General features: G+C 38.1%; 1 protein-coding gene across 1 annotated transcript; it reads right to left on the reverse strand.

The window, feature by feature from the left end:
* Positions 1-21,239: 21,239 nt before the first annotated feature.
* Positions 21,240-112,815, reverse strand: LOC126484952 (uncharacterized). The gene is made up of 27 exons (XM_050108553.1): positions 112,810-112,815; positions 112,104-112,610; positions 111,648-112,028; positions 101,224-101,913; positions 96,870-96,999; positions 81,719-81,777; positions 81,131-81,202; positions 80,793-80,981; positions 80,601-80,744; positions 74,771-75,015; positions 73,997-74,102; positions 68,979-69,145; positions 62,883-63,063; positions 59,773-60,105; positions 52,168-52,850; positions 41,298-41,499; positions 39,149-39,230; positions 33,800-33,957; positions 28,593-28,802; positions 28,164-28,452; positions 27,469-27,626; positions 24,711-25,107; positions 23,743-24,599; positions 23,358-23,647; positions 22,950-23,260; positions 22,065-22,307; positions 21,240-21,560 (listed from the first exon to the last, which is right to left on the reverse strand). The coding sequence occupies exons 1-27, from the start codon at positions 112,813-112,815 to the stop codon at positions 21,541-21,543; spliced, it is 7,110 nt and encodes a 2,369-aa protein (XP_049964510.1). The 3' UTR covers positions 21,240-21,540.
* Positions 112,816-144,179: the final 31,364 nt, after the last annotated feature.

Consider the following 144,179-nt stretch of genomic DNA (forward strand, 5'->3'; position numbering starts at 1 on the left):
GATTGTATAATTTATAATTCCAGTAATTTGCATTGTCTCTGTAATTATTTCTGTAGTTTAGTGATGTAATGTTGTAGTTTTGATTTTGTAGTATTTTCTTGTGACAGTATGTTCCACAGATTTCAAAAACTGAATACCATATCCTGATATACGTACAGATTATAATTTTTATGGTAGATATTTTTCTTATGTTCTCTAGAATATGTTATGTATCAGAAATTTCTGTACATCCTCCTGCTATCCTGGACATCATTTTGTACACCATTTGGCAAACCTCATAGTCTGTCACAAAATATTGTAAACATTCTATTTTCAAATTTTGTGAGGGGGAAATTATAATGAGTCACCCTTTTAAATAGAAATAACCGATACCATATATACTCTCGAATCTGACATACGTGAACATTTTCAGCTGTTTAACTAAATGAACTTCATATGATTTTGCATGCGATGAGTTATGTTTCAGGCTAAAATATGTAAATAGAAATTAATTTGTTAGTACTTTGTACATATAGTTAAAATTACTCTTCTTTTAAAAATAATTGAAATTACGAGATTTCTGGCATACTTAAAATTCATATTATTAATTGCTCAATCCAATGGAAAATATTAAATTTATTTCTGGATTAATTTATAAAATAATGATATATTTTAGTGATGATTCATCTTTTGCTTTGTAAACTCTTTTGCTTTGTAAAGTCTTTGGAATATTGGGAGTACTGCAGAATGTAGCTAGTAGTGGTTATGGCTCAGATGGAAACGCATGTATTTTGCTAGAATTGTCAACAAAAATGTAATTTTTGGTGTGAAAGAAGTGAAAATTGAGAAGTCAGTGTGGTATAGAAGAATGGGATAAAATAGAAAGATATTCATAGCAACAGGCAAATCTTCATGAGTTATTTTGTCTTCTGGAACCTGTTAAATCATAATTACAGCCTCAAAAATTTACCCTAGACACAACAAGACTTTGAGCTGACAGCAACAACAAGATAATGAAGATAAGTAAAATGTTCTTCTTTTGTACCTCTTACACCTCTCAAAGCTTTCTAAACTTTTTTTGTGTGGGAGGGTAACATTACAATGTGCAAAAGTGAAAAGTGTGTTCATCCCTTTTAAGCAACAAACTGACAGCTGAGTTGAACATTAACATTGTATTTTCTTTCATGGACCATTACACTCATCTTTATTGGGGAAGGTGGTGTAGGAGTGCAGAAATAGAGCACACGAACTCTCCTTTTCAGTGATGTATGCATATTATAGTGTCCACTGAATTGGTATGCATGGGTCATTTGCTGCGAACACAGATGGACATGCAGAATAAAATGGGGATCTTTCTGCTAGATGGGTGTCATTTTGTCATCAGTTGCAGCTCACCTGTATTGCATTCGCATTGTGAGGCCACCGGGGCACTGACTGCTAGAATGGTATGTATGTAACATGTTATGAATAATGTTATGTCAAAGTAACTGAACTATGGCTATGAGTGCAGATCACTTGCTCACCCTGATTTACATCTACCTACATAAATACTCCACAAACTGGCATACAGTGCATGGCGGAGGATTTCTTGTACCTCTACTGGCCATTTCCTCTCCCGTTCCACTTGCAAAGAGAGGGAGGGAAAAACAATTGTCTAAAAGCCTTTGTATGAGCCCTAATTTTCGCATCTCATCTTCATGATCCTTACATGAAATGTTCTTTGGTTGCAGTAAATCATTCTGCAGTCAGCCTCAAATGCTAGTTCTCTGAATTTGTGCAACAATGTGTTGCAGAAAGTACATCATATCCCCTCCAAGGATTCGCATTTGATTTCATGAAGCATCTGTGTAATACTGCATGCTGATCGAACCTGCTGATAACAAATCTAGCAGGCTGAATCTGAATTGCTTCAATATCTTCCTTTAACCTGACCTGGTGGGGATCCCAAACAGTTGAACAGCATGCAAGAATGACTCACATTAGCATTCTATATGCTGTCTCCCATACCGATAAGCTACACTTTCCCAAGATCCTCCAAATTACATGAATTCAAGCATTTTCCTTGTCTACTTCCTACCTAATATGGTCATTCCATTTCGTATCACTTTGCAACATTATGCCTAGATATTTAATCAAGTTACGGTGTCGACTGCACCGAACTAATGCTTTATTCAAGTGTTACAGAACTATTTTTCCTACTAATTCACTTTAACTTACATTTTTATTCATTTAGAGCAAGCTCCCATTCATCACACTACCTAGAAGTATTGTCTAAATCATCTTATACATTCCTGTAGCCTCTCAATGATGACATTTTCCTGTACACCACAGCATCATCAGCAAACAGCTATAAATTGCTACTCACCGTGTCCATCAGGTCATTTATTTATATAGAGAATAAAAGCAACTCTGTCACACTTCTCTGGGGCACTTATGATAATACCCTTGTCTCTGATGAACACTCATTGCCGAGACCACATACTGGGTTTTATTATTTAAAAAGTCATTGAGCCACTTGCATATCTGGGAATCTAAACCGTATGCTCAGACCTTCATCAGCAGTTGGCAGTGAGGCACCATGTGCTCCCTGCCACCGTTGGATAAGCAGCTGCCAGCAGCAAGTCGTATACTCTTAGCTCACTTATTTGTTACATAGTTTAATTCTTAATTTCTTTCCATGTTTTTGGTACTTGCATTGTTTAATTCATAAATTTGGGGCATATTATAGTATTTGAGAGTTGTAGCATCGCATTTTAGTACCTGAATAGTGTGAAATCACGTAGTCTCCTTCTGCTGCCGAGCAGTCTGTCAGCAGTGCGCAAGTAGCAGCATTACTGCATTTACTAGGCAATCTTGTATTTTAATAACAGTTTAAATTTTGTGTCAAATTGTTTGTGCTCTCTGTAGATTAGTTCATACATTCTTTGCACAACAGTTTTTAGCATGGATACGGACTGCAACTGCTGTGTTCGGATGCAGGCTGAGTTGGCATCCCTTCGCTCCCAGCTTCAGACAGTGTTAGCTTCAGTCACACAGATTGAGGCTGTTGCCTATGGGCGTCAATGTGGGGGTCCAGATGGGGGTTTGTCGGGGACGGCCAGCTCGTCCCATGCATCCCCCGATCGGACTACGACTGTGGCTGCCCAGGATACTGCCCACATTGAGGCTGATCCCTCACCTGTGGTAGAGTGGGAGGTCACCTCGAGGTGTGGCAGGGGCCAAAAGACATTCCAGAGGGCTGAACGGAAGGCCTCTCCAGTTTGTCTGTTGAACCCGTTTCAGGCTGATACTGATCTTCGGCCGGACATGGCTGCTTGTCCTGTTCCAGAGGTTGCCCCTCAGTCTGCAAGATCCGGGCGGCCGCAGAGGGTGGGCTTACTGGTAGTTGGGAGCTCCAACGTCAGGCACGTAATGGGGCCCTTTAGGGAAACGGCAGCAAGAGAGGGGAAGAAAACCGAAGTGCACTTTGTGTGCATTCCGGGGGGGGGGAGTCATTCCAGATGTGGAAAGGGTCCTTCCAGTTGCCATGAAGGGTACAGGGTGCACCCATCTGCAGGTGGTCGCTCATGTCGGCACCAATGATGTGTGTCGCTATAGATCAGAGGAAATCCTCTCTGGTTTCCGGCGGCTATCTGATTTGGTGAAGACTGCCAGTCTCGTTAGGGAGATGAAAGCAGAGCTCACCATCTGCAGCATCGTTGACAGGAGTGACTGTGGACCTTTGGTACAGAGCCAAGTGGAGGGTCTGAATCAGAGGCTGAGACGGTTCTGCGACCGTGTGGGCTGCAGATTCCTCGACTTGCGCCATATGGTGGTGGGGTTTCAGGTTCCGCTGGATAGGTCAGGAGTCCACTACATGCAGCAATCAGCTACACGGGTAGCAGGGGTTGTGTGGCGTGGACTAGGCGGTTTTTTAGGTTAGATGGCCTTGGGCAAGTACAGAAAGGGCAACAGCCTCAAAGGGTGCGGGGCAAAGTCAGGACATGCGGGGACCAAGCAGCAATCAGTATTGTAATTGTAAACTGACGAAGCTGCATTGGTAAAGTACCGGAACTTCAAGCGCTGATAGAAAGCACCGAAGCTGAAATCATTATAGGTACAGAAAGCTGGCTGAAGCCAGAGATAAATTCTGCTGAAATTTTTATAAAGGCACAGACGGTGTTTAGAAAGGATTGATTGCATGCAACCGGTGGTGGCGTGTTTGTCGCTGTTAATAGTAGTTTATCCTGTAGTGAAGTAGAAGTGGATAGTTCCTGTGAATTATTATGGGTGGAGGTTACACTCAACAATCAAGCTAGGTTAATAGTTGGCTCATTTTACCGACCTCCCGACTCAGCAGCATTAGTGGCAGAACAACTGAGAGAAAATTTGGAATACATTTCAGGTAAATTTTCTCAGCATGTTATAGTCTTAGGTGGAGATATCAATTTACCAGATATAGACTGGGACACTCAGATGTTTAGGACGTGTGGTAGGGACAGATCATCGAGCGACATTATACTGAGTGCACTATCCGAAAATTACTTCGAGCAATTAAACAGAGAACCAACTCTTGGAGATAACATCTTGGACCTACTGATAACAAACAGACCCGAACTTTTTGACTCTGTAAGTCCAGAACAGGGAATCAGTGATCATAAGGCCATTGCAGCATCCCTGAATATGGAAGTTAATAGGAATATAAAAAAAGGGAGGAAGGTTTATCTGTTTAGCAAGAGTAATAGAAGGCAGATTTCAGACTACCTAACAGATCAAAATGAAAATTTCTGTTCCAACACTGACAATGTTGAGTGTTTATGGAAAAAGTTCAAGGCAATAGTAAAATGCGTTTTAGACAGGTACGTGACAAGTAAAACTGTGAGGGATGGGAAAAACCCATTGTGGCACAACAACAAAGTTAGGAAACTACTGCAAAAGCAAAGAGAGCTTCACTCCAAGTTTAAACACAGCCAAAACCTCTCAGACAAACAGAAGCTAAACGATGTCAAAGTTAGCATAAGGAGGGCTATGCATGAAGTGTTCAGTGAATTCGAAAGTAAAATTCTATGTACTGACTTGACAGAAAATCCTAGGAAGTTCTGGTCTTACGTTAAATCAGTAAGTGGCTCGAAACAGCATATCCAGACACTCCGGGATGATGATAGCATTGAAACACAGGATGATACACGTAAAGCTGAAATACTAAACACCTTTTTCCAAAGCTGTTTCACAGAGGAAGACCGCACTGCAGTTCCTTCTCTAAATCCTCGCACAAACGAAAAAATGGCTGACATCGAAATAAGTGTCCAAGGAATACAAAAGCAACTGAAATCACTCAACAGAGGAAAGCCCACTGGACCTGACGGGATACCAATTTGATTCTACACAGAGTACGCGAAAGAACTTGCCCCTCTTCTAACAGCCGTGTACCGCAAGTCTCTAGAGGAACGGAAGGTTCCAAATGATTGGAAAAGAGCACAGGTAGTCCCAGTCTTCAAGAAGGGTCGTCGAGCAGATGCGCAAAACTATAGACCTATATCTCTAATCTCGATCTGTTGTAGAATTTTAGAACATGATTTTTGCTCAGGTATCTTGTCATTTTTGGAAACCCAGAATCTACTCTGTAGGAATCAACATGGATTCCGAAAACAGTGATCATGTGAGACTCAACTCGCTTTATTTGTTCATGAGACCCAGAAAATATTAGATACGGGCTCCTACTTTCCTCGCCTTCTGGAAGGCGTTCGATACAGTTCCACACTGTCACCTGATAAACAAAGTAAGAGCCTATGGAATATCAGACCAGCTGTGTGGCTGGATTGAAGAGTTTTTAGCAAACAGAACACAGCATGTTGTTATCAATGGAGAGACGTCTACAGACATTAAAGTAACCTCTGGCTTGCCACAGGGGAGTGTTATGGGACCATTGCTTTTCACAATATATATAAATGACCTAGTAGATAGTGTTGGAAGTTCCATGCAGCTTTTCGCGGATGATGCTGTGCTGTAGTATACAGAGAAGTTGCAGCATTAGAAAATTGTAGCGAAATGCATAAAGATCTGCAGCAGATAGGTCCTTGGTGCAGGGGATGGCAACTGACTCTTAACATAGACAAATGTAATGTATTGCAAATACATAGAAAGAAGGATCATTTACTGTATGATTATATGATAGCGGAACAAACACTGGTAGCAGTTACTCCTATAAAATATCTGGGAGTGTGCGTGCGGAACGATTTGAAGTGGAATGATCATATAAAATTAATTGTTGGTAAGGCGGGTACCAGGTTGAGATTCATTGGGAGAGTCCTTAGAAAATGTAGTCCATCAACAAAGGAGGTGGCTTACAAAACATTCGTTCAACCTATACTTGAGTATTGCTCATCAGTGTGGGATTCGTAACAGGTCGGGTTGACGGAGGAGATAGAGAAGATCCAAAGAAGAACAGCACGTTTCGTCACAGGGTTATTTGGTAACAGTGATAGCGTTACGGAGATGTTTAGCAAACTCAAGTGGCAGACTCTGCAAGAGAGGCACTCTGCATCATGGTGTAGCTTGCTCGCCAGGTTTCGAGAGGGTGCGTTTCTGGATGAGGTATCGAATATATTGCTTCCCCCTACTTATACCTCCCAAGGAGATCACGAATGTAAAATTAGAGAGATTCGAGCATGCACGGAGGCTTTCAAACAGTCGTTCTTCCCGCGAACCATACGCGGCTGGAACAGAAAAGGGAGGTAATGACAGTGGCACGTAAAGTGCCCTCCACCACACACCATTGGGTGACTTGCGGAGTATAAACGTAGATGTAGATGTAGATCTCAAGTGCTTTCCAGAAATCTAGGAATATGGAGTCTACCTGTTGCCAATTATCCATTGTTTGAAGGATTTTTGTGAGAAAAGGGCAAACTGAGTTTTGCATGAGTGATATTTTCTAAGGCTGAGCTGATTTGCGTGCAGAAGCTTCCCTATCTCAAGGAAATTCATCATCTTCTTATGCAGAATGTGTTCAAGAATTCTGGAGCTAACCAATTTTAAGGATATTTGTCTGTAATTACACAGGGCAGCTCTTTGAGTATTCTTATACACAATAGATACCTGCTTACCATTCTTGTATACAAGAGACAGCTGCACTTTTTCCATTAATTTGGGACTTTTCACTGGATGAGGGATTTGTGATAAATGCAGGCTCAGTGAGGGGCCACTGCTGCAGAGTACTCTCAGTAAAACCAAACTAGAATTCCAACAGTACTTATTTGTTTTCAACTCTTTCAGTTGCATATCTATGGCCGGCCACTGTGGTTCAGTCTGGAGCCGCGTTGCTGCTATGGTCGCAGGTTTGAATCCTGCCTCAGGCATGGATGTGTGTGCTGTCCTTAGGTAAGTTAGTTTTAAGTAGTTCTAAGTCTAGGGGACTGATGACCTCAGATGTTAAGTCCCATAGTGCCTAGAGCCATTTTGAGTGTCTCTATGTCATGGGGGCCAATTTCTGTGCCTCAATGTAGGAGTGTGTATGACAGCTAGACAATGTCATGTTTGTATGGTCTTTGCGCATGAATGATTTTTTTAAGCATGAAACTTAGAACTTCAGCTTTCTTTTTGTTTCCATGTATTGCCACCCAAGACTGGTCAACAAGTGACTGGGTAGATGTCTTCAAACCGCTTAGTGACTTTATGTATGATGGAATTTTCTTCGGGTCTCAGCAAGATCTTTTGAAAACTTTGTACATTGCTGCTCTTACAGACATATGAATATTTACTAACTTTTGCCTGTCAACATTTATGTACTCTTTTTTGAACTGAGAGTACAACAATCTCTGTTCCCTAAGTATTTTGAGAATCTAATTATTAAATCATAGAGGATCCTTTCTATCTATAATCCAGTTAGTCGGTACATTCGAGAAATTACTTCAGTATGCAGAATGGATCTACCAAGAATTTCAGAACAGGGGATATTGTCACTCCCACAAGCAGAAGAGGCTTCCCTAGCATCACTTAAGGAAGATATATTGGCATCAAGAATAGTTCCAGAGCCAAAAAGTGAAGCATCATTAGCATCCAGAGTATCAGAGGCAGCTGTAGCAGTACCATCAGACAGCTAACAGACAAGAATTCTTCATCATCCCCAGGAGAAGCACCACTTGCAGGAAGGAGGAGCCAGAGACCCAAAAAATCCACAGTACACTGTGAGAATTTCTTATGGTATCATCCCAAGGAAAGTAAAATATTGTCATTACTACACCTTCAAGTAAGCCTGATATTAATGTACTTTAAGAGAGACAATCCCAATCAACCACCTCAAATCTCCAGTCAGTGCTGACAAAATTCACTGTTTTCCATCAGAACATTCAAGGCTTATTAAGTAAACTAGATGAGCTATCCATTAACATTTTAGACAGGCACTTAGTGAACACTTAATGAAATTTGGTTCTGACATGCTGCAACTGAAAAACTATAACCTAGCAGTTCTTTATTGTAGACATCCTTTAGATAAAGGAGGAGTGGTGATCTATGTTAAGAACAAAATAGCTTATAGATCTTTAGACTTGAGTGAATACTGTATTGATCAACATTGTGAGATCTGGTGTTGTACTGTCTTTAATGAAATTACCATCCTCTCATTTTACAGGGCTTCTACAGGCAAAATTTGTATTTTCCTAAAACAGTTAGAATCTGTTAACTCTTTTTTTTTTTTTTTTTTTTTTTTTTTTTTTTTTTTTTTTTTTTTTTTTTTTTTTTTTGCAAAAACAAAAGGTTTTATAATCTAGATGATTTTAATGTTGACTTTCTTACTGATAACATAGGAAGAAATGACTTATCACAGTTAATGAACTCTTTTAATATAACAGCACTTGAGTTGAATTCCATGAGTCAGAATTGACAACATTTTCTTAGACAGAAGCAGAAATCTACGCACTACTGTAAAATGTGTATGGGCTCTCAGAGCGTGATGGTCAGCTACTTCCAATGGTGTTATCCCTCTTAGTAAGAACAATTCCTGCACTAAAACTTTCAGAGTAATTAACACACAATCTACCCATACCTTCTGTAATTCCCTACAAGAAGTTGATTGGAACCAGTTTAAGATCTTTGACAATGTTAATGACAATTACAACACTTTTCTAAATGAATTTATCTGCCTATTCAAATCAGTCTTTCCTAAAAGGATTGCCAAATTTAAATGTGAAACCTATTCTAATAAAAGAAAGTACCTAATACAAATGAGAAATTAACATCGAGTAGTAAATGTGTAGAAGAGAGAGAGAAACTTTGTGATGACAATAGTAGGAAGGTGGAGGCTTCTGAAAAGCAATGTAAAGATGAAGTCAGAGCTGCCAGGAAATTTTGTGCTGAAAACGGGATTAAACTTGAGAACCAAATAGATCACATTAAAAATGATTCACAAACTGAGGTAGAAATCAAGTGTGCAGTGGTGGTAAAGGAAGAACCGGTAAAAGTAAATGAAAATGTAGATTTAAAATTGTCTGAAATGGAGAAAAAAATGGAAGAGGTACCAAATATAAAGCATAGTGTAAGTGAAAGTGTGTCTGAATCTGACTGTAGTTGTAATGATGATAGCAATGACGAGTCCAGTCATGTTGAGAATGTAGTATTTGAATCTATAATTAATAATGATGGCAATGTGTTAAGTAAAGAAAGAATAAAGGAGGATAATGTTCAATCTAACAAAGAGTTAGATTTTGAGAGTGGTACTGAGGAAGTGTACCACACTATCTGTCATTAAAGTGTGTCTAACAATCATTTTGGTAAGCAGGATGTTAGTTTGTCCAGGGGAAAGATTGAGGACTTGTTGTATGAACATGATCACATGGAAAGTAAAAAGGAAGTGTGTCAACCTGTAATAACAGCAAGTGTACAAGGTATACAGGTTACATGTTTACTGGACAGTGGTAGTGATTTGAATGGCATGTCCCAAGCAATTTTTGAACCTATTAAGTACACAGAGGGTATAGTAATGCATGTTTCTGGAATAATTTGTGGTACTGTTAAGCTATCAAAGAGTGCAAAACAAGAAATACTACTAACTGTGGAATTGGTAGGACAGATGTTGAAATACAATTTCTTGGTAATTCAAAATCTCAGCTTCGATGTTTAATATTTGGGACTAAATTCTTGTGCAATTAGCAATTAGGGGGTTCAACATTCTGTGTTGGATTCATTATGTGGCGATAATGCTTACCCTAGCTGTCTGTCTCATTTTTCATGTTTCCTGAGGCAGTCAAACTCTTCTCTTATCCTATTTGTAGGTTATAAGTAAATCAGAAACACCATCTTCGACTTTCATGTAATTTTGTACAGTAGGATACTTTAGTATATAAATATGGTATAAAATGTTCCTCTAGTGTTATCCATGTGTATGTATAGACTATGTTGTGTTAGTTATAAGTAATAGAGTCAAGAGAGGATGGAAGAAAATAAAGTGGTACCATGGTTGAAGAATTTATGTCAAATAAGGAGGTAAAGTAAACTGAAAATAAAAGATGTCAGCATATGTGGAACATAATTAACATCTGAAATTATCAGCTGAATGGTGCAGCAACAGAGACAATATGATGAAAAAATAATCTTGAATACTAAGTTCTTAATATTACATTGGTATAATAGAAGTGTTTGTGTTCAGTGCAGTCAGGATACTGAGATAACTATCTATCTATAGAAATATGTCATGCTACATCCTTCTCTGACATTAAGGAATTACAACTTTTAAACATAGTTGCCTGGAGTAATGAGTGTTACATGTATTAGCAAGACTTGTATGTATATTGCCCCTTCAGGCTAGAATACAGTGAAATAATAGTTTGTCTAAATGGTGATTTTGTCTGATTGGTAATGAGAGTTAAGTTTGCCTTAGCATAAGGATCTGTTACTGTGGAGTGCTTTTCAGTAGAGTCAATTTTGCATTAGTTAAGCAGAGCAGGTGTTTATTTATTAGATAATGAAACAACAATGAAATAATCAAACAAGGAATAATGTTAAGGTCTTAATGGTTAGGGATCCTGTCTCTGCAATAGGGATATTTTTTTGAGAATGCACTCCACAAACTAACAAGGTAAGAAATGAAAGTGAAATAATGGAGCTGACAGACATGATTAATGAAAAAGGTAACTGTATACAAACGAATGTGGTGTAACTGTAATTATGATTTATTTGTGATCTAGGCAACATTGGATACTATTTATATGGAACAATTCATGACACTGCTGTTGGGAATGAGAGCTTTACATAAAGAGCAATGTTTTTGTGAGGTACAAATAATATAATGCTGCATCATTGGGCCTGTATGTTATCTGAAAACTTCTATTTGTGTTATGAGGAATTATGAGCTTGAAGTGGTAATACTGGGATGAAGAAAAGCAATTTTACTGATAACTGTGATGCTAGACTGATGTTGATATTCTCACAGGTCAAGCATTTGGTAACATTTTGTGATTTAATGAGAGTAGCACCCAGAGTTGAGAGGAGAGAGAGAGCAATGATTTGGTACAACTTCCATCCCCTTAATTTTGATTTTATTAGTAATTAAGTTATGTGATGGTAACTCTATTCTTTTTTCATAACATAATGAGAAGTAAATCTATGCTACTGCACAACTTGACTTTTTCTTGAGGTAATACACATATTGAGTTTGTACTAGAGGTAATGCACATCTTGAGTTTGTACTAGAGGTAAGCACATCTTGAGATTTTGCTATTTTGCAAATGGAAAAGAAACCCTAATCTTTCAAGTTTAACCATTTTTAGACAGTTATGACTTAAAGCAACGTTTTTTAGACTAATGTGCACTTAATTTAAAAAATTTTCTAGTCCACATCTTTCATTCTGTAGTCAGATTTAGTGCTAATTATTGTAATGTTATGGGTACCATGTCTTTATTTATGATGTAACGACTATCATTTGCCATTAGTGTTAAACATATTTTTCCTTAGACTTAAGTTGGAAGTATAGGTGTACTAAAGTAGGACATTTTGTGTCATTTTTTTCATGAACGGTGGTGAAGGAGAAGCATCTCCAAGGAAACTAATCACTGTGCATTTCCTTGCTAACTGCCACTTGGACCTGTTGAAGGGATGGACAGCTTGATGAGAAAGTGTGTTAAAGCTCATTGAAAAAGTGAAAGTGATTGCGAAAATAATTAAACATTGAGCAAGTGAAATATTTTGTCTGAACATGAACTGCAAAGTGCAGTGTAATTTAACTTTTTTCAAGCCATGAGGATTAATTTTGTTTGGCAAGATAGGAGTTGTACAAAGTGGTACGTGTTTTAAAATGTAATCCTTGTTTAACACAAAAAGGACTTCTCTTATGATGATAAATTTTGTTAAAAGTGTAACTTGTAGATATTTTGTGATCTGTATGTAAATGTTTTGTATGGGAATTTTCATATGGCCAGTTCTAATAAGTTAGAATTTGAAAAACATATTTCCTGTAGTTTTTGATAAGATTTTGCATGTAATAATTTGTTTGTGTGTAGATTTTAACCCAATTTTTGGCATCGCTAGTGGTCATTGAATTGTCCAGTTAGCTATTAGCAATATCTATCTAGTCAATCCAATGTGGGGGTATATGATGAAGCAAGCCGGGATTATTTTATTTCCTCTCTTGTTTTGCCATCTGCCTCCTTAAATTCGTTTTGTTACTTTTAACTAATTATCATTATGGGTGCACCTGTTGCTCAGACATTGTGAGCATTACTGACGAAACAGCAGAAACTATCTAACAGCACTCTCTCCTCTCTTCTAACGGTCCCGCCTAACCATAGCAGAAGCACAGGGCCAGTTCTACCAACTGTTGATGTTCAGGAACAAAAATCCCATTTTATTCGATCCCCCCTCGTATTTCCACAGTCTGTGACCGAGACACATAAAAAACTGCTTATTTTAGTTACTTCCATGCACTATTGTTGTATGGGATAGTTTTCTGGGGTAATCAGCCACTTTCCAAACAAATATTCAGTATCCAAATGAGAGTTGTTATGATAATGAGCAGAGTGCAGCCTAGACATTCTCGTAGAAACCTTGTTAGAAAATTAGGGATACCGACACCTGCATGTCAACATATTTACTCTCTGTTATGTTTCATTGGTAAAAATGAGCAACTATACAAAACCAATGATTCATACTATACTCGCCATACCAGGAGGGAGAGAGACCTCCTGTATGAATTAAAAAACCTTAGTGTTGTACAAAAAGGATTCCATTACATGAGCTGTAAGGCGTTCAATGCTCTCCCACCATCACTGAAATCACTTGACCATGAGCTTCCCAAATTTAAACAACAGCTCAAACACCATCTAATATATAATTCCTTTTATTTGGTTGAAGAATATTTCAATTGTGTTAAATCTAATTGATTTTTCCTTTTAATCGAATCTGATTTACTCTTACCCATTAAGGTAGTTGGAATCATTGTTAACATTACTATGTCTTTTATGTAGCTATTGAGATCTATGTTGTGTAAGATCTATGTTGTGTAAGATCTATGTTGTGTAATTTTGTCTATACCTATTAATGTTTATTTTATCTTATACCTATATCTCCTCTTGCAAGAGGTTTTTTTATGTTTTCTTTATGTATAATTTGTAATAATTTGACATGTCCCACATCCATGTAAATGTCTTGCTGTATTGGATTTATAGGATCTAAATAAAAAAATAAATAAATCTCCAGAGTGTGATTTACAGTCAGTTTAAATTTTGCCCATAATTCCTGTATGTCTGTCGTACTAGAGTTAAGTTAAATGGTATTGAATCATTGTTTAAGTGGAATGCTAACAACTGCTCATCTGCTTTTTCTAGCATAAACACTCTCCTGACATTGTTGATGGATTTATTAACTTCAGCAACCATTGTTGTAATGATGACATCATGATCACTAGTCCCTGTTTCTATACTGAAACTGTTGCTCAGTCAGGCCTGTCTGTAGCAACAAGGTACAGAATATTTCCTTAAATGTGGGCTGTCTGACAAGTTATTTGAGGCAGTTATCAGAAAACCTGTTCAGAAGTACTTCACAAGAGCATCTGCATATATATTACCTTCAGTGATGCTATACAAGTTCCAGTCTATACTCAAAGGTTAAAGTCACCTCCAACTAATATTGCATGATCTGGATATTTTCATGATACTAACCATAGATTGTCTTTGAATGGTTCTAAAACTTCCACTGTGGAATTGGGTGGCTGGTAGAAACATCCACCAATTAACTTGATTTCACCTAGGCCTTTTATATGAATCCAGATAACGTCACTGTCACATTCAAATTTGACCTCAATGGAGACAATATTTTTGTCAACTGCAATTAACACTCCCCCTCACATAGTATCTAATTGGTCTTTACATTATATGTTCCATGAATTGTTAAATATCTCAGAGCTTTCTACTTTGGGTTTCCGCCAGCTCTTGGTTCCGAGAATAATTTGAGTGCAAGAAATTTTCTGGAGCACAGTACATTCAGGAACTATGTTACAAATACTTCAACAATTTGCTGTTAAAATTTTTACAGTTGAAGTGTCTCTACTTTGTATTTGATCTGATTTTGCTCTGCATCATCGACAGCTGAGCATAGAGCATAGAGGGTCTCAAACTACTGTCTACCCTAAAAATCCTTGCATGCACTCCACAAGTGCTCCAAGTAGTAAGATGACCCCACTCCCCATCATTGTGCATTCTGGACCAGAGATCTAGTCCTCTAAATAATCTCGATGTTTGTAGTAGTCTTTTTCATTCCCTTGGACAATTTGTTATACAATTTGATTTCCTGATAGAAAATGCTGTTTTGAGTTTTTTGTTTGTTTTTCATTATTAAATATAGGTCAAGACCGGCTTTTGTTCCATGATTTTGTATAGAACTGTTAGTGAAATGCTTAGAAATGTTTTTCCTGATTTGCCCAACAGATTGGTAGGTGTACTTGCTTAGTGCAGTAATGATACAAAGTTTTATAAATAATTCTTTACAATTAACCTGACTACTATTTACAGCCCTTTTCTCCAGTTCCAAACTGTGACTTCAGCTCTCAGAAAAGAATCCCAAGAATCATAGCAGTACGAGTTGAATTTATTCAGGAATAGTATTCAACACAAGACACTGGCTTTTATTATTTGATGATTTAACCCTAAGAGCATAACATATTGCTGATTTTTTGTTTCCGGTTACCTTTCTGTTTCAATCCATGTTAATCGACAATGAATATTGATCCCTAAAAACTTTGTGCTTGTTACACAATCTACAGCCTTATCATCTTTGCCTAATGTGACCGTCATTTTCCCTCTTTATGCCGAACTGCATGCTGTTTGTTTTCTTTATGTTCAGTGTTAATTTATAATGTGCTGCCCATATGTAAACATCCTTGAGGGTTTCATTTACTTCAATACAGCCTTATCATCTTTGTCTAATGTGACAGAGTCATTTTCCCTCTTTATGCCAAACTGCATGCTGTTTGTTTTCTTTATGTTCAGTGTTAATTTATAATGTGCTGCCCATATGTAAACATCTTTGAGGGTTTCATTTACTTTCTCTAATAGGAGGTCTAATGTTTTATAAGAGACTATAATGTTGCTGTCATCAGCAAAAAGTGGAAAGTCATTGATGTATATTAAGAATAGAATTGGACCTAATACATTACTCTTAGGAAAATCTACAAGAAGCAATCAAAAAATTTTTGTTTCAGGGCATTTCAGCAGCATATATGCAGCATTGTGTGATAAAGATATGGATATAAGAGGTCTGTTTAAAAAATTCCAGAACATTTGTAATATTGCACCAATGGTGTGGCGTTGGCATTCCTGCACATGCCTGGAAGTTTTATTGTTGTATGTCTTTTAGTTATTGTTCAGTGCTTATTGAGCAGAATGTTGTGTCACACAGTATGCAAATTTCAAGATGGCGGAGATAAGAGGAGCAGTGTGTTTGCATTAAATTTTGCTTGAAACTCAAGAAAACCATTACAGAGCACACCAAATGGTGCATGAAGCCTAAAGTGATGAGTGCTTAAGCCATACTCGGTGTTACGAATGGTTCACATGTTTTAAAAATGGTCTGTCAAGTTAAAGATAATCCTTGTCCAGGACACCCTTCAACATCTACTGACAACACTCATGTCAGAATGTCAACAAAATTGTGCATGTCAATCAAGGGGTGACTGTCCAAGAGATTGCAGAAGAATGTAACATTTCAATTGGATCATGTCATGAAATCCTGACACAGCATCTTGGAATGCATTGTGTTGCCACCACATTCATCCCATGGCTCATTAGTCAAGACCAGAAAGACCTTTACCTCACAATCTGTGAAGAGATTTTGGATCACACAAATGAGAATCAGATGTACCTTAAGAGAATCATAACTGGGGATGAGATGTGGGTCTACAGCTATGATGTTGAGACCAAAGTTCAGTCTTCACAATGGGTCAGGAAAGACTCTCCATGACAGGTCAAATGTCCAAGCCGTGGTGATAGTTCTCTTTGACTTTGAAGGATTAGTTCGTCATGAATTTGTGCCACAGGGACAAATGTAAATTGATGATTGTACGAGGATGTATTGAGACACCTGCAAGAAAATGTGAGAAGGAAATGGCCTGAAATGTGGCGAGACAATTCATGGCTCTTACATCACAATAATGCACACACATTCACCCTTTTGATGCATGACTATTGCACAAAAAAGTAATCACTGTGCTGCCTCATCATCTGTACTCTCCAGACGTGGTCCCACACACATTCACCCTTTTGATGCATGACTATTGCACAAAAAAGTAACCACTGTGCTGCCTCATCATCTGTACTCTCCAGACATGGTCCCTGCAGACTCTTTTTAATTTCCAAAGTTGAAAACCCCATTGAAAGAATGAAGATTTGCAGTGATAGACAAGATAAAATAAAATTCACAGACAGTGCTTTGCATGATCTAGCACGAAGTGTACCGTGACTGCTTTTGGAAATGGAAACAGCACTGAGAGCAGTGTATAATTGTGGAGGGGAGTATTTTGAAGGAGACCATCCACAATAAGTAAAAGGTAAGTGTAGAAAAATGTTGTGGACAAATTTCCAGAATTTTTTGAACAGATTTCGTAAATGAACTGCTATGCATGCAAGAGATTAGTGTGACATTTGTGTCTTTTCATTGTGGGTGCAGTAAATGTGAACTATGAGACTTTATTAGCAAATGCATCCTAATAGGATCAACATGCTGTTATTCTTTTCTTGACTGCTGAAGGACAAACACTGGTAGATATCCACTGGAGAATGAAGAATGTATGTGGGACAGCATGTCTGTTGAAAATCAGTGTTGTGGATTAGTGTGTGAAGCTCCAAGCTGGTTGCAAATTGGTAAAAGATTCCAGTCAGTCTGGGAGGCCAGCAGAAGTTACACAAACTCAAGTGGGATACACTTGAACACCTACCTTACAGTGCTGATCTCTCCCCATGTCATTTCATGCCTTCAGTCCCTTAAAAAAGACCTTCAAGAGTCAATAAGTCTGTTTGGCGAGGATGTGCAGCATTCTGTCATGGAGCAGGACATGGTGTTTTACCGAATGGGTATCTTCAACCTGATACATCAGTGAGTTGATTGCCTCAGTGCTCACAGTAATTTTGCTTGATCAGCATTCCAATTCTGAACTGACCAGTCTTCAAACTGAAACTCTTTGGTCCCCCTTATATATTCATAAGTTTCTTGTCTGACAGTCATTTTACTGTGTGAACAGCCTCTACCTGTTGCACCTTATTTTCCATGTAAAAGTGGAACCATTCATTTGCTGTTCCTCTTACTCCTAGTACTTCCAGTTTCTTTAGTATTGTTTTGGTCAACAGTACTGGAAGCCTTAAAAGCCTAAGAATATGCCTGTAATGCAGTCATCTTTGTCAAGAGTTGCAAGAATTGCTTCTGTGAACTCTGTAATGTCTGATATTGCACTTTTCCCACGTTTTGAAAATCAAATTGCCCTTATTAAAAGGTCGTATTTTTCCATGTAACTCATTGGTCTATCATTCATGACTGATTAAATTTCTTTTGAGAATGCAGACAGCCATAAAATTGGCTTGTAGTTCTCTGTACTCTATTTTTTGCCCTTTCTTTAGTAATGGCATAACGTGCGCATGCTTTAGGTACCCTGAAAAAAGACTGGAACCAAAGGAGAATTTTAGAAGGAAAGTTCTGGTAGAATTTAAATATTTTATGAGTAAAGGATACCATGAACTGAAAAGAAGCATTGAGTAGTTGACAGGCACACACAAAGAAGAAAGAAAACTGCTAGCTTTCGAAATGGATCCTTCATAGAGAACTCACAACCACACCCACACGTGTGTGTGTTTTATATTCTAGCTCGAGAAAGACTATGTTCTGAAAGCTAGCTGTTTTTTTTCTTTGTTGTTTATGCCTGTTGACAAACTCAACCAATCTGCTTTTTGGTGTGTGGTCTTCTTTACTCCTAAAGTATGAACAAAAGGAAACATTTATTATATTTGTTTATGGGATTTGTGTGCTGTCTATGCACAACTTCAGAGCTGAGATCAGTACCTTATCTAAGCCCACTGACTTCTTATTTTTTAATTTCTGTACTTTCCTCCTGATTTCCTTGCTATTGTGCTTGGTATGTAAGTCATTGTGGGCCCTCATGTGTTTTAGGGTGATTTTGTTGCAACTTCTCTGCAATATCATGGATTTAGTCATTTACAAAAGTATTTCTTTTGATTCTACACACATCTTTGATTTGTGTGTTATTATACTTGTGTCTGTGTTTTCCACTTTCATATTTTGTGATATCCCATACTACTATACTTTTATTTTCTCCATCATTTTGCCATTGAATGATTTTTTACAGAAAGTTGTAACCTCTTGTACATTAATATAGGAACTGTGGATTAGTGTAGTGCTTTTGCAAAGAAATGAGAAATTAACTTCCTAATACCCATAGTTATCCATTGGCACAGAAGTGACAAAAGCCATGGGACACCTCCTCATATTGTGTCAGTCCTCCTTTTGCCTGGTGTTGCATTCAGCTACTCGACATGGCATGGGCTCAACAAAGTGTTGGAAGTTCTCTGCAGAAATATTGCCTGTAGAGCTGTCCACAATTGTGAAAGTGTTGCTGGTGCAGGATTTTGTGCACAAACCAACTCTCGATTTGGGATTCATATTGGGCAATCTGGGTGGCCAAATTAGTCATTAGTGTTGTCCAGAATGTTCTTCAAACCACCCGTGAACAACTGTGGCCTGGTGACATTTTTTGGAACACAAAGTCCATAAATGGGTACAAATAGTTCCCAAGTATCTGAACATAGCCATTTCCAGTCAATGGTCAGTTCAGTTGGACCAGAGGATCCAGTAAATTTCATGTAAACACAGACCACACCATTATGGAGCTGCCCCCAGCTCGCACAACAACTTGTTGACATCTTAGGTCCACAGTTTTGTGAGGTCTGTGTCACACTCGAAAACTACCATCAGCTCTTACCAACTGAAATCGGGACTCACCTGTGCAGGCAATGATTTTTAAGTCATCTAGATCCCAACCGCTATGTTCACAAGCCCAGAAGAGGCACTGGATACCATTAGCAAAGGCACTCACATCTGTCATCTGCTGCCATAGCCCATTAATGCTGAATTTCACTGCATTGTCCTAATGGATATATTCATCATATGTCACCCTTGATTTCTGCAGTTATTTCACGCAATGTTGCTTGACTGTTAGCACTGATAACTCTATGCAAATGCAGCTGTCGGTCATTGAGTGAAGGCCAACGGCTACTGCGTTGACCACAGTGAGAGGTTATGCCTGAAATTCTCAGCACACTCTTGGGACTATGGATCTTAGATTATTGAATTCCTCAACAATTTTTGAAATGGAAAAGTCCCATGTGTCTAGCTCCAACTAACATCCTGCTTTCAAAGTCTGTTAACTCCCATTGTCCAGCCATAATCATGGCGGATGCCTTTTCATGTGAATCACTTGAGTACAGATGACAGTTCTGCCAATGCACTGCTCTTTTATACCTTGTGTATGTGATACTATCAGCATCTTCATATATGCATATCACTATCTCCTGACTTTCATCATCTGAAGCAAGTTTTTCTTAGCTACTGCTGTTGAATTGGTACTTTTTTAATGTATCCTCAAAAATTAATCTAAACAAGATGCAGAATTCAGAGAACTTAGCATCTACATAGTTTTCCATATACACTTCATCCCAAGTTTGATTTACCAGTGCAGTAGAAAAAGTACATAGTTTACATTCCAAGAAGTTCCTTTTCTTGACCTGTGGTTTTACCATCCTGACATTAGCTTCATTATCTAACGATAATGATCACTGATGCCAAAATCTTTTATAAATACTTTGGAGTTATTCATGTCAATATCCATTAGTACATGGTCTGAGAGTGATGCTGAACTTTTTGATACCATTTTTACCATATATTATTATGTTAGTTTAGGCGGCTATGGCTCCTTCCAGGCCTTCAGTTAACTTGTTGAAGAAGGTGTCTAGATTTCCAATAGGTTAGCAGTACACACTCAGAACGATTAACTTATGAGTGTTTATGTTTGTTAGAAAAGAATTAAATTTCTCATCTGCTGTACAGATAAATTTCTTCCCAATGTTCACTCTGTAAATTCTCTCAGAATGACAACCCTTACATTACTCCAAATTCAGTACATAATTACTTAGATGCTGCATCTGGAATGTTTATCTTTATATCTGACACTGTTTCACCTTTCATCTGCATGATGTTTCCATGTTTACTTAAATTGGAAGAATGTACTATTATGATGCATAGAGCTTGGCCTCTAATGTATGGAAGTCAAAATATTAAAAGTTTTTGTGCTATTCCTTGAAAAATATAAAACTTGATTATTTTATACATGTATATCCTGTATGAATCTAACAAATGTGAATGGAAATTCATATGATATGCGACACATTAAGAACATTTCTATAGTATGTACAATCTTCATGTATTTTTATGAGGTTTAAACACACGTCGTCTTCATTTCTCCTCTATCCAACATCTGGTCAGGTTGGGGAATCAATGGTACTTCGCTGAGTTTATCCTTTATTTTCAGTTTCACATTTACTTACTTATTTTATTCACTGAGGCAGTTAAATAAAGGATAAATTAAAATTTCAAAAACAATCGCAGAACTTCTAATGAAGAATATATCGTCAACACAGAAATGTTCTTCGTGGAAGATTGCAGAAATCACAGCAATTATATAAAATAATTTATTTACACTTTTATACAATAATTCCATTATATTACAACTTCTGTCTCTGTTCATTTCTGAACTGTTGTACTACAAAAGATGATAGTGAATTTTTATTCTATTTTGTATATTTGTGGAATGCAGGTCACTATAGCCATATACATCCTCCTACAAGGAAATGACAACAACAGAATCACTTTGACTCCTTGTCTATGACAAACTAACAGTTTTGTTTATGGTTTTTGATCTTATGACTTTATTTGTCATTCATAGAAGACTGCAGATGAACCATAACCTTTTTTATGGATCTTGCCAATATCTCAAAAACATTGCTTTCTCTTTGTTGTTAGCTGCTTGCAGATAGTATTAATCACATGTAGGACAATGTTTCTGCAAAAAGAGGAATGAAACAAACTGTGAGTGTATGAATTAAGTAACTTACAAAATAAATTTGTTTATTTTTAGACAACAAAATAACTTTCACTGAAATAACATGTGTCAGCACTATGAGGAGTTCACATAACTGAAATTGCCGTAGACTAGATCATAATTATTTTGAAGCTAAGTAGGAGAGGTGGGAATGGGAAGTATGATGAATCATCAATAAGTCAACCCCTATGGAAGGCCATGGAAAACATACATAACGAATGAACACTTTCATTTCTGATCTGTAGCTTTTGTGTGTGTGTGTGTGTGTGTGTGTGTGTGTTTTGAACTGTTCAGAAAAACAAAAAACATTTTTAAACAAAAGTGTGCACTTTTCTCAATGTAATCCCTATTGGCAGTTCCCAGCAACTGTCAATAAAATGGTCACTTATTCAGCAACTTTCAGAATGCGCAAAGGTTTGTTACAAAACTGCTGAATGATGCATATAGTACTAAAGTAGAATTAACCTTGGATAGACAGCCTGTCTTCAACTCCTCGAATGCCACTGGCTGGTGGCATAAATTCATTTGTTCCTGGTTCACAGTGTTCACCTTGTTCTTCATCATCATCTTCCAATTGTCTGTTCTCTGTTGTGCTGAACATATCAAGTGAATATAGTGAACTGGGTATAATCTGTGAAGGGTCATCCAGTATATCATCATCTTGTTGTGTAGAATCTAACTGAACAGTTGGAGCAGCAGAACAGAAGCCTGCAAGGTAGAAAGAAACAATAACAGCTCTTTCAAAACATATCAAAATTAATTTAATTTACTTGTATAGTAGTGAAAGTGGCAACTATAGGGGCAGCTAGGAAGTAATCTATTCGCTACTTCAATGTGTTTCTCCCACTAGTGAGTTGACATGTAGTCCTCAGATGGCAGTCACAGCTTCATTGTTGGACCTTTCTCTTTTTAATTTTGCTTTTTTGTAGGGACTATTACACACATCACAGCTGTTCATGTGTCATAGTCATGTGTCCAATTAAAAAAAGAATTTCAGCTATAGTTAGCCGAAACACTTAAGTTTTTTTAAGAGTGAACCATGTCGATGACAACTGTGTCAATCAAACACTGTTTTTACAAGTAAACTCTGCGAGTGATAGATATCAGTTTTGTTACTGTCATTTCCTCTTGATGCCACTTACGCCATAGTAGAAACGAAAACACAAATACATGTTTTTACATCCACATACCATGGGAAGTTTTTCTCACCAGCAGCTTAAGAAGAATGGAACATTTACGGTGGGAGAACTGATATAACTTTACTGTGATCACTTTGACAGTTTCACAATGTAACATATTTTTAAAGTAGTCATATAATAGGCATATGTGGTTTTGTTGGTAAGGGCTTACCTGGCAGACCTTTTATAGAAGTGGGATGAAAATCTGAAATATCATAAACAGTCCTGATGTTTGAAGGTCCTGATGATATGGAGTCATCATGCATATATGGTAAAAATTTAGATAATTCAAGGCTTAGAAGCAGAAGATAAGCTGAAATCAAATGAGCAGTTGCTGTTGCAAGATCAGAATTTTGTGGAGAAACTGCTGTTATTGTACTTATGCCCCAGAAGGTAAATACAGCAGCTGTTAAAATTGAAGCTGCTAGTATACCTCTTGCTTCCTTAGATCTCTCATCTTCACTGCAGCTTTCTTTTCTGAAACTGGCAACAAAGAGATAACATGTTATTGCATTAGTTTTTCATTTTTAAGTGTTTAGTAACAAATATGTAGATAGCAGAACAATTAATTACCCATTACCTGAAGCAACTAATTAAGGACACAACAGCTGCCATTATGAGGAGTAGTATAACATATATCAATGATATTAACAGGTGTGCATGAAAGTTGCCACTTGGATAACATTTCCAAAAGTTGATGCCTGTCTCTGTAGTCAGGTATGGTTGAGGTGGAATAAGCAGCAACCAGACTCCAGACAATATGACCTGTATTACTGTTAAAATAACTGCCATAATTATAAGTCCTGACGAACAGAAGAGCCAGTCTTCTGTGAACTTCTTCCTAGTGTTTTCTCTCCATATTGATGATGCCTGTTACACAATACACAATTATTAATTTATAAGCTATAAATTTGAGAATGCGCATCTGAAACTGTAGTAAATTACTTGAACATGATGTACTGTACCTTGAGGAGCATCGCAGAGAAAATTATTGTGTAGGAAAATCCTGGGAAAATTCTTCTTAATCCACAAACAGCTGATGTGGGGGAAAGTATGAATGTAAAGTTAGATGTAAACAGCAGCAGTATGCCCAAAAGCATAAAGTAATCTAAGGCTGATGTATGACATGCCACAGTAGCACTGAATGGAGATGAGAATCCAAGAAAATACAATGAAATCAAAACTGTTGCTATAATGCCTAGTAGTGTCATACCTCCTATGGCTATTGGCCATGTGTATTGAAAATTATGGTAAACTGTAGGCTGTTCATGGAAAGACTTTTCCAATTCTGTCTCTTCCATGCATACTGAGCATTGAACAGATGTACAATCTGATAACAAAGTAGAAAAGTTTACAGGGCTGATTAATTTAAAACCAGAATTATTGTTCCATGTTCCAATGTAGTGATGGCCATTCCATAGACTGAAACCTCTGAGTTCACAGTTGTTGTGAATGGCACTTAAAACTTCTTCTTCTAATAATCTAAATATATCATTGTAGTCAATCCCGCACTTCTCCAAAGATACTGTGCCAGAGATGTTACTGCAGTGGTTTTCCAATACATTATTCATTGCAGTTGCAATAATTGATACACTTTCCATTGTATCCCATATGCTGGGAGAAGAGATGTTCAGCTGATCTCCTATGATGAGAGATCCATATGATTCTTTAAGCTCATCTACCCATGGTTTGGGCATTGAGTACATTGCATTTGGGCCATATCCAATAAATCTTTGTTTTAGCCACTCCTTGAAATTCTGAATCTCACTTTCCTCTACAGTTTGGTGAAGTAGAGGTTTAAGTGTAACAATGTTGTGGAAACCTGCAGTTAAAGAAAGTTTCAATGAGTATCAAATGAATAACATAGTATTTTGAAACAATGTAGAAAATATATAGTATTAATTATTTACATATTAGTAGTTCTTTTAACCACCTGCTTGTATTTGTTTCTGATTATTCTGTATAACTGTCATAAATATCAGTCCATCAATTGTGTGGCATACATTTAAGAATGACTGAACCTCTCTCGGGTCTTGCAACAACAATATTATTGTTGTTCCTGGTCTCAGTTTTTTTGTTATTTCTTCTGTTACCATCATATTTGAGGAGCTTATTGCACCAACTAAGCCCTCTGTGTTTCTGTTGTAAAGTGAATATACTCCTGAAAGGCACAGAACGCCCTCTTTTATCCAATCATGGTTCTGAATGTGTTCTGATGCAGTCTCTGCCCATTCTTCAGCCTCTCTAACAATGACAACAGAATGAGAACGCATAGCCATGGCTGCAGAAAGCATAGCTTCGGCTGCATCTTTGTGCTGCAAAACTTCTTCCTGTAGGTGCACAACAGAAACAACTTTTAGAACTAATATTACACCTTGTATTGTTATGTAATCATTAATCACATCTACATGCAGGCAGATTCAGAGAAATGAGAAACTGAAAAAATTAACTATTGTTATAAAAATGCTTTTATATAAATTTATCTGTCATTTAATAGAAGGAGTGTCCAGTAAGTAAGTACTGTTTTGGGAAAAAACCATAATTTTTTCAAACCAAAATTTATTTTTACAAGAAAGAGCATTTCTTCAACTATTTTTCTACATAGTTGCCACCTTGCATTTTCATTGCTGTCAAAGTGCCTTCCTCCAAAATCATGCTTCAAGTTCAAGAACAAGTGGTAGTCAGAAGGTGCAAGAATAGGGCAATTCTAAACAACTAAGATCTCACTCCTTCTGACTACCACTTGAACTTGAAGTGTAATTTTGGAGGAAGGCACTTTGACAGCGATGATAATGCAAAAAATGGTGTTCAGCATTGGCTGTCTTCACTGGAAACATCTTTGTATGAATAGGGCATAGAAAAGTTGTTTTCCCACTATGTCAATGAATGCACAATGGTGGCAACTATGGAGAAAAATGGTTTAGGAAATGCTCTTTCTTGTAGAAACAACCTTAGATTCGAAAAAATGTTTTAATGAGTTTTTTCCAAAATGATACTTACTTTCTGGGCATGCCTTATAATAAAAAACATGTAATTTAAGAATACAAAAAGCAAATTAATTTAATTCACAAAGTAAATTTATTTCTTGAAGATTGCTTGTTGCACATGAGCTCCAGTTTTGTGCAAATGTTCTTACAGTCTCTTAGATAAATTGTTTATGGTTCAAAGTAACATTTCAATAGAAATTTCAGCAACTGCTTCTTAGATTTTAGCTTTCAATTCTTCTATTGTAGCAGGATGATTATAATAAGCTTTGCTTTTAAGGTGACTCCCCCCCCCCCCCCCCCTCTATCCCACTGCAAGATGAAATTGCATGCTGACATGTCATGGGATCTGAAGGCCACAATGACACATTTTCTTGAAATCATATGTTTGTCAAACAACTAACATACAACAGCCATTGAATTGTAGTTGAGATGATTCAACTTGTCCTTATTCTTTTTCTTGTGACTTTGTCCTGCATTCACCAGATGGGTATGGTTATGAACAGATTTGGCATGGTTCATTTAAGGGGTGGCTGGATGCCTTTCCTGTGTCAGCACCAGTGAACATCCCCCCCCTCCCTCCCCCCTTCTCCAGGACAGAATATGTGTACCCCAACTGTGTAGATCTAGTGTTATTCATGCAAAAGTGAATGAAAGTTTTCTAAATGTTTGTGCATCATAAAACTGAGGTGGAACCAGCCTGATATTCAGCAAGTGAGATGTGGAAAATCACCTAAAAACCACATCCAGGCTGGCCAGCACACCGACCCCTGTGCTTAATCTGCTGGGTGGATTTGATCCAGGATCAGTCCATCTCTCCATCCCAGAAGAAGAGCTTGAACATGCACTGTTATCTGGATAGGTCTGTTAAGATGATATAATTACATTGCATATTATCCAAGAACATAATTTCCTACTGAAAGATGGCATGGAGTTGAGCAAAGTAGGCAATTCTGGCAGGGTGAAAACTTGTTTCAACAGAAAGTAAACTTAGACTGTAACATATTTTTATTTACTGTTGCACTTATTTTGCTTATATGTTTATGCCACTTGAAGTTATTCTGAAGCTAGATGCTGGAGTTTGTTGTCACATTGGTTTCCATGCATCACCTTTTTAGAAGAAGTATAGAAATGTTATTTTTTGGTGTTTACCAATAATTTACTTCCCTCAAATGTCCATTTAATTGGGCTGTAGCTTTATTTACACCTAATTTGGTTGATTTTGGGTTTTTCCTGTAAGAAGGTTGCTTGTGTTTTCTGTGATAAAAGTATTTGTTTGTGACTCAGTTTCAGCTCTATAGTTGAGTCTGCATAAGAAGATCCTTGACAGATGCAGTGAGCAGGCTTTGTGCACCTACCTTAATCAATAAAATGAAATTTTGTAAACATCTCTCCAGCAACACCTTAGTGTTGTCATAGCTCTATGGATCACTGCTGTTTTCACCTGCAGCCATTTGCACTTTGCTGCTGAAAGCTGGCAACAGAGCTGTTAGCTGTCACGGATCTTCTTACACTGACTTGACTGTAGGTGATTTATACAATAGAGGAAGGGAATTGACTAAACCACTATAGTCATTAACTTGTTACACATTGTTAGGTTTCCCATCATGCAGAGGGACACTTATATATACTGATTCAATTTAAAGGTTTTTACAAGTGATATACTTGTTATAAAATATTATATTTAAATAACTCTAAATGACTTACCCAGAACTTTGCATTGTGGAGGTCTATGCCCTCCAAAGTATACTTGTCCATGGGGACAGTAATGTGAGTAATCCCATTTGATTTCAAAAGAGATTGTATGTTTTCAGAAGACTGGACATCATTTGTAATAGCTGCAATGATGTCTGATCCTCTATTGGCTGGTAAACAGTTGGTTGATTTTCATGAGTATACTCTATATTGATATATGTAATAATTTATATCATCATTTGTAAAACAGATTTAATGCAGACTGAAAGTCAAAAGTAAATATTAACAGCTTTTTCACTGTATTAGAGTTCCCACTTTCCAGTTACTAAAAAAGGGCATAATATTGTCATGGCCAACAAACATACAAATTGTAACATTCATCAAATCTTTAAAATAAATTTTTCATTGGGAGAGAGAAAAAGACAATGCAGGAAGGAGGCAGAACTACTCAGTTGCCAGAAACAGTTGCCTAGATGAGAAGAGACAGAAACACAAAAAAAGAGTGTAAAAAATTAGCTGCAGACAGTCAAGATGTCTGAGACAAGAGCTAAAAGTGACATAGAGGCGAAATTAAAATGAAAGATAATGAAAGGCATGAAGAAAAAGGCACCATTATTTCAATATTCTATGTCTGTTGGCCACATTTCATTTGTTCCCATTTTGGTGACTGATAAGTGGATGCCCCTTCATAAATCAGGTATACTTACATGCAGTGCCAAGTTTGTTGTCTGTCCAAAAATCACCAACTGATTTAGTCACAGTATTAAAAGCTGTTCCATAGACATATGAAGGTTGGAAGCAGCTATCAACTATAGTCACTCCCAAAACATTTCCAGGAAGAAGTGATGCATTGTTGTTGATTTGTTCCAGCTTATACAATATAGCACCTGCATGAAGTGCTGCATTTAACTGGAGCTTCCCACAGTTAAACTGGCCTTCTCCTTCCTCATGTAGAGGGATGATTCCTAAGATAGATAGGTTTTTATTTGCCGGAACCTTGAAAACCAAATTAAGGTTTAACAGCTGCAGCATTTTCTTCTAATACAAATTAGCTAAATGGAAGCAAAATAAAGTGAATAAATCCTATCAGTCTCACAAGTATAGTCAGTGAATGAAAGAGAAACATTTGCACCTACCTTTTTGAGAATGGGTTTATAAACAGTGTTAATTCCATCATGCACTATTTCACAAGGACTTTGTATTTTGTATACACTGACTTCATCACGTCTTTTCATGGAATATAACTTTATACTCGTTTCATTAACTTTCACATTTCCTTTGGCATCAATGCGGCCAACTGGTACCAAGATGTAGTGTCCATTATTATTTCGCTGAAAGCTTAAAACCTAAAAAATTATAGTTTATGTTATTCAAGCCAGAACTTCCATTAATTTAGACTGTTCATAAAGTATCTTGAAAGCGGTAAATAATTTTATGGGCCTATGATGGGAAGAGAAGTGAAAGCTGTGCACTGGAAACTTAGTATCTGCAGGCAATACTGTATGACCACCTTTATCTGCTGCACATGTTAGAGGTTCTAGGTGCAAAGGGAGTAGCTAATAAACAGACTTGTTGATATTTAGAAAACAGCGTACAGTGACTAGACATCTCACATGTCTGCAGTAGGTGCAAGTTCATAAAAAAAAACACCTATCAGGTCTGCAATATGTTAGTATTGGTGTCCATCAAGAAAGTGTACTGGTTCCAAGATGCTTTTAATACACATTACTGATTTTCCATATAATACCAGACATTAAGAGAAAGTACTGTTTGCTGCTGATTGTAATATACTAATCACTGATAATATGCCTGCACTAATGGAAAATGCAACTGAAGTACTGACAGATATTTACATATGCCCATCAAGGACAAAAGTAGTCCTCAAAATGAAAGCAAACAGTATGTGCTCTAGAGCAAACAGGAAACACAATTCTTCAAATTTAAAACTACACTACACTTTCATAGATGTTGTACCCAACAAAAAATTCTTATGAATGCTCATTGGTCACATTGTCAAAAAACATATCTACAACATGCTATGCACTTTGAGTCCTTGCATCAGTATGCAATGCAGCATGTCTAAGAACAGTGTTCTATAAATAAAACAATGGAAACTCCAGATAGGAATGTCAGCAATGTATGAAAAGACATATTACTACTTACCATAAAGAAGACACATCAAGTTGCAGACAGGCACATTAAAAGACACTCATGTAAAGCTTTTGGTCACAGTTTTCGTCAGTAAAACACACACACACACACACACACACACACACACACACACACACACAAAAGCACACCTCATGCACACACAACCACCAACTCCAACATCCCGGGCCAGAATGCAACATCACATGGAATGCAAGCAGTAGTTTGGAGGAGGCGGGTGAAGAAGAAGGAATAGTAATGTATGGTTGGGAAGAAAGATGAACACTTGGCAGAGCGTGCAGGGACTAGACTGCCAACAGATGCAGCATCAAGAGGTTGTGGAGCAGGGAGGTGGGGAAAAAAGGAGCAAGAAAGGAGAGGAGTCAGGAAAAGATGGGCAGGGGAATTGGCAGAGGGCTGCAAAAAAACAAGGTGGGAGATGAAATTCTGGAAGAGGGGATAGGACAGAGGGTGTGGAAACTGCTGGGTGGAGAATGTGGGGACAGTATGTTACTGTAGGTTGAGGCTGGGATAATTATGGGAGTGCAGAATGCGTTGTAAGGATAATTCCCATCCGCACAGTTCTGAAAAGCTGGTGGTGGAGGGAAGGATCCAGATGACTCAGCTAGTGAAGGAGCCATTGAAATCAAGTGTGTTATGTTCAGCTGCATGTTGTGCCATGGGGTGATCTACTTTGGTCTTAGAATGAGATTTTCACTCTGCAGCAGAGTGTGTGCTGATATGGAACTTCCTGGCAGATTAAAACTGTGTGCTGGACCAAGACTTGGGATCTTTGCCTTTCATGGGCAAGTGATCTACCAGAGAGCACTTGCCTGCAAAAGGCAAAGGCCCCAAGTTCGAGTCTTGGTCTGGCACACAGTTTTAATCTGCCAGGAAGTTTCATACTTTGCTCTTGGCCACAATTTGGTGGTGGATGTCCATTCTGGTGGACAGCTGGTTTGTAGTCATACCAATATAAAATTACTACCAACCAGCTGTCCACCAGGATGAACAGCCACCTCCAAACTGTGGCCAAGTGCAAAGTAACCACCCTGTGGCACAACATGCAGCTGAACATAACACAATTCATTTCAATGGCTGCTACACTATCTGAGCCATCTGGATTCTTACCTCGACCACCAGCTTTTCTGAACTGTGCATATGGGAGTTATCCTTACAACACATTCTCCGCTCTAGTAATTATCCCAGCCTCAACCTACGATAACATACTGTCCCCACACCCTCCACCCAACAATTTCCACCCCCTCTGTCCTGTCATCTTCTCATCATTCTCATCTTCCAGCCCTCTGCCAATGCATCCACCTGTATTTCTTTGCTCCCCTCCTTTTTTGCTCCTTTTTTTCCCCTCCATGCTCCACAACCTCCTGATGCTGCACCTGTTTTCAGTCTAGTCCCTGCACACTCCACAAGTCAATGTTCATCTCTCCCCCTACAGTGTGTGTGTGTGTGTGTGTGTGTGTGTGTGTGTGTGTGTGTGTGTGTGTCTTTTACTGATGAAGACTGTGGATGAAAGCTTTTTCTGAGTGTCTTTTAATTGTGCCTGTCTGCAACTGTATACTTTAGCTATGTGCATTCAGTCCTGAGCTACAGGATAATTTTGTGAGGAAATAATGTTCAGAATCTACAAACATTTTTCAAAATTCAAAAGAAAGCAGTGAGAATCATAACAAAATGCAGTAAGTGGGCTCACTGCAAAAATTATTTAAAATGTTGTATTTTGTGATTGTTCTTTATGAGTTCATATTACAGACCACTAAGTACACCAAGAAAAATATGAAAAGTCGTAGCAGAAACAGTGCTGTTTGTAACTGTGTAACAATAACAAGCCATTGTCTTCATCTAGACAAGAAAAATAAGCAAAAGACCCAAAACAATGTATGGTATCATGGTTTAAAACTGGTTAATAAATTGTCAAATAAATCAAAGAAATAAATAACAAGGATTCTTTCAGAAAAACTGTTAAATGGTCCTTGCAGGAACACTGTTATTATACCAGAAATTAGTATCTTAATAAAAATTTATGAAACTTCATGAATCACCTATGTAAATTACATAGAAATTAAGAGGTCTATTTATGTGTAATTGTAAATGTATATAAATATGTTAACAACTATTTAATAGTATTGTACAGCTACTGGCAACATCTGTACAATATCAATGGATGGCTTAATAAATAAATAACATACAGTAAAGAATAAGGTTGTATCTGTTTAAAGCAGCACAAGTAATATTACTTACATACACTGTTACAGTACAATAAATTTTTTCGGAATAGAGAAAACCATCCTGTACCAATATTTCATAACAAACATAGAGCCATGTCAAATATTATGTCATGGAATGTAGGGAACATTTCTTAAAACATTACAGTAACATAAAAATGCCCTTTATTGGTTGTAATTTTCCTTACACAGCAGCTGGATGGTATACTATTGTCACAATAAAACCACACCATTGAATTACTTTGTAGCTCATTTATGATTTTAGGCATGACATCCATGATAAATTGTGTATATTCCACATTCTAGAATGGTTGGTAATATTATTAATAGTGGCAGCAAAATACAACAGAAGGTTGGAAATTCCCAAAGTGGCTAAGTAGGGAGATCTGAAGACAGTGTGGTATGGTACACAAGCACTTCATGAACCATCCTTTCTCAGTTGCTGCAGAAAATACTGATTATTCTGCCTAGGTAACTGTGATTTTCAGTGAATTTTCTCCAGCTAAATACAATGAAAAGGATAGTTGCTACTCGCCATATAGAAGAGATGCTGAATCACAGATAGGTACAACAAAAAGACTCCAACAAAGTGCGCATACACACACACACACACACACACACACACACCACACACACACTCTGGCTGCTGAGGCCAGACTGAGAGCAGCAGCGCATATTGGGAGAAGCAACCAGGTGGTGGGGCTAAGGAGAAAGCTGGGGCAGGGAGGGGGAGGAATAGCAGGGTAGGGGTGGTGGACAGTAAGTGCTGCTTGTGGAATGGTAAAGGGATGAGGTGGAGAGGGGGAAAGGGTAGTGGAAAAGGTGTGAAGAAAAAAGTAAAAAGACTGTGTGCACTGGTGGAATTCAGTCCATCCTGGATTTTCCATTGTTTGATCCAGCTGAATATAAGGCTATACTATCAGTTGGCAACACGCAATTTCAGTGTAAAAAATTTATCTTGAAAGGAGGATATAAGGTGTACATCAACAAAAGCAAAACAAGGATAAAGGAATGTAGTTGAATTAAATCAAGTGATGATAAGGGAATTAGATTAGGAAATGAGACGCTTAAAGTAGTAAATGAGTTTTGCTATTTGGGGAGCAAAATAACTAATGATGGTCAAAGTAGAGAGAGAAGAAGAGAAATTTGTTAACATCGAGTATAGATTTAAATGTCAGGAAGTCATTTCTGAAAGTATTTGTGTGGATTGTAGCCATGTATGGAAGTGAAACATGGACAATAAATAGTTTAGACAAGAAGAGAATAGAAGCTTTCGAAATGTGGTGTTACAGAAGAATGCTGAAGGTTAGATGGGTAGACCACATATCTAATGAGGAGGTATTGAATAGAATTGGGTAGAAGAGAAATTTGTGGCACAACTTGACTAGAAGAAGGGATCAGTTTGTAGGACATGTTCTGAGGCATCAGGGAATCACTAATTTAGTATTGGACAACAGCATGGAGGGTAAAAATCATAGAGGGAGACCAAGAGATGAATACACTAAACAGATTCAGAAGGATGTAGGTTGTACTAGGTGCTGGAAAATGAAGCAGCTTGCACAGGATAGAGCAGTAACGAGAGCTGCATCAAACCAGTCTCTGGACTGAAGACCACAACAACAACAACAATGACAACAACAAGATTTATTTGTTATGAGAGTAGATACATTTTCCACTGATAACTGATATCTCATGAAGCACCATTTGGGCATATTTATTTCTGTAATTTGTATTTGATTCACCAAATAAAAAGTAATTTCATTTACAGAATCAACTTATAAATCATAAAAGTGAAACTGAAAATATTTCCTAGTTAGCAAATCAAAAATGAAAAGATGTCATCCAAGTGTAATGTAATATACATGGTTACCATTGGTTACCATTTATAATGGAATTTCCATTGGTTGTTTGTTTGTAAAATATCTTACTCAAATCTTGAATTTGCATTTTACCTCAGTTTCAGCATGTGTATTTTCACCCATCTTTGAAAATGCTACTGTATTTAGCCCAGCTCCAACAAAGGCCATATGTGGAGCAACTTCAAATAGGCGATGTCGCACTCTGTCAATATCCTGCATTGCTGAGCAGTGCTGTCCGGAGAGTATTGTTTCTGCAATGAAAAAGCAGTCTTATGTTCCATTCCTTGAAAAATTAAAAGTGGTTCAACTGGTGTCAGGTTCAACAGCTGCTGAAAGTGAAGAAAGTAGTATGTTAGAAGGTGGGATGCTGCAATGGACCACACCCAGTCAAAACTATAGGGAGAACACATAGAAATTCAGAAAACCACTCTCTAATATGATAATGCTGCTTCTAATGGAGCATATCTAATAGGGTAACACTTGAAGGATCCCAGTATTTGAATAATAAAACAGTCAGCAAAGTATGTAGATCTGAATTCTATCTAGTATGTTTGAATACAGATTTTGAATTAAGCTGCAATAGAAATATGCACTTCTAATAAAGTTAATGTGATACTGAATGTAGTGCAAAATCCTAATAAATATTAAGTACTACATGCATCTAACTAGTGGTTCATTGAATGAATATGACACGCAGGTTGTGCCTCAGTGAAATACAGTGCTGCTTGTGTTTACAATCACTGTATTAGTGTTCAGAATTCTGGTAGATCTCAATGCAACTTGACTACCAGCAGATTTTTTGAAGAAATGTTAAGTGTTCATTTTGTTTACACCAGGACATTTGTAATCTTTTTTTTTATTAAAAAAATAGAAAAATAAACACTCCGTCTCCAGGCCACGAGTGCCACGAGGGGCGTGGGGTCAGCACTCCGCTCTCCCGGCCATTATGATGGTATTCTTCACCAAAGCCACTGCTATTCAGTTGAGTAGCTCCTCAATTGGCATCACGAGGCTGAGTGCAATCCGAAAAATGGCGACAGCGCATGGTGGCCTGGATGGTCACCCATCCAAGTGCTGACCATGCCTGACAGCACTTAACTTCGGTGATGCTCTCGGGAGCCCATTGCCATACAATGATGTCTTCAAATGTGAAGTGATTGTGAGTGAGGATATAGTTCATCATGATGACCAGGAAGGAGACTGTTAGTTTGTAATCAGTGGGATATTGGGAAAGGTAGTGTTCAAAATTGGCAAGGTCATGGCAATTAGGTTGTAAACAGAGTTGGCATCAATAGCAACAAGCAGGGCACCATGTGGTAAAGGAACTGGAACTGTGGAGATTCAGTAGAGGAAATTGTTAGTGTCTTCTGTATAGGAGGGGGTGGGGGGGGGGGGGGGAGGGTGATGGTAACAGGCTGAAGGTGTTGATCTACGAGAGCAGAGATTCTTTCTGTGAGTGCACAGTAACTGGCCACAGTGGGGCATCCTGGGTGGTTAGGTTTATGGACTTTAGGAAGCATGTTGAAGGCAGGAGCATAGGGAGCGGTAGAGGTGAGGAGAAAAACAGACTCAGTGTAGAGGTTCTGGGATGTGCCTAAGAATATGAGGAGCGGCTGTTGAATTTCTGGAATGGGATCACTGTGGCAGGGTTTGTTGATAGATGAATCTGACAGCATGTTGAGGGATCTGGGGAGTGGGGGAGAGGCAGGGCTTGAGGTTAAGAAATTCTGGAATATTAACAAAGGATGATCTAGGGGCAGTGAGTGTGGAACTCAGTTGGGTGTAACACAAAACTGAGTCAGGCAGAGTTTAACATTAGTTTTGGGTTTCTGATTGGTAGTGTTGGTGAAAAAAAAAGAGATTTCACTCTAGGGACTGGGAGATGGAGAGAAGGTCTTTAACAAGTCCAGCATGAATGAATTTGGGAGTGGGGAAAAAGGTAATGCCTTTGAAAGGGCTGATACTTGTGTGGGATTAAGGCTCTTGGAGAAACGATTCATGACTGTGTTTTGAGTCTCTTTAGTTTCTGGATTCTGTGTGATGGTGGGAAGGAGTTTCTGAGGGAGTGGTAAATGTAGAAGGTCTGCAAGAGAGGGTATGTCAGCTATGAGGGGATGTGGGGGAGGTTTGGAGGCTGTTGTAGAGGAGTCAGATAGTGGTATTCCAAGGTGGGAGTAGGAGGTGAACAGATTGGAGAGTTTTTTGATGTGGTGTTGTGCTTGCTACTCTAGTTCCTGGAGGCAACAATTACGTAATAAGAGATGAGATCCAGGAATTTTGCATTGCAGAGCAGGAGAATTTTACATATAGAGAGGAAGTATTGTAAAGAGATTTGGCCCTGATGTACATGGTTTTTTTAGGTATAGCTCTGTGAGAACTAAAAAATGGCAAAATGTGAACAGCTCTAGTTCACTGTGGAAGGAGGAGTTACAGGCAGAGATGGGTAATTTACTAGTAAGGCCATTCGGGGGAATTCTATGAGCCAGGCAACAATGCAGGTAAAGTATGTGGGACTGGGTTCTGGCTAAGGATAAAGGATACTTTTCTGTACTGGCACAAATGGAAGGAGCAAGCATCCATAATGGAGGATAAAAATATTTATATATGTATTCACAAAAATATGTGTGAAAAATCACAAAAATGGTGGAACAGACAAAGTATGGGGAAACAAGGTGAAACCTGAGGGAGCATGCTGATAGTGAAAGGTGAAAGTGAACTGAAATCAATGTGAAAATGCAATGAGATCAAAGATAAAAATAAACAAAAATTCAATAATATGGGAAGCAGGTAGAGTGGATATGTATGTCAAGTGGATATCTATGAAGAAGGGGAACAACACCTCTCTTTACACTAACATCCCTAATGCTCATGGGCTTTCGCTACTTAACATTATATTTCCCAAATCCTGGCAGATTACAAACCTACAACCTTCTTCCTGGTCACAATGACCAACTATATCCTCACCCACAATTATTTCACCTTTGAAGGCATCAGCCCTATGGCAGTGGGCACCCACGTGGAACCATCCTATGCCAACCTATTCATGGGCCATGTAGATGAATCCTTTCTAACCACCCAGAATCCCTAACCCTTCACTTAGTTCAGATTGACTAGTGACATCTTGGTGATGTGACCTGGGTGTGAGGAGATCCTATCCATATTCCTCCATAACCTCAACACCTTCTCCCCCATTCACTTCATCTCATCCTACTCAACCCAACAAGCCACCTTCCCTGATACTGACCTCCATTTCAAAGATGGCTACAGCAGTACAACCATCCATATCAAACCTGCCAATCACCAGCAGTGCTTCCACTCTGACAGCTGCCACCCATTCCATACCTAGAAGCTCCTATCAAACAGCCTAGTGAGCCTTGGCTGTTGCATCTGTAGTGATTAACAGTGCCTCTGCAGATATCGAAGGTCTCACTGAGGCCTTCACAGACCGAAATTACCTTCCCAACCTTCTACAGAAACAGATCTCCCATGCCTTATCTCTCCAGTCATCCACCACCTCACAAAGTACAAACAACCAGCTACAGAGGAACATTCCCCTCAGTATCACATTCATTGCCAGGGTTTTGACTATCTCTTGTCATCCCTGAAATGAGGAACATCCAACCAACTATCCCTTCCACCCCTTCCACAGTGGTATCCCTCCACCCACTGAACCTACACGGTATCTTTGTCCATCTCTATTCCACCCCTGTTCCCAACCCCTTGCCCCTGGCTCATACCCCTGCAACAGACCTAGATGCAAGACCTGTGTGATACATACTCCCATTACCACCTACTCCACTCCAGTCACAAGAATCACCTATCCCATCAAAGGTGGACTACCTGTGAAAGCAGTCGTGTGATCTACAAGCTAAGCTGCAATCACTGTGCTGTTTTCTACATGGGCATGACAACCAACAAGCTGTCTGCCTGCATGAATAACCACAACAAACTATGGCCAAGAGACAACTGAACCACCCTCCCACTGCTAACAGTATGTTTTTCACTTCAATGACTGCTTCACAGCCTGTGCCAGCTGAATCCTTCCTAACAACACCAGCTTTTCTCAATTGTCAGTTGGGAACTCTCCCAGCAGCCTATCCTAAGTTCCTGTAACTCCCATGGCCTCAACCTTAGTTAGTCACTGTTCCTCACCCACCTATAACCATCCCTGTTCCATATCCAGCACTACACAGCCTTCTATTCCAGTAAACCACCCACAATCTCTTTATTTCCCTCCTTTTCCACCTCCTTCTCACCTCCCCCTCCCCTCATCATCTAACCACCTGACTGCATCTAGCTGCCCTACCATTTCCCCACCATGTTCCTGTACGCTCGCCACCCCTACCCTGGTATCCCTCCCCTTCCCCACCTTTGCCTATTCCTTACCTCCACCACTCACATTGCTTCTCCCATTGTGCACAATTGCTCGCTATCTGGCCTTGGAAGTGAGTCACAATGGTCATGTGTGTATGAATTGTGTTTGCATGAATGTGTGTGTGTGTGTGTGTGTGTGTGTGTGTGTGTGTGTGTGTGTGTATGTGTGGATGTGTTGGCTATTTTAGAAGAAGGCCTTTTGGCCAAAAGCTTACTTATTCAGTAGTCTTTTTGTTGTACCTATCTGTGACTCAGCATCTCCACTATGTGGTGCATAGCAATCTATCCTTTTCATAATATTGTCATTATTCCATGCTGGTTTCTCCCCTGGATCCTTTTAATTTGGTAGGATGAAAACCATTTACCAATGTGATCTCTGAAACCATGATATTTGAGCTTCTCTAGCACAAATGTTTTTGATAAGGTGCCAAAAGTGGCACTTTGCAATGTTTCTTTATTTAAATTCTGTGTTCTTTAGGTTCAGATTCTTTATCAGCCATTGACCACATGTATGGAATGGACTTTGTATTGGTATACAACAGCAATCACTATATTAATTACTGTTCACATTGCATGTACAAATAATTTATCCTGTATTAACCTGTTGTACAGAATTGTAATGCTATTCCTAAAACTCAATTTCTACACTATTAGTACCCACGAATTTTCTTAAACTGTAGAATGGATTGCTTGTTAACTATTTTACAACCCACCTTTAAAATGTGTATGTGTGTGTTTGGCAGAGAGAGAGTGAACACAGTTAAATATACATCATTGTAATAATAATGTCAATAATAAGGCAGCTTAAGATACTGTATCATGTAAATTGTCAGTATGCTGTCATATATGTCACCGAGAAAGTGAACTGTAATTGCAAAACTGAAGACATCATAGCAAAACTGAGCTATGGTAATTGAGATTTTCTATTTTTCCTCCTTTCAGTAATGTTTGTGCTGACTTAAGTGTGAGATTTCTCATTTTCTATTAATTTATTTGGTTTATGTAAGTGATAGACTTATGTCTTTAACTTTAAAAAAATTTAAGGTGGAGGAACAGCAGATTACATACCTGGACACAGCTCTCTTGCCACTGCTCCAAGGGCATGAGCAATGGAAAGGACAGAGTTGATGGTATTGGCTACTGAAGTGCTCTGTAATAAAAATCAGTTTATTGAAATTTTTATCTGTCACTGAAGTGATTTTTAAAGACCAATACTAGCTAAATTTAATTTGCATTGTTAGTAGAGTGTTATTTACTTATAATAATTTGCGTTTTGACTATGGTGTTATTTCCTATTTTATTTTTATTGTGTTTATACAAGGTGATATTTCTGACTGACATGAAGAATATACTCAACAAAAGCGAGCAGAGCATGTACATACCAGAACATGTTCAGTACATTTACACTTGCATATAACTGCTCAAAGTTTAATGTCATCTGACAACAAATTCCCCCTAATTTATATTACAATACATGAATTAATTAATTAAACTATATTTTATTATGTTTTGGTGTTGGTAAGTATTCTGTTGTTATATTTCATGAACAATAAGAAAGAACTAACTATTGTGGTGACAAAATGTTCAAACACTGTGGGAAGTAATGTGGATTACCATACCATGCCATTTTCCTTGAAAAAAATTGAAAACCATAAGATACAAGATGGAAGCAGCTGTGCTGTCATTACCATGTGTAAAGCCCACTGAAAACCTCATTTTTCTGCAGTACATTATGTGCTATTAATATGTTGCATATTTGTGACTAGGGAAGTTTGCATGCTGATGAACATTACAAAGTCAGATATCTTTCTTCTGCTAGCAGTGCTTTTCAATTTGAGACATCTGGGGATGTACAGTGAGTTGACAAAAGTCATGAGATAGTGAAATGCTTATATGCAGACGGCAGTAATAACATGCACATAAGGTACAAAAGGGCAGTGCATTGGCAGATATGTCATTTTTACTCAGGTGCTTCATGTGAGAGGTTTCCTAGCTGAACATAGCCACACGATGCAAATGCTATTTGGAGCTAGATGCACGAGAAATTCCATTTTGGTAATTGTTAGGCAATTCAATATTCCAAGATCCACTGTGTCAGGAGTGAGCCAAAAACACCAAATTTCAGGCATTATCTCACCACAGACATGCAGTGGGTGATGGCCTTCACTTAATGCAGCATTTGCGTAGAGTTGTCATTGGTAACAGACAAGCAACACTGCATGAAATAACCACAGAAATCAATGTGGGGAGGGGGAGATGTCCAGATCACACAAGTTGTAAAGCAGCCAGTGAACTTCAGCATGTTCTGCTTGGTAGCACATTACACTGCAGGATGGTCAACTCTAAACCGCTATGCAGAAATTGCAGAAGAGCTGGAATATGACATGGTTACTTTCACAGGTCACCCTGTCTCTGAACGGATAGTGTGAACTTGTTACAGAACTACAGCAAGATGTGCTGGTGTGTGAATCAGACACTTCATGGATCTGGGTCTTCCACAGGGATATCACCACTGTGGCAACATGTTAGGAGTGTGAGTGGCATAGCGATGGGCCAGGATGCTGGGTAGGTTGATTGGGTAGTGGAGTATCACCTTGGGGTGAGAAGGATCATGAGTAGGATGTCCCTTATATTTCCAGGCATGTTGATAGATAGTCATAGCCTTGGTGAAGGACATATTTTAGGTGGTCCAGTCTGGGATGATATTGAGTGATGAGGGGGCCACTTCTTTGCAGCTGCTTCTTAGGTTTGGTGGGATGATTGGGGGTGTTTGGGGTTGTGGTATGGATAGTCTGTTTTTGCAGAAGGTTTGAGGGAAAGTGCCCGTATATGAAAGCCTTTGTGAGATCTTTAGCATACTGGCCAAGGGAATTATACTCACTGCAGATATGCCAACCATGGTTGTTGAGGCTAAACTGGAGCAGTTATTTTGTGTAGAAGTGGTGACAGCAGTCAAGATGCAGCTACTCTTCATGGTTAGTGGACTTGATATAGACAGAGGTGTGGGTGGGCCCATCAGAGATATGGAACTAACATCCAGGGAGGTGACCCGTTGGGCTGAGAAGGACCAGGTGAAGCAGATGGGAGAAAATTCACCAAAAGCTATGTAAGTGGTGCCCTTTACTCCCAAATTATTGAAAAAAGAATGTCATACTTTAAAAAATCAGGCTTGTATATTAAAAAAATATTTTAACCATAAAACAATAAAACAACTCACCGCTTTAAAATGATAACTCTGAAGGTCTTTATATAGTTTATTGTGGCAGTTTGCACCCCTACAGTGAAATACTGTTGACCAGAATTGAGCAAACCAGGGGTTATGTGTATTTGTGCTAAGATTATGATGTCTGAAGTAAGTTTCAAATTCCAAGACATGTGATGCTGCAGGTCTTATGACAAGAGTTCCGAGAGCCTGTTCACTGCAACAGAAAGTATTTGAAATAGTAAAATAAATGCCCCTGAAATTGGGACTACAAATATGATTATAATATAAATCAATGTTATCTTTCTTATATATTCTTTTATACCCGATATTAACAGTAAATATCTTGTTCAATAAGGGACAGTTATCAGTTACCAGAAGTAAATATTATCTACCACCTTTCTGTGCTTAATCTCTGTTGTTTCCACATTTAAAACTCAACTGTCTTACAGTGCTGGTTACATAATCATGTAATGAATTACAATGTGGATAGCACATGCTCAAATTATGGTAAGTTTAGCCATCAATCAGCTCATAACAATCCTTACTTAACATAAACCTAATTAATATACGAATTTCCTCATTCATGAGAGTTAGCATTCAAAACTTTGAATGCTTTCAGACACTTCCTATGTCCAGTTAATCACATTGTTTTATCTCTCTGTTTTTCATGAAGTAAGTGGTGCAATTGGTTTAGATAAACATGAATTAAGGAAATTTTGGGATTGACTTTTATGTAACTCATGCAAGATACACTTTAAATTGGAGAGCTGAATGAAGTATAAAGAAAACTGCTTAAAGAAAGTGTATTATTTAAGCCATGCAACAGTGAACAGACCACACTTCACACTCTAACTTTATAGTTTTGATGTCTCAGCTGCAATGATGATTTGTTGAACAGGGGTCAATATCTGTATGAAATATCTGTCAATAAAAACATTCATAAATTCGCATGTGTTTTCTGAACATACTGAAGCTTGGAAAAAAATAGCACTTGTAACTTCAACTAAAATTAAAATTCTACCCTCAAAAATGTGGCACAGTTTATAATGCTATGTTATATTCAACATATTTAAATTGTTATGTATATAACAAGGTATTTTAGTGTTTCATAGTTATTTATGTGTCTGCCAAAATTGCAAATGTAAATGTGGTCCCAGTTGGAAGCAGAGTGCTGCACTTGTTAGTAGTAAGAACAAGGTAGATCAGCAGAAGAAACTTAATAGTTGCAAGATCTTTTTACATGAAAAGCTCTATTAAAAAGTTCTGGTTAAATAGCTCATACAAAAGCAACTGCCATAGCAAAATATTTTGTCCTGATAATTTTAAAAGTATCATACCATGTTCCAATTACATTCTCCAACAGTAGTGTACATTTCATATATTTGTTGTAAATTTCTGATTCTTTGGGTTTGTTTTATGGTTGTGATAGTGAGTATAATATTGACAAAACAAAAGTGCATAACACAGAGTTGAATTAAGCTTCATGCAGCTGGTGAATGTTTATCCCAGGTTTTTCCGTTGTAGGAAGACAAACCACTTTCTTTGCTATTACCGCTTTAGCTCTTAAAGAGAACTTTAAATCCACCTAGTGTAACAGATACTGAAATGGAAAGAGAACTAGCTAGATTAATTTAAAGTTACCTGTTTACTGTTCAAAACAGTATTGGACCAGTCTCAGTGCATTCCTACTGTGAACACTGTTATTGGGGACAGTTTGAGTTCATTGCTGTTCATAAGCAGTTGGACATCATCCTGACTGCTGTTAAGTGACTAGAATTTGCTTTGAATGGGTTTATTCGGAAACTACAGAAAGTTACTTACCAGATTCCTCTCCTGTGGATGTGTCACCTCTCCAATGAATACAGAATGTCAGTCGCAGCTCTGAAGGCCATGTGCAACTGAGGCAGGGACTAGGGAGGACTCATCACCCTAACCAATAGTCTGAAGTTCTTTTTAAAACTGAAACTGAGGCAGTGCAACACACTTCACCTGTTGGAGGCATACTGTGCCTCTTATCAAGGGAGACAAACAAAAAATGGGGAGAGTATGTTAGAGTCTGTTAACTGTTACTGGCAGTCAGACATGTAATGAACAATGAGAGACATTGTGGCAAGTAATAGGAAGGATTACCGTCTGTTCTCATTGTGCATGGAACAGCCAAATAAACTGGTACACCTGCCTAATATTGTGTAGGGCCCGTGTGAGCATGCAGAACTGCCACAACACAACATAGCAAAGACTCGACTAATGTCTGCAGTTGTGCTGGATGGAATTTACAGCATGAATCCCCCAGGGCTGTCCATAAATCCATAAGACTGTGAGAGGATACAGACCTCTTCTGAACAGTACATTGCAAGGCATCCCAGATATGCTCAATAATGTTCATCTCTGGGGAGTTTGGTGGAAACAGAAGTGTTTAAACTCAGAAGAGTGTTACTGGAGCCACTCTGTAGCAATTCTGGATGTATGGGGTGTCGCATTGTCCTGCTGGAATTGACCAAGTCTGTTGGAATGCACAATGGACATGAATGGATGCAGGTGATCAGACTGGATGCTTATGTACATGTCACCTATCAGAGTTGCATCTAGACTTATCGGGGGTCCCATATCACTCCAACTGCACATGCTCCACACCATTACAGAGCCTCCATCAGCTTGGAAAGTCCCATTCATGGATTCATGAGGTTGTCTCCATACCCGTACACGTCCATCTGCTCTATACAATTTGAAATGAGATTCGTCTGACCAGGTAACATGTTCCCTGTCATCAACACTCCAATGTCAGTGTTGACAGTCCAAGGCAAGGCATAAAACTTTATGTCAAGCAGTCATCAAAGGTACACGAGTGGGCCTTCAGCTCTGAAAGCCCATAACAATGATGTTTTGTTCAAAGGTTCACAAGCTGACACTTGTTGATGGTGCAGCATTGAAATCCGCAGCAATTTACAGAAAGGTTGCACTTCTGTCACACTGAATAATTCTCTTCAGTCATCGTTGGTCCCATTCTTGCAGGATCTTTTTCCGGCTGCAGCAGTGTTTGAGAGTTGATATTTTGCTGGATTACTGATATTTGCAGTACACTTGTGAAATGGTCATATGTGAAAATCCCCACTTCTTTGCTATCTTCGCTCATGTGCTGACTGTAACACCATGTTCAAACTCATGTAAATCTTAACACTTTGACTACGGCTGACTGCTACAGCCGTCCGAGTGCACCATGCTGTGGGTGCAGCTAACTACTGCGGCAGTTGCTGCTGACATCTGTAGAAGTTCTGAGGCATTCACTCACCTATTGTTTAGCTGCACTTGAATAAGACATCTGTTTGTTTGCAACACTACTGGTGGACTATCGCCGTGCTTTATCATTTACTCTAAACACAACAGATGGTATTTCAATATGTAGAACACAACTACATTTGAAGTCGATGTTAGCAATTTTGGTGGACCCTCACAGCACTTGTATGTGTAATTTGCTTTAGACACAACAGATCTACATCTACATCTACATCTACATTTATACTCTGCAAGCCACCTAACGGCGTGTGGCGGAAGGCACTTTACGTGCCACGGTCGTTACCTCCCTTTCCTGTTCCAGTCGCGTATGGTTCGTGGGAAGAACGACTGTCAGAAAGCCTCCGTGCGTGCTCAAATCTAATTTTACATTCGTGAGCTCCTCAGGAGATATAAGTACAGGGAAGCAATATATTCGATACCTCATCCAGAAATGCACCCTCTCGAACCTGGACAGCAAGCTACACCGTGATGCAGAGTGCCTCTCTTGCAGAGTCTGCCACTTGAGTTTGCTAAACATGATGCTACTGTGATATCTGCTGGTACAGACATCAGTCGCCATCATTTGCTTGTGTTTGCATAGTGAATTTACATATTGTGATGGCATGTAAAAAGCTACTCACTTCCAAAGTGCTAATACAAATGTTGATGGAGAGTGACTCTGAAGAGTTGCTGTGCTCATCAGTAGACAGTGAATCAGATGAAGGAGATTCTCTTATGAATTGTTACAATCTACAGACACTGTTGATTCTCATTCACCTCCATCTGTAATTACCAGTGCAAAGCCTACAATATCAAAAGGAAGTCCACAGCTGGGTACTTCTATTCAATGTTCATCATCTTCAAACAAAGATGCACAGTGCCCCATGAGGATGACAGAAAACAAATGGAGTTTGAAAACATAAATCCAAAGAAGCATCAGTTAGACAAATCCTCAGGAATGAAAGCTCACATAAATGAAAATGAGAGCTGCCTATGTTTCTTTGGACTTTCTGTAAACACAGACATAGTTGAAACGATTTGCCAGGAAACAAATAACTATTATATGTATCGATCAGCCAACTGCAAACCAGAGACAAATTCTAGGCTACACAAGTGGAGTGACACCAATGTGTCAGAAATGTATGTTTTTTATATCATCTTTCTTTCTGATGGCTAGAGTGAAAAAGTTAAAACTGAGTGAATATTGGTCGACAGATCCTTTGCTGAAAACACACCTTTTTTCAAATGTAATCTCCAGAGACCAATGTTTTTTGCTGTTGAATTTACTGCATTTCCACAACAATACTTTGCCCCAAATGGGGATTACTTATCCAAACATCAGCCTATTGTAGAACATTTTCAGAAAGTGTTCAAGGAAACTTTCTATCCTTATGAGAAACTCTGTATAGATGAATCTCTGATGCTGTTCAAAGGCCGTCTGAAAGTAAAGCATATATTCCAGCAAAGAGAAGTAGGTATGGAATTAAAATTTTTATGAGCTGCAATTGTGAGACAAAGTATATATTGGATTTTATTGTTTCTGTTGGCGCACAGACAGACATTGATAATCATGGTATGGGAGTGTCTGAAAATACAGTAGCCTGCCAGCCGCAGTGGCCTTGCGGTTCTAGGCGCTCCAGTCCGGAGTCGCGCTGCTGCTCTGGTCGCAGGTTCGAATCCTGCCTCGGGCATGGATGTGTGTGATGTCCTTAGGTTAGTTAGGTTTAAGTAGTTCTAAGTTTTAGGGGACTGATGACCACAGCAGTTGAGTCCCATAGTGCTCAGAGCCATTTGAACCATTTTTGAACAGTAGCCACATTACTCCACATGGAGAAAGAATATATGCTGTTTGTCGACAACTGGTATACCAGCCCAGATCTACTTTGTTGGTTGTGTGATAGAGCGACAAATGCATGTGGTACAGTTAGGCAAACACGGAAGGAAATGCCAGTAATGGAGGAGAAACTGAAGAAAGGAGAAATAACTTTCATGTCTTCAGAACCAGGAAAGCTAATCGCTCTGAAGTGGCAGGACAAGAAGGAAGTTTGGATGCCATCAACATACCACAAAGCTGAAATGCATCTGACTTCAAAAAAGAGATCAGAAGAATGGTGATCTGAAAATGAAACTGAATGTGGTAATAGATTACAATAAACCAATGGGACTATTCAACTGAAGCGACATGCACATAAAAACAATGGAAAGTAAAAAAAAGTTGTCTGTGGTACAGGAAATTGTTTTTCCATACTTTGGACACGCCAATGTTCAGTGCCTTTTGCTTATACTGTAAATATGGGACAAATATGAAGTACTAAAACTTTCATCTCAAAGTGATTAGAGACAGTTTTGCAACTTTTTATGTTGATCACAAGAGAGCAGGTGGTGCCAAATGTAGAGAGTACCCTACAAGACTAAACATGTCAACACAGTTACCAGATCAGAGTGAAAAGTGCAAGACACGAATAGTCTGTGCTTGAAATGGCATTAGGAAAAAAAAACTAAGTTGTGCTGTAAGGAATGCAATGTAACTCTTTATGCTTATCTGTGCTTCAAAACTTCTCACAAACATTTCAGCAATAAAAAAACTGATAAACCTTGTTTTGAAAGAACATAGAAGTATGTCACTATTGTAAAAATGCATCATAATAAAAACACACCTCACATGAAAATGAAGTGTAAATATTGTAAATAAATACCACAAGTTTTTCCAAAGCCAGTCCAAAGAAGAGAACAAAACAGAAAGCCAAAAAACAATGAGTGTGTTGGAAGCACTGCGCATGGCAAGCACGCCAGAAGCATTCAGCACCCAGCGCACAGCAAGCACCACAACAATGTAGCACACAAGGTGCAATCACCAGTGTTACACATGGCAGTCAAAGGGTTAATAACCTGCCATTGTAGCAGCAGTAACCAATCTAACAACTGCCCCAGACTCTTGTTGTCTTACATAGGTGTTACAAACCTCAGTGCTGTATTCTGCCCGATTACATATCTCTGTATTTGAATACACATGCCTATATTAGTTAATTTGGTGCTTCATTGTATATGCATGGTGTCTCCATTCAACACCTACATCTCCAGCGACATCCCCCTGAGTACTTTGCAGTTCACATCTTATGTTTGGCAGAGAGTTAGTTCATAGAAAAACTTTTATGCTATTTTTCTACTGGTTCACACCTGTAAAGCACCTGCGAATAATGAACAGCTAAAAATTTCCATGTCATCTTTGATTTCTCTAATTTTCTTACTATGTTCATTCCTCTCTATGTATGTGGGTATCCCTGAATGGCTCAGGAGTGCACAGCACATCTGATGTCGCTATCAAGGTAGCTATCAGTGTGTAGGATGTACACAAGGGTTTCTTAGGTTACGTGTTTCTCCATCTAGTTCAGATAATGAGGGCTTTAGGAGACTCCAAAATATTAGTGTAAGGTTCAAAGAAATGCTGCCCACAGATGATGATATTAAAGTCCTAAGGATCAGTTGCTGAGGCATTCTCAACAAGGTCCCAGAATTTGAAGCACTCTTTAAAAAACAGTGGAACTCGCATGATACTAGGTACAGAAAGCTGGCTAAAACCCTAAATTGACAGCAGTGAGCATTTTAGGGTAAACGTGAATGGATATTGAAAGGGTAAGCTTATGAGAAATGAAGATGGGGTATTTGGCACAGAGGACAAAAAAACTCAAGTCCGCTGTGACAGAAACTGAAGATGTGTGTGTGACCATGTGGGAAAGACTGTCTCAAGGAGAGGCACTGAATTTTAATAGGATTCTTCAACTGATCAACAGACTCACCTCCAGATGTAACCAAAAACTTGCCAATACATATGTTGCCAATCATGCTGTTATCATTGGAAGAGACATATAACAACCAACAATGGGATACGCACCTACTCTGAAACTGGTATTGGTGACCAAGAGGCAGCTGTAGCAACAATAAACACCAAAGGGCACTCAAAACAAGTATAAATGTTTATACCTTCAGCAAAGTAGATTGAGGGTGGTAGCATCATATCTCAAGAATGATCTTGAAACCTTTAGCTCTGGACATGAGCAAGGAACTGTAGTTCAAGTTTACCCTGTATGGCATACAGTCCCTCTGAAGAAACTTTCACAGAAACACCAACTACTACAAAGTGTGAAACAAGGCCTAGGTCTATAGAGAGAGACATGCCAGAAGAAACACTTTTGGCTGTGTGAAGGGCAATGCACAAAGCCCTCAAAGAATACCAGAATAGAATCTTATCAAAAGTCATCTCATAAAATCCAAAGACATTTTGGTCAAATATAAAGGCTATTAGTGGCATCAAAGATAGTGTCCAACACTCATGGATGAGGCAGGAACTCAAATTGATGTTAGCAAACAAAAGCAGAAATGGCAAATTCCATTTTCAATTTTTCCAATTCTAATAAATGTCCAGGAGTACTGACTGACCCAGTTTAATTCATGTCAGTGCTTTTGAGAAACAGCTGAGATCACAAAAATGACAAGACTTCTGGGCTTTATAGGTTCTCCATTAGATTCTATACAGAATCTGCAATAGTGTTATGCCCTCTTTTAAATATGATACTGTAGTCCCCTGGAACAAATAACTATATCGAGTGGTTGTAAGAAAACACAGCATCTGTAAGAAGCATAGCAGAAGTGACCCATCACTATTAACATCCTTCTGTTACAGGATCTTCATATACATTCTGAGCTCAAACATAATGAGGTAACTCAAGCAGAATGATCTCTCCATGCTAACCAGCACAGATTCTGAAAACATCAGTGATGCTAAATACAACTTGTGCTTTTCTCATAAGACATCCTGAATACTATGGATCAAGACAAGCAGGTAGATATAGTACTTATTGACTTCCATAACATACTTGACTAAATACCACACCAACATTTATAAATGAAAGTATGATCATATGGGGCATCAGACAAAATGTATGACATGATTCAGGGTTAGTTGATAGTGATGGAGAGTTATTTAGAAAAGTAGACGCAGTTTTAGGTATGCGCAAGGGAAGAATATTGGAATCCTTGTTGTTCATGTTGTATATTAATGATCTGGCAGGCAATATGAATAGTAACCTCAGACTTTTTCCTGATGATACAGTACATATAATGAAATAATATCTGAAGTATGCTGCAAAAATATCCAGTCAGATCTCAATTAGATTGCAAAGTGATGTGATGATTCAGAACTTGCTTTAAATCTTCATAAATGTAGAATTTTGCACGTAACAAAACACAAGAATATAGTATTCTATGACTACAATATCAGGGAGTCTCAACTGGTATCACTAAAGTCATACAAATGCTCAGGAGTAACGATGTGTAGGATATGAAATGGAATGGACACACAGGTCCAATCATAACTAATGCAGATGGCGGACTTCTGTTCATTGGTAACATACTGGAAAAACGCTATCAGCCTACGCTGTCGCTTTCTTACAATACACTTGTATGATTTTATTTTTTTATTTGCAAGTTAAGTTCCATAGCACCAAAGTGAGGAGCAAATCTCCAAGTTCATGGAACATGTCAATACATGAAATTGCAAATAAAATTAAAACAGATAAAAATAAAATGTTTATGAATCTGAAAAAAGTCAGGACATAAATTTAAGTAAACACAATCAACAATACAACAAGAATCAGCTTAATTTTTCAAGGAACTCCTCAACAGAATAAAAGGAGTGATCCATGAGGAAACTCTTCATTTTCAATTTGAAAGTGTGTGGATTACTGCTAAGATTTTTGAATTTGAGTGGCAGCTTATTGAAAATGGATGCAGCAGTATACTGCACACCTTTCTACACAGAGTTAAGGACGTCCAATCCAAAAGTAGGCTTGATTTCTGCTCAGTATTAACTGATGAAAGCTGCTTATTCTTGGGAATAAGCTAACATTGTTAACAAGAAATGACAGTAAGGAATATATATACTGAGGGGCCAATGTCAAAATAGCCAGACTTGTGAACAGAGGTCAACATCAGGTTCATGAACTTACATCACTTATTGCCTGAACTGCCCGTTTTCTGGGGCAAAAATATCCTTTTAGAATGGGAAGAGTTACCTAAAAATATAATACTATACAACATAAGCAAAGTAGACTGTGAGCTGCTCCCCGTATTCTGTAATGGTCCAACTTCTGGAGCAATATTTTGTGATCAACACAATCAAACACCTTAGTTAAATAAAAAAATATGCCTAGCATTTGAAACCTTTTGATTAACCCATCCAGTACCTCACAGAGAAAAGAGAATATAGAATTTTCAGTTGTTAAACGTCTTCTGAAGCCGAACTGTACATTTGATAGCAAATTACGTGATATGAAATGATCAATTATCCTTACATACACAGACTTTTCAATAACTTTAGCAAACACTGATGGCATATAACTAGATCTAAAATTGTCTACATTATCCCTTTCTCCCTTTTTATAAAGCAACTGTACCACTGACTACTTCAATTATTCAGGAAACTAACCATTCCTAACGGAAAAATTACAAATAAGGCTAAATACAGGGTTAACATGTGCAGCACAGTACTTTAATATTCTGCTAGGCACTTCACCATATTGATGAGAGTCCTTAGTCTTCAGTGATTTAATCATTGACTCCATCTCCCTCTTGTCTGTATCACACAGTAGTATTTCAAACATCGATCTCAGCAAGGCTTTTGCCAAGAAAGTTATATAATTCTCTGTAGAAACTAAATTTTTATTTAATTCACCAGAAATGCTCAGAAAATAACTGTTAAATACTGTACCTACATTTGTTTTATCAGTAACATAAATATTTTTACTGCGAACTGACTTAATATCATCGGCATTGTGCTGCTGACCAGACACTTTCTTCATAACTGACCATATGGTTTTAATTTTATCCTGTGAATTAGCTACAATGCTACTTAAACATGTGAGACCTATATCGTATAAGACTGACATAGGATATTGGATGTACAGCCCACTGTGTATTCTTCTCATAAGGATTGTGAAAATTACATTACTTACAGTATGTAAAGAGGCATTTAGGCAGTTGTTCTGACGAAACCTTAATCATGATATGATGCAATGGGAAAAACATTCTGGCATGCACTTTATAGTGGTTTTCAGAGTATGAATATTGATCTATTCCAACAAAGTGGACACTATAAACCTGTATGGCAAAAACTGTAGATATTATGACAACATTCAGTTAGGTTGAATACTGTGAGTCTGGTATTCCCACAGTATTTCTTTCTTCAGTTTTCATAATTAAACCACACAATTTAAAGCTGAATCATGGTATGACAGTCATTGTACATGTATGAATTAAGTCCTGAAAATCCTACCCAGAGATACATTATTAATATCAGTATAGTTCACTTTGAAACATAAAACATTTAAGTAAAAAATTAGATACAATAAAAGTTGTTACATTTGGACTTTTTCATACATCATTTGGAAGTTACAGAAATTAGACGAATCTATGGGGATTCAATCTACTATCTCTTTAATGGAGACATAAGGAGACAGGGACTAACTATTTCTGAAAGCTAGAACATAAGGAAAAGAGCAGCATTAAAAGGTAAAAACACTTCATAACAGAATATTTTAAGATATAGTTCTACCTGTAAGTGTTCAATGCTTTCTCTGCTCCCAGCACTATGAATGTGAGAGCTCCAACAGCTATCTGACTCTCATCTTCCATTGCCTGCAAAACTCGTAAAAGTAGCTCCACCACTTCATTGGGGAGCAGCAGCACAACTATCTTGTTTCCACTTGTATGGACTGTTGCAATTTCCTTAAGGTATTCTCTAATTATTCCAGCAGTGTACTGAAGTGGAACTGGAAGACTGATGGTCATATTCAATCCATTTTCATAAACTGATGCATAGTCTACAAATAGCCTGTAACTGTCTTCATATTCTATTCCATCCTGTAGGTATATAACAGAAAAGCAACTCCAACTCAAATTTTGAAGAAGTGCTAGCACAGCTGCTGCATAAGCTTTGCTGGTTGGTGCCAGCTGGAGTGGATATGGAGCATATTTCTTTCTGTGAGGCAGTGGGCCCCTGGCCTCTGAAGCAAACACTGGAATCTTCAAGTAATTTACTGAATCCATTACAGCTGATACTAAATTTGTCCCTCCGCCAACAATAAAAGCAACTGCACTGTTCTGGGAAGCTCCATTTCTGTTCAGAGACGTGTGAAGGGTTAAGAGATCTGCTATATCTTGAGCAGCCTTCACAGGGCTTCCACATGAATCCAATGAAACAGCAGCAAGATTTATATATGTGCTGTTCTTATTCACCTGAAATAAACAAGAATAACATAATATGAAAAGTGTATTACAAAAGACTCTTAATCTGCACATTACCAGTTACTTCATACTACATTCACACATTATGGTTGCTGGTAACCAAATTTTGTGAAGTCAGTCCATATTCTCATAGATTAAATTCCAAACCTCTCTGCAACATCTCATGGAGTGAGGGTGTGTGATACTGTTGATAGTGATTTGCCCAATGGATAGGGATGTTAAATAGTAAGCATACTTTGAATATTCTTTATTCTTGAAGTTCCTAAAACTAGATAACATCACACAGAATCCCATTTCAAAAAGTTGATATATATACATTTGAAATCCAAGGGTACCCTTGAACAAAAGGTGACTTTTGTCAATACATCTTTTCTGAAATGGAGTGATTGGTGTTCTGAACTTCCCTTTCAGTTACGAAACATCTGGTATTAGTTTGCTCACCCTTCCATTCTGAACATGAATGTTGTTACTGCAAAAATGCAGCATTTGTAGTATCAATAAATATCTGTCATGAAATATTATTTCACCAATAATTGAAGTTTTGAAGAGAGTATCATTTGACCACTACTCAGAATATTTCAGTTTTTTAGTTCTTGCCATGAGAAGAGTTACTGCCAAGAAACAGTACTTTTCTGCTATACACATTTCTTTTGTAGACCTTTGAACAGCTTCTTTCCATGAAGAGTACTGATTCTGATTCCGATTCTTTATTTGCCGTTGATCACATGTAGTGAAATAGGCTTTATAATCATGTCAAGATACATAGGAAGTTACTATATTAGTTAGTGTTTACATTACAAGTACAAACTATTTATGGTACATTAATCAGTTGTACAGTATTTCAATCATAGACTTCAAACTCAATTTCTATATTACAAGTATCCAAGAATTCTGTAAGACTGTAGTATGGATTGTCTGTTAACCATTTGTGCAGTTTACTTTTAAAATTATTGAAAGGTGTATTGAATGCAGTATGTGGTAATTTGTTATATAATTTCAAACAGTTCACTTTGTAAGAGTTGCCTGTTTTTGTCAGCCTATGTCTAGGAATGTCAATACTCTCTTTGTTTCTGGTATCATGAAAGTGTATGTTCTTTCCCGTGTTAAATTTTGTTCTGTTCTTTTTAGCATATATTAGTGATGCATAAATATAAAGATTTATCACTGTCATTATTTTCATTTTGATGAATAAGGGACGGCAGAGTTCCCTTGGACCAACCTTGCACATTATTCGTAGCACCTTTTTCTGCATCAGTAGTACATCAGTAACATGACAGGAGTGGCCACATAGTAACAGGTCATAAGACACATGAGACTGAAAAAGTCCAAAGTAAGCTGTTCTGAGATATTTGTTACTTACTATATCAGACAATTTCCAGATGAGATAGGACACACTTAATAACTTTTTGCAGACCTGGTTGATGTGGGGTTGCCAGATAAGTTTGGAATCAATGTGTATTCCAAGCAGTTTTACAGATTTTGGTTCTGCATCTTTAGTCAGTCCAAAGTGCAGATGCTGGGTTTTCTCTGGATTGCATAAAAGTTTGCTAGGCAAGAACCAGTTTAGTGTTAAGGTCAGAGTGTCCTGTGATTTCTGGTGTAGCTTTTATAAATCTCGATCTGTGCTGATTAAGGTTGTATCATCCACTCAGACCCAGCATATGATGGCAAATCATTAATTGCAACACTGAAGAAGAAAGGACCAAGGGCAGAGCCCTGAGGTACAGTAGATGTGACTATTCATAGAAGAGTGTCTATTTTGAACTGACACAAATTGCCTCCTGTTATTTAGATAAGAATTGATTATTTCTGTCACTGTATTATTTATACCATAATACTTTAGTCTGGCTAGTAGGATGTCAAAGGGGATACAATCAAATGCCTTACTCAGATCAAAGGTTCAAGTGAGATTGTTTATTTTCAAATGCAGTTGATGTCTGACTAACTATTTCAAGGACTGCAGAGGTGGTGGTTTTCCCTTGTTGAAAACTGTGCTGTCTATTACAGAGAAGGTCATACTTTTCAAAATAGTTGATTAGCTGTTTGCGGAAAATTACTTCAAATATTTTGGAAAAGATTGGAACAATAGACACTGGTCTATAGTTTTCAGGGAGGTGTTTTCTTCCCTTTTTGTGTACAGGTATAACTTTGGAAATTTTGAGCTGATCAGGGAAAACTCCAATTTCTAGGCATTTCAAAATGGCTCTGAGTACTATGGGACTTAACATCTGAGGTCATCAGTCCCCTAGAACTTAGAACTACTTAAACCTAACTAATACAAGGACATCAAACACATCCATGCCCGAGGCAGGATTCGAACCTGCGACTGTAGCGGTTGCGCGGTTCCAGATTGAAGTGTCTAGAACCACTCGGCCACAGCGGCCGGCTTCTAGGCATTTATTCATAATAAAAACAAGTGAATTGCAAATGAGGTGTATTGTTCTTTTTATTGTGTAGTTAGATAGCCAATAGTAGTCTGCGCTTTTCAAGTTTGAAGATTTTCTGTTATATCTGTGGGTGTGACAGGATCCCATGAAATTCATACCCTTTAGGTAACTGGTACGTATGACTATTTAATTTTTTATTTCAATTCCTTTACTGTAGTAGTAAAATATTTATTGAGCTCTTATGGTTCATGTAGAACATCTTGTGTTTGGGTAGAAGTATGTTCTTGTTTTATAATGTCTCAAGCAGTCTTGCTTTTGTTTGGGGCTCATCCTAAGTAATTTTGAGAGGCAGCTTGTTTGGCAAGTTTAAGGTTGGCTTTATAATGTTTTTTTACATTTCAGGTAGTCTTTATAATAAGTATCATTTTGTTCTGTTGCAATTTGCCATTTTTATATGTTTTGTACAGTGAAAGTATCTTTTCCCAGAAACTAGCAAAGTCATCAGTGTACCATTTAAACTTTTTACCTTTTCTATTTGGTTTAGTACTGTTTCTTTTCATTGGTGAGCAAAAGTACCATAAGTCAGTATATGTCTTAAGGAAATTATTAAATAGAGTTTCAACAGTTGATTGATCTGTGTCATATTTATAAGCAAAGTCCCAGTTTACCTTTCTGAGGGAATCTGTGAATAACTTAAGATATTCCTCTTTCTGACCGACCTCATGTCATGCTTGCCTTCTTATTTGCAGCCTTATAATTCTTATCAGACTGTGTATCCTGGTATGTTAGGAGTAGAGGATCATTATCAGCAAAACATTCATCTGCACTACTTACACTATATAGGTCTCTTGAAAAATTAACTATAATATTGTCCAAACAGGCATTTCCATGTGTCAGGCTATTGTTAGTATAATATATATTTAGTGATATGAGTAGGTTTATGAATATTTTTGTGTTGAATTCCTCTGTGTCTAGCAAGTAAATGTTCAAAACACCACATATTGCTACATTTGTTTTGAGTTTTATGATTTTTCTCATCATCTGTTCAAATTTCTCGAAAAATGAGTTAACATCATTGTTTGGAGATCTATACAAGCTAACTATTACAATATTTTGATCTATTAGTCTTATACAAGTAAATTCACTATTTAATTCTGTGGAAGATGAACTTACATCTATTTTAGAGAATTGTATACATTGTCTGATAAATATTGCGGCCTCTCCATTTTTTCTCTCATTTCTACACATTATAGCTGCCAGAATGTACTCATTAGGTATGAACAATTATATTTGATATTCTGTAAGCCAATGTTCTGAAACACACAGTACATTAATTTTTTTTATTTTACAAAAATGTTCCAACTCGAACAGCTTGCTCCTAATGCAGCAAATGTTGACCTTGTTTTTTTTTTTTTTTTTTTTGTTTTTTGCAAAATATTTCTTCTGTAGGTTGGTTTATATTTGTGGTAAGTTCCCTCTTGCCATGCCGAATCAGGTCCATGTCCATTGAAACTGTTCCTTTCATAGTCACTAATATCTAATTATCTTACGTTTGTAAATTTAGCACAAAAATATCTCAGTTTATCATTAGTTTGCCTAATTTCTGTATTGACACATGACCAATCAGGCAGGTCATACCCGAGTGGTAGAGTGGCTACAATAACATTGGTGAAGGATAAGTATTGTATTATTGAGATCACTTTCTTGATGAATCTATTGGTATTGTTTTTGTTTACGTCATTTACACCTCCAATCAGCACTACACAGTCCTTTTTTTGTGAGTTTGGAGCATTCATTGTTTATACCAGCAGTAACTGTCTCAAAATTTGGCTGTGGTTTTACTTTACTGTAAATACTTATACTGTTCCCAGCCTGCATTGACATTATATTTGAGATGTTTCATGTATGGCTGTCCCTAAATAATTTCACCTCGTCTTTCTGTGGACATGCTGCACTTTCACATAAGACGTCTTGTATTCATTAGCAATTGAGTGCTGAACAGTTTTTTTTTCACACGGTAAGTCGTAACATTCTTCAAAATTGGTCACAGTTAATCTGCTTACCCTTTTGATTTTCTCCTGCACAATACTTGCACAGATGATGTTTTTTGCTCTGTGCCATGTATCCGTACTTGAAGTGTAGAAGTCATTCAGATGAGATTCTTTTCCACATAGTCTTTTCTAAGTCACTTTATTTTTCACTGAGAGCAATATACTTGTTGTTTAAAGCATCAGTATTACTCTGAAGCACTTTTATTATTTTGTCTTTGTCCCTGATGGCGTTTATGATTTCTCATTCATGTATTTCCATGACACAGGTGTGGCATGTCCAAGTAAAGTCGTTCGTTGCAAATTCTACACTCACTTTCAAGCATTTCTCATGGAACCAGCATCGACACATTGTGCACTGAACTCCTTTTTATCATCTTATTATCACTTTTAATTGCATTTTTGCTGTGACAGTTTTCATTAATAACATTAACCAGTGCCATCTTGCTGAATCGTACAGTTTAGTAACTATCAGTCTCGTCTACAATAATTGAGCCTAATTCTGCACAATGTCTGAAAAACTTGTAGTGCACTAGGTTTTCAGAAGCGCAATAGTCACACCAGAATATACTGTGTCAAAATCGTGAACACCTGGTTTCATCTGCTTCCTGTACCTCTGAGATTTCAGATGGAAAAAAAAGAAAAAAAAAAAAAAAAAGAAACTCACTTCCATTACCATCATCCATGAAAATACATTCTATTTACTTGTCACAAAGCACATGCTTACACATTTTCAAATATGTGACAGTACGAAGCAAGGCACAAGTCCAACAAACTGCTGCTTCTGCCATCAAAGTCACATCAAGGAACCATTATTAATGCTGCAGATTTCTGGGTTCTCTACAAGTGATGGTGTATTACCTCGTTGCAAGTGTTTATTAAGATAACCTCAAAATTACACTACTAGGAAAAAGACAGACTGCTACTCATAGCATGGATGACCTATTGAGTTGCAGACAGGCTCAATGAAAAGACGGTTACAAATTATAGCTTTTGGCCAAGCACTTCATCAGCAAAGAAAACACACATTTACACAAGCAAACACACCTCACACAAAAATGACCGCTATCACTAGCAGCTCTGACTGGTCAGAGCTGCCACTGGTAGCGGTCATGTGTGCATGGATTGTTGTTGCTTGTATTAATGTGTGTGTGTATTTTGGTCAGAGCTGTTGGTGGTAACAGTCGTGTGCTTGAGGTGTGCTTGAAGCAAAATGTGTAACGGTCTTTTCATTGAGCCCATCTGCAACTCAACAGGTCATCTTTATGGTGAGTAGCAATCTACCCTTTCTTTAGTATTGTTGATACTCCATCCTGGAGTTTCCATTGTTTGAAAACTCAAAACTTATATATCTGACATTAGCACTCCTGGCATGCTTAGCCCCTGTCACATATATACATCAGTAGCATTTGAGGCATGATGTCAATGCATAAATATATACATTTGTAGCAGTTATAGGGTTAAGAAATGTCTACATAATAGTAACACTAAAGATTCTGCATCAGCAGCTTCTACTGTGATGTTTCATAAAGTCAACAGCTATTCTTGTGATGAATTTTACTGGAAACATTAACAAGCATTTAATAATTTTATTCCAGTTCTTGAGAGCTTCTGAATGCAACTGGAGAAAATACTGTATCTCCAAGACTCAATAAGTGTGTGTAGGACTCTCACACTGAGAGATCCATACAAACTTAATTATGTATATAGACAGTTCATCTATAGGTTTTGATGAGTGAATTTGCATATATCAAAATATGTGAAATAATGGCCATATCTTTTGATTGCACTGACATATAAGCTTAATGCTTTTACTGTGCCAAGGGAGTGTAGACCTCAGTATTTGACTCACATTTCAACTTGATACCTCTACCCATTCCTACGAAAAGGTGTCTTGACATACAGACAGACAGACAGATTGACAACAAAATGATTGTATAAGGATTCCATTTTTGACAACTGAGATACACAACCCTAAAAACTAAAGTTGTCTCAATATGTAAATTTTTTATGAATAATAAACTACTCAGTACCTAGCACATGATCATTTGTGTAAAACTTAATTCCAGTATTTTCAGCCTTTATGAAATATCAAAGAGAACATCTTTTATACAGAGATACACCACTTCCAATCTGTCATTTTTAAAATTCATTTCAAGATAAGTACTTCCGCATGATGATAATATGAAGTTCTAAATTTTTCATGCTTATAGCCTTGTGTAGCTGCTACAGAACAAAAATTTCATAAATTTTCAGCTGCAAACTATGTATAGGTCTGTATTATAAATGTTGGTTTACACAACACAAAAATGTATCATTATCTATGTCTTCCAAGGAGACCTTACAGTGCTTTGGATTAAATAATGTTTTAAAAGTATTCATTTAAAAAAATTTCTTTATAAAATACTTGCTGTTATGAGTAAAAAATCACAAACTATAGTTTATTAATATTGTGCTACAAATCATTTATGCACTTACTTGTTCAATGGCCCATAAGAAGGCCTCTAACTGTTCAATGCCTTTCTCATGTAATTCTGATCCACATTCCATGGGGTTTATTGATGCTTCATGTATATCAAATGCTGCAGCAACATAAAATTTTGTGTTTTTTGTCTTTTCCTGTTGCCTCAGTGCTATCGTTCTCACCCATTCTGCTGTTTCCAGTTTGCGATGATGACCTCTGCATTGTGAACAGCTAGTTCTTGTTGCACACTGTGATGTCAGTGACGAAACTACAACCTCGCTTCCCATATCTCTGTATGTGTATACGTCATCCAACAGGTTAAGTGAACTGTTCGAGAATAATGCTACCTGGACAAATAACAAGAACAATTTACTCTTAACACACCATTTAATGCTAAATTCATGTATGAACACAGAAATTTCTCTTTTTTTTCAAAAGGAAAATTTACTTGTGAAACCTATAAAATTACAAAGAGACAGAATGGCAGGAAATTCCAGTAGTGTTGATAAATACTGTTCATTCAAAAGTGAAAAAAAAAAGTTATTCATACTCTCTCTGATGTCTATCCCTTCAGCTTTCTTCCCATTTGTCCCACAATATATGGGCTACCTCTGAGTCTGAGTGATCTGCCCTTCTCTCTAACATTCCCAAACTCTCATTCCTCCCTGAGGAAGAAGTTGTATTTCTGAAAGCTATGGACAGTTTTTATACATAAAACCCTCTAAAACAAGATTATAAGAAGAAATGCCTGAAAATCTTTCATGTTTAAATTAGCAGTGAGAAATGATTTACAAATTTCGTAAGACAGAGACTCATAACACGTTTCTCTGCTTGTTTCAACACGTGCATACCCTTATCAGGTCATGGTCTGCCTCATCTATTCAAAGACTGCTGGATGCTGAATGTTTTCACAAACTTCCACGACACATTGGTGAAGTGTCTCTGCAATAGAGTTTTTTTTCTGTGCAAGCCAATTTTTTTAAATGACAAGATCACTAGTAATTCAAAGTACTAAGGTTGAATTAGTATGATGGCTAGTAACTGGTCCTCCCCTACCTGTCCATTTGTCACAGTACAAATCAATGAGCTTGTCACTGAGATGTGGTAGTGATATGTAATCTCACTGACTTTACTCATTTCCAAGTTCTGACATTATGGAATCACAATAGTTGATTAAGATAAGAAAGAAGGTTGGAACTTAACATGTAGATGTATGATCTTTTATTTCAGATCAACTGATGCTAAACACATTGTGTACTGCGTTATGGATTATGACATATTTCAATTTTGATTATGAGCTGGAATCAAACTGCTATTGTACATGATGGCTGAAAGCATCAGCATTATGCAGTGGGTAGGATGAGTGGCAAAGAACAGCAAGATATCATGGAAGGGGTTTGCAGCATAATGTCTGAAGGTATCTGACAAGAACTAAATGTTAGATGCAGTTTGTGGGAGAGACACCTCTTAGCAACAAGCAGGTGGACCTGTCCCAGGCCTTGATGCCTGGGAAAGAAAAAACTGACCATCAAAAAATTATGTTTTCTAAGATTTAGCATGAAGTGATTAGAACACCACATTATAAAAAGGGAAAATATTAGTAAAATGGCTTTTGTGGCTTCACAGTAGGGCCTAGTCTAAATATTATTAGTAGGAGCTACAGACTATAATGTGAAAGACAACACGTTAGGTGTTGGATGAGGTGAGGCCTGTGTCAAATTTCAGTTTCACCTCAGTTGCATAAACAGCTTTCTGTTTGTTCATTTTATGTCAACAAAGTCTGAATACATACGGTCATGTAGGCAGTGATCTTATTGGTGGAGTTAATCTACATTTTGATGGTGACAATATTTACAGCCTTAATTGAAGTTAATATAATGAACAAAGCAAATGTCATGTAATATGTAAGTTGGACGCTGTTGATTATCTAGCTGTATACAATCTCAGTGTTGTTAATAGATCATTGCAGGTGACCTTCTGGTCATGACTGTGGAGTTACATTATTCAGTGTCTCTGAGAATATCAAGTGACTTATTGTTAACAGACCTGAAACTATTCTAGTGTTTTGTTTTTATGTCCTGCATGGTAGAGCAGCAGTGTTTATGGTAATTTTATATGTGAGTAGCTATTTCAGTGAACGTGAAGTGTCTTTGTAATTGGAATTAGTTTTCAGTAGCATAAGCTCTGTATATTCTGATGAATGCCATTTATAGGTGTGCATAATTGTTGTAACTAGTGTATGCCATCCAAAATAGAGGACATAGAGCCTCAGCAAAATGAAGATGAATGAATTTACCGTATAATACCTATAATTCCAGCACACACATTCCTTTACTGTATCATTATGATTTAAATCCACTTACAAATTCTGTGTGATGGGGTGTGAATGCATGGTTGGAATCAAGTGGAGGTCATTTTGAACATTTGTTATCAGTATCTGTCTTGAGAAATTTGTGTAATGACATTTCATTACTACCTTAAAACTGAGGTCATATTTTTATGGACATTTTTAATTCTTCCTGTGTGCCAAATCTGCTTGAAAAGTTTGCAAAAGCATTTCTGATACTGTAACAATACGAGAGAAGGAAAGTTGCTACTTGCCCCCTCCCCCCTCCGCACTTTCTCTTCAACCCTCCGTCTAAACTGCAACATTTCACTGTCCGTCACTTCCATCGTACTATCCCTCCTCCTCCCTGCCCCAGCCTCCTCCTTACCCCCACCCAGTCGCCACTCCCATCTTGCACTGGTGCTGCCGTTCACAGTGTAGTTTCAGCACTCTGAGAGTACAGATGTGTGTGCAAGTTGTGCTTGTGTGAGTGTGTGTGTGTGTGTGTGTGAGGACCAGGGGGGAGGGGGGAGGGAGAGGGGAGGTGCACATTACCATTACTTACCTGGCATATAGTTCTTTCTTTTGTAGGGAAGAGAGGACCAATAAACATACTATGTTGTAGAATAAGGCTTTTTCATCTCCATTAATTTATTTTGTAGACAGTGTTGGTATCACTTTGTAATTAATTCTACAGATTTATGATCAAATAAAAGTATCCAGGATTGCACAAAAATAAAGAAATGCAATTTAAAAAGTTACTGCATGTGCACCAGTTGAAACTCAATGTTTACTCACCCTTTCATAGTGAACATCAGCAGATGTATGACTCCATTCATGGATACTTCTTTTAAGATTAAATATTTCAATAGGAACATTTCCTCCTCCATTTTCATTGAACTGAAACAAGCTGCTATGAATACCATCTGCTCTTTCAGAAGTTGTTGATCTGAGATATTGGTTTAAAGTCAATGGTGACCTGAAATACATTGACGTAAAATTTTAATGAGAATACCTGTCTTGATCCATAGTTATCAATGAAAACAAGTATTTCCTTATATATATTAGACTTGGATATTACACATTTTTCACCTGTTTTTAGTTGATCAACGAATTTAACTCTGTTTTTTAACAATGCAAATGCATCCATGTACCTTCTAGTACATTATGCACAACACCACAATTTAAAGTTTGAAAACCTGTGTCCTTTGTGAGACATAATATGATAAACATGCTGACATAAATTATTTTCCGAAAAGAAGAGGCCTGAGTTGTATACAAGCACCTTGAAAAGACTCTAAGCATTTAAACTTCACCCAGAAGGCCTTCTTTGGAAAAAGAGAACATATCCACATTCACACAAGCACAACTAACACCTGCACGGCCATTATTATTGGCCGCTGTGGCCTATCTGCAGACTAATATCATTGTTATTCCCTCATGGACTTTTCATTATTTAATTTTCCAAAAAGTGAAGATGTCAAGGACATAAAACATTTTTAAACTGTTAGATAGAGAAAAAGTGTACTCATCAAGCAGTGGCAGAACACACACATAAAAGAAGGTTATAATTAAGCTTTTGGAGTCGGTGGTTCCTTCTTCAAGCAGAAAGATTGAAAGGGAAGGAGAGGGGTAAAGGAAAAGGACTGGAGAGGTCTAGGAATAAGGACAGATTTTGGACATGCCATGGACTTTGAAACAATGAGTCAAATGTAGCAACGAACATTTGTGCAGTTTGGTAACTACAAGAGATCTAATCATAAATGAGTGGCTTGAGCTTGATACAGGACACCTGAAGAAACTTGTAGATATATGGTCATCTTATGCCCAATATGCTTATTAACTTGGGGTATATGTAGAACATACAATCAGGTGTTCTTGCACATAATCACTACTGAAGTCATTACATTTTCTGTGCCATATCCCCGTGCCACAGAAGTGTTGTACCTGCTCTCTTTACAATTATATCATTGCCTATTGAACTACATCATTGTCTGCAAAAGCCCACCACCTACATTTTTCTTCAATTTTGGAGATGACAGGAAGTTATTTGATATGATAGATGGACTGTATTTGGATACACTGACATTTACTATGACAAGTCCCTTTCAACTGTAGCCTTCAGTCACCATTTTTACCACATAGAATGTGGAAAGTTTCCAGTATCCCTTCTGTCAACAAGCATTTTATAAAGAACAGTTCACAAAGCATATATATTATGTTGATTCATAAGTCTTCTGATGGTTTATGACCTGGTGGGTTGGGTAACTTCAACAGTTCCCTGGATACTTTTGTATGTTGCTACTGATCACCCTCCAATCTTTGTTTCACCACTAATGTCACTGCTATCCTGTAATCATTCGTGACAATTTTATGTTTATTCATAACATTCACATCATGAACAAGAATCAGTTAATGAATATTAGCAGATATTTCTCATTTTGTAACCAGGATTTGAATCATGGTGAAGATTTAGTATTTCATAGGATTTTGAATTAACAGGATGATTTGAATGTATTTTCAGGATATGACAGTGCAGCAGATGACGTCTGATAAACTGTGGTAGATTATACAGACAATAAGGAAAAAGACAGTGTTAGCAATTGTGAAAAACAACTTCTATTACAGTTTTACTAAACATTTCTGTTTTCAGAATAACTTTTAAACTTAGTATGTCTTCTACAAAAATTCTTCATGAAAAATAAAAGGAACCACATGATAATCAACCCAACATTCTAAATTTCTGCAGCTACTTTGCGCATTATATGTGGTTACCATGACATTCCAGAAAGACAAATTACTTGCATTCAAAAGACACTGTTGAAAAGGATAGTCTTTTGACTGTAGGAGGACAGGGCATGACTTATAAAGACTTAGAACAATGACAGATAAAGAAAGAATGAAAATACAGCAATCCTTTGTGTGTCACTCCTGTAGAGACCACAAAGACAAATTTAGAATAAATAATTGTGCACATAGGTATTTAATCAATCACACTTGCTGCACTCGATACATAAATGGAACAGGAAAAAACCTTCATGTGTGGTACAATGAGAAGTATCATAGCCACGCATTTCAAAGCAGTACACATATCACAGCTATAGACGTAGACAGAGTGCAGGAAGATTAGTCATTATCCAGGTTTGTAACTGTTCTTTCGTAGACAACTACAGTGAATTTGCTTTTAGGATAGTCACGAACTCATGATTGGTTCTCATTGTTTTATCTTTTAGTGGAATTTTGCTACTGGTCAGATATGTGCTTATCCTTAGAAAAACGTGCTACTTCTGGTTTCCATGTCAATTCTGTAGTGCTATCATGACTGGAAGGTTGGTTTGAACACCACAGTGCTTTACTAGACGTGATCTTATTAGAGGTGGTAGGATGACCTTTGAACTGATGTATCCAGTCAGCAATAGTGGGACTGACAGTTTAACATGGATTCTGAACCATGGTGCAACTCAGCATTTTTTATGCTAACAAACATTGGCAGGGGTGAAAGAAGCGAGAAGTATCAGATAAAAATTATAGGATTGATGAGAGATTGATCCAAGATCTCTGCATTAGTTTGGCATTTTACCACAAATCAACAAATAACAAGGTATTTAAAATTAAACACCAAAAGTAAATATAAAATCCTCCTTGTAGTTGGTTTCAGAAATATTGCTCAAAAAGAAAAAGTATCAACAGTGAATGCAAGATGAGCATCAACATAGGCACCAAGTGAATATGATGCAAATGCTTACTTACAAAAGCAGATCATCTTTCATACAGTGTAATAGAGGAAAGGTTTGGAAAAAGATTTAACAATTAAGTGGCAAAGTTGCTTCAGACAGTTGGTCTACAGGAAACACTGTAACAGAATGTGAAAGAAATCAATATGATATACTAGCATCAGGCAATTTTGCTAGCATTTTTTGTTCTTTTATCTTTTCAGTTTGTCTTACTGCCTTTTACTTAATGTTAGGCCTTGGGGGATTTTATGACTGCAGCACTGTATGAAAAGGAAAATTAACTTGAGAGAAAACTGTAAATTTACAAGGTGATTCAGGATGGGCAAAGTAAAACTGGTCTGAAAAGTTTTTAGTATAAGACTGAGGCAAGATTGATCCTTGTAACTGAACATCACAGAAGATGCCGGAGATGACTACCATTAATATTGAATCTTCACTGTATTCAATTAATCAGACTGTGAGACATGTGTAGCAGCTATGTCTTAGGGACAGCACCAATATCACTTTCAATGTTCTGCTGTAGTTCTTCCATTTTGTGGAGGTTATGACCCTTCAATTTGCCCCACAGGTAAAAATTACAGGTAGAAAAATCAAGTGATCAAGATGGCCAGGAGACTTCACTGGCTCTCTTGCCTGTCCTCACCTCAATGAACACCACACCTCATGCACACATGACCAGGCTGTCAAGGCAGTGTGTTTTGTTGCTCTGTCTTGCTGAAAATATCCTTACAGCCATTCATCTTCCTTGGGCTGATCCATGTATGGAATAAATAGTTTCTGGACATACCAGTTAGCATTAATAGCTTGGTGAAAGAATTGTGTTATGATGTGAATACCAAACGTTGTGCACCAAACTCCAGTCTTGAAATTATGGAGTGGTCTTCAAATTATTGATGCATAATGGTACATATTCGACGAATTCAATGCATAATGGTACACATTCCGTGAGTTCACGTATCCTTACAGTCTGGACCAGACCTCATCTGAAGAAATGAAAAACTGATGATTTGAAAATCCTGACTCCACTACACTCAGAAACTGCTGGCAGGACATACAAATGTTCATCCAGAGGCTCATGCACAACAATGAATTTGTAAGAGGACAGATGCAGGTCATTTTTGACAATATTTTGACATGATGATATTTTAATACCTAGTTGAACAGACAAACAGCATTGAGATTTTGTTGGACTTTGTTCCCGGCACTTTCTTAACTCCAGCAATGTTTTCAGGTAATCAAACTCTTTTTGGGTAGTTACAGTTTTTATTCACTACAGAGCCCATTTTGTCACTAAGTGAGCATCATTTTGTGTTGCATTCAACTGGTCAGTAAACACATCTGCTCCTCTCGTTCACTCAGATGTAATGACACAGCAAAGTATCCAGCATAGAGTATGCATGAGATGTGAATTCACAGACATGTGACAGCAGGCAACTGGGCAACAAAATCTTAGTTTCCATCACTTTTTTGTGACGGGCAGTTCTCTTGTTCATTAACATAAGTCAACACCATGTGAATCTTACAAATATTTTCTGGGCCAGTTTCATTTTTTGTCCACCAGTAGAATGTCTGGCCAGTGCTTTCCATAAGGAGACAAAATTCTATGTACTGTGATATAAATATATAAAACCAGAAAAAATCACTCTAGCTTCCAGAAGTATTAATTCTTTCTGTACACAGGGAAGAAGAGTAGTTTGGTGGAGGTTGGAACCAAAAGCAGGTCAGATCTGAGGTTGAGAAGAATGCACATGTGAAGACAAGGGGTGACGAAGACCAATAATTGCTCACCCTAAGAAGACTCTTGGTGCAGTGGGTGACAGGAGCAGCTATTTCAATAGAAGTAAAATGGCATCCTGCACTACTGACAAATTTCTCAGTGCAGCCAACCTAGTCAGCCATAGCCAGCAGATGACACTGTACCCAGTAGTTCTACATACTCGTAAATGAAGCTATGTTATTAGTCAAACAGTGGAAACTCCAGGTAGGAATATCAACAGTGTAGGAAAAGGTAGAATGCTACTTACCTTAAAGAAGACATGTCAAGTTGCAGACAATCATCATTAAAAGACACTCACATACAGCTATCAGCCACAGCCTTTGTCAATAGAAAGGACAGTCGCACAACTTCCGCTCCCCGTCTCCCCCCCCCCCCCCCCCCAACCCACCCAACCACCCACACACACACACACACACACACACATACACACACACACACACACACACACACACACACAAGCAAGCACACCTCGCACACACGACTGTCGACTCCAGCACCTTGTGCCAGAATGCAACATCATGTGAGATGCAAGTAGCAATCTGGAGGGGACAGGGAAGAGATAGTGTGTATGGGTAGGGAGAGAGAAGGAAGCTGTGTGGTGGAATGTGCAGCCAACAGGCACAGCATAAGGAGGTTGTGGAACAGGAAAGTGGGAGAAAAAGAAACAATTAATCTCCTCCCCATTCTCATCTCCCACAATTTACAGTCCTATGCCAAAGCATCCTCCCTTCTTTCCCCATTCCTCTCCTTTTTTTTCTTTTTTGTTCCTTGTTCCCCCACCTTCCCATCCCACAACCTCCTAATGCTGCATCTGTTGGTAGTCTCTCACTCACTGTGGCCAAAAGCTATATGTGAGTGTCTTTTAATTGTGCCTGCTTGCAACTTGACGTGTCTTCTTTACAGTAAGTAGCAAGCTATGTTATTAGTTTCAGGTATCTATACTTGATCATAATCACAGGCTAATGTTGATATGTGAAACAATATGGCTACAACAGTGTCAATGTACTAACACACAGTATTGAAAGCTAACATTTGTAGTGGCCAGAAACAAGTGAATATTGGTCTGAAGTCACATATTGTCTTTTAACTTCTATCAAAGCAGCTACTCTCATCAGCAACAACACTGAGAGTCTTCTTAAAAGTGAACAATTAATATGTCAGTGGACTGTTTCCTTTCCTTCAGCTGTTTCCCCTTCTTTCTGGAAGAGGGAATCTCTCATTTTGAAAGTTAGTATTTGTGCAGCTTTTTTGTCTCCATCTGGTAAGCAACTTTTTATCACTACAGACTGCTGTTTCATACTGAAGATTACTTCCTGCAAGACACATTTAGAAAATAATGGAACTACTACTAAGAATGAATTAAAGTAGTTTTTTTTATATTACCTCTCTATATTTTCCATGCATGTAGAATTAAACATGACAAAACACATGTCATTTGCCATATTTTGAAATGCTTTCCCAATTGCATACACAGCTTGTATCACATTGAAGTCAGTGTAGCTGCCTACTTCAACCAAATGTTTACATTTTGCATCATTACAGTGAGATACCTAAAAAATATATTTTCATTACTGGATTTATTAAATACATTTTTACTTCATAGTGAATGCTATTAGTAAATAATAAGTAACTTTTGACATATTTATTATTGCTAGGAAGACACCTATCACTTAAAATGATTTTATTACTGATACAATTTGAATAATACAAAAACAATTAAATTTTAGTTAGTATTTTTGTAGTTAAAAAATAGATCACAAGTTCAATGCAGAATGAAACAATACCTAATATCCAAGCATAGAGAAAGTTCAAGTCACTATACAAAGAAAAAACAGATACAAAAACTACTTCAGCCCTTATCAGTTATTCTGCTGCCTAAATAGCAAAACTCATCTAATAATTTTAGTGTCTCGTTTCATAATCTAATTCTTTCACCACCTGGTTTAATTTCACTACATTCCATTACCCTTGTTTCACTTTTATTGATGGTCACCATAACATATACGTAGTCTGTAGAAAAATGAACTGTAAACACGCAACCTAGCTTTCCTAAGTATGTGCAGTCCATCAATAAGAAACATATTGAGGATTATAAGGCAATTGTAGAGGGTATCAAAATATTTTGTTTAACAGATGGATAAGTAACTGTATGTTTATTTCATGTAAGCCAGGACCTATTAAGTGTGCATAAGTTGCTTTCATTCACCTTAACTTAATCTCAACAGTAACATTCTCAACTATTCAAGCAAAATTGCCAAAAAAATTGTTTGTAGATAAAAATAAACTATACCTTAAATCAATTATAAATGGCATAAATTTTGAACATAATAATAAACAATAACTCTAGTCAAACAATTTAGAGAAGATATATAGGAAGAGTTCTTGGAAGAAGTTGACCAGGCAGATATCTCACACAAGAAATTCTTGAATAGCCCCCTAAATGTAGTTATCAGTCAAGATAGGTGAGGATAAATTCAAACAAAAGTGATGAGAAACAATGGTTAACATCTGAATTAAACGCACTGTAAACGGTTTATTTAAATACGGTACTGGAAAGTACTTTGTGGAATGTAAATCATGGATGCAGTAAAGTTAACAATTCAATCTCCAGGCTAGGGATGAATTGTCAATGCGTACAAACAAGACTGAAAACACTGTTAATCTTTGAGACAATGCCTTTTTCTCGAAAAAAACTAGTACAGAAAGCATCCACAAACACAGCTAAATTGTTCTCGTCAACTACTTTATACTAGCACTGCAGCTACTGTATCTCACAGAATGGATGTGTGCAACTCAAATACATATGTTTTACCATTCATAATGTAGTGCAATATTCAGTTTCATCAGCAGTGACAAGTGAAGAAATTTTTGCCAGATTATCCATTCTAAAACTGGACACAGATAATGGAAAATGTTCAAGTTTCATTAGTGTGCACATCAGAGGAGTTTCTGAAATTCATCAATAAGTTCATAAGGCTACGCTTGAAGTGGTGTGAATTGTGGCACAATCATCAAGGAATTTGTAATCCTTGTTAAGGATCATGTAAGTTGTAAAAGACAAGAGCCCACCAAACATGTCCATACAATCCTTGGCTATTACCTTCAGAAACCTTAGGATTCTTTCATTTATAATGCCAGTCCATTTACTCCCTACTAGCATTTACAGTTAAAATTGGATGTATAGTTAAAAAGTTATTCTTGGGTCAGTCTTACCTGAGGGAGGAATATGGCAGCTTTTTCCCTTCTGTAAAAAAGTTTCCAGAAAAATCCACTTGGACTTTTGAGGGAGGTGACCAACACGTGCCTGTGGCACACGGCTGGAGTGGGGACATGGCTGGGCTATTTTAGAATGAGTGAAGGGTAGACAGTGCAGAAATACTAGCAGAAATCTTGGTTAGTTGTGTGACATTTCCCCACTGCTGTCAGTCCACATGATAGGCGTGTGATCAGTCTGCCTGCACAAATTATCACAGGAGAAGTACGAGGGGCAGGGGGAGAGGGTGGGGATTAGGTAAGTATGACTGTCCCTTCATGGGTGATGCGAGGTATAGAGCAGAGGGAGGTGTGGCTGCTGCAAGTTGTTGTTGTGTTGATGCCAATGCCAGAGAACTGCTCTCACACTAGTTTGCCAAAATGTCAAGAAAAGGAGGTTTAAGTCCCTCAATGGACACAATTTCATATGTGCCATCTTTGTGGATGATGATGGTATTAATTCATCTTGATATTACTGCAAAGGGGTGGAATTTGGAGGAGTAAGAGGCTGACATACAGTGTCTTCATACTGCCAAACATACATTGTGATTTTCAAATATTTGAAACTGAAAGGCTGACACTGTTGTTGGTGCTGTGGGTTATGTGGCTGAAGTTCTTGTATGAGCAACTCAAGTTTTTGTAGAGAACCTGCTTGATCGTAGGACAGCTGAGCTATAGGCAGTGTTGGTGTGATAAAGTTTCTAGGCACAAGCAGCTGTTCACTGAATACCAACTGCACTGGCAATCAATACAAATCGTACTTTATGGTCATCCGTATGCTTAGGAAAGCCCTTGTCAATGAATTAAATGACCTTCTTTGTGGCACATAGAAATAGATTTCACAGAGCAGTGCATGCACTACACCATGCCATTATTGGCTTGAATTTTGCAAAGGTTAAGTAGACCCCTGAACAGACAACCCTGAAACTGATGGCTGTGGTCCTTGGGGATTGTAAGAGAAATTCTATGAGAAGAAAAATAGGTGGCCACAAACGCCTTCGCAATGGATTCAGCCGTGATATCTGCAGGTGGTACAGCCTCTGGCCATCTGGTATAACAATCAACGATAGTAAGTAGGTAACTGTGACCATCATACAGGGTAACGGGCCAATGAGATCCAAATAGATGTGTGTAAAACATGTTGTCAGGGAGAGGAAAATCCTGAATAGTTGTGTGCACATTCTGTGAAACTTTGTTTTTCTGTCACAAACACAGAAATGTGCTCACATGCAGCTGTCTTTATTAACATCAAGCCAGACCAACTTATTTGACACAAGTTTTGCTGTGGTTCTGATGCCAGGGTGAGACAAGTCGTGAATGGCATTAAAGACTCATGGCAATATTTCTATAGGATTAAAGGCCTTAGACAGCTGCTACTGCAGTTACACCACATATCACTTCCAGATCCATCCACTGGAAGATGGGTCAACTGAAATAATGAAGATGCGCCATCACGGAGAAACTGATGTATAAATGCATCCACCAGCTGGTCCCCTGAAATTTTAGGCCAGTTCACCATGACTACACTGATTATATTCCTGGAAAGGCAGTCTGCCACAGTGTTGTAGTGGCCCTCAATGTAGTGCACATCTGTAGTAAACTAGGCCATAAATTCAGCATGGAAGCATTGACATCGAAAAAAATAAATAAATAAATAAAAATAAAAAACAAGTTCAGTTGTTCACTTTAAAATAGAAGCAAATGATCGGTGGTCTCCAAATTGTGATGGAAATGTTTGACAGCTTGGTACATAGCAAACAGCTCCATACCTACAGCACTGCATCTAGTGCGCACGTCTCAAAGCTGCCTAGACAAAATTACAGGAGTTCCAAAGATCTGTGTATTTTTTGCTGTAAGGTCATGCCCACTTCTACCTGGCTGACATCAGTGATAAGTCCGTTAGGAACAATGGGTTTTGATATGTGAGATCAATAAAAGTGAAACAAGGGTTATGGAATGTAGCCAAATTAAACCAGGTGGTGAAAGAATTAGATCAAGAAATGAAACACTAAAATTAGCAGATGAGTTTTGCTATCTAGGCAGCAGAATAACTGATAAGAGCTGAAGTAGAGAGAGCACAAAATGCAGACAGACAATAAGACAAAAAACATGACTGAAAAGGGGGAATTTGTTAGCTTTTAATATTTAAATGCCAGGAAGTTTTTTATGAAGAAATTTGTCTGGAGTGTAGCCTTCTACACAAGTGAAATGAGGCTGATAAGCAGTTCACATACAAAGTGAATAGAAGCTTTTGAAATGTGGTGCTATAGAAGAATGCTAAAGATTAGATGGGTATATTAAGTAACTAATGTGGAGGTACTGAATCGAATTAGGAAATAAGGAAATTGATGGTACAGATTGACTAAATGAAGGGACTGTTGACTGGACACATCCTGAGGTATGAAGGGATAGTCAGTTTGGAAGAGGAGGGAAGTGTGGGGAGTAAAAACAGAAGAGGGAGATGAAGGGATGAATATAGTATGTAGGTTCAAATGGATGTAGTTTGTAGCAGTTATTGATATTCGAGGATGAAGAGGTTTGCACAGCACAGAATAGCAAGAGCTGCATCAAACCAGTCTCTGATCTGAAGACTATAACAGCAACAAGTTAACCTTACTCTTGGACAGAAAGGAACAAAGAATGTGCCTAAAAATTTATTTAATCACTTACCTTGTAAAGTAAAAGTGCTAAAAGATAAATAAAGTTTTAAAAATAAATATAAATAATTGCTACTTGACACTCCTTCTACTCCTTAGATTAATTTATGAGTATGTACCAGTATGTGGTTGGGATATATTTATCAAAGTTTGTTGTAGGTTAAGATAAAAAAAAATCATTTAGTCATCGTGTGACTACATTTTTGTAAAGAAAATATATCTTATTTGTAAATCTATGGTATGTTTAAATTGTAGTGAGTTCTTGTGAAAATGATCTGCATAATAATAATAAAAAAATGCCATTCAAGTTGTGTAGATTTCACTCCATTGCCCTCCTCCACTGCAGAAAAGAACAAACTTTTGAGAAACTCAATTATCATTGTTTCTAGCTCACAAAAATGCTGTGCTCTTACACACAGGCATTTCCATTATTTTAATAACCCCATGTATGACTTTCAGTAATAGCTGCTAGTGCAGGCTACCAAAAATTACCTTCTGATAATATTTATGGAGCCATGGATTCTTTTCAGATCTTCTGCTTCCTAGTTGCAGTTGCCACAAATGTTGCAGAAATTCTCTTACTGGTCTCTTCTGTGGACTGAAAAGAAGAAGAAAAATCAGAATAGAAGTGGGTAACACTTTAGCACATGAATCCCATTCAATTTTGGGAAATAGAAAAGGAGAGTCCAACATGAGTCATCACACAAAATGGCAATAGCACAGTGAAATATTCATTATTCCATGTGTATAGGTTGATGTTTTCTATTAGAACACTGAGGTGTTATTTAACATGCTTATGACAACATACTGGCAAGACTTTGACTCTCCTTAGATCCATTAAGGATGATATGTTAATGTGGGAACAACACTCCTGTCTACTACATGTATGTCAAGTACTCTTTATATTATCCAAATAAACCATTATTATCATACATATGAGTTACATGTGGAAAGAATCTGTGCACATAATGTTGGCTGATAATCTCATCAAATTTTGTTGTGACAGGAATTGTAGTGCAAAACATTCTTTTCTTTTTTTTACCAGATATTATCAGAAAAAATGAAATGATTCATGCCTTCTCATGTTTAGCAGGCACGTAGTTGCATTAAATTTAAAGGGCTCCATTACTGATGTCATTAAATTAACAGGTAGGTAGAAGAAAAAGGTCATAGTACATATTCCTTCATATGCTTATTACGTAATACTATAGTAGTGTATAAAATTTACTAAATAAAATAATTTAAAGAATATGGAAAGGAATCTACCCAAATGTCAGGACTCCACTAAGAAAATTTCTGTATTGTTCTAGAATGTGTTGTGCTTCTCCGTCAACATTAACAACAAGCCAAAAAAGGTCTTCTCGTCTAAGTGTTCCATGTCCCAGGGCTTGTCCAACACTTTGCATTAATAATTGCAGGTCATTTGGAGAGAGGAGCAGTAGGACACCTCTGGCACCAGATGCACGTGATTCCACAAGGAGCCTCACCAAGTTGGACACTTCAGTCATGTTCTGTGAAATAATAATAAAATATATGAAATGTTGTTTTTTGAATGTTCAATTTTTAATTTGGAGCACTGCAGGTAAATTTCAGTATTATGATAATGAACTAATATAATATCATAATATAAATAATTGTCTCGCACAAGTGTCATGTTGACAAAATGTACTTGTTGATAAATGTAATTATATGTAAATTAAACTGCTTGCTATTGAGGATATTTTTAAACTTCCTTACCAATTGCTATAACACATAGCAGGCACTGTACGTATAAGGATTTGAGTAGTCTTCAGATCCAAGGATTAGTTTCCATGCTATGGTAATACCTACTGGGAATTTTTTGATCTGTTTAAGGCATTTGACACTGCAAATCACAACAGTCTTTTAGATAAACTTAAGGTTCATGGCCTTCAAGGTACAATGAGTAAGTGGTTTACTTCCTATTCAGTTAACAGAAAGCAAATGATTATGTCAGATAGTACACACAGCTTTCATCATGTATCGTTTGACTGAGACAAATTTCAACTGATATTCCACAGGGTTCAACTTTGGAAGCACTTATATTTTTGCTGTACGTAAATGAGTCCCTGTCTTACACTGTTAAAATAGAGGTTTGTGTACAAAATCAGGTATAGAAGGAAAAAGATGTCAGGTTAGGCATGCAGTGAAAAAATAAATGACACCAACAGAAAGTAGACTGAAACAGTCCACTGGCAGAAGATGAACGATTATTAATGAAGTTGGAACACAACTGTTGGTCTAATGAAAGTAGATGGCAATGAAAGATTAGTGAGTCCTTCGGGATGGAAACACAAACAAACAGGCAAAAGGATGAGCGTAGAGGCACACAACGGAATTAGAGAAAAATGTAAAGGAACTGCAACAGGAAGCAATATCTGGGATGTTGTTAACTTATCAAAGAATACAGGAAACAGCAGATTACCACATACAACAATGTAATTATAACATGAACAAAATTCTGCAAAATTATATTTATTTCACCATGGACCAGCTTTCTGCCTCTTAGGCCAACATCACATTCTGTGTGATGATGGGCTAAGAAACCAAAAGGTGGTCTGTGATCAAATAAATACAATTTTTTAGAATATTTGGAAGTGTTTCCTATCTAATAGATAGTTATGAGTTGAATCTCTCAGAGAGATCTAACACACTTACAGCCCACTATTCTTCCCCCTCTGCTGCTCCCCCCCCCCCCCCCCCCCCCCCTCCTCTCTCTCTCATCACACACACACACACACACACACACACACACACACACACACACACAATTTCCTGCCACTGTGGCCTTACTCAGGCTATAGCATGGAAATACTGAAGAGAGAGTTGTCAGTTATCTGAAGAATTATATCATTCAAAAGATAATCCTTGTAAACGTGCCTGTCTGCTGCTCACTGAATTCTCTGTTTGCTGAATAATGATACATCCCCATATAAATATTTACATTTCATCATATCAAGCTGAATTTTCCATTACTGTAATTATTTTAAATGTTAATAATTGACATACAGTATAAGTAGTCAGCAGAAAGTTTATCACAAAATAATTTTGCTAACATCAGTCTGGTCCCTTTCAAGTAATTGCAACCTAAATTTTAGGTTAGTCATGTCCCTCTTTCAAGCTCTTGTGAAAAAAGTAGTTAATAAATCATTAAGTCTGCTCAGCAAGTTTTCTTCATAAATAATGTCTCTTTCTACATTATTAAGTAAAACTAAAAAAACAATGGAAAGCCCAGGATGAAATAACAACAATATTATGAAAAGTATAGATTGTTACTCACTTTATAAAGGAGCCACAAAAAGGAGACACTGAGTTACAGACAGGCACAGCAAAAAGGCTACTATATATTTTAGCTTTTGAACAAAAGGCCTTCTTCTAAAGTAGAACACACACACACACACACACACACACACACACACACACACACACACCAAACTGAGTGTCATCATGTGTATGTTGGTTGTACTCATGTGGATGTGTGTGTGTTCTACTTCAGAAGAAGCCTTTTTGGCCAAAAACTAAAATACTTAGCAGTCTTTCTGTTGTGTTTGTCTGTGACTCAATGTCTCCTGTATATGGTGAGTATCCATCTATCCTTTTTGTATTACTGTTGACACTATTAAGTAGACATTTTATGTGAGCATACTGACACTGTTTAAGTTACTGGCAGTGAACTGTCTCCAGCTGCTACATACTCATTTTAGTAATTATTTTTTATGGGTAACTTTTGAAAATATGCCTTTACGTACATTTCACATTTACACATGTGATTTTAAGCAGAATGAGCTAGGATTTATGTTTGATGGATGATGCTTTTATGTAGTATATCTCAAATCTAATCCAAACAATGGACCTGCCCAATATCACAATCAGCACACAACACAGCTGAAAGAATAATGAGGTGCTAACTAAATAAATATGTGTTGTTGGGGTGATTATTTCTTTCTACATAAAATCATTATTTTCACATTAGATTCATTAAATAGACTGGAGAATATTAACTGTAGTAATCTACAAGCAAAACTTGGTGGATGATAGTATCATTCCTGGTAGGAATAGATCATAATAAAATCGTTTCCTTCATATTTATTCAATTTCTATACTGTGTTCTAATTTACCAACTGCAGCATCATTTTACCAATTACTAACCAGTTTTCCATCCCCTGTGGCTATATCTATGTGGCTATATCTATGTTATCAAAGGTCAAGTGGTCTGCAGGGCACAATGAAATAAGCAATTTCAGTGAAGAATATACACACAATCCCAGTTAAGAGGTTTACAGAGCAAAAAAAGGTATATTTTTCAGAATTTTCAGATGTTTGCAAAGATTTTCATAAGATACAAGCATTTTGCATGATCTGTTTCATAGTAAATCAGCGTTTGTGATTTGCAGTTACAGTAAATAAGTAAAATCATGTCACATTAGTTTTCTCTGTAAACAAAAGGACATATTGTTTGCATTATCATAAATTAACACTGTTGTGAAATTTGTTAGTGACTACAACCTGAAAGACATTTCAGAGAAACAGTAAAACTATTACCAAGTTTTCTGTTGTCATAACAGATATCCCATTTTGGCTGTAAATCCCTTTAGTTCTAAAAGGCTATTGGTGATGTAATTGTAGCATATGAGACACTTAGATTAAAAGAGAATCAGCAAGTTTAGTTTAAAGCTATTTGTTTACTGTACTGTAACATATTGTATCAGGCATAAGTTTTTTGTTTACTGTTCAGTGAAATACTACATCAAGCATAATGCAACCCTCTGTGTCTGGTGTTCTTTGGCAGGGGATGAGTTGGTTACTATTTGTAAGCAGCTGGAAATTGCTCTAACCACTGTCAAGCAATTACAAGCTGTCACCAATGGATGTGTTATGAAGGCTCTGAGTGTTATGTACCAGTGATATCAAAGGTACTATTCTGCAGGAAATAAAGGATCCATCAATACTTGTCCACTTGACTATGAATGCCATGTCAATGGTGCATTAAGGATGTACAAGGGAGACAGGGACCAGGGAGCTCAAGATGTTACATCCAACCCCTTTACTGACAAGTCTGAGGTGCTACCTTCTACTGAAACTAAAACTCAGCCAATGATACTAACTTGGCCGGTTGGGAAATCTGCTGTGTCCTGTGTCAAAAGGCAATAAATGCAAATGTCTATTATCATCAGTGGTTTGAACATACAGTGAAATATGGTGTCCCTAATGGAAATGGTATCTAGGGCTGAGAAGGAACATCAGGTGCACTCAGTGCATATACCTTGGGGCCTCATTCAACATTTTGAAGAGGCTATTTTGGCAACCACTATAGATTGTGGCACATGCTAGAACAAACAGTTCCTGTTGCCTGTGCTCCCAGGTCCTATTTGGTTCATTCCAATGATTAGCAGAGAAGGTTGTGAATAACAGTCTTGCTCACAGAGTTTCAATGAAGACATCACCTTGCACATGGCTCCTGCAAAGCTGAGCTGTTTTTATCGCTACGTCGACGATACCTTCATCATTTCGCCACATGGACAAGAAAAGTTAGACGAGTTCCTGGAACACCTGAACAGCATCCACGACCACATCAACTTCACAATGGAAGTAGAGAAGGAGGGTTGCCTGCCATTCTTGGACGTGCTTGTCCACCGTAAACCCAATGGGTCTCTACGTCATAGTATTTACTGCAAGCCCAACCACACGGATCGGTATCTGCATGCCACCAGCTTCCATCACCCAGCACAGAAACAGTCAGTTCTGAGGACCTTAGTGCATTGAGCTGAAACTGTCTCATATGCTGAAAACTTCCTGAGAGAATTGAGCCAGGGACAGAAGAAAAAGTGTTCATAGCACAAACAGCAATTAGATAATAGTGTGAAAGTACAGTTAATAATTACTTTTTAACTACAAGAGTAGTTCAAAAAGGATGATGTGGGATTTATCACAAAAAGAATTATGCATTTGTTAGAACAGTGTAGGATACAGCACTGTAAGAAGTGACACTAAATACTGATTCCAGTTTGTATGTGCAGCTGAGCAATTTCCAATACTATTCAAAATAAAGAAAAATGCATGTTGATCAGAGCAAATAATGGTTGCGTGTAAATATGAAAAGTATTGTGAAGATAGAAAATCTATGGTAATGAGTGACACTCTGATTGTGAAGGACAAGGATATTGTGGGAGAAAACATTGGCCAAAACACTGAGAGGTGGCAATCAGAAGAAAGGAATCAGAACAGCATGTGAGAAGAAAAGAAAAAGTGAAGTCTAGAGACCACAGGTCACAAAGAACAAATCTCAGATAAGATAGAAGAACATGCAAACTAAAAACAGAAGACACTATTGTAAAACTGTAACCAGATGAAAGAAAATTGTGTTTTTTCCTATATCTCTTATACTTTTCAGTAGCCTGATGAATTAATGGCTTGTATTTCACTTCATATAGCTTCACTTTTCATATTAATAGCTACAATGGAAATAACATCTTCCGAAATTTCGATTTTTTGTTTCACTGTATTATTTATCATTTTAAATGCAGAAGCTGACAGTCTTACATTATCAAATAACAAAAAATCGCCGGCCAGGGTGGCCGAGCGGTTCTAGATGCTACAGTCTGGAACCGCGCGACCGCTACGGTTGCAGGTTCGAATCCTGCCTTGGGCATGGATGTGTGTGCTGTCCTTAGGTTAGTTAGGTTTAAGTAGTTCTAAGTTCTAGGGGACTGATGACCTCAGAAGTTAAGTCCCATAGTGCTGAGAGCCATTTGAACCATTTGGACAGAAAATCCAGGATGGAATGTAACAATATTATGAAAACGATAGTTGCAACTCACCATTAGTGGAGATGCTGAGTCATAGATAGGCACAACAAAAAGACTGCCACAAAATAAGCTTTTGGCGAACAAGGCCTTTGTCAAAAATAGACCACACACATACACACACACACACACACACACACACACACACACACACACACAGTGATGCAAATGCAACTCATACACACACGTGACTGCAATTCTGGCAGCTGAAGCCACACTTTCATAATACTGTTACAGTTTTACAATATGCTACAATAGCTGGATACATTAACTACTTGGCAGCAAAGATTCAGAACACAGCTACATCCAGACTTAATCTGTTCACCTGATAATGACAAGATGTTTGGCAAATCAATCAGCATTAAGTAGATGCCTGCGCTGAAAGCAATAATTGAAGCTGTATATGAAGTAGGGAATTGCTTAAATAGAATAGGTGAGATGCACCTTACACAGTAGTTGAGACATACCTCTGTAGTTTTTAAGCCTTCTTCAAGAGCAAAACACACTCCAGACTGAGCTGCAGTTTTCTGAAGGTGTTGAAACATAAATTCATACTCTTCTTTTGCTTCAGAATACACAACACTTATATATGTCCATCCAAAATGTTCAAGCATTTTCATAACTGCTGTTGTTAGTGCTGTTAATTCAGGAGCAACCTACAAATATAAAGAACTGACGAAGTACAAGAGAAAATACTAAAAAATGAGTAACTATAATTATTTGTACATCTGTGAAAGGAGGAAAACAATTTAAAGCTCAAAATAAACAATTTAAAAGTTTTACTCTACTATCCAGTTTCAGATGCCATTGTTTTCAAGTCAATATAAACACATGGTTGGTTATTTGGTGAATAACTGTACATGCTAAAGAGCTGCCACTGTATGGAGTTGGGAATAACTCTCATTTATCATACACTTTTAACAGCTGGAACGTTCATAAAAGAAAGCTTCATGTGGAAACAGAAAGTAGTAGATATTTCTGTCTTCTCTAAACAGTAACTGTCAAACAAACTACACTTGTTTCAATCCAGTTCATCTACAATATGTTTAGACTTAGGCATTTTTCTGTCATGCACACAAAAATGGTGATGACAATATTATGGAAAGGATGGACTGCTTGCTACTCACCATGTAGAGGAAACACTGAGTTTCAGACAGGCATAACGAAAAGACAGTTCTACAACTGAGCTTTCAGCTAAATGGACTTCTTCTAAAGTAAGTAACAAACACATGTTCTCACCAGCACAACTCATACAATCATGACCACTGTCTCTGGCCACTGAGGCCAGACTGCCAATGTTTATTTATACCATTCATGTTTCATCATTTATTTTTGACACATCAGCAATCAGAAACTTTGGCAAGAAACTCATACATTTGTGCCACTAACAAACTGTTCCTTCATAATCTTTGGTTATGTAGATCATATAGTTCTGTTGGAGAAACTCAAATGCTATGGCAATAAAGGAATTTCTCTTATGTAGATAGACTCACACATCCTATAGAGATAAAATTAAACAGAGAGTTGGGAAACATTAAATATGGTATCCTACCTGCTCCTGTTCATGATTTTCATAAATGATTTATCTAGAACTATTGAAGACACAAAAAATTGTGATATTTTCTAATGATGTAATTACACTGATATAGTGCCCAAAAACAGCAAGGAGCATAAATCCTTAACCCTACATACACTAATTTTATGAAATTCAAAACTATTAAAATTACTTAGATAATGAAAGTGTGGGTAAATTGCCCAAATACCTCATTTCTACATCTTTGCACTTAGAAATCTCATTGCATGGCTAGAATTGCTGTCACAATTTGCACATGTTTGCTCAAAATATCACATGGTACAGTTTCCTATCAATAAGATGTATTGAAGTCAAATATTTGTATAAAATATTTTATGACTACACTGTCTTCAACTTGTCAGTAATTTTCAATAGCCCAATTAGAATTCCTGACCTAAGGCTGTATCAAAATATGTTGAGAGTCTCAATTTGTATGGGTCTCACACCAATACACTCATGTTAGTCAGTCCACTGGTAAGAGCCTCAGACAAAAGGTCACTCTTGACATGTTTGACATAACCTCAGGCCAAGAATTACTCACAGGCTATTGAAAATGACTGATATGTTGAAAATGATTTAGCCAGTGGAACAATTTATGCGAGTATGCAACTTCAATAAATAATTATTTTTAAAGGAAAAATGGTCACTACTGCCCTTCGCTAGTAATGTGGCAAGTATGAATAATCTTCTGGGGCAGTACAGCTAACATCAGAAAAGTATTCATTCTACAGAAAAATGTGGTAAGAATATTGTGTAAAGTTGGTAACTGAATATCATGCAGAAGAATCTCAGGAAGTTTGAAATTCTTACATTCATATGCCAGTACATTTACTCCCTAAAGCTATTTATGGTCAACAACAAAAGTGGATTTAGGATGAACTCTGGAATTCACAACAACAATGCTAGAAGTAAAATTACTCTCCATATAGTCTAACAGTCTTGTCAAGGAACCAAGGTGGAGTTTTATATTCCAGTACATAGGTCTTTAACAGGTTACCAGCAGATAGAAGTTAGAAATTCTTGAGCACATTCTACACTCAAATATACTGAATTTCCTTTAAACAGAGATGCTTCTGTCTATACATCAGCATGGATTTAGAAAGTGTCACTTGTGCAAAAGTCAGTTTACCCTTCCCTCATTTTTAATAAATGTGTAGAATTTGGAGTTTTTCCAGGTGTACTTATGGTATCAAAAGTTGACCCAGTTTTTAAAAAAGAGGACAAACATCTTCCCCGAAACTACAGACCAGTCTCCATTGTTCCAATATTCTCAAAGATATTTGAGGCACTGATACATGCACAAATAAGCAGCTTCTTTGAAAAACACAATATCCTATGTAGCAATCAGTTTGGTTTTTGTAAAGGGAAAAACACAACAGGGGCCATCTTGGAAATCACTGACCAAACCTTAAACAGTTTTGAAAACAATAACATGGTATCACTGGTATTATGTGACCCAAGCAAAGCTTTCAATTGCATTCCTGTTGACATACTACTGGGGAAACTAGAATTTTATAGGGTGAGAGGGAGCACTTTAGCTGTGATAAATTCTTATTTAAGTAACTGAAAACAATTCGTTTCAGTCAGAAATATAAACTCTTGCGTAATGGAAATCGGCACAGATGTACCACAAGGGTCTATCCTTGGACCCTTCATCTTCATTGTAGCTATTTAATGATTTACCTAAAAATATAGCCCACCCCGTCGTGTGTTATGCTGACGATACAACACTACTTACCTCACATCAGAACATTTCAGATCTGAATAAACTAACAAAAGAAACAACTGATAAGGCCCTGGACTGGTCTGCAGCCAATAAGCTCCTATGCAACCTTGATAAAGCCCAACAACTTTAAATTGGAACATCAAATGAAGTAAGCAATAAGTTGGTAAAGCTCTTAGGTATTCACATTGACTCTAAACTCTATTGAGAGGAACATGTCAATCATGTATGTGAAAAAATATCTCGGGTGGCATACCTTATCTTGAAACTAAGGGGGGTAGTGTGCTTAGAGTACCTTAGGGTGACATACTTTGAGCTATTCCAGTCACATATTTCATGTGGTCTGATTATATGGGGGCACTCCCCTCACATCAAGAACATCTTGAAATTACAAAAAAAAGTCTTACACATAATATGAAAAAGAGGTCATAGGGAGAACTGTCGTCCTCTTTTTTTGAGACTAAGAATATTCACAATTATAAATTTATACATCTATGTGTCTGTACTCTATAACAAAACAATATTACAGAATTTATTGCCAGAGGGGAAATACATGAACACAACGCCAGAGTTAAGGGCAATTCAGACATACCATGCCACAGAACAGGAAATTCCCACAAAGTTAACCAACTCAAAATGTTCAATAAACTGCCAATTCATGTTCAGTCTATGGATATATATTTTTTAAATTAAGTGGTACAGCTAGCTGTCAGATCATTCATTCTATGACATTAAAGAATTCTTTGAGATGCCTGAGGAGGATATTAGCATTTAAAAGTTGTCTGTAGTTAAACATATTATTGTGTGCTGTGGTTAATTGTGTGTAACTACATAGAGTATACAATAACCAATACAATAGTATATTATATTAGATTATAGTATAGCTTATTGCATTAACTTCTAGAAGCTATCCTGGTGAAATTTGGTACACTGCCAAGATTAGATTATATTAGATTAAATTTACTTTCATTCCAATTGATCCGTAGTGAGGAGGTCCTCCAGGATGTGGAACATGTCAGAAAAACAACAATACATGACAAATATTTACAACTAAACCAAATAAGCTAATGTACCATTCCACAGGTCCCAAGTGGAATGATCGTCATTTTTTAATGAACACTAAGAGTCATTTTACAAATACTAATGCACTGAATTTAAAATAAAAAAGTTTTTTATTTATTTATAAGGTAATAAACATGTAATACAACTACTGTAATACTTATTTACAATGAACACATTACCGCACTGAAATGGTGCAGAAGTTAGATTATACTTACACACACACACACACACACACACACACACACACACACACACACAAATTTTCAATGAACACATTACTGCACTGAAATTGTGCAGAAGTTATGTTGTACTTATATACAAATCAATTGGTTTTACTAAGAAATTCATCAATGGAGTAGAAGGAGTTGGCCACCAATAAATCCTTTAGGCTTCTCTTAAACTGAATTTCATTGGTTGTTAAGCTTTTTATGGCTGCTGGCAAGTTATTGAAAATGTGTGTTCCTGAATAATGCACACCTTTTTGTACAAGACTAAGTGACTTTAAATCCTTTTGAAAATTATTCTTATTTCTAGTATTGCTTCCATGAATTGAGCTGTTGGTTTGAAAAAGTGATATATTTTTAATGACAAATTTCATTAAGGAATAAATACGAGGGCGGTTCAGAAAGTAACCTCCGATTGGTCACAGTGCGGGTTGTGGGGGGAGTAGCGATGCCATCTGTGCGTTCACGCACTCAACAGGTCAGTCGGCATCAAGCCGTGGTCGAGTGAACGTCGTACCTGCGCTAGTTTAGTTTTTGTGGCAGTTTGAAATGTGTACTGCAATAGAAAACCCCGCCAAATGTGAAGTGCGTGCTGTCATAAGGTTTTTTACAGCCAAAGGATATTCTGCAGCAGCTATTCATCATGAGCTTTGTGCCGTGTACGGACCAAGAGTTATGAGTGAAGGAGTTGTCCGTGAATGGGTACGTTTATTTAAAAGTGGACGAGAAAACGTTCATGATGAAGAGAGGAGTGGTAGACCATCATTGGTGACTGACGAACTCGTTCAGACAGTTGATGCAAAAGTTCGTGAAAATCGACGTTTCTCAATGTCAGAGTTGTCTACTGGTTTTCCACAGATTTCTAAGACTCTCTTGTACGAGATAGTGACAGCAAGATTGGGTTACCATAAGTTCTGTGCACGATGGGTGCCCAAAATTCTTACCGACCACCACAAAACTCAAAGAATGGCCTCTGCATTAGACTTTCTGTCACGTTATGAGGACGAAGGAGAACCATTGTTAAACAGAATCGTGACCGGTGACGAAACCTGGATTAAGTACGTGAACCCTGAGAGAAAAGAACAATCAAAGATGTGGGCACATTCAAATTCGCCTACCAAACCAAGAAAAGCCTCGCAAGATTTTTCTGCCAGAAAACTGATGGCAACGGTGTTTTGGGATGCCAAAGGGGTGTTGTTGGTTGAATTCATGGAACGTGGTATGACCATTAATCAAGACGTGTACTGTGAAACAATAAAAAAGTTACGATGGGCTATACAGAACAAACGCCGTGGTATGCTGACTTCCGGTATCGTTTTTTTGCACGATAATGCCCGTCCTCACTCTGCTCGCAGAACAATGGCCCTTCTTGAGTCCTTCAAGTAGGACGTTATCAACCATCCACCTTACAGCCCAGACCTGGCGCCAAGTGATTATCACCTGTTCATGCATTTCAAGAAATGGCTCGGGTCACAGCGGTTTGATGACGACGAAGAGCTCAAAGATGCGGTCACAGGCTGGCTCCAGGCACAAGCGGGTGATTTTTATGCAGAAGGAATTTCAAAGCTTGTGAAGAGATACGATAAGTGCCTCAATCGCTATGGAGACTATGTAGAAAAATAGTGCAAAGATGTAGTTGTAAGATGTATATATTAAAATATTTTTATTTAACTTGGTGTATTTTTTTAAATCAACCGGAGGTTACTTTCTGAACAGCCCTCGTATATTGGGAAGCAGCAGTTAGTGTCCCTAGTTCCCTAAACAGGCTTCTGCAGGATGTTCTTGAGTTCACACCACATATAACTCTTACTGCACATTTTTGTGCCCAGAAAACTTTAGCTTGGCTTGATGAATTACCCCAAAAAATAATCCCATATGACATTATGGAATGAAAGTAAGCATAGTATGCCAGCTTTTTCATTTTTATATCCCCTATGTCTGACAAAATTCGCATTGCAAACAGAGATTTGTTAGACACTTCAGCAGTTCTGTGGTGTGCTCCTCCCAGTTGAATTTATTATCAAGCTGTAATCCCAAGAATTTAACACTGTCCACTTCTTCTATCTTCTTGTCATCGTATGTTAGACATATACTCTTGGGACACTCCTTACAAGTTCTGAACTGCATGTAGTGTGTTTTTTCAACGTTTAGTGACAAAGAATTGGCTAGGAACCAGTGATTAATGTCCACAAATATTTTATTGGCTGATCTTTCTAAGACTATACTTGATTTGCTATTTATTGTAATGTTTGTATCACCGGCAAACAAAACAAACTTGGCATCTGGCAATGTTACTTATGAAAGGTCATTGATATACACAAGAAAAAGTAAGGGCCCCAAAATGGAACCTTGTGGGACCCCACTTGTAATTAGTTCCCAGTTGGATGATGCCTGATAGCTTGATACATGTCTCTTTCCTAATAACACCCTTTGTTTCCTGCCAGAGATATAAGATTTGAACCATTTTGCAGCATTTTCTGTTACACTATAATATTCTAGTTTACTTAAAAGGATATTGTGATTTACACAGTCAAATGCCTTTGACAGATCACAAAATATACCAGTTGCCTGCAATTTTTGTCTAATGAATTAAGCACATTTTCACTGTAAGTGTAGATAGCCTTTTCAATATCAGAACCTTTTAGAAATCCAAACTGTGACTTTGACAGTATGTTATTTGAGATAAGATGGTTATAAAGATGACTGTACATTACTTTTTCGAAAATTTTTGAGAATGCTGGCAACAGTGAAATTGGATGGAAATTTGATGCTATTTCTTTATCTCCCTTCTTAAACAGTGGTTTAACTTCAGCATATTTCAGCCATTCAGGAAATATTCCACTGATAAATGACTGGTTACACAGATAGCTTAATATGTTACTTAGCTCAGAATCACATTCTTTAATTAACTTTGTTGATATTTCATCATACCCACTAGATGTTTTTGATTTTAAAGATTTTATGATGGACATTATTTCTGTTGGGGTAGTGAGGGTCAAATTCATATTATGGAAGTTACTTGAAATGTCTGGTATAAGGTAATCCATAGCAGCATCTACCGAACCTGACAACCCCATCTTTTCAGTAACAGTTATAAAATGTTTGTTAAAAAGTTCTGCGACACTACACACATCTGTCACCAATGTATCATTTACTCTTAATGCTATTTGTTCCTCTTCATGTCTGGTTCTACTGGTCTCCTCCTTCACTATATCCCGTATTGTCTTTATTTTGTTATCTGATATGACTATCTTTTCCTTGTAATATATTTGCTTTGACATCCGTATTACAGTCTTTAATATTTTGCAGTATTTCTTATAATGTGCTATAGCATCAACATTGGAAATGTTTCGGATTGACAGATACAGTTTTCTTTTTGTTTTACAAGATACCCCTATTCCTCAAGTAATCCATGGCTTCTTTGTAGACTTTGCTCTAACCTTGGTAAGTTTTGGGGGAAAGCAGTGTTCGAACAAGGTAAGCACTTTATTAGCTAAAATGTTATAGTTTTCATTCATACCATGAGCACTGTAAACATCAGTCCAGTGAATGTCTCTGAGGAGTGTCCTAAAATAATCAATTTTTGGCTTACTAATTACCCTCTTGAGCTCAGATTTAACAGATTTTATATCCTGTTCAGTATTAACATTTAACAGAAGGAACTGCATGTCATGGTCTGAGAGGCCATTGACTATTGGTTTTGTAATATAATTTTGTTCATTGGACTTTTCTATAAAGATATTATCAATGGCTGTTTGTGAGCAAGTGGCTATCCTAGTGGGGAACTTTACAGTGGGAATTAAGTTGAATGATAGTGTTACTAACTCAAATAAGCTCTTATTGGGAGAGTCTTTAAGGAAATCTACATTGAAATCACCAGCAACCACTACTTCTTTGTTTTTGGTTGTTAAATGGGCCAGTACAGCTTCAAGGTGGTTTACAAACAGATTAAAGTTACCTGCAGGTGCTTGATATACACTTAATATTATGAAGGATTTTTTTGTGAAATTCTAATTCTGTTGCACATGCTTCCATATGCTGTTCTAGGCAAAATTTATGAATGTCTATGTTCTTAAATTTATGACAGTTCCTGATGAATGTGGCAACTCCTCCTTTCTCCATTTCTGATCTACAAAACCCTGTAACACTTAAAAGTTCTATACCAGTGGTCACATGATGTTCAGAGAGGCAGATTATGTCAGCTGGGTTTGAAGACTCTAATTCATCTATGCAGATAATTAATTCATTAATTTTATTTCTCAGTCCTCGAATATTTTGATGCAATAAAGATAGCTGAAATTTCACATTGACTGAGTTAAAATTGGGTGGAGTTAAAATATCTGCTAACAGTTGAAAATTCTTAACCAATAGCTGTTTATGCTGATGTAATAAGCTGTAGTCATGTTTTTTGATTTCCTTCTCAAACTGAAGGTTTGTCTCAGTTCTAACCTCTCTTAAAATTTGCTTTCTTTCTGTCCTCCCTACCCTAAAAAAGGGTCTTTTCTGAATCCTATAACCACTGGTATTTTACCACTCATGGCAGTGCCTCCCCCCTTTAACTTTCCTGCTATTTCCCCAGCCAATTTACCCTTCCCCTTCCTGTTGAGGTGAAGGCCATGCCTAGTATAATCCCACCTACTGAGAGAATCAACATGAACCATACCAATGTGTGACCCCGCACCCGACATGAGCAGCTGTTCCAGCTCCAAATTAACTCTCTTGACAGAAGAGTTCAAATGAGGTCAGTCATGGCGCCCAAGAACAGATACAAACTCAACACTAATATGCTTCGATGCTGATGCAATCTTCGCCAGGTCACACTCTATACTGTACCCAGGATCTCTGTCAATACTGTTACCTGCCCCACCCACTATAACCACAGTGTCTTCCTTAGTGAAATCTTTGCAAAGTGATCCTAAATCCTCTGTCACCTGCTCCAGACCAGCACTAGGTTTAAAAAAATTGGTGACCTGGTATTCTGTTCCTAGTTCATCCTGCAAAAGTTGGCCAACACCTCTTCCATGGGAACTACCTAACAACAACACTTTCTTTCTCTTTACTGATTTCCCTACATTCTTACTTTTCAATTTGCTGCTGAAAGTTTGTTGTGCCCTGTCTACACCTGCAACTGGTTGAGGCCCACCAGCTTCTAACTGAAGCAACAGGTCAAATTTATTTTCCACATTCACCATAAAGCTGTCAGACAAAGTTCTAGGCCTGTAGGCCTGTTCCTCCTGTTGCCTGTTGCCACTTCCCACCTCTCTTTATCTTTCTCCCTCCTTAACCTGTCAAGATCTCCCCTGGCCTTGTCTAACTCAGCCTGAAGGGTGGCAATTTTCCCCTCCTGTTCTAGTATCTTCCTATCTCTACTACAAATCCTACAAAACCACTGATGAGTCTCATTTACTTCCCCTATTCCCACGCCACTACAGTTACCCACATGGAAAAAACTACAGCACCCATCACACCAAAGCCCCGACCTAACAATTCTACGGCAAGTCAAGCACTTTTCACTCATGATAAACGTAATAGTTTATTAAGAATAAGTCAGTTAAATTACAGATAAACACGAAAATATGGTTACACAAATTTGGCCTATACGCAACTGTGTGTAAACAAAAACAAACGTGCAAAGTTCCTGAAACAACAACTTAAACTTTACGCTACTTTCCGGAAATGCTAGTTAAATAATGAAGAGGTACGCTAAGTTAAATTGCTGGAGAGAGCAAGGAACAACTAAACGAAATTCTATAGATTTGCTGCAGCAGAACGTAAACAGAAAATACGACTGTATGGTCTTTTTGCGTTTTCTGCTTTATTACGTAAAGAAAAATGAAACCTTCAATGGTACACTTAAACAGCACACTAATACACTTATTTACCACGTAATCAGTACTAATCTATATGTTTTATAATCTAAAATGACTTATCTTTACGAGAACACCATAACTCGCGCTAGTCGCCTGGCTGCAGGGCCAAGGTTGATATGTATTCTGTAATGTACTGACACTTGTTTCTTTTATTATTCTGTCTGTACTAGTACATCCTGTATGACAAAGCCAATATCATTGTAAAATGATCTATGGTGAATAAAATTCTTGATTCTTGATATCCTGTAAACCATGACTGAAGGACACCACGCAGAATCCATACTCCTAGATTCCCAGAAAATGTTTTACACAGTGCCCCACAGCAGACTGTTGATGAGGTCCAAGCATACAGAATGTGTTCCCAGATATGTGAGTGGCTCAAATACTTTTTTAAGTAATCACAGAAGTGTTATGGGACCATTGGTGCTGTCTGTATATATAATCAGTCTAACAGATATGGTGAGCAGCGATCGGCGACTATTTGCTGGTGAAGCTGTAGTGTCTGGGATAGAGTCAACTTTGAGTTACTATAGGAGAATACAGGATGATTTAGTCAGAATTTCTATTTGGTGTGGTGAATGGGAGCTTGCTCTAAATGTAGAAAATGGAAGCTAAATGTAGATGAGTTATAGTATAAGTGGTGTGCTGCTTGGCACAGTCACATTGATTAAATATCTAAGTACATCATTGCAAGGTGATGTGAAATGGAAATAGTACATAAAATTGATTGTAGAGAAGGTGAACAGTCAAGTATGATTCATTGGGAGAATTGTAGGGCAATGTAGCTCATCCATAATGTAGACCATGTATAGAAGACTTGTACAACCTATTCATGAATACTCTATTTGTGCTTGGGATCCCCAACAGGTTGGATTAGAGGAGGATATCGAAACAATTCAAAGGTAGGTTGCTATATTTGTTACTGGTGGGTCTGATTAATGTGTATTTCCGAAATGCTCTGTGAACTCAAATAGGAATCCCTGGTCTTTCTGCAAAAACTTACTGATGAAGTTTAGAGGACTGCTGTTTGTAACTGACTGCAGGATGACTTATAGCCACAAATGTACATCTCTTAGATACACTGCAAAACCAAAATAAGAGAAATCTAGGATCACACAGAGGCATATAGACAGTTGTTTTTTCATCACTCTGTTATGAGGGTAACAGGAAAGGGAATGACTGGCAGTAGTAAAAGGTACTCTTCAACATGTGATGAAGCAAGCTGGGATATTTTTACTTCCCCTCAGGTTTGCCATCTACCTCCTTAAATTCGTTTTACACTTTTAACTAATTACCATTAACATACATGAGTATAATATGCATTTTCATAAAAGAGAAAGGTTGGCCCTCAGTTTAAAAGAATATAACACAACATCTAATTTTGTGCTGGGTTTTTGGTGTTGTTGTTGTTGTTGTTGTGGTCTTCAGTCCTGAGACTGGTTTGATGCAGCTCTCCATGCTACTCTATCCTGTACAAGCCTCTTCATCTCCCAGTACCTACCGCAACCTACATCCTTCTGAATCTGCTTAGTGTATTCATCTCTTGGTCTCCCTCTACGATTTTTACCCTCCACGCTGCCCTCCAATACTAAATTGGTGATTCCTTGATGCCTCAGAACATGTCCTACCGACCAATCCCTTCTTCTAGTCAAGTTGTGCCACAAACTTCTCTTCTCCCCAATCCTATTCAATACTTCCTGATTAGTTATGTGATCTACCCACCTAATCTTCAGCATTCTTCTGTAGCACCACATTTCAAAAGCTTCTATTCTCTTCTTGTCCAAACTATTTATCGTCCATGTTTCACTTAAATACTACACTCGATACAAATACTTTCAGAAATGACTTCCTGACACTTAAATCTATACTCAATGTTAACAAATTTCTCTTCTTCAGAAACACTTTCCTTGCCATTGCCAGTCTACATTTTATATCCTCTCTACTTCGACCATCAACAGTTATTTTGCTCCCCAAATAGCAAAGCTCCTTTACTACTTTAAGTGTCTCATTTCCTAATCTAATACCTTCAGCACCACCGGACTTAATTCAACTACATTCCATTATCCTCGTTTTGCTTTTGTTGCTGTTCATCTTATATCCTCCTTTCAATACACTACCCATTCCGTTCAACTGCTCTTCCAAGTCCTTTGCTGTCTCTGATACAATTACAATGTCATCGGCGAACCTCAAAGTTTTTATTTCTTCTCCATGGATTTTAATACCTACTCCGAATTTTTCTCTTGTTTCCTTCACTGCTTCCTCAATATACAGATTGAATAACATCGGGGATAGGCTACAACCCTGTCTCACTCCCTTCCCAACCACTGCTTCCCTTTCATGCCCCTCGACTCTTATAACTGCCATCTGGTTTCTGTACAAATTGTAAATAGCCTTTCGCTCCCTGTATTTTACTCCTGCCATCTTTAGAATTTGAAAGAGAGTATTCCAGTCAACATTGTCAAAAGCTTTCTCTAAGTCTACAAATGCTAGAAACGTAGGTTTGCCTTTCCTTAATCTTTCTTCTAAGATAAGTCGTAAGGTCAGTATTGCCTCACGTGTTCCAGTATTTCTACGGAATCCAAACTGATCTTCCCCGAGGTCAGCTTCTACTAGTTTTTCCATTCGTCTGTAAAGAATTCGTGTTAGTACTTTGCAGCTGTGGCTTATTAAACTGATTGTTCGGTAATTTTCACATCTGTCAACACCTGCTTTCTTTGGGATTGGAATTATTATATTCTTCTTGAAGTCTGAGGGTATTTCGCCTGTTTCATACATCTTGCTCACCAGTTGGTAGAGTTTTGTCAGGACTGGCTCTCCCAAGGCCGTCAGTAGTTCCAATGGAATGTTGTCTACTCCGGGGGCCTTGTTTCGACTCAGGTCCTTCAGTGCTCCGTCAAACTCTTCACGCAGTATCGTATCTCCCATTTCATCTTCATCTACATCCTCTTCCATTTCCATAATATTGTCCTGAAGTACATTGCCCTTGTATAGACCCTCTATATACTCCTTCCACCTTTCTGCTTTCCCTTCTTTGCTTAGAACTGGGTTTCCATCTGAGCTCTTGATGTTCATACATGTGGTTCTCTTATCTCCAAAGGTCTCTTTAATTTTCCTGTAGGCAGTATCTATCTTACCCCTAGTGAGATAAGCCTCTACATCCTTACATTTGTCCTCTAGCCATCCCTGCTTAGCCATTTTGCACTTCCTGTCGATCTCATTTTTGAGACGTTTGTATTCCTTTTTGCCTGCTTCATTTACTGCATTTTTATATTTTCTCCTTTCATCAATTAAATTCAATATTTCTTCTGTTACCCAAGGATTTCTACTAATCCTCTTCTTTTTACCTACTTCATCGTCTGCTACCTGCACTACTTCATCCCTCAGAGCTACCCATTCTTCTTCTACTGTATTTCTTTCCCCCATTCTTGTCAATTGTTCCCTTATGCTCTCTCTGAAACTCTGTACAACCTCTGGTTCTTTCAGTTTATCCAGGTCCCATCTCCTTAAATTCCCACCTTTTTGCAGTTTCTTCAGTTTTAATCTGCAGGTCATAACCAATAGATTGTGGTCAGAGTCCACATCTGCCCCTGGAAATGTCTTACAATTTAAAACCTGGTTCCTAAATCTCTGTCTTACCATTATATAATCTATCTGAAACCTGTTAGTATCTCCAGGCTTCTTCCATGTATACAACCTCCTTTTATGATACTTGAACCAAGTGTTAGCTATGATTAAGTTGTGCTCTGTGCAAAATTCTACCAGGCGGCTCCCTCTTTCATTTCTTAGCCCCAATCCATATTCACTTACTATGTTTCCTTCTCTCCCTTTTCCTACTACCGAATTCCAGTCACCCATGACTATTAAATTTTTGTCACCCTTCACTATCTGAATAATTTCTTTTATTTCATCATACATTTCTTCAATTTCTTCGTCATCTGCAGAGCTAGTTGGCATATAAACTTGTACTACTGTAGTGGGCATGGGCTTCATATCTATCTTGGCCACAATAATGCATTCACTGTGCTGTTTGTAGTAGCTTAACCGCATTCCTATTTTCCTATTCATTATTAAACCTACTCCTGCATTACCCTATTTGATTTTGTGTTTATAACCCTGTAGTCACCTGACCACAAGTCTTGTTCCTCCTGCCACCAAACTTCACTAATTCCCACTATATCTAACTTTAACCTATCCATTTCTCTTTTTAAATTTTCTAACCTACCTGCCCGATTAAGGGATCTGCCATTCCACGCTCCGATCCGCGGAATGCCAGTTTTCTTTCTCCTGATAACGACGTCCTCTTGAGTAGTCCCCGCCCAGAGATACGAATGGGGGACTATTTTACCTCCGGAATATTTTACCCAAGAGGACGCCATCATCATTTAACTATACAGAAAAGCTGCATGCCCTTGGGAAAAATTATGGCTGTAGTTTCCCCTTGCTTTCAGCCGTTCGCAATACCAGCACAGCAAGGCCGTTTTGGTTAGTGTTACAAAGCCAGATCAGTCAATCATCCAGACTGGTGCCCTTGCAACTACTGAAAAGGCTGCTGCCCCTCTTCAGGAACCACACGTTTGTCTGGCCTCTCAACAGATACCCCTCCGTTGTGGTTGCATCTACGGTACAGCTATCTGTATCATTGAGGCACGCAAGCCTCCCCACCAACGGCAAGGTCCATGGTTCATGGGGGGGGGGGGGGGGGTATGTAATTTACTTTGACTATTCCTTTTGTTATAGGGTGATTAATTCCAAAGTAATTGACAGCTTTGCCAAAAGTACTGTTTGCATAACAATAGCTGTTAATTTCATCATTTAAACAAATAATTCAGCCTAACCCTTGTAGTGCGAGAAGCCATTAAAAGGAACGAATTTTTTGATGTCTTGACCTAATGGAATGAAGTATGTTTCAATTGCACTTTCCATAAATTAAACATTGAACAATGTGTAATTTCAGTGCCTATTATTATATAAGGGCCCAAATTTTGGTCCCGAGACAGCCAGTCCATGGGCGAGGGGGTTTTTTTTTTTTTTTTTTTTTTTTTTTTTTTTTTTTTTTTTTTTTTTTTTTTGGTGGGTGGGGGGGGGGGGTGTTGTGAACAGTGAAAGTAAAGAACTATGATTTGCATCCGTGCAACTTTTGGCTACATCATTTACACAGTCAGTGTCAAACTTCCACTCCCCTACTTTTCAGCCATTATAGTAACGCAGTACATTGACACCGAGGACTAGCAATGAGATAATAAAGCAGGCCAATGTCACATGTGGTGCCCTGGGTGAGGACTGTATGGAAGCAGCCACTGAGTATAGGAGCAGCCGATCAGCACGCAGGTGGACACAGCTGACCGGGATAAACAAGGTGCCTTGCTGAGAGAATTACAACTTGCAGCAGCCGTGCAGATGATAAATCGAGATGACAACTGCAGCAGCAGAGCAGCAGGAGAAGAGTGAATAAGAATAAGGTAATGTCATTGAAAAATTTGTTTTATATTAAGTGATACATAATGAATGGCCTTGATGAACATGACAGGGTGATGGACAAGAATGGACAACAGGGAAGTGATGTGAAAATTGATAACGAAGATGTGAAGATTAAGTTTTTAAATGAGCAGAAAGATTTAATGGGGGTTGGTTCTGTAGATGATAGCAGTTATAAATCAGAGATGAATGTAACTTTGAATGATGGGGATGAAACTCCTATTGTAGATCGAATAATGAAAGCGCCATATATATTATATGGTGATGTGAGCGAAATGGATCAAAACAGTACTGAAATGGATGAGATTATTAAGGTTAAGGAAGATGAATCTAGTAGAGAAAGTCAGCAAGGGCAAAAGTTCATGACAGATGGAAAAGTGGATGTGATGTTAAGGCAAATTATGAGCAGTATGTGTATGATAGAAGACATTGGTAGTATGAAAGTACATATTAGTAGTATTAAAACTGACATGACTAGCTTAAAAGATGAACTGCAGAAAGAAATTACAAAGGAAATTAAGGTAGTTAGTTCTAGTCTTTCAGAATGAAATAAGAAGGTTGAGGCAATAGGGAAAGATTGTGATGAAAAGATAAAGAAAGAAGTACAGAATGCTAACGAGAAATTAACATTAATGAGTAGTAAATGTGTAAAAGAGAGAAAGAAGTTTCGTGATGACTATAGTAGGAGAGCAAAGGCTTTGTAAAAACAGTGTAAAGATTAAGCCAAAGCACCCAGGAAATTTTGTGCTGAAAACAGGGTTAAACTTGAGAACCAAATCAATCAGATTAAAAAATGACTTAGAAACAGAAGTAGAAACCAGATGTGCAGTAATGGTAGAGGAAAAACTGGTAAAAGTAAATAAAAATGTAGATTCAAAATTGACTGAAATAAAGAAAAAGGTGGAAGAGGTACAAAATCTAAAGCATAGAGAAAGTAACAGTGTGTCTGATAATTAGTTTGGTAAGCAGGATGATAGTTTTTCCAGGGAAAGGATTAATGAGGATTTGTTGTATGAAGGAGATCACATGGTTAGTAAAAAGGAAGTGTGGCATCCTATAACAACAACAAGTGTACAAGGGATACATGTTAAGTGTTTACTGGTCAGTGGTAGTGATTTGAATTGCATTTCACAGCATTTTTTGAATCCCTTAAGAACAGAGAGTATAGTACTGATGCACATTTCTGGAATAAAAATTATTGGTGCTACTGGTAAGCTATCAAAGAGTGTGAAACAGGAGTAACTATTAACTGTGGAATTGATGGGACAGCTGTTGGAGTGCAATTTCTTGGTGATTCACAATCTCAGCATTGATGTAATATTTGGAACTAATTTCTCGTGCAAATAGCAAGTAGGGGGTTCAACATTCTGTGTTGGATTCATTATGTGGTGATAATGCTTACCCCATCTGTCTGTCTCATTTTTCGGGTTTCTTGAGATGGTCAAACTCTTCTTCTATCCTATCTGTAGTTTATAAGTGAATCATAACTATTCTGTCTTCTACTTTCATGTGATTTTGTGCAGCAGGATACCTTAGTATAGAAATATTGTAGAAAATGTTTCTCTAGTGTTATCTGTCAGTATGTGTATATTATGTTGTGTTAGTTATAAGTAATGGAATCATAAGAGGATGGAAGAAAGTAAACTGGTACCACGGTTAAGGAATTTTTGTCAAAGAGGTATGGTAAACAGAAAATGAAAGGTGTCAGCATATGTGGAGGATAATTAACATGTGAAGTAATCAGCTCATGTGTGAAATTAGTATAATCTGGCGCAGCAGCAGAGGCAATATGGAGTAAAAAGCCATGATGAATACTAGGTATTAATATTAATTGTGGTATAATAGAAGTGTTTGTGTTCAGTGCAGTCAGTATATGGAGATAACTATCTACCCATAGAAGTGTGTCATGGTACAGCCTTTTCTAGCATTAAGGAATTACAACTTTAAACATAGTCGCTTGGAGTAATGTGAGTGGAAAGAGTAAGCAAGATTTGTATTCATATCGCTCCTCAGGCTACAATCTCTAGAAATTTGATAGAATACAGTGAAATAATATTTTTTCTAAGTAATAATTTTGTCTGATTAGTAATGAGAGTTAAGTTTTCCTTAGCATACAGGTCTGTTACTGTGGAGTGTTTTTCAGTATCAATTTTGCATTGGAGAAGCAGAGCAGATGTTTATTTACCAGTTAATGAAGTAATAATGAAATAATAAAATAATGAATAATGTTAGGACCTTAATGGTTAGGGAGCCTGTCTCTATAGTATAGATATTTTTTGAGAATGCACTCCACTAGCTAACGAGGTAGGAAAGGTAAGTAAAATAATGGAGCTGACAGACATGATTAATGCAAAAGATAACTGTATACAAACAAACGATGATCTACTTGTGAACTAGGCACCATTGTCTACTATGCATATTGTGCAATTCATGGCACTGCAGCTGGGAACGAGAGCTTAACAGAAAGAGTAATATTTTAGTGAGGTACAAGTCATATAATGCTGCATTTTCAGATTTATAGGTTATCTGAAAACTTCTGTTTGTGTTCTGAGAAATTATGAGCTTAAAGTGGTGATACTGGAATAATGAAAAATAATTTTGCTGATTAACTGATAACTGTGGTGCTAGGCTGATGTGAATATTCTGAAAGATCAACTATTTGGTAGCATTTTCTGAGGATTTAATTTTCTGGTTGAATGAGAATAGTGCTCATACTTGAGTAGAGAAGTGGGGCTATGATTTGGTACAATTTCCATCCCCTTAATTTTGAGTTGAGTAGTAATTAAGTTATGTGATGATGACTCTATTCTTTTTTCTTAAAGTAATGATTGATAAATCTATGCTACTGCATATCTTGAGTTTTCACTATTTTGCAAATGGGAAAGAGACCCAAATCTTTCAAAATCAATCAGTTTCAGACAGTTATGACTTACAGTAATGTTTTGTAGTCTAATTTGCACTTGATTTTAAATTTTTGCTAGTCCCCACTTTTTGTACTATAGCCAATTTTAGTGCTAATTATTATGAGATTATGAGAACTATGTACTGTATTTATTTATGAAGTAATGACTATCACTTTTCGTGTGAAACATTTTTTCCTTATACTTAAGTTAGAAATAAAAGGAAGTGTACTAAAGTAAGGCATTTTGTCTATTTTTTCATGTACTGTGGTGGAGGAGAACCACCTCCAAAGGGAACTGAAAGCAGTGCATTCCCTTACTGACTGCCACTCGGACCTGTTGAAGGCATGGACAACTTGGTGAGAAAGTGTGTAAAAGCTCACTAAAAGTGAAAATGCTTGTGAAAATTACTTAACATTGAGCAAGTGAAATTTTCGGTCTAAAAAGTGAACTGCAATGCCCAGTGTAGTTTAACTTTTTTGCAACGCATGAGGATCTGTTTTTTAAGCAAGACAGGACTGACATAAAGTGATATGAATCTTAGAATGTAATCTGTGTTTACCCAAAAAGTACATCACTTTTGATGACAATGGTTAATTCTAATTGAAAGTGTAACTTGTGGATATTTTGTGACATTGTACAATATACCATATGTAAATATTTTGCATGGGAATTTTCATATGGCCAGTTCATATACACTGGAATTTGAAAAACATATGTACCATAGTTTTTGATAAGATTTCTTACATAATATTTTTATGTAGATTGTTAAAACCAATTTCTGGTATCACTTGCAGTCACTTAATTGCCCACTTAGCTATTTGCAATTTCTATCTAGTCCAATGTGGCGATGATGTGATGAAGCAAGCTGGGATATTTTTATTTCCCCTCTTGTTTTGCCACCTGCCTCCTTAAATTGGTTTTTTCACTTTTAACTAATTACCATTAACACACATGAGTATAATTTGCATTTTCATAAAAGAGGAAGGTTGGCCCTCAGTTTTAAAAAATATAACACAACATCTAATTCTGTGCTTAGTTTTTGGTATGTAATTGATTTTCTAATTTACTTTGACTACTCCTTTTGTTATAGGGTGAAATCAGTAATTGTTTTGTAACTTAAATTCTATTGTTGATTTATAAACAATTATAAATTCTGTACTAATTATAAACATTGGAGGAACAACTAACAGTATTCTTAAAGGATCTATCTGGCTCTATTTGAAAACATGTTAGCAAAGACAGCCCTTAATTAATTCCAAAGAAATTAATAGTTTTACCAAAAGTACTGTTTGCATAACGATAGCTGTTAATTTCATCATTTAAACAAATAATTCCGCCTAACCCTTGTAGTGGAAGAAGCTGTTAAAAGGAATGAATTTTTTGATGTATTAACTTAATGGAATGAAGTATGTTTCAATTGCAGTTTCCATAAATTAACCATTGAACAATGTGTACTTTCAGTGCCTATTATTATATAAGGGCCCAATATTATAGCAATGAGATAATAAAGCAGGCAAACGTCACAAACATGCACCAGATGGTGGCTTGTGGAGTACGTAACATAGATGAGAAATTTGAAATCCCTGGATATTAAAAAACAAAGTAAAATAATACTTATTAGCTACTCCTACAATTTATCAGAATATTCAGGCTTTGAGATCTAAATTTCAGTTGACTTCTATGTTCATATCAAGCAGTTTATTAGTTTTTTCAGTATATTGACAGGTGATAGTTTTCTCTGAAATCAGTGAAGTTGTGTAAATGTTTAGTATGAAGTAATTTGTAAAACAGTAGCCAAGTACTATAAGAGGAAGAACAATATCCTTTTTTCAGAGTAGTTGCTTGCACATTATTCAAATGTAATTTTATTCCACATCACTTCAAGTTGTTTGTTTTAATACTTTTGATGTTCTACTTGTATGGAGCACACTATAAACAATTAATAAAATTTTACTTCTGTTCAACATTGGTATAAAGATGACATATTTTTCAAACAAAAAAAAGTAATAGTTTAATAGAAAGCAGCTGTGGCAAAACAATTTCCACCACCATAAAATTTATTTCTTACCTGTAGTATGAAAGCTCCTCTGTTTGTGTCCACAGTTTTGAAAGTAGATGACTGGCTGACGGATATGGATGTTATATTAAGTGAAGATAAAATTTCATCCAACACTTTTCCATCAGGTGATCTTAATCCATTGATGGCTGCTATTACTTTATGACTATGTTGACCAGTGATCTTATTTGAAAAAGTTTCTAATCCTGCAGCTAATGTCATCATTCTCACCCGTGAATTGCAGGTATCCAATAAAATGGCTCCTATTTCAATATTTCCGCCTAAAGTCTTTTTCAAATTACCATTAACTTTTTGTAGTGCCCACAGAAATGCTTCTAGTTGTCTCACTGCCTCAGTATCAACTGGTGCATCCTGTCTGCATTGAATAAGTGAATCAGCATCAGTGCCATTATGAACAGGAAGTACAAATGCAATATACATATTATTCTGTGACTTGAGAAGTATTGTATAGTCTTTCTCTTCCATATACGTCTGAGTCACAAGTTTCCTTGCCTCCACCTTGTGTACATTTTGAGCATAAACACTGTAGTGTCTCCCTGAGTCTCCACGGTCAAGTCTGATTTGAGAACATATACTGCAGTCTTGTTCACCATTCTCATCCACAGGACAAGCAACAATTAAGTTAGGCAGAATCTCTTCATTTACTAAATGTGCACCACTGGCTGAGTTGAACAACATGACCTGTGATGGGAATAAACATAAAGTTAATAAGATTTTTTTGTGTGTACCACACACTGTAGTAAAATTAAGCTCTTAGTCTACAGTGGAAAAGAAAATACTCACAGATATTAAATACTATTAGGAGAGAAAACCACTTATCAGATAGAACAGGGATTTTCAAACTGTGCGTCGTGGCTCCCTGGGGCATTGCAGCCTTACAGGAGGGGCATCATGATAGATTCTTCAAAATAATGATTTGGTTTATTTGGTGTCCAAGCAAAGTAAAGCATGTGGGCTATGGCAGTTGAATCGTTCTAAGTAACTTGTTTCTTTCGATTCAGCAACAATCAGGTTGAAGGCTAGTTTTATCAGCTGCAGGTCTTTTCAATTGTTGTTTGCCTTCTATGAAATTTGTTTCTCTGTCAGTATGGACAATTTTTTCAGTGTAAGTATAAATCATGACATTTCAAGAGTATGCTGCAGTTATAAATCATGACATTTCAAGTGTATGCTGCAGTTGTAAAGACATAAATAGAAAAAAAAAAAATGCAGGAATTACAGTTACTTGAAATTCAATTTTATGTGTACTACTGCTGGAAATGAAAAAGTCCACTGTGTGCCACTTGTTTCAAAGTTACAGCTACAGAAAAATCTTCCTAGTAAAATTAAATGAAATTTGTAGTCGAATCATGATAGTTAGATAAACGAATCATGGGAATATTTTTCCCACAAGTTGAAAGAAATGCTATGAAAAATATTTTATCCAAACAAGCTACAATTTCTACAAAGTCTTTTGTACAAAGTTGCCAACCATGTAGCCAAAAGCAAGGAGCCAAGCAGGAAACAGGGTTCCCGTGTCCCAGTATTGTAGGGATTGTCCCTACTTTTCTATAATTGACCCACGTCCCCACACAAGTATGACAGGACACCTTCAAGTTCCTACTTTCCTTTTTTTGGTATCATACAGCATACTTTTGAATTTCATATTCTTCAGTTTATGATCTTTCTCTTGGAAGCCAAACAAAAAATGTGTAAAATACACAAGAGAGTAACAAAACAATGAGTTTAAAAGTCAACTGTTTGCTGCTCCATTTTCATAATAATGTTGAAGAGTTAGTTGTATTTATGGAGTGACTGACTGAAGGACTACTGACATTTATATTGTCACTGTTCTGTAAGAGCAAAAAATTATCAGAACAGTATTATGGTTATTAGAGGGTTTTCCAAAGTCCAAAATGCTGAGTAGATTAAGTGGAATGGCGAATAGCAGTGGAAGTGAGTGTAGTGATGACAATTATGAATCTATAAGCTCCAGCCCCAGCCCATTGCTTTTCAACAATGTATAAGGTAAATACTGTTAAGTTTTAAATATGTTAAATTTCGAGTGGGGTTTTTGTAGTTTAGTTTTGGTGTGAGAATAAGAACTGATGACAGTTAGTAAGAATTGCACATTTCATATACTAAGTGCTACCTTTTGTTTGAAATGTCCCAACATTTGACTTGCCAAAGGTGGCAGTGCCCCGAATTTTGACCTGCCAAAGGCAGCAACTACAGTGGAAGACATTTCATCAGTTGTTCTGGACATGGCATCTGTTTATGACAGGTGAGTCAGCTGCCATGCAACTAGCCTGTGTGCTTTTGTCAGATAATACTAATAGTCCTTGAATACTTGGTAGAGGTGACACACACAGCTGGTTGAAAAATTCAAAGATTAGTGGTGAATCTGTTTTTGACAGTGATGCACATCTAATTAGTCACATACAGTTTATATGTGGCAACATACAATGAAGTGCCAAAGTAACTGGTATAGGCAAGCATTTTCAAATACAGAGGTACTTAAAGAGGCATAATAAAGTGATGAGGTCGGCAGCGCCTATACAAGACAGTGCAGTTGTTAGATTGCTTACTGCTGCTACAGTGGCAGATTATCATGATTTAAGTGAGTTTGACTGTGGTGTTACAGTTGGTGCATGAACAATGGGACCCAACATCTCCAAGGTAGCGATAAAGTGAGAATTTTCCCATACGACCACTTCATGAGTGTATCATGAATATCAGGAATCTGGTAAAATATCAAATCACCAACATCACTGCAACCAGGACAAGATCCTGCAAGAATGGGACCAACAACGACTGAAGAGAATCATTCATGACAGAAGTGCAATCCTTCCACAGATTGCTGCATATTTCAATGCTGGGAAATCAACACGTCATCCCGTGAACCATCAATCAAACATCACTGATATGGGCTTTCAGAGCCAAAGGCCACTCATGTACCCTTGATGACTGCATGACACAAAGCTTTATGCCTTTCCTTGGTCTGTCAGCACTGACATTGGACTGTTGATGACTGGACACAAGATGCCTGGTCGGCGGAGTCTTGTTTCAAATTGTATCAGGCGGGTGGAAGTGTATGGGTACGGAGACAACCTCATCAATCCATGTCGCAAGGGACTGTTGAAGCTGGTGGGGGTTCTGTAATGGTGTGGGACATTATAATGAAACAGCCTCCCCAAAATTGTTATGAACTGTCTGATACAACCTTTTTATATGCATTCGTGTATTTATCGTATGATTCAGCCCTTCCTAAGGTCTTTTATGTGTATTTTTATAGGTGTCATTCAGTTCAGTTTGCCCAAAAAATGTATTCTTCTTTGTAAATACATACAGAATATTCTGGAATGATGTACATTCTCATGATTGTTAATAGATTGTTGTCATTAACAAAAAATATGTATATATGCCAAATTAAATCTTATATCATGAAACTGAAGTAATAAATGTTTAGCAACAAATATTAAGAGGCTGTGGAAATGTTAGCATAAATAACTAACACCTCTAATTACCACAATTGCAATTTGTAAATTTGCTAACACAGAAACCTCATAACAATTCAAATGAAAATAACAATCATTATCCAGTGATGTAATTTCATTCGTTATTCATTTTTACATAATCCATTGTAATTAATGTTGCTTGTAAATTATGCAGATATTTACTTCTTGTTAGTTGCACCACTCAAATTTACAAAATTCTGGTATTTGAGAAAATCATGTGTGTATTTAATTTATGTAATCTGGTGAAGCATGATGTGTATACTTCGAACAAGCCTTAGCAATAAAATTCATACAGTCACTAATTACGAAATTAAAGTAAAATCAAAATAATTGTTGAAATCAGACTGTACATTAATTCTCACACATGAAACCAAGATGATGATAAAAAATATCAAGTTATTTGACATTATATTTTATAACCTGTACAAAAGTAACAGCAGTTACTTTAGATGAAATAGTTTTTAATTGTAAGTTATGTTTTGTAATAAATAAACAATGGTAGCAATTGTTAAAATGGTATTTAAAGCAACACAGTGAGGTTGTAAAGTAACTCAGTTTTGTCAGTTGTTTCGCACTTACGTCAGTTCTGTCGATCAGCTGATGTCAGTAAATAATTTGTCAAGCTTGAAATTTTCATGATGTTCTCATTATTCACAGCATCCACAACATCGATGAACCACAGGCCAACACAAGTTAAGTAGTAACATTTAAAAGATTGTTACAACGTGTGCAATTGGAGTGCTATGGGACCCTTGATATGTCAAGATATGACCCTGACAGATGACACGTACATAAGCATCCTATGTGATTACCTGCATCAATTCATGTCAATTGCACATTCTGACAGACTTGGGCAACTCCAGCAGGATAGTGAGACATCCCATACATCCAGAATTGCTATGGAGTGGCTCCAGGAACACTCTTCTGAGTTTAAATACTTCCACTGGCCACCAAACTCCCCAGACATGAACATTATGGAGCATATCTGGGACCCCTTGCAACGTGCTGTTCAGAAGAGATCTCCACCCTCTCATACTCTTATGGATTTATGGGCAGTCCTGCAGGATTCATGATGTCAATTCCCTCCATGACTTCGGACATTAGTTGAGTCATGCCAAGTTGTGTTGTGGCACTTCTAGAGCCTGCGGGGGCCCTACATAATATTAGGCAGGTGTACCAGTTCCTTTGGCTCTTCAGTGTATTTCATGGACATCATCTTTTCCGCAGGAAAATAACTCTTAGAAAAAAAGAAACAGCCTTATTTCAAATATTACACTCTTTTACTGGAAAAACTGATTACGTGTGTGTACAGATGGAGGTCACAGTATGCTCTGGTTGTTACATTGCATTACAAGCTCTGGTCTGTACAGAGGCTTGTAATCTATTTGGACACACTGTTTTATTCACCAAGAAGCACTGGCATCAAAAAGCTTGAGCCCTGTCATTCATTAGGTTTTTCAATCAGTGATCAAAAACATAAACTTCTTTAAAAGTTAGCATGTTAAGTCAAGGTGTTTTTGACATGAGGGTTGAGCCCAGTTCCACTATTTATATCAGTAACTCTTGCTGGCTTTCAGGTGGGTAAGTCTTCAAAAAGCTGTATGAACTCAGCAATGAATTTTATTCTTATCTTGTTCAAGATGAGTTCTGCAAAATTTGTAGACAGTGACTTTGTTTCAAAGCAGGCATATCTTTGTGACATATTCGAAAAAAATCAACTGATTCAATGTATCCCTTCAAAGTAATGAAATGAACATTCTGCACCTGCCAGGCAAAATTTCAGCCTTCAGAAACAAACTACTATTGAGGAAGAAAAGGTTGGATGATAAAGATGCACATTACATTTTTCCTACTTTTTACTCTGTTTTAGAAGATAGTGACATTGACTTAGTGAAAAATAAAAGTCTGTGTCTGGAGATCATTTAACTAAACTCAGTGGGAAGGCTAGTGGGCAGGACATTTCTCATTTCAAGGAATGAGGAGAGGTAATCGAAATCCTGACGGAGAATGTAATTCAGTTGAAGGCGTTAACTACAAACAAATCCGGGGTATGGTTGTGGGCAATCCCATGACACCATCCTATATAAACCTATTCAAGGGCCATCTAGAGGAATCCTTCCTAAGAACCCAGAATCCTAAACCCCTCACCGGGTTCAGATTCATTGATGACATCTTTGCTATCTGGATCAAAGGTGAGGACACCACATCCACATTCCTCCAGAACCTCAACAATTTATCCCTCATTTGCTTCACCTAGTCCTATTCAACCCAACAAGCCACATTTCTAGATGTTGACCTCCACCTCAAAGATTGCTACATCAGTACTTCTGTCCATATCAAACCTACTAACCACCACCAATATCTCCACTTCGACAGCTGCCACCCCTCCATACAGCCTAGATACCCATGGTCATCGCATCTGCAGTGACGAGCAGTCCCTCTTGAAATATACTGAGTGTCTCACTGAAGCCTTCACAGACCATAATTATCCTCCCAATCTTGTACAAAACCAAATCTCCCAAGCCTTATCTTTCCAGTCTCCCACCACCTCTCGATGTCCCACTGTCCGGCCACAGAGGAGTATTCCCCTTGTAACACAGTACCACTCAGGACTGGAGCAACTAAATTACATTCTCTGCCATGGTTTCTCCATTACCTCTCATTGTGCCCTGAAATGAGATATATCCTGCCCACTGTCCTTCCCATTCCTCCCACACTGTATTCTGCCATCCACCGAACCTACACAATATACTCGTCCATCATCACACAACCCCTGCTCCCAATACCTTACCTCATGGATCATACCCCTTAACAGACCTAGATGCAATACCTGTCCCATACATACTCCCACCACCACCTACTCCAGTCCGGTCACTAACATCACCTATCCCCTCAAAGGCAGGGCTACCTGTGAAAACAAGTTAAGCTGCAACCACTGTGCTGCATTATATGTGGGAATGACAACCAGCAAGCTGTCTGACTGCATGAATGGCCACCGACTAACTGTGGCCAAGAAACAAGTGGACCACCCTGTTACTGAACATGCTGCCAAACATGGTATCCTTCATTTCAACGACTGCTTCACATCCTGTCCCATATGGATCCTTCCCACCAACTTTAGCTTTTCTGAACACCAACTTTTCTTAATTGCACAGGTGGGAACATTCCCTGCAATACATCCTACATTCCCATAACCCTCCTGGCCCCAAACTTTGTTAGTCACTGTCGTCACCCATCCACCCACTTCCCTGTTTCCATTCCAGCACTACACAGCCGTCTTTCCACCACCACACCTAGTCTTTTTATTTCTCTCCTTTTCTGCTACTTCCTCCCCCTTACCCATCTCTCCCCTGCCCTACCTCTAACCTGCTGTACTTCACTGTCTGTCACCCCCACCATACTCTCCCTCCCACTCCCCACCCCAGCCTCTCCCTTACCCCCACCCAGTCGCCATTCCCATCATGCACTGGTGCTGCTGCTTGCACTGTGGTTTCAGTTGCCTGAGACTGCAGTCACGTGTGTGAGTTGCATTTGCATGAGTGTGTGTGTGTGTGTGTGTACGTATGTGTGTCTGTTGTTGATGAAGACCTTAATGATTGAAAGCTATAATTGTGAGAGTCTTTTTGTTGTGCCTATCTGTGATCAGCATCTCCGCTATATGAAGAGTAGCAAGTTTCCTTCTCGTAATATTGTTATGTCAACTACTCTTGTTCATTTTATTTTAATTGCATCACACATATATAGCTAGTCTTTTCTAATGCTGTAACCTCATTTGGATGAGTAATAGTTTCAGATGGGGTGGATGAGGTATGAGAAAGACACCAAAATTAGTTACTCTTGTTCATTTTTTAAAACTGATTTTAATTTACCCAAACTTCAAGTCAGACTTCATAAGCAAAAGGAGCTTGGGTTTATATTCTGGTTGAGGGAGCCATGAATGCATAAAGTTTGAAACCCACTGATATAGAAGAAGTATGGAGAAGCAAGTTCTTGATTGCAGCTCAGCTTCCAACTAGTTGCATAGGATAATGTTTCTCTCACTTGACCCTCTCACTCTCTCTCTCTCTCACTCCATCTCTCTCACACTATCTCTCTCTCTCTCTCTCTCTCTCTCTTTCTCTCTTTCTCTCTCTCTTCCTGTCACATCATCAGTATTCTTACTTTTGTAGAAATGACCAGCAGACTGTCATATGCTTACTTTGCAGCAAGCACTGCACAGCTTTTGTGCTGATCACAAACCAACTGTCCATTGTAATGAAGGGTCACTGTGACCAAGAGTAAGATTGACCAGTTGGTGGGAGAACTTAAGGTGTACAAAATGTGATTAAACCCTACATCTAATTCACATCCTATGTCATATGCACTCTTCTATTTAACACTTGCATTTCTCAATTGCACAGAAGGGAAATGCCTCTTAAACATATTTTTTGTCCTTGCCCCCTTGCTCCTCTTTGAGTACTAGGCTCCATAACCAACAATTCGTGTCCTACACCTGATACTGCCCCTTCCCCAGTTTCCAAGGATACCTTGATAATTTTCATAGGTGTAAACTGTTCTGGATTTCATGATGTATTATTACTCAGCTGTAGAGAAAATCCCATACTTTACAGTAAATTTCAGTTTTACAATGTGGGCATCTTCAGCTGTCCTATATATAAATCTCTAAATAATTCCTGGATTACGGTAAGTACTTGCATAGAAATTGACATTAGTTGTCCTTCATTTATCCATTCTTTGTTTCAGAAACATTGATAACATTGTAAATGTGCCTGGATAAAACTGAAGGACAGCCATTTATTTCAGTCCTTGTTGTCACTCTAGTTCCTCCTCTACAGTATCTTTGCACATATTCCTGCCCCTTACGATAATTATATTGCTAGTGTAATTCCACATCCCACTATTCTTTTTGAGTTTTTTCTATCATTATGGATCCTTTACTGCTTTAACATTGCTTTCTCAATAGTCTTTATCCACATTCTACACCTCACTCTCCAACTCCTTCCCAACATAAGTGTGGGCAATGTATCACTGTCTTTGTACAGGACTATTACAAATGATTGAAGCGATTTCATAAATTCATTGTAGCTCCATTCATTGACATATGGTCACAACACACTACAGATACCTAGAAAAACTCATAAAGTTTTGTTCGGCTGAAGCCGCACTTCAGGTTTCTGCCGCCAGAGCGCTCGAGAGCGCAGTGAGACAAAATGGTGACAGGAGCCGAGAAAGCGTATGTTGTGCTTGAAATGCACTCACATCAGTCAGTCATAACAGTGCAACGACACTTCAGGACGAAGTTAAACAAAGATCCACCAACTGCTAACTCCATTTGGCGATGGTATGCACAGTTTAAAGCTTCTGGATGCCTCTGTAAGGGGAAATCAACGGGTCGGCCTACAGTGAGTGAAGAAACGGTTGAACGCGTGCAGGCAAGTTTCACGCGTAGCCCGCTGAAGTCGATGAATAAAGCAAGCAGGGAGCTAAACGTACCACAGCCGACGGTTTGGAAAATCTTACAGAAAAGGCTAAAGCAGAAGCCTTACCATTTACAATTGCTACAAGCCCTGACATCCGATGACAAAGTCAAACGCTTTGAATTTTCGGCACGGTTGCAACAGCTCATGGAAGAGGATGCATTCAGTGCAAAACTTGTTTTCAGTGATGAAGCAACATTTTTTCTTAATGGTGAAGTGAACAGACACAATGTGCGAATCTGGGCAGTAGAGAATCCTCACGCATTCGTGCAGCAAATTCGCAATTCGCCAAAAGTTAACGTGTTTTGCGCAATCTCACGGTTTAAAGTTTACGGCCCCTTTTTCTTCTGTGAAACAAACGTTACAGGACACGTGTATCTGGACATGCAGGAAAATTGGCTCATGCCACAACTGGAGACAGACAGTGCCGACTTCATCTTTCAACAGGATGGTGCTCCACCGCACTTCCATCATGATGTTTGGCATTTCTTAAACAGGAGATTGGAAAACTGATGGATCGGTCGTGGTGGAGATCATGATCAGCAATTCATGTCATGGCCTCCACGCTCTCCCGACTTAACCCCATGCGATTTCTTTCTGTGGGGTTATGTGAAAGATTCAGTGTTTAAACCTCCTCTACCAAGAAACATGCCAGAACTGCGAGCTCGCATCAACGATGCTTTCGAACTCATTGATGGGAACATGCTGCGCCGAGTGTGGGAGGAACTTGATTATCGGCTTGATGTCTGCCGAATCACTAAAGGGGCACATATCGAACATTTGTGAATGCCTAAAAAAACTTTATGAGTTTTTGTATGTGTGTGCAAAGCATTGTGAAAATATCTCAAATAATAAAGTTATTGTAGAGCTGTGAAATCGCTTCAATCATTTGTAATAACCCTGTATATATACTCATTTATTGAAATGATCCCTGATTGCATATTCCTTTTCCCCTACCCTGCTCTCCCTCCTCCTTCTTGTCTATGATTCCATGCATTAAGCTTACCAACCTGACTTTAGCCAGCCGTCTATCCTATCTGGAATGCATAATCTGTAGATGATGTTTGCCTGGCTGGGGTGGCAGGTGGGTTGGGATGTCAAATGTACATGTTTGATTTGATCACGTATACAAGTTCAGATGTTAAGCTGCAGTCATCAACAGAATATATATGTGCCTTGCAGGTAAGTGTCAACTTTTTCTCATTCTATGCCTATATTATTTTTCTACACTTATGATAATGTTATTACTTCAGGCAAACAGTAGTGATAAAAGAAAGACTATTACAAAATACTTTAAGCAATCAATCAGTTGCTTTCTCTCTACAGAAATATACGATTTTTAGAAACCATATGTGTCTTAAGTAGAAACTGAAAAAGCTGAAGAGAAATGAGTGTAAAAAATGTTTATAAAGTTTATGACTATTTACTTGTTGTAAATCACCTTGGTTAACTCAACAGAATCATTTTTCTGTAAGGAATTCTGGTACTTCACAAGCACAAATGTGTGAAACTTTCTTTGTTCTTCCTCAGTTTCACTTTGATTGAACACTGCAGAGTTCTTTAGGACTGGCTCAAAATAATTTTCCAAGAACACATTTCTTCCAAGATCCATCATTTCTGGGCAGAAGTCGTCATTTTTATTGAAACATGCAGATTTCCAGGCCTGTTCTAGAGCTTGAGCAAATACAAGGACTGTGTAGCTGGAAGAAAGTACAGCTCTTGTTCGTAATGCAATATGTAGTGAGTCCTCTGTTGTATTATGTATCTGCTGAAGGTACTGGAAAAGCCATCTGTCCTTCTGTGTGCGTGTCTGTGACAAATTCTGAAACACATAATAACTTCAGAAAGAAATTAAACTTAATAGCTGCAAATATGAATCATTGCTTTTGACATTTACCTTCACATGAGCTTTTCTATTTTCCCAGTAGTCCTCAAATGCTGGCACATAATCAGGTAATAATGTCACAGAGTAGACATCAAAAGAAGTTTCATTTATTAAGGATAAATCTTCATGCGTTAGAAGGTCAGAAAAAATGAATTTATTCTTCTTTTGCTTGCTATCAATAACATGTGACAGGTTTCCAGAGTGTAGATACGTATGGAAATCTTTCAAAAAAGAGTAATAGTCGGAGAAACTCATAAGAACCACTACGGGAAGCTGCAGCTTTAGGACAGACAACATAGACCCATAAAGCTGCTGATTTTTTGTAACAGTTTGTCTATCAATGTCACTGTTTCCTGTTTGAGGTGCAGTGTGATATTCCTGGGCAGAGACTATGCAGAAGTCATCACTCATTGTTGTTAAGCTGATAAATGTATGCAGAACATTTTTACTGTAGTCATCAGTACCATGCACAACCATCACATGATTCCATTTCAAATGTTTCACCATTGCTGCAATAGCCTGTAAAAAACAGAAGATTTAATACAATGCCTAACTGATAAATAAGTTGCAAAAATATGTAAAAAATTTTAATTTTGATTTTGCCCTATATATATTCTAATAAGTTACATGTATATAACTTGTGGCCAGAAAGGTACCAACATAAAGATTTTAAAAAAATTATCAAGAGTATAGTATACATAATATGTTTATCATTTACAGGCATCATTATAACTGGAATGTTAGTTTAAAATAAGTAATGATTAGACAAAATTAACAGAAAAACCATAACACGTGAAAGTAAATCATATTGTGGCAGCAACATATTAATGGTAACAAAAGTCTTTTGTGCTAAATTAATAATGGTGAAGTCTTATTACAATTATTGATATTCTTGAATGATTTAGAATCATACATTATGGATATAATAAACCACAATTTTATAAAAAAGGTACATACTTGAGTCAAAATTATCTATTCAGAGGTATGAACTGCATATTTGATGAGAAAACTTTGTTGTCATTGACCTAATATGTTACAATGTCATCAGTATTCAGTGATGTCCAGGCCATTAGCATGTACATTTGTATTCTAGAGGATACTATGCAGCATGCAGAAGATGGTACTTCATATCAATGTTTGCCACACTGATGCTACACTTGTACTTGAAGCGAAGGGGAAATTATTCTCTTTCTCCCTTCGTTTGTCCTCTGGTCTCTCTTATCTTAGTCTCATTGCTTGCAAGGTATGTAATGGGAATGGTTACACAGCCTAACATGAACAACAGTTCTATAACTTTATTATGAGAAGGAAAGTTGCTACTCGCAATGTAGCAAATATGCTGAGTCACAGATTGGCACAACAAAAAGATTTTCACACTTAAAGCTTTTGGCCAATGGCCTCTGTCAAGAATAGACACATATACACACACACGCACACACAAATGCAGCCCACACACACAACTGCAGTCTCAGGCAACTGAAACTAGACTGAGACTGCAGTTGTGTGTGAGTTGCATTTGCATGAGTGTGTGTGCTATGTGTGTCTATTGTTGACAAAGGACATTGGCCGAAAGCTTTAAGTGTGAAAAATCTTTTTGCTGTGCCTATCTGTGACTCAGCATCTCCACTCTATGGTGAGTAGCAACTTTCCTCCTCATAATGTTGTTGCATTCCACCTGGTTTTTCCATTGTTTGAGTTCTTTAATTTTACTCTACATGTTTTAGTGAGAACATTAGCTTTCTCTAATTTCCCAAAGCATCCCCATTACACATTAGCATGAGCTATATGACCTGTTATAATCCTAGTAGTATGTTTCTGAACTAGTTCACTGCCTGTTGTCAGACCTTCTTCATAAGCAATCCTCAAGCAGTACTCTAAAACATGTTCACCCTAGTGTCTAGTATGCAGTTTCCCTAACAAATGTACTCTACTTCCCCACCAGCACCCCAAAAACTAATTCTTTTGTCTTCTCCATTATTGGTTGCAAATGTTCCTTCTATAGCATAAGTCTATAACATGAGCCCTAGATATTTAAATTTCAAAAGTAGCATGGGAATAAGAGCTCAGTTTTAAACATGAGATCTTCTTACTCCTTTTGCTTTTCCAATAAAAGCTTAATTCTTGGTGCTTTATAAGATATAAGTTCAACTGCCTTTTGTGCTGTTGTGTATTATTTACTTCTCTCTCCATCTGCCTTCCATCTTCTCATTTCTTTAACTGCCTCTTGGCACTCATTTCCCCACCTTTTGTAAGGTAGTTGCTCTATGATTTCACATTGTGTCTTCCTTCACAAAACCCTTGCATTTTACTTCATCTTTTCCCTCCTTCCTTCATGTTCTGATCTTTGATTCACATTAATTGTTATGCTTTAATTCCAATACCACTGAGTGTGGAATTCATATGCTGATTTCATATGCTTTAACAATATTTATTAGCTTCTTGGAAAACAATATCTTGTCCATTGTATTAGTTGGCTATTTTACACAGAATCTGCATCTCTTTCCTTTGTTCTGATGATATGGACAAAATCCGCCCCTCCATCATATTTCTAATTTTAGTCACAAAACAGTTGCTTTTATAGTCATAGGTTCTTTCATTCAGCGTTTATTTGAACAGTCAGTTGGATACGACAACAGGGAAATCTGGAGTGCAACTCTAGCAAGAGTGATCTGCAGATATTTCCCCTTCAAACAAAGGTGCCATATGGCTAAGCAAATGTGATGTCTAACTCAACATGAATGACCCCAAGAAAAGGCAGGATATAAGTGAACACAGAACAGTCTCCTCTTCACATATGAATCAGCATTTAGCTTGGAGAAAAATTCTTGCCTTTCTACATCTGGAACTGGGAGATGTTAAAACCTGCAAATACCGTGAAAACTAACTGATATTGTCCTGTTAATGATCTCATCTGAAGCAGCATCAAGCTACAAGCAAATATATTACTGAACAAGTTTTTCAGGGATACTGTGATAGTGTGATAAAAATGATCCATAGGAATAACCCATTGCACTATTATGTCTGTCTTATTACATTAAACTTTGAATTGGGTTCCATCTGATGGATGATAATACCCACCAACACAGGGCTGACCTCATGGACAAGTATCTGGAAAATGAAGTCATAATGGATCTAGAGTGGCTAACTCGCTCCCCATACTTGACATGATTGAATATGCATGGACGACACTAGGGATTACTGCAAGTCATAATGCACAGTCCAATCTGAAATATGAATAACCATAGTGTATCCTATATTTCCATGCTAGGGCATCACACTCCTTACAATCTACACCATAAGTGGAAGGATATCAAAAAAAAGTTCCATTCACAGCCCATGGCTGTTTTTCTAGTATACCTTGTACTTATCACTGTGACACATCTCACAATGTTGCCAGGGCTCCTTTCAATACCTGTGTCTTTTCTTGATCATTGCTCTGAAGGACCTCACAACTTATGGAAATAAGTGTAAAACAGGTACAATATGAGTTATTGGTCATTACAGAAAAATAGTTAAGTAATTAAAGTATATGTTGGTAATTAATATTAAATGTCAATTACTTGCCATGCCCCTTTCACTTGGTGTTATATACACAGCACTCAGTTCAAGAGGTATCACTGGTATGTTAAATTTTTTGAGAATGCTTTGTACTTCAACATTTTTAGTGATGTGAGATCCATCAACTATCCCCAATCTTACATCAGAAGTATTTGGTTTTGTTAAATTTTCTCCTTTAAGTTCAGGAAGAAATTCACTCAGTTGTGTCAATGCTACCCATGGCCTCTCACAGCTGTCAAATGCCTCTATACCTTAAAATAAAAATGACTTTCTATTATATTTATGCATTCAGTACATATATACACTAATATAAATACAAGTTGTAAATTAGTAAAATGAAATGCACCTGTTTCAATCCATTGTAAGCAATATTTGAAAAGATGACAGGTCTCCAAAAGCAATGGATGCTTGAAATTTATTGTGCATAAAAAAATTAGCTTGGATAAATCATTTTACAAATACAGGGCTATTACAAATGATTGAAACGATTTCATAAATTCACTGTAGCTCCATTCATTGACATATGGTCACGACACACTACAGATATGTAGAAAAACTCATAAAGTTTTGTTCCGCTGAAGCCGCACTTCAGGTTTCTGCCGCCAGAGCACTTGAGAGCGCAGTGAGACAAAATGGTGACAGGAGCCGAGAAAGCGTATGTCGTGCTTGAAATGCACTCACATAAGTCAGTCATAACAGTGCAACGACACTTCAGGACAAAGTTCAACAAAGATCCACCAACTGCTAACTCCATTCGGCGATGGTATGCACAGTTTAAAGCTTCTGGATGCCTCTGTAAGGGGAAATCAATGGGTCAGCCTGCAGTGAGCGAAGAAACGGTTGAACGCGTGTGGGCAAGTTTCATGTGTAGCCCAAGGAAGTCAACGAATAAAGCAAGCAGGGAGCTAAATGTACCACAGTCGACGGTTTGGAAAATCTTACAGAAAAGGCTAAAGCAGAAGCCTTACCATTTACAATTGCTACAAGCCCTGACACCCGATGACAAAGTCAAACGCTTTGAATTTTCGGCGCGGTTGCAACAGCTCATGGAAGAGGATGCGTTCAGTGATGAAGCAACATTTTTTCTTAATGGTGAAGTGAACAGACACAATGTGTGAATCTGGGCAGTAAAGAATCCTCACGCATTTGTGCAGCAAATTCGCAATTCACCAAAAGTTAACGTGTTTTGTGCAATCTCACGGTTTAAAGTTTACAGCCCCTTTTTCTTCTGCGAAAAAAACGTTACAGGACACGTGTATCTGGACACGCTGGAAAATTGGCTCATGCCACAACTGGAGACCGACAGCGCTGACTTCATCTTTCAACAGGATGGTGCTCCACCGCACTTCCATCATGATGTTCGACATTTCTTAAACAGGGGACTGGAAAACCGATGGATCGGTCGTGGTGGAGATCATGATCAGCAATTCATGTCATGGCCTCCACGCTCTCCCGACTTAACCCCATGCGATTTCTTTCTGTGGGGTTATGTGAAAGATTCAGTGTTTAAACCTCCTCTACCAAGAAACATGCCAGAACTGCGAGCTCACATCAACGATGCTTTCCAACTCACTGATGGGGACATGCTGCGCCAAATGTGGGAGGAACTTGATTATCGGCTTGATGTCTGCTGAATCACTAAAGGGGCACACATCAAACATTTGTGAATGCCTAAAAAAACTTCTTTGAGTTTTTGTATGTGTTTGCAAAGCATTGTGAAAATATCTCAAACAATAAAATTATTGTAGAGCTGTGAAATCGCTTCAATCATTTGTAATAACCCTGTACATTCACATTATTGATAATTATGACATGCTTGTTTTTCTGATAATGTACCAAAAGAAAGAGTACTAAAACATGGAATAATGCAACTTGATAGCTTGTGATTGACTTAACATGTGTTACAATCAGATTTGAATTGAAGAAAAAGGAAATTATGCCACAACTTGATTAAAGGAAGGGATCAGTTAATATGACATAACTGTCAGTTTGCTAATGGAGAGAAATAGGGAGGGAGACCAAATCTTGAACACAATAAGCAGCTTCAAATGGGTATAGGATACAATATTTATGCAGAGATGAATAAGCTTCTAGTCAGTGATAAGAAGCTCCTGAATGCAATTTTTAAAATGTTATCCTTTGTGGATGAGCTAATTCTCTTCCGAAAACTCTAAAATTTGTTGTCACATATCATGATTTATTTTATGGTAACATAAATTCCTGATAGAAAGCAAACATATGTAGTAAAGGTAACAACTCACCAAGTAGTAAAGGCAATGAGCCATCAACAGGCATGTAAACGTGACTGAAAATTTATTTTACTTATTTACTGAACTTTATCAAATTAATGTCATTCTTTCAGATGGATCCAATTTTAGAAAAGAAAGTTACTTTCTCTACTAGTAGTTGTTCATAAATACATCTACAATTCTTCTTTAAACCGATAAAAATGGTACCCATTACCTTCATATCAGAATGTACAAATGTTCATTCATAGAACTGTGATGTGATCACAGAGTTTATATGGACAACATAAAACTAGAAACAACTTATGTCATTACACAAAATATATTTGTTCTTAAGAAAGGCTCAGATTATGAAATACACCCTCCCATTCAGCCATGACTTCCATGGTAATGTCTGTTCAGATGCTAATTTCAGCACAGAAATAACACCCAGTATTGCAACTGCCATCACTTCTCTTCATTCCTCTATGAGCCCTATTTACAGTCAAATTTCTGATATGAAAGACAGCTCCATAGCAATCAACTTTTTTAAAAATAAAGTGTATTCCTCTTGTCATTAACTAGTGCCCTGGCCTATTACATGTCAGTTAGCTTTTTCTCTAAGGCTATCACATTCTGAAATGAAGCAGTGAAATTCTTCTTCTCCCCATATTTTCCAGAACAGTATTTAGTAATCTCTGCAGCATCATCATCCCTTGTTTCTTCTTAATCTATACTGGTACTTGTGATTATTCTCGCTGAAAAATGTGTAATGTACATCCCATATAGTGACCTACTCCACTTTTACCAGTGGTACAATTTCCTCCTTCAAGGGTTTAGCCATCTATATGATCTAGCAAATAATATAAAACTTGTGCTTGGCTTTTCATGTGTACATGATGGGCACTAATCTGCATCCTGTGTTAAAACAATAGTAATCACTGATATTGCTGTCTGTTTCTTCCTCTATTATGCCCTCCTCTCTTCCCTTAACAGTCTTTGCCATTGGTTCCTATTCCATTTCCTTGGTAGTTCTTTCTTGGATTGCTTCTTCTTTGCAGTTTTATTTTGCTGTATTGCTGATCCATTTTGCTTCAACTGTTACAGTGAATTAGGATCTATTTTTATCAGTCAGGATAATGTTTTATCACTTACTACTTCTGTTTCAAATGGCTGGCATTCTATTTGCTTTATTTTGTACTAAAGAAACAGTTTTGTTATCTGTGTGAGCTCTAATTCATATTTCAGTTGTCTTTCCACCTTCTGACAAGCTCTTGAGCTTATGATTCTTCTAAAATTGCATTTGACAATAGTGGTTTTAACTGAACAATTCCAGGTCAGTACTAATATCTTGATATTTCAAAGTTAAATTGTAATCATTATTTGCTTTTGGCATTGCCAACAGTTACCCACTGCATTAGGTATAGAAAAAATACAATGTTTTCTTAAGACTAAAGTTAACCTGAATGACAGGTGCTTGTACTGAAATTAAAATTTTACTCTAATAGGGCATAATTAGCATATCACTTCCCAAGTAATCAGTAACAACGGATGTAAAATGTTACAATGTCTGCAGTGATGTGTGATTGATTTTGTGTCCAGTATTTTCAAAAATTGGAAAAAAATAGTACACAGTTATCCTGGTGGACTGTACTAATTTCTGCATTACCTCTCTGCATTTCCCTTTCCCTGTCATTCTAATTTCTCATCTTTTCAAAGTGTAACTGTAACTAACATTTTAGTCTTAATAACATTCTTACACAGTGCTGTTGCTTCTTCCTTGACCTCATGTCCATTCATTCCCAGAAAACTTTCTATTTCATCTCAGATTAATCTATTGTCTTCCAAACGTTTATCTCTTTTGCCATCTAAATGAACAACTGGTTTAAAACAGTAGAACTTATATAACCTTATCATGAGTGTGTCGTTGCTCATTATGTAGAATTTTGCTGTCTATATTTACTGTAGGAAAATTTGTACAATTACAAGGCATTATATGTGAGAAACTTAAATGTAAATAAAAACATAACACCAAGAAGTTGTCCGTGACGTGCTGTGCCGATGTGCGCCTCCCGCGATCTTTCTGGTGGCTACTGCACTCTTCCTTCTTTGGGGGGGGGGGGGGGGGGTGAAGCCACTGTGATCCACTGCGTTGGAAGGTGGAGCGTCGTGCAGCAGTGATGACCTTCACGTCCATTGGAAAGCTGGTGTTGGGGGGATCTGCCAACCCTCGAGCCGGAACCTTTGCATACGGTTGGAAGTGACCCACACGAAGAGGCCCCCGTCGTCCCACCACCGGAGCCCAGGACAGAACGGGCGACAAGCCGTCGAACTCCGGATCCCGGTCCACCTCGGGAGGGGCAAGACCCAGTGGTGGGGATGATGGGGAAGGGTTGACCACAGCTGAACCAGCCTCCTGAGAAACCAGGCCCACGAGGGGAGTCAGCTCTCGCCAGGGCATCTCTAATGATGGCGATGCCGGTGCTGGAGCTACTGGAGGCTGCCAAGGCTGAGAACCATCGCAGTGTGGCAGTCACAGGTGGGAGGGGCAGTAGCGTTCCCTGAGAAAACAACACCGGTGGCAGAAATGGGGAAGCCGGCACCCGAGGGGTCCGAGGGTGGGTGCCCAAACGTGGACGTAGCTGATTTTTGATGACGACGTACCTCCCAGTCCCCCACCTGCAAGGTATAGAGCCAGTGGCCATTGCAGCGCAGGACCACCACCGGTACCCAATGTGGATTGTGACCAAACCCACACGCCCAGACCGACACACCCGGTGGAAAGTCGGGTACCCCGTTGTGCAAAGACTGGTGAGGACCAGGCCGGAGGAGGTGCAGCAGAGTCCTAGGTTGGCGCCTGTGGAGGAGCTCTGCGGGGCTGCGTTCTCCCATTGGTATGGTCCGGTATGCCGTCAGGAAAAACATCAATGCCTCCTCCGCAGGAAATTCGTGAACATACTTTTTCATCTGCATCTTAAATATGTGCACAATGTGCTCAGCAGCCCCATTCGATTGTGGATGAAAGGGGGGAGAGCAAGCGTGCCAAATACCAAAGCGCCTACAAAAATCCTGGAATGTCTGTGAAAGAAACTGAGCTCCATTCTCTGATACCAGGGTGACTGGCAGACCTTCCACAAAAAAGATTTTTGCTAGTGCCTGGATTGCAACTTCTGAAGTGGTTGAGGAGCAGTGAACCACATATGGGAATCGGGAATAAGCATCAATGACAATGAGCTAAAAGCCATTGAGAAACGGGCCCGCAAAATCTATGTGAACACGTTCCCATGCCTGGGTTGCAGGCAGCCATGAAGAGAACACTGTCCTGGGAGACACCTGTTGGCTCGCACACTGATAACAGGCGGCCACCAAGTGTTCAATTTCTCTGTCAATACCAGGCCAGTACATATGTCTGCGAGCCCAGGTTTTAGTACGGGAAACACCCCAGTGCCCCTCATGTAATAACGCGAGGACCTCCCTTCGCAAACTTGCAGGTACAACCACGTGAGGAGCTGTATCATTGGCAGCCAGAAGGAGAACTCCTTCCAAGACTGAGAGGCGGTCCTGTAGAAAAAAATAATTACGAAGAGGGTCCGAGGCCCGGCCTGGAGGTCCGGACGACCACCCCTGCTGAACGAGGCAAACTACTTGCCGGAGAACCGGGTCAGCTGCCATTTCCCTGGCGACTCTAGAACTAGTGATCGGGAAGCCATCAACCACTTGGCAGGACGCCTCATCCAAATGAAAACACATAATCTCCTCCCGATCGAACTTAGGATCCGGGCCCACTGGAAGACAGGAAAGAGCGTCGGCATTGGCATGCTGTCCGGTAGGGTGAAAATGACTGTCATAATGGTTCTTAGAGAGGAAGAAGGCCCAGCGCTGCAGTCTGTGGGCCGCCCTATCCGGAATCTGAGAGGTGGGGCCAAATAACGATATTAATGGCTTATGGTCAGTGATTAACTGAAACTTCGTGCCATACAAGAAAGGGCGAAACTTGGTAACAGCATAGACAATGGCCAAAGCCTCTGTTTCCATCTGGGAATAATGGGCCTGCGCGGGAGTAAGAATTTTAGACGCAAACGCCAGTGGCTGCACGGAGCCATCCGCATTGCAATGGGCCAGGATCACCCCCACCCCATACTGCAAAGCATCTGTAGCCAGGACCAATGGCTTATTGGGGTCAAAAGTAGCCAAAAAAGGCGCTGACGTGAGGAGGCCCTCAACGCGGTGAATGCTCGCTCACATGCAGGCGACCAATCAAAAGGAACACCCTTGCGCAGAAGGCAGTACAGGGGGTGGGCTATGGTGGAAGCCCTGGGAATGAACCAGTGGTAATAGGCAATCTTGCCTAAAAAAGCTGGTAACTCCTTCAGCGAAGCGGGCCATGGAAGGACAACAATACCTTGGACCAAACTTCCTAGCGGCTGGACGCTATGCCGAGAGATGGTGTCGCCCACATAGTCAATGGACGGTTGGAAGAAGTTCGACTTACGCATGTTGCAACGCAAGCCCACAGACCTGAATTTGAGAAAGAGGGTTCGAAGGTTGTGCAAGTGTTCCTTCATGCTGCGGCCTGTGACAATTATGTCATCCGGGTAATTAATACAATGAGGGATTGTTGACATGACATGCTCAAGATAATGCTGAAATATCGCCAGGGTACTGGATATTCCAAAGGCCAACTGCTGGTATTGGTAAAGGCCAAACGGGGTGTTGACTACTGCCAGCCGTTTGGAGTCCTCATCAAGTGGTATCTGATGACAAGCCTCGGAAAGATCGATTTTCAAAAAATATTGGCCTCCCACAACGGTGGAGAACAATTCATCAGAACGAGGCAAGGGATAGGTGTCCACCACCAATTGGGAATTAGTGGTGGCCTTGAAATCGCCACAAAGATGTAATTTTCCCGAGGGTTTCCTGACAATAACGAGGGGCAAAGCCCACTCACTAGAAGAAATGGGAAGAAAGACTCCAAGGACTGTCAGCCGGTCTAGCGCTTAGAAAACGTGGGCGAGTCGACGCCTTCAACGTTAAGTGAGCTTCAAAGTCTGAAACACACCCATGGCCCTCCCCAAAGATATTCTTAAAGTCAGAGATCAAAGATTCCAATGATTGATAGGGAATGTCTTCGGAGACCAACTGTATGGTGTCTGTGATAGAAAAACCGAAAGCTTGAAAGGCATCCAATCCAAAAAGGTTAGCGGAGCTCTCATCACTGACAACAATAAAAGTAAGAGGCTGAGCGACTGATTTGTAGGTAACTTCGGTAGTGAATTGACCCAGTAGGGAAATGAACTGTTTACCATAACCGCATAGACGCTGGTAAACTGGCGCCAATGGGAGCGACCCAAGGTCGGAGTAAGTTTGTGCATTCAACAAGGAAACTGCCGCGCCCGTATCGACTTGCAGTTGTAATTGGCGCGACCGAACCGACACCTTGATAAAGAGTTTGTGTGCCGATGCGTCGGGAGCCTGGCCTGATGAAACTTCCTGAATGTCAACGTCCATGTCCTCTGTACCTGCTTCCTTCGATTCTTTTGAGGCTGAGCGGCAAACTTTAGCAATGTGTCCTTTTTTTATTACATTTGCGACAAACAGCCCAACACAGGGGGCACCCTGACCGATCATGATATATATCGCACGACATACAGGATGGTAACAGGGGCCGGCGGCCAGAACTCTGTTTACATGCCATGCAGGAGTGGCCATAATGGCCAGATTGTACCGCTCACAATCCGTCCACCCCGGACACAGTGGATGCGGCCGCGCCGCCCTGCACCGCCGCGACGTCGCACCACACTTCCGACTGTTGACCTGCGGCGTGAGAGACTTGATACGATTGAGCAATGGACAGGACTTCCTCAAGGGAAGGGTCTTCTAACTGCAGGGCCTGTTGCTGGACCTCCCTATCAGGGGCCAAACGAACAATGACGTTGCGTACCATAACGTGGGCATACGACTCTCGCGACTGCTCCATGACAAAATGACACTTGCCACTAAGACCGTGCAGGGAAGCAGCCCAGGCCCAGTAAGACTGATGGGGCTGTTTCTTGCATTGATAGAACTTGACCCTAGCCACCACAACATGGGTGTGATGGCGATAATATGAAGACATCAATGAACACAATGCATCAAAAGACAAGGACGAGGGTTCCTGCAACGGCACTAGCTACCACAAAACTTGATACAGCGAGGGAGATATCCAAGACAAGAAAAGAGCATGACATACCTCCACATCAGAAACATGAAACACCTGGAAATGCTGCCGAAGGCGATGTTCATATGTGTCCCAATCCTCCGCTGTCTTGTCATACAGGGGAAATGGAGGAGGGAACGGCGGTGGAGCAGACTACATGGAGAGCAACGCCGGAAGCACTTGTTTCATGGTTGCCATGAGCTCCGTCTGCTGCTCAACCAAAACCCGCACTAAATCCTCCATGCTGTGGATAAGCTGTGAAACTGGAACTACAACGCAACACACGAAAGAACGACCCTACTTGTCACCAGTTGTGTAGTAACACGATTCACGTTTTCCGTCGCACTTCACATAGTGTATACCGGGAACCGACTGCTAGGCATGGCCGATGTGAACTGACTGGGCACAGCCCGTGCTGCCTGAGTTGTTGTTGTTCCACCGACAGATTGCACGGCCGAATTCTTGCGTGCCCTCTGGTGGACAGGACTTTACTTGCGGCAACTACTGTCCATGACGCAACGTGCCGATGTGCGCCTCCTGCGATCTTTCTGGTGGCTACTGCAGAATAATTTGAGCAAATTGAAGTACAAGCTTGAGAAATTAGGCAGTGTTAAATTTCTGGGACTGCAACTTGATAACAAATTCAATTGGGAAGGGCAGACCACATAATTGCTGAAGCAGGTAAACAAGTTTGTAATTGCAGTGCGAATGGTGTCAGATGTAGGAGATAATATTTTAAAAAGCTTGCATACTTTGCTTACTTTCATTCTGTTATGTCATATGGGGTCATATTCTGGAGTAACTTGTCAAACAAAGCAGAAGTTATTAGAGTGCAAAAGCATCTAATAAGACTCATTTGTAGTGTCTAAGTTCAAGAACATCATGTAGAAACTTGTTCAAGAAACTGGGTAGTCTAACCACTGCTTCTCATTACATTTATTGCAAATAATATGTCTCTATTTCCAGGCAACAGCTCAATACATAGTGTCAATACTAGGAATGTCCGCCCGCAGTAGCTGAATGGTCAATGTGATGGATTGTCAATCCTCTGGGCCGGGTTCGATTACCGGGTGGGTCGGGAATTTTCTCCGCCCAGGGACTGGGTGTTGTGCTCTCCTCATCATCATTCTATCATCCTCATCGACTGCAGGTCACCACAGAGGCATCAAATTGAAAGACCGGCACCTGGTGAATGGCCTGCCTGATGGGGGGCCCTAGCCATACAATTAAATAAACAAATACTAGGAATAAGAACAATCTACATAAAGACCTACAATCACATACTTTGGTTCAAAAAGGGGTCCAGTATTAAGGAAACCTGGTTGCAGATAAAGCATAATCTGTTTTAACTGTGCTCCATTTAAATTTCAAAAGACTTTTTGGTAGGGAACTCCTTCTTCTCTATATATTAAAAGGGACAATTAGACCAACTTAAGTAAAGATGGTTGTTAGGTTTCAGTTTTGACAGCACTTAGTTAGAACAGTCAAGATTAGGTATTTTGTGTATGATAAATTTATTAATGGTGCGTAACTACATTTCATTGAGACTGTGTATTAATTCTGTAAATATTAACAGTTCCAGTTTAAATGTAATGTGTTCACGTATCATGAAAACATCCTGACAAAGGATTAGGGAAATGAGTATTATATTCAAATGTTCCATGTTTTTTATGTTATACATTCTGACACATTCCACAACCATGAGAATCATCTCATTTTTGAGTCTACAGAAAGAAATCTGAATCTAATCTAATCTAATCTCAACTATAAAGTGAAGACAACCACAAAGAACAATCACATAAAAAGTTGTATAAAATAAAACACAGTACTGATACCCAAAAGTTACTCATTCATTAACATTGGTAAAACTTCTCTAAACAGATGTAGTTTCTTTTTGTAAATAAAGTTGTTAAAAGCACTGTCAGAATTTTGAAATGGGAATTGATATAAGGCAGAAAAAATGAAAATATGTAGCAGAGGGAGGTACAGTTAACAGACTGACAGTCATTTATGACACTTTGTATTGATATGTGGTTATGTGTAACACATTATAATAATTGAGTCTTCTGATTATAATACATCATTAGAGAGAAACACTAAACAGCTGTGAAATATTGAAGAAGTCAACTCAGAAATAGGGAGGTATGGTGCTAACTGCATCTAACAGGTCATCACGACTTTCTGCTGGCAATATACAATACCAGATCTTCTTGACTCAACTACAGCAGTTACAATATGTCTTCACAAAGGAGATATTTGGCTGATATCCACAGAGCAAGGCAGTTCTGTAATACCTTACACTTTTTTTTGCCTATCATCAACATTTTGTGTGACCACAATGTCTTCTGCCATATCAATGATTATAAATTTTTGGTATACTAGCCACATCTTCTTATGATTTGATTTAGCAAGTATGCCAAATATTTTTGAAACATCAAGACTTTCCTTCCTGATACATTTGCAGTAATCTAGTCACTTATTGTTCAGTATGGCTGAGTAACTTTTTTGTTTATATATCAGGATTTATTACTCAGTAAACGCACAAACACACACACACACATCTTTCCTCACACAATACAGCTTTACTGTACTAGAGCATGATAACAGATTTTTCCTCTTGACTTAAGCCTAAACAATTACACTTTTCTTTTAAACTATCTTGCAATATGGTTAATAACGTACCAAGTGTTATATTAGGTAGAAAGGATCTGCCACCATCTTCATTGAGATTTTTTGCCATCCATGACATAGCTTCAGACATTATTACTCCATTCACACTTGTCTGCCCACAGTCATACAACCCATTGCCTTGCTTGTGTATGTTGAGAAAAGCTCCTGTTAAACAGAGATAATGAGGATGTCACATTTTATGAAAAATGACTTCTGAAACTAAGGCAACTAGTAAGTAACAAGTCAAAATTTTTAGGTGTAACAAAAATCAGCCAAAACATTACATTTCAAATATTAGCATACGTCATGAGACACTTTCTTAATATAATGCTATGAGAAGTATAATTTCTTCCATGGTTTTCGTAAATTACTTCAGGCAAATGCTGGGACAGTTCCTATCATAAGGCCACATCTGACAACCTGTCGCATCCCTGTCAAACTAGACCTATAAGTATGTGAATGCCTGTATATATGAATTATGTTATTTTCATTGTTCTTATATTGTAATACCATGATATGTCCAACATCATTACAAGAGTGATCTGGGGGCAAATAAAACTACTGTTGCTACTACTGGCCACAGTTTTGTGACTCTTTAATATTTTTGCTATATCATGTTATTTAGACACTACCAGAGATGATACATATAATCAATAGTGATCTACTGCTCCAATAATGAAGGAGAACATAGAACATTTAGTGATGCTGAACACATGAAATTGATGCTGTAATAATAAATAACCATCATTAAGCTACTGTGTTGTATTAGTACATAGATAACTGATAAATGAACATAACAAGATTAGCAGAACAGTTGCTTCTTTCATAAACACTAATTATCTGTGTAACACAAGCAATGCAATTCAGATACTCATGTGTATCAAGAAACACTTACCTAACATAATTCACTGTTTCATCATGTATATTAAGTATCAGCATTTTTGTGTATTACTGTCTGCTTCATAATTACCTTCATACAACAATAACTGCGAAACTTCTGTTTGCTAGAAGTAGGCATGTCTCTACTACTCCAATTACATTAATGTTTAACAGGTAATTCTGAAGAAAAAAAAAAAGCTTTCATTTGAGGAAAACCATTAAGTTTTCTATCAGATATAGCATTACAGCCAGATTGGCAATTATTTTTTATTTCAATTTTGGATGTGATATTCACAACAGCTTATCCTTTTTTCTCGGAATCTCACTTTTCAACATGTTGCCTCCATTTATTCCACACTACTTCTCTGTGTCTTCTTTTTAAAGGAACAAATATGAAAGGGTTGCACAGGACACAGCAGACATAAATCTTCCTCACATAGAACAATGTGACACCCTAAACATATACTGTCACAATGTACAAGGATCGAGAAATAAAGTAAGTGAACTTGAAATTCTTACAAGTGATACTAATGTTTTGTCAGACATGCACTTACTGTGTATTAGCGAACACTGGCTAAAAGAGTCAGAATTACCTTATCAGTATATTCAAAACTTCAGTTTAGTCCACCACTGTTCTAGGGAAAATTACAAAGGTGGTGGAACTTGTATATACATAAGAAATAGCATTAGCTGTGAACCTTTCCATCCCTGTGAAGTGTATTCCTTAAACAAAGACATTGAAATAGCTGGGGTAGTTCTTGCCGACCTAAATATGTATATAATGTGTGTATATAGATTACCTTGTGGTAACTTTTCAGTCTTCCTCAGAAACTTTGCACTATTACTAGAAAAAGCTCATCACACTCAAAAAATATGATAATATGTGGTGATCTCAACATTGATTTCCTTGAAGAATCTGCTCAAAAGTCCCAATTAGTAAATTTAATGATGTCATTCAACTTAAATATGAAAGTTATATGTCCTACGAGATTAAACAGCTGTCTTGGTCAGGTTGCTACTAATACTGATTGCACTGTAAAAATTATAGATGTTGGTTTTTCAGATCACAGAGCACTAACAATATATTTTAATCCACCACTCAATGTACTCCCAATAGGAGAAACAGTTATTAAATGTAGAAGTTATAGTGATAGCAACATAAACAACTTTGTACTTAGCTTAGAGAAAGAAGACTGGCAAAGTGTATTTACTTCCTCAACAACAAATGAAAAATATGACAACTTCCTGCAGATATTTGAATATTACATGAATTGCCATTTCCCAGAGAAATCAAAGACTATCACTAACAAAAAAACAGAATGCTTAGGTCACAAAAGGTATTAAAACTTCATCAGAAAAGATGAGGCTGCTGCATAGACTTAGCAAACTGGAGAGTTGCAAATCCAAAGAGTTCAAGGTATACTATAAAAATTACAAAAACACATACAGGAGAGTTACCAAAAGGGCTTAAAAAATTTCATAATGATAAAACAATTAGGTGCTCTCCCAACAAATGTAAGACCATCTGGGGTATAGTAAATGAACAGACTGGTAGAAAGTTAAGGATAGAGGATAAAATCACACTAAATATAGAAGGACAAAAGACTGAAAATGCACATAAAGTTGCCAATAAATTCAACAGCTATTTTTCAGAAATTTCCACAAATCTCCTAACCAACTCTTCAAATACTGTTCACTCTCCTCCCACAAATCTCCTGACTAACTCTCCAAACACTGCACACTCTTGAATCAAAAATAATACTCCTCTGAACTCCCTTTTCCTATCTCCTATAACACCATATGAAACTGAAGATATTATTTAAAAAAAGAGTCAAAAAGATTTATTCTGCAGGGTATGATCTGACACCCTACTTCTTACTTCGTAAGTGTTCAGATTACATCAGTGGACCCCTGCCAAATATCACAAATACCTCATTTATAGAGGGAACATTTCCAAACCAGCTAAAACTTGCTAAAATTATACCTCTCTACAAGAAGGGAGAGAAAACGGACATGACAAACCATAGGCCAATTGCTATACTATCTGCCTTCTCAAAAATATTTGAATACTGTATGTTAACTAGATTAGAAATATGTTTAAATTCTAACAACATAATCACATCTTCCCAATATGGATTTCAGAAAAATAGGTCCACCACACATGCTCTGTATGCATTTCTAGAAAAGTGCTCAAGTTTCATTGACCATAAACAACCTGCTGTCGGTATATTTCTTGATCAGTCCAAGGCCTTTGACATGGTCGACCACAAGCTGCTGCTTATGAAACTCCATAAGTATGGGATTAGAGGTGTAGCCCACAATTGGTTCCATAGCTACCTTAGTCAAAGAAAGCAATATATAGAAATAAGAAATTCAGAGACATTCAGGCACTGCAGGTCAGATATACTACATACAACAAATGGTGTCCCTCAGGGATCTGTCCTTGGCTCCGTTCTTTTTATATTGTTCATAAATGATCTCCCAGAACACATACCAAATGCCAGCTCCTTTCTGTATGCGGATGACACAAATATATTGATAACCAGTAGAGGTGACCCATTGCAAGATGCAGTTAATGAAACTACTTGTCATTTACAGTTGTGGTTTGAAGCAAATAGACTACTCGCAAATACTCAAAAATCTGTAAGTATAAACTTCCATACCAGTCAAAATCTAACCCCCTTCAATGCAGTCATAGTTATCGGCAAAGAAGACATTATGAACAGGCAGGACACCAAGTTTCTTGGACTTACCATCAGTAACACACTAAATTGGAAACCACATATTGAGGCATTGTCACAAAAGCTTAGTAAAACCTGCTATCTATTACGATCATTAAAAGACACAGCCAGTGTAGATACCTTGAAGCTGGTGTACCATGCCCTGTTTGAGTCTTTCTTATGCTATGGTTTAATCTTCTGGGGAAAGAGCTCTGATTCTCTCACAATTTTCAAGTTACAAAAACAAGTAGTAGGAATAATGAAACGTAAAAAAAGAACTGAACACTGTAAACCACTATTTCAACAGCTAAAAATCCAGCCACTGCCATGCTTCTATATATTGAAACTAGCTTGTTTTACAGTACAGCACTTGGATGCCCTCGATAGAAACGCAGACTGCCACACACATGACACCAGAAACAAAACACAGTCACAAATTATAGCCCACAACACAAAATTATATGTGAATGGGGTTAAATGTATGGGCATTAAAATATACATCCACCTCCCAACAGATGTAAAAACAAGCAAAAACCCAAAAATAATGAGAATTAAATTAAAGGAATTGCTACTAAATCACTGTTTCTATTCTGTACATGAATTTCTTGAAACAAAATTTTAATTACTTGCAATAAGCTGTTTATTCAGTTGTAGATGTTTCTACTTAGTAAGATAGTTTAATTATTGTATCTTCTCTATATTCTGTCTGTATCTCATACATGTATTCTGATATGTGAACTATGTACCACAATATTTTAATTACTTGTAATAAGCTGTATATTCATTTGTAGATATTTCTACTTAGTAAGATAATTTAATTATTGTTTGTTTCTCATATTCTGTCTGTATTTCATATGTATTCTGCTATGTGCAGTATGCACCACTGTCATCTCTCATCACACACCAACTTTTTTATATTTTGTCTATACATCCTATATGTATTCTGCTATGTGAGTTATGTGCCACTACTGTCATCTCTTATCATATACCATATTAACATAATTTTTCAAATTGACTTGTCCTATATCATGATGTGCTTTGCTGTACAAATTGTATGATCTACAGGACCAATAATAAATCAAATCAAATTATCCTATACTTCAGACATGTGGGTGATTCAAAGTCTGACATCTTCTGGACTAAGTTACATTACATTATTTTAATACTTGTTCCATAGATCATGAATATGACATTTTGTAGAGATGTGTAATCTGTTAGTTTCACATAAGTTTGCTTTAATATATATATATAAAAAATAGAGGGAAACATTCCACGTGGGAAAAATATATCTAAAAACAAAGATGATGTGACTTACCAAACGAAAGTGCTGGCAGGTCGATAGACACACAAACAAACACAAACATACACACAAAATTCAAGCTTTCGCAACAAACTGTTGCCTCATCAGGAAAGAGGGAAGGAGAGGGAAAGACGAAAGGATATATATATATATATATATATATATATATATATATATATATATATATATATATATATATCTCTGTGTCTGTGTCTTGTGTCTGTATATGTGTGGATGGATATGTTTGTGTGTGCGAGTGTATACCCGTCCTTTTTTCCCCCTAAGGTAAGTCTTTCCGCTCCCGGGATTGGAATGACTCCTTACCCTCTCCCTTACAACCCACATCCTTTCGTCTTTCCCTCTCCTTCCCTCTTTCCTGATGAGGCAACAGTTTGTTGCGAAAGCTTGAATTTTGTGTGTATGTTTGTGTTTGTTTGTGTGTCTGTCGACCTGCCAGCACTTTCATTTGGTAAGTCACATCATCTTTGTTTTATATATATATATATATATATATATATATATATATATATATATATATATATATATGACTTACCGAACGAAAGTGCTGGCAGGTCGATAGACACACAAACAAACACAAACATACACACAAAATTCAAGCTTTCGCAACAAACTGTTGCCTCATCAGGAAAGAGGGAAGGAGAGGGAAAGCCGAAAGGATGTGGGTTTTAAGGGAGAGGGTAAGGAGTCATTCCAATCCCGGGAGCGGAAAGACTTACCTTAGGGGGAAAGAAGGACGGGTATACACTCGCACACACACACACACATATCCATCCACACATATACAGACACAAGCAGACATATTTAAAGACTCTTTGTCTTTAAATATGTCTGCAAAAAGGTGGGAATTTAAGGAGATGGGACCTGGATAAACTGACTAAACCAGAGGTTGTACAGAGTTTCAGGGAGAGCAAAAGGGAACAATTGACAAGAATGGGGGAAAGAAATACAGTAGAAGAAGAATGGGTAGCTTTGAGGGATGAAGTGGTGAATGCAGCAAAGGATCAAGTAGGTAAAAAGACAAGGGCTAGTAGAAATCCTTGGGTAATAGAAGAAATATTGAATTTAATAGATGAAAGGAGAAAATATAAAAATGCAGTAAATGAAGCAGGCAAAAAGGAATACAAACGTCTCAAAAATGAGATTGACAGGAAGTGCAAAATGGCTAAGCAGGGATGGCTAGAGGACAAATGTAAGGATGTAGAGGCTTATCTCACTAGGGGTAAGATAGATACTGCCTACAGGAAAATTAAAGAGATCTTTGGAGAAAAGAGAGCCACTTGTATGAATATCAAGAGCTCAGATGGAAACCCAGTTCTAAGCAAAGAAGGGAAAGCAGAAAGGTGGAAGGAGTATATAGAGGGTCTATACAAGGGCGATGTTCTCGAGGACAATATTATGGAAATGGAAGAGGATGTAGATGAAGATGAAATGTGAGATATGATACTGCGTGAAGAGTTTGACAGAGCACTGAAAGACCTGAGTCGCAACAAAGCTTCAGGAGTAGACAGCATTCCATTAGAACTACTGACAGCCTTGGGAGGGCCAGTCCCGACAAAACTCTACCATCTGGTGAGGAAGATGTATGATACAGGCGAAATACCCTCAGACTTCAAGAAGAATATAATAATTCCAATCCCAAAGAAAGCAGGTGTTGACAGATGTGAAAATTACCGAACTATCAGTTTAATAAGTCACAGCTGCAAAATACTAACACGAATTCTTTGCAGACGAATGGAGAAACTAGTAGAAGCTGACCTCGGGGAAGATCAGTTTGGATTCCATAGAAATATAAGGAACACGTGAGGCAATACTGATCCTATGATTTATCTTAGAAGCTAGATTAAGGAAAGGCAAACCTACGTTCCTAGCATTTGTAGACTTAGAGAAAGCTTTTAACAATGTTGACTGGAATACTCTCTTTCAAATTCTGAAGGTGGTAGGGGCAAAATACAGGGAGCGAAAAGCTATTTACAATTTGTGCAGAAACCAGATGGCAGTTATAAGAGTCAAGGGACATCAAAGGGAAGCAGTGGTTGGGAAGGGAGTGAGACAAGGTTGTAGAGTCTCCCCGTTGTTGTTCAATCTGTATATTGAGCAAGCAGTAAAGGAAACAAAAGAAAATTTTGGAGTAGGTATTAAAATCCATGGAGAAGAAATAAAAACTTTAAGGTTCGCCAATGACATTGTAATTCTGTCAGAGACAGCAAAGGACTTAGAAGAGCAGTTGAACGGAATGGATAGTGTCTTGAAAGGAGGATATAAGATGAACATTAACAAAAGCAAAACAAAGATAATGGAATGTAGTCGAATTAAGTCGGGTGATGCAGAGGGAATTAGATTAGGAAATGAGACACTTAAAGTAGTAAAGGAGTTTTGCTATTTGGGGAGCAAAATAACTCATGATTGTCGAAGTAAAGAGGATATAAAATGTAGACTGGCAATGGCAAGGAAAGCATTTCTGAAGAAGAGAAATTTGTTAACATCGAGTATAGGTTTAACTGGCAGGAGGTCGTTTCTGAAAGTATTTGTATGGAGTGTAGCCATGTATGGAAGTGAAACATGGACGATAAATAGTTTGGACAAGAAGAGAATAGAAGCTTTTGAAATGTGGTGCTACAGAAGAATGCTGAAGATTAGATGGGTAGATCACATAACTAATAAGGAGGTATTGAATAGCATTGGGGAGAAGAGGAGTTTGTGGTACAACTTGACTAGAAGAAGGGATCGGTTGGTAGGACATGTTCTGAGGCATCAAGGGATCACCAGTTTAGTATTGGAGGGCAGCATGGAGGGTAAAAATCGTAGAGGGAGACCAAAAGATGAATACACTAAGCAGATTCAGAAGGATGTAGGTTGCAGTAGATACTGGGAGATGAAGAAGCTTGTAAAGGATAGAGTAGCATGGAGAGCTGCATCAAACAAGTCTCAGTACTGAAGACCACAACAACAAGAACTTTGAAAGCAGTGTGTAATTCAGTTGTGTAGGAATATGTTCGGTCAAGTTAGAGTGCCAAATGCAGGTGAGTCACTCATGTATGGTTTTGTATCAGGGAACAGTTAGGGTTCGTGCTTGCTGCCATGTTAATCAGTATTTATTTCATGACTTTATATTTGCAAGTTGTTTCAAATATGTTGATTTCTAAAGTCTGTGAATGTATTTTCTTGTTGTCATATGTTTTACCATGTGAGTTTAATTTCAGTTCTGAAGAACATTGTAAAATCATTATTATTACACCAAGTAAAATCAAGAAGTGTTGAATTTCAATTTATTGTCAAAACATGTCAATAAATGGATGGATGTATACATAACAACAATGCAGCATTCATTTCTAAAATTAAAAGCTGGGTCATTCCGTTTACACACTATTATTTCAAATAGCATGAATTCAATGTGGAGTCGTAAACAGATGGATATTAAAAATGTTTGTTCTTGGGACACATTCTTTTTCAAATGTGTTGGCTGCACTATACTAGTGAGTTTTCTGCTAAAAGAGAGTAATTGTACCAAAGTGCAGTAACTAACACTTTAAAGATTCTTCATTGTGGGTTTATGGACAATTGAAAGGGAGGGTGGTCACATCCTGGACCCACATGCTCAAAGTGTTTGTTGTTCCCTGAAAGAGTACAGCAATACAAAGTACCATCTGAATGGCTTGCCAAGGACTACAATAAATAAATGATGGCACTTCCCTCAGGCTTTTTGAAACTTCAGTTTGGTAAGATAAGTGAAAGATTCCCTATTGTTTTTTTGTGAAAGTTGGATGCATAGTCTCTTTTAATTTGACATTTATTTTATACATTTGCTTATGCATGGACAATGTTTTTGGTAGTCAAACCACTGGTTATGACATGTCTAACATTAAGTAAAACTATGTCACAGCAATATTTTCGTATGAAAAATGGGAGATAGTAGTCTGTGTGTAGACAGTACATCTATATGTGTTTCAACTTGTGGGGATGTTAACCACAATAAGGGCATATACACAGACACAAAAGAACAACCAAAATTTATCTACTACCTGAGCAGTATACACAAAACAAAGTACAAATTATGATCAAGTCCAAACAGCATGGATGTACAAAGAGGACTAAACTGTCGTTAAGAAAGTCAAAAACATGAACTGTCTCTGCCAGTGACCAAGTTTAACACTCAAAATAATCTTGCCACCACACGACACACCACTCCCACCTGTCTCTCCCCACTCGACAAAGTGGAACTCTGGGAATGTGGAGGTACTTATGACGTACCACCTGGCTGGCCCTTGCACTAACTGAAGATGGTATTTGCCAAACAGGAGCAATGTTCAACTGAGGTGAAAGTTACACTGGCAAGGATGTCATCCATAGGTCAGCTGTGTCCTTTGGCACAGGCAGTGGTCTATGAGTGCTGCATTGATTTGATGGATTGTCTTCAGGTAGGCAGGCTTTATCTTCCCCAATGACACCACAGTAGGGTTGCGATTTAGGAGAATTTTCATTGTGTGTTCACTGTCGTCCTCCAGAACTGGATATAGTCCACTTTGTTGATCTGTAGTAACATGCTTCAGATATCTAAAGTGACCAATCCAAATAGTCAAAAAGGTTTTAGTGACAGTCTACAGAGATGTCAGCAAAGGGAAATGCTTCCACCCAGTGTGTGTAATTATTAACTGCAGTAAAGATGTATGATTAACCATCTGCTGTGGGTAATGGGCACACTAAATGAATGTGCATGCATGCAAAGCACTGCGAGGGTTTGGAGAAACATCAAACAGGATTGTATACATGCTAGCCTACCTTCGCTTTCTGACACTCTGTACATGCCATCACATAAGTGCAACAGTCTCATTTAACATAAGGCCACACATATCTATAATTCTAATTGTACTGTTTGCTCCAACATGGGCAAGACCACGTACTGAGTTGAACACTTGTCTTCAGAAAGTAGGAGGCAGGTATGGGCAAAGTTGTTGTTTAGAGACATCACACTACAAGAGAGTTTTTGAATCTTGAAGGGCAGCTGCTTGAGTTTCAAACTCATATCTCGGCTTTTGATAAGTTTTTGAAGTTGTGTGTCAGCAGCTTGCACTGAAGCCATCTGATCATGGTTGAAACTACCAGATATGGCACTGAGTAATGAAAAAGTCTGCCACCAAATTGTTGGCATCTTTAATATGCCTAACATCTGCTGCAAACTGTCTAATAAACTCCAGCTGTCTGAACAGTTTGGTGAAAATGATTCCCTTGGCTTTGTAAAAGCAAAATTGATTGTTTGTGGTCACTGTACACAACAAATAGACATGAAACTTCCTGGCAGATTAAAACTGTGTGCCCGACCGAGACTCGAACTCGGGACCTTTGCCTTTCGCGGGCAAGTGCTCTACCAACTGAGCTACCGAAGCACGACCCACGCCCGGTACTCACAGCCTTACTTCTGCCAGTACCTCGTCTCCTACCTTCCAAACTTTACAGAAGCTCTCCTGCGAACCTTGCAGAACTAGCACTCCTGAAAGAAAGGATATTGCGGAGACATGGCTTAGCCACAGCCTGGGGGATGTTTCCAGAATGAGATTTTCACTCTGCAGCGGAGTGTGCGCTGATATGAAACTTCCTGGCAGATTAAAACTGTGTGCCCGACCGAGACTCGAACTCGGGACCTTTGCCTTTCGCGGGCAAGTGCTCTACCAACTGAGCTACCGAAGCACGACTCACGCCCGGTACAGTTTTAATCTGCCAGGAAGTTTCATATCAGCGCACACTCCGCTGCAGAGTGAAAATCTCATTCTGGAAACATCCCCCAGGCTGTGGCTAAGCCATGTCTCCGCAATATCCTTTCTTTCAGGAGTGCTAGTTCTGCAAGGTTTGCAGGAGAGCTTCTGTAAAGTTTGGAAGGTAGGAGACGAGGTACTGGCAGAAGTAAGGCTGTGAGTACCGGGCGTGAGTCGTGCTTCGGTAGCTCAGTTGGTAGAGCACTTGCCCGCGAAAGGCAAAGGTCCCGAGTTCGAGTCTCGGTCGGGCACACAGTTTTAATCTGCCAGGAAGTTTCATATCAGCGCACACTCCGCTGCAGAGTGAAAATCTCATTCAACAAATAGACATGTCTCCACATATGACTGGATGTGTTGAATATCTTCATGAATGGCCATTGTTTCTCTACCACATATGCTCCACTTGGTCTAGGAGACAGTCAGTTTTGGAGAAAAAAAATTAAGCGGTTGCCATGATCCAATTACTTGTTGATATAGCACCACTCCAAAACCTAGATGGCTGGTATCAACAATGATTGCCAGTGATGCTGCATGTACAGGGTGTGCTACAGAGATGGGCATAATCTTTCATCTTTGGGAACTAGTTCAATGGTGATTGTTCCTTTTTGGGAATCATTCATTTGTACCTGTGCACAATTCCTTTCTTATCTAATTGTGTACTATATTGGTTTTAGGTGAATTCCCAGAAAAATATCAAGTATACAACAACTATTACTTCTGCATGATAAAGTCACTGATTACCTAATGTAGGCAGGTTCTTTATTTCACTTATCTTAGTTGACATTTTCTCAGAAAGCATCACAATAAATGGTGGGTATGATAGGCCGGAGACTGCAAGCCAGGCAGAGTGAAGCAAGGACAAGCTGACCAGAAGTACAGATTACGGAATCTGTTTATGGCCCAATGTGGATAACACCAGACATCATTCATTTTTGAGGGAAGCTCACAGTCATAGTAAGCACATTGTCATATGAGGTCTGTCTAAAAAGTATCTGACCTTTCCCATGCAAAATAGAGATGATAGTGTGGTGCCACTGAACACAGTAAAGGAAGAGACCTTTATGCCCATGCGTGAATTTTGTCCCTGCCTTTCAGCGTGTCAGTCACTGCCTGACGGTCGCTAAGTGAGGTGCTGCACAACATGTTTGTCGGATTACCAATTCTCTCACGAACACTGAATGTGTTGAGCAAAGATACTGCATCAAATTATGTCAAAAGCTTGGTGATTCTCAAAGCAAAACAATTCATAAGATTCAGCAGATGTTTGGAGAAGATGCTATGGGTGTAACACAAATTAAGGAGTGGTTCACTGATTCAAACACGGATGCACAACAGTGGAGAGTGAGCAGCGTTCTGGCAGGCCCCAGACTGCCTGGAGTGCAGCTGTTGTTGAAAGGGTGCAAAATTTGGTGACGGTAGATCATCGTTTTACTGTACAGGAGATTGCTCAAGAGGTTGGGGTGAGTAAAGATTCTGCACATGCAATTTTGTGTGATGGTTTGAACATGCACCGAGTGGCTGCAAAATTTGTGCCCAAGTTGTTGTTGCTGGAACAAAAAGACCTCTGTTTTGACATTACACAGGTCCTTCTGGAAACCACCAACACTGATCCTGGGCCTCTGAACACCGTGATAACTGTAGATGAGTCATGGGTGTATGGATATGACCCAGAAACAAAAAGACAGTCATCACATTGGAAGCATCCTTAGTCTCCAAGGCCGAAGAAAGTGTGGCAGGTGTGAAGCAAAATCAAGGTGGTGCTGACTGTCTTCTTTGATGTCCGTGGAATTCTTCTTCACAAATACACACCAGAAGGACAAAATGGGGCATAGAATATTGTCGATGTACTGCTGAGTTTTAAGGGTATTGTGAATGAAAACCAAAGGGGCCGGAAGAAATTGCACCCCTGACCATCACTGCTGGTCGTCAGATTGTATGGCAGGTGACAGACAGGTTTGTATCCCACTGCTGTCCAAAGTGCCTCCAGACATGTCATGACCTGGAATCTCATTGACTGGAGTAGAATTGTTTTCAGTGATGACTTCTACTTCGAACTGAGCCCTGATGACCAGCGAAGACATGATTGGAGACACCTCCGACAGTGGTGGGGTACCAACCTCTCTGTCACCTACCATATGGCCCAATTGTCAGGAGTCATGATCGGGGGTGCCATTTTATTTCGTAGCACGACCCCTTTCATTGTCATCCATGGCACCCTTACAGCACGGCGGTACTTTGACTATATTCCACAGCCCATTTTGTTGCCATTCATGGGAATCCATCCTGGGCTTACATTTCAGCAAAATAATGCTCACCAGCACATGGTGAATATTTCTATTGCTTGTCTTCATGCTTTCCAAACACTGCCTCAGCCAGCAATGTCACTGAATCTCTTTCCAGTTGAGAATGTTTGGAGGGTTATGGGCAGTGCCTTCCAAACAGCACAGGATTTTGATGATCTAACGTGCCATTCAGATAGCATTTGGCATGACATCCCTCAGGAGAGCATCCAATAACAGATACACATAATTGAGATTTTAGTAATCAGTAACATATTGTTCTACACTATTTACAACAGGTGGTAAAAGTCAAAACTAGGACCAGTGGTGTACGTATGTGTATTGTGCAGGAATGTTGTCAGCACTTGCCATGAGGTATGATGGGAACAAAAGAAGGTGTGTCAGTTGTTTGTGATATGCAGCCAATGAGAGAGTAGCAGGCAACAGTGGGCAGTATGGATAAAATTTCTGAAGGCTATAAGGACAACTTATAAACAGTTGCTATAGTTTTGGTACGACTCTTCTACTGACATGAGAACTAATAGCATGGCATCACCAGAAGCAACTGAATGTTATGATTAATTTCAAGGGTTCTAGTCCTATTTTAACAGTGCTGCTGAAGTTGTTCTTCAGCAGAAATTTTAAACTCAGAATTATAGAAATCTAATCTATGTGTCTTCAAATAAAATGAAAAAATATAAGCATCTACTGATGTTTATGCATAATTTTAAATTAGTGGGAATTTTGCATGAAAGTGTTCATGCTGTTATTGATCTTGATCATTACAAACCTAAAATTACGTGGTAGCACAAAACTCTAAAACATCTTGTTCAAGGTAATAACAGAAACATCATATTCAAAAGGCCTCAAAAAGTTTTCAGAAAACCATATTTTGAAGTATTAAACCAACTGATTGTGCTACTCAAAAACAACCAGTCCATCAAATTTTAATTTTTAATTGTTGTAAAAATTTACTCAAGAACATCCTACAGACATCAATTTGAATATAAAATTTTATGTAAATTATTTTTAGGGGGAGAGACTGATAAATGATAGACACATTTTTGCATCTTTTGAAGAGCAGACAAAAACCTTGAGGGAAATTGTAGAGCTATTAAAAAGACATAAGTGGATAAAATGACTGAATCCAGAGCTTGTGCAATTTGTTTGCTTGCAGTTTTTATTCCTGTGCCATTCTGTTCTAATGAAGGAAGTTTTTATGCTGATTCAAGACTTTTTAAGATCAACAATGGTGCAATATCAGATCAAACATATCTCCATTTAGCTTGTTTACTGCAGAGTTTGTGATAAACTAGATTCAGATGACTTATTCAAAGTTTGTGATAAACTAGATTCAGATGACTTATTAAGTACTTTTTAGTTCATGGCACCCGAAGTGCTGCAATGTTTTCGTGATATGGAAGTGATTTTTTTATTGTATTGCATTTTATTAAGTAAATAATGTTTTAAGAATCATTTGGAATTTTATTGTAAGTTTCATTCCTAACTCTTCTTTTCATGAATTTTGCTTCTATTTACAATTTCTTTGGGAGTGGATGGGTATGGGGGCGGGGTGGGGTGGGGGGAGAGGGAGGTGGGGAACCCTTTCTGGACAACTACCCACTCACACAAAACATGAACTGCTGGGCCTGAACAGGTGTCTCGTTAGAGACAGGAGAAAATGAGTCAAATGAGCCCATATGATTTGTTTGTGCACATAACGTGTTGGCTCAGCTGGCAGCACTAAGTTCATTTTTAGTGAACTGCCTCTTTTGCTGAAAAGGAGCAAAAGTTCAGGCATAAGTTTTGGCATCTTCCATAGGCTATCTAACTGTTTGTGATCCTATTCAGATTTATTCTGAGTGCAAATGTATCCTGAAACTGTAGTGATGCAAAAAGCCAGAACCCAAAATAAGTTTGGCAATATGTGATAATACAAAAGTCCACGATAACAATTTGACTGCCGGCAGCATTTTGGTAATTTTTTCACTTTGGTCATAACTTTCTTCCATCATGTTATTTAAAAAATTTAAGCTTGCATGTCTGATAATTCATGAAACTTTAAAAAATTGCTATTAATCTGATACATATGATGTGATCAAATATGAGGCACTTGGCCCATTTTAAACTTAAGATGCAACTAGAAGTTTTATTTAGCCAGGTGCATCACTCTTGGGGCACACTCATATATCTGAGGAACATGTTATTATTGGCAAATAAAAGCTCCAACTACCTGTTACATGACTACTTTAATTATCAAATTTAAAAACTTACATTTTTACACATTTGTGCAACACAAAAAACAGTCCATGCACATGAAACTCTCAGGGCAAATTTGGCACTTCAATGAGATCTGCTTACTATATTTGATAGCATGATTTTGCCCACTTGCCTTGGTGGGTTTCTGGTAACAGCTGTTACAATGTCATCTCACAGCAGTTTCAACTGGTACGTGATTCCCCTTTATTAGTGTCTCCTAAGTACCGTCAGCCCTGAGCAACTCACTTGCAAATGCCTCAAGAAAAGCAATGACACCCATTTCTTTGTTTTGTAACCTGAACATGCAAAGTATTAGCATTTACAAGAGTAGTACTGAATAGTAATTCAAAGCCCACTTTTTGGTACCACTTCAATGACTTCCACGAGCAAGAGCCACAGATTTTCTTTTGATTTCAAAGCATTTGGCTGCATTATAGTCAACAACCGCATTTTTTTCACTTCATCTCTTCTTGTTTTCACTGCCATAAGCTCATGTTAGAGCTTGGTTGTCAACAAATGTAATCCCTCTTGTCACACCACTTTCCATCTACTACCTTTGTGTTCTTCCTGCAACCACCATTTCCCCTTTCTTCAACATTTTTGTGATAATAGTTTTTTGACCTCCCCTTTTTGTTTTTCTAGAAGAATGTGCACCAAGTTTGTAGAAGTGTAGAAGTTATCCACAAGCAGTGTTCTTCCAGAATTCAAAAGTGATTCCATTAGTTCCAAAACAGTAGTTGTTGTTAAATCTATAGCATTAATTTCTTTTACACAATACACTTTAACATTCCAAGTACATCCACCTATAGCACATATTTTGTGTAATTTCACTCTGTATTTAAAACATTCTTCAGGAACGTACTGACAAAAATATAACCTTCCGCAAATGGAGCCATTGTTTTATCAATACAAACAGCTTCATCTGGAGTGAAGGCTTCCTGGAATTTTGTGTTCAGATGATGCCCAAGTTTGCTAATTTTGAGCATATTTTATTTTCATCTATGTTTCCACTGACACAAATATGTATGCAATGGACCAAGAAATTAGATATATTTTGGGAAATAATAGAAAACACCTGGTTTTTGTAAAGCATATTCTGGCTCCATTAATGCTCCATTCTTGACTTATTATCAAGCCCCATCCATAACATAAGTCTCACAAATTTCCTCAAATCATCAACGCTGATATTATTCCATAAAGTCAATCTCAATAATGGTAATAATGCCTCTGGGGTTATTCTATTAACAATCTTTCATTCAGCATAACAATTTGTTTCCTTCACTATAAAATGACACATTTCTTCTCAGGGAAAAAATTGTAAATGTCAATAGAATGAATATTTCCATGTAGATTGCCCAAAAGTGCATTGCCTATTCCACAGTTACCAAAAAACAAAATTGTTTCCATTTCCCTGCACACCACACCACTTTATTCGTGAAGTAGGGAGCCCATCAGTACACAATATCTCTTTAGGTGACAACTCACTTTCACTGTGTTCATCAATGGAAGATGAAACTTTTTGTTTATGCCATTTGTGGACATATTATTCGTACCTTGCATTAATACATTTTTTCTTCAATGGAATTACTTCATCTTCACTACTACTCTCACTCAAAGAAGGAGCACAATAGTTTGGATCAGAATTACTAACAGTGATTCATTAGATAAACTTGATACCTCCAATCATTCCAGATTCTCTTCTCTTGTGAATCCATTGTTCATCAAACAACCACAAAGTCTTATGGAAAACATCCACTACTCAATGCCACTTACCTTAACAAAATGCCAGTACGAGCAAGAAACACGTACAGTACTGACACTACATGCAATACTGTAATCAAATAATGATTGCTTATCATCCAGTGCTGCCACTACCAAACCAACATTACAGAAATTTTGCCACTTGCCAGTAGAATGTGGGGCCCACCATAGGCAAATAACCAGGGCTCCTCGTGTGATCGAATATGATGCACATGGTAAAATGGAAAAACTAATATGCATCATATATAATATACATGGTGGTGAAATTGTTTAAGGTTATTTGAATCTTAAAACAACAACTTCTGTCTGTTCTCTGTAGATACAAATTGGTGAGCTATTAGGTGCTGTATGTGCTGGTCTTAGGTTGTCCTTTTTGTATCATTGGTAACATGCTAATATCGGAACCAGAATCCACAAGGTAAGTACATGATATGCATATGTCCATCACATATAAACGAAGCAATCCACAGCAG

Source organism: Schistocerca serialis, chromosome 6, assembly GCF_023864345.2.
Source record: "Schistocerca serialis cubense isolate TAMUIC-IGC-003099 chromosome 6, iqSchSeri2.2, whole genome shotgun sequence".
Lineage (NCBI taxonomy): Eukaryota > Metazoa > Arthropoda > Insecta > Orthoptera > Acrididae > Schistocerca > Schistocerca serialis.

Bases quoted from the DNA above. Each gene is read 5' to 3' on its own strand.
- LOC126484952 (XM_050108553.1), bottom strand. The intron at 81,203-81,718 runs GTTTGTTAGTGG...AACTCCATACAG, and splicing joins CCAAAGATTATGAAGGAACA to TGGCAGCTCTTTAGCATGTA. The intron at 21,561-22,064 runs GTTAATTCTACT...CTCTTTTTGCAG, and splicing joins AGACAGGCTGTCTATCCAAG to AAACATTGTCCTACATGTGA.